Below are 144,179 nucleotides of genomic sequence, written 5' to 3' on the forward strand. Positions count from 1 at the left end.
TTATTTATTTTTATATTATTTCCTCCTGGGTTTTATGATGGTTGTGATATTTGTCAGTTTTCCAAAATTTGTGTTTTGTTGTGATTTCTGATTTCCTTGGCATTGTACCCAATATTGTATCCTTTTTGGAAAATAGAAATGTTCAGATTGTCTAAGCTTCAGAAACCTTAACACCTAGATTGTTCTTGGCCCTAAGTGTTGGAAACCACGGTGATGCTTCTGAAAAAATAAAAGCTGAAGAAATAAAAATGAAGAGAGGCTTGTATAGTAAGACTTCTATTATAAATTATGATGTTTCAACTAAGAAGTTAAAACCTTCATCTTTCTAGTCTCCTGTGTTCCAAGGCACTTGCGAAACAATATATTTGAGCCTGGAGGAAAGCCCATCAATATTGGAAACTGCTATTCTGAGTCTGTACCCAGATTTTCCTGGCTTTTATAAAAATAAAATTTCAGCTTAGAGGACATCCATTTTTTCATGTTAGATCAACACTCAAAAAACTCTAAAAATACAAGCAACATTCAGTAGGAAGGAAGCCATATCACAAGAGCAATTTGGCTGGTTCTTAAGAACAGTTAGTAACAGGGCACAGCCAAAATCGGGTGTGTTTGTCTACTAACAGAGCATAATACCAGGTGGCACAGAAGAGAGGGAAAGGAAATGCACTCATCATGTTGCAAAGGGGATTGCTGTGTTATGCAAAAGGGATGGATCCTGAAGGAAGGCAAGTGCAGTCCCTGATGTTCAGATGGGGCTTGTCTGGTGATTGGGTAGCAATGACTGGGAATAACAGACTGGTAGGGCCTTCTCACAGGGAAGGGACCTTCTGGTGCCACTTACAGAATAGGCCTTAGAGTAAATGCCTTTGGGATATAAGGTTATTCGGATCTGATTATATTGTTGTGGTTCTCAAACTTGAACTCCACTAGCACCCGGAGGCCTTGTTTTAACAGATTGAGGGCCCCACCTCCAGAGTTTCTGACTCAGTAGATCTGGAATGGGACCTGAGAGTTTGCATTTCTAACTAGTTCTCAGGTGAGGTTGATGCTGTTGACCAGGTTCTATACAAGCCACTAGAGGTTGAAACTGATTTGCCTCTGTTCTCCTACATATTCAGAGAGCACAATAGTGAAGGAGTCAGCCACCATCACTTAGAGCAGTGGTTCTCAAAGTGTGGGCCAGGGCACACTGGTGTGCCCTAGAACAGTGGTCCCCAACCATTTTTGGGCCACGGACCGGTTTAATATCAGAAAATATATATTCTCACTGACCAGCTTTTAGGGTGGGACGGATAAATGCACAAAATAAAATTATGCAACCGGTGTAAAAACTGTGGTATTTTAAAATATAATTGTCGAACTTATGAGACAAGTGCCAAGAGTGAGTCTTAGATGGATGTGACAGAGGGAACCTGGTCATTTTTTAAAAATAAAACATCGTTCAGACTTAAATATAAATAAAACGGAAATAATGTAAGTTATTTATTCTTTCTCTGCAGACCGGTACCAAATGGCCCACTAACCAGTACTGGTTCGAGGCCCAAGGGTTGGAGACCACTGCCCTAGAAAATTTCCAGGTGCACCCTATAGTATTCCAGCGAAATATATGCCTGTTGGGGACCAAAAAAACCAACAGGGTTTTGGAGTTTAGATTTTTGGGGGACAGAGGTGTGGGGAATTGGCTGTAAGCTGACAGTCTGCCCAACCCCCCACCTCACTTGCCTGATTAGGTTGCAAAAGGCTGTTAAGCTGTGGTGATGGATTGTTTACACTACCCTCCATGTTCCCTGGAAAGATTGGAGGCAAGTTTCTTCTATCCTTTGTTTGGTGTAAAGTTAAGATGATATGTATAGTGGGGGTTTTCTGCACTTAGTAAAATTCTTGAGTTGCCTTGGTAATGTGATCAGAGACCATTGATTTGCTAATGGTCTCACTTTGCCCTATAAATAATACAAGGTGCGGTTTTGGGGCATGCTTTGTTCTTGCCAGCAGCAATTACAGGGCCCTCCTGACCCCGTATTTTCTAATTTCACACCGTTCCCACTTGGGACCTGGAATTACTAGCTGCGCTGGTTCATGGCATGTGCCAGATATAAAAATAAATATAGTTATTATACCATTTCATTATGAAAATACTGCTCTTTTTGTTAACACATCATTATTATATTTATTATTAACACATCATTATATTATTTTTAGATAAATATACTCAAATAAAATGGATAGGTTTCTCAAAAAGAAGCATGATACTGAAGAATCTGATTCTGGAAGTGAGCAAAAGTTAAGTGTAAATAAAATAGGACTTGAAGGCTGATGGGCAGAATTTAATTTATAGCATTTTCCATCATGTAACACTGAACAATACGATTGGATTAGAAACCCATTCATGGAAGCTTCAAGTGATTTTGGTTTAACATTAACAGAAGAAGAACTGGCAGCTATATCCACTGATCACGGATTAATGATTAAACATAAGGAATTGTCTCTTGAAGCCTTTTGGATTTCTATAAAAGAAGAATTTATGGCAATATCTAAAAAAGCTTTGAACATTTTACTACAATTTTCAACATCTTATTTATGTGAATTAGGATTTTCTACCCCAACACAATTAAGAGTAAAAAGAGAGAAATTCTTCAATGCATTGATGAGGAAATGAGTTTGCTTTTAAATATATGCTCAAACATTGATAAATTGCTAGGACACGTCAGGCTCATGTTTTTCATAAACGCAAGAATGAAAAAACTTAACACATTTGTGCTGGACCTGCTGAATTTACTAAATCTTTCTAAGAATGTATCTATATATAAAAAGATAACTTTTTTGTCATTTTTTCATTTTTTAACCCCTCTTTTTTACAAATTCTAAAAAGCATAATTCAAAAAATATAACATAAAAATGGTTTTTAGGGAAATAATTGGGGTGACATCAGAGAATTGGCACCATGAGGAGCACTCCTGATACCTCTCCCCAAAATTTCAACAAGTTCTTCAACTAGAGACAGAAAAAATGATCCCAGGAGCGTCTGTAAGTCCCACACACTGAACGAAAAGATATGATTGGGCAAAAAGGTGCTAAATATATAATCAACCCTGAAGGAAATAAGACGGAGAATGGAACACTCCGCCTTCCTCACTGACCTGAGCAAGGGCTGCTTTCACTTGGAACTGAGAGAGAGTGGGGGCTGGGGGCATGGAAAGAACTGGGCTGGGGCACAGACATTCAAGCTGAGGAAAGAGTGTACCCATGGCGACTCAGCCCATGCAAGCTAACTCCGGTGCCGGACCCAGGCAAAGGCGGGCGAGCGGCAGCCTCCATTACCCCCGATATCCTGGTTGGTGAGCGTGGACAGTGTGCGAATGGATTCTCCTAGCACCCTGGGTGTGGGTGCTCGTGTTGCTGGACAAAGGGGCAGGGTCAGAGACTTCTGCGTGGGCTGCGACCAGAGTCTCAGTGTAATCCCTGCTCCTCGAACAACAGTGTGTGGGGAGTGCATGAAAGCGAACTTCCCTGTGCCTGGACCTCTACAGGCAGGTGGGGTGCCTCCACCAGCCATTCAGGCTAACAAAGAACATTCCCAGGGAAGAAAAAATATGGAAGTGCTGGGGGCTGGGGGGAAGTGCAGGCAGCTTGCAGACAGTCTCTGGAGCAGATCCACGGATACAATTGCTGAAATTAGCTTAACCCACAGTCTGCTCACTACCCAAAAGGCTTACACAGCTCTGGCTGAAAAGGTCTTCTTTCTCAGGTCAGCGATCTAAGACAAGAGACGTGATATTTTTTTAGTGCCACTTGTTCTGCACGTAGTGGTGGGGTCAACTTTCTGCCAGCCGATATAGGGTGAAAAACACATTCCTATGGAACAGACCTCAGAGAACACTGCAGAAGTTGGGAAGGCTAGGCTGTAGGCTTTTTAACAAGGGATAAGCCTGCAGAGAGCAATCCCATGGAACTCTAAGGCATTTTTAACTAGATATACCTGAGGAACCTTAGAAAGGAGCCTGAACAGAAGTCAACACGCTCCCCTACCTGCTTAAGCTGATGGCTCTGATTGGCAGAGCTTTTATACTCACGGGTGTGCACTAAAAAGAGGGACTTGGCAGCTTTAAGACCTCCTGTTCTTGCAAGCAGCAACTAAGGCATCTTTCTCCCAGCTAAAACAGGTTACAAAGTGCAAAAAGCCTGGGGAGAGTGGTCCCACAGAGTGCTGAGGCATACTGGACATGCCTGGAGGCTCAAAGAAAGACACCTTGAGAACAATTGGCTACCAGCCCTGCCTGATTACGCTGGCGTCTCTGACTGACATAGCCTTACCCAGAGCCCTGAGCTGAGTGAGGATAGAGTGGGGATTTGCCAGCTCTTTGAGCCTCTTACTCTCCAGGCAGAGGCAAGGGCAACCTCATAGCTGGATCATCAGGCTGCTAATTCAGGAAGGAGAGACTAGGAGAGAGGCTCCAGGAAAACGAACTCTCCCATTGTTAGAGCCTGCAAATGCTAACAAGTCCCAAATACCAATGAGACTGAGGCCTAGTATATCACATCACCATAGTGACACATCAACTGCAAATCTCTACCTAAGTGTGGACACAGGGGTAGAACCTAGGGTACAGTGCCACCAACCAGGAAGAGGGAGAAGAAAGAAAAAGGAAGAAGATAACCTCTCAAAATCAAGAATAATCCACAGTCTTTATAACTTTTTCCACTTTTTTTTGTTACTTTCATTTTCTTATCTTTATTATTTTTCTTCTTCCACCTTGGTCCTTTTATCCTCTGCTCATCTTATTCTTTTCTCTTCATCTTGAACTACATTACCCATAAGTGTTACATTTCCCATTTTTTTCTTTCTCTCTATGAGGGTTACACTCCAAAACCCTTAACTCTCTCCTTTTTTTTTCTTTTCTTTTCTTTTTCTTTTTTCTCCCTCTCTCTTAGTGTTTTCTTTTCTCTTTTACTTTTCCTCTCATTCGATCCTCACTCATGAACAAATTATTTTATTTTGGATTCAAATTTTTTCTTTGTGGCATTTTGTGTGCTTTGTACTTCACTTTTTAACTCATTAGCATTCCTCCCTTGTCTCTCCATTCTATGTAGTTTTTGTTCTTTTTCCTGTTTCCTTCCTATCTCTTTCACTATATCTCTCATTTGATTATCATTTACAAGCAAATTATTTTACTCTTGATCCAAATTTTTTCCTTTTTTGCATTTTGTGGGTCCCTACCTAGTTTTTTGCTCCTTTGTCACTTCTCCCCAACTCAGGCCCTCCATTATAGGTAGTTTTTGTTCCATTTAGCACAATGTAATTCTAAGTTTCTCATAGTATTTTCTCAAAGAAAAAATTTTTAATAGATTGGAAACCTCGGAGTTAAATGACAGAGAATTTGAAATAGAAATCCTAAAAATACTCAGAGATATAAAAAAAAAACACAGAAAGGCAATTTAGGGAGCCAAAAAAACAACTAGACTAACACAAAGAATATATTACCAAGGAAGTTGAAACTATGAAAACAAATCCAACAGAGATGAAAATTCAATTCATAAACTGAAAAATGAGGTAACAAGCTTAGCTAATAGAACAGGCCAAATAGAAGAGAGGATTAGTGACATACAAGACAGGCAACTTGAGGCACAACAGAGAGAAAAAGAGAGAGACTCATAAATTAAAAAAAATGAGAAAGCCCTACAGGAATTGTCTGACTCCATCAAAAAGACTAACATAAGAATAATAGGTATATCAGAAGGAGAAGAGAGAGAAAATGGAATGGAGATCATATTCAAACAAATAATAGATGAGAACTTCCCAAGCCTGTGGAAAGAACTAAAGCCTCAAATTCAAGAAGCAAACAGAACACCGAGTTATCTTAACCCCAGCAAACCTACTCTAAGGCACATTATAATGAAATTGGCACAAGGCAATGACAAAGAAAAAATTCTCAAGGCAGCCAGGGAAAAGAAGAATACAACATATAAAGGAAGGCCTATTAGATTATCATCAGATTTCTCAGCAGAAACTCTACAAGAGAGAAGAGAGTGGACCCCAATATTTAAAGTTCTGAAAGAGAGGAACTTCCAGCCAAGAATACTATACCCATCAAAGCTATCCTTCAAATATGAAGGAGAAATAAAAACATTCACAGATACAGAAAAGATGAAGGAATTTATCATTAGAAAACCCACACTTCAGGAATACTAAAGGGGGTTTTGCAACCAGATACAAAGAACAAAAACAAAACAAAACCACAAATAAAAGCTCCACCAAGAACACAATAAAACCAAATTATTTTAAGTTTTTTTTTAATTCATTTTAGAGAGGAGAAGAGACAGAGAGAGAGAGAGAGAGAGAGAGGAGAGACAGAGAGAGAAAGGGGGGAGGAGCTGGAAGCATAACTCCCATATGTGCCTTGACCAGGCAAGCCCAGGGTTTTGAACTGGCAACCTCAGCATTTCCAGGTCAACGCTTTATCCACTGTGCCACCACAGGTCAGGCAATATAAAACCAAATTTAAACCATGACATAAAAACAAAAAAGAGGAGAGGATGAAGATTAACAGTAGCAAAGGACGATGGAATGCAGAAGCACTCATAAGATAGTGTACTACAATGAACATGGTAGGTACCCTTTCCATTACTTAATGGTAACCACTCCTGAAAAAACCACCACAGAAGCACATGACTTGAAAAAGGAAGTAACAGAGGAAAGAAGTATGGATTACAACCAAACAAAAACAAATGATAGAAAAACTAAAGAGAAGAATCAAACAAGATACAAAACTAACAGAAAGCAATATATAAAATGCCAATAGGAAACCCTCAAGTGTCAATAATTACACTAAATGTAAATGGATTGAACTCACCAATAAAAAGACACAGAGTAGCAGAATGTATTAAAAAAAATCCAACTGTATGCTGCCTACAAGAAACACATCTAAGCTACAAGGATAAAAACAAATTCAAAGTTAAAGTCTGGAAAACAATACTCCAAGCAAATAGCATCCAAAAAAAAAAGAAGTGTAGCAACACTCATATCTAACAATGCTGACTACAAGACAGCAAAAGTAATCAGAGACAAAAATGGTCATTTCATAATGATTAAGGGGACACTGAATCAAGAAGACATAGCATTTCTTAATATGTATGCACCAAACAAAAGAGCACCAAAATATATATGACAGCTACTGACTGCCCTAAAAACAAAAACTGACAAAAATACTATCATACTTGGAGACCTCTATAGAGCACTGATGACTCTAGATTGTTCATCCAAACAGAAAATCAATAAAAAAAATATTGGCCTTAAATGAAACACTAGAGCAATTAGATATGATAAACATCTACAGGACATTTCATCCCAAAGTGACAGAGTGCACATTTTTCTCTGGTGTACACTGAACATTCTCAAGAACTGACCATATGTTGGGCCACAAAAATAACAGCAAATTCAGAAAAATTGAAATTGTACCAAGGATATTTTCTGATCATAAAGCCTTGAAACTAGAATTCAACTGCAAAAAAGAGGTAAAAAAACCTCACAAAAATATGGAAACTAAATAACATACTTTTTTAAAAATGAGTGGGTCAAAGAAGAAATAAGTGCAGAGATCAAAAGATACATACAGACAAATGAAAATAACAATACAACATATCAGAATCTCTGGAGTGCAGCCAAAGCAGTAATAAGAGGGAAGTTCATATCACTTCAGGCCTATATGAACAAATAATAGAGAGCCCAAGTAAACCACTTAACTTCACATCTTAAGGAACTAGAAAAATAAGAACAAAGACAACCAAAAACCAGCAGAAGAAAGAAAATAATAAAAATCAGAGCAGAAATAAATGAAATAGAGAAGAGAAAAAATTAATAAAACAAGGAGCTGGTTCTTTGAAAGGATCAACAAAATTGACAAATCCTTGGCAAGACTCACCGAGGAAAAAAGAGAAAGGACTCATATAAACAAAATTCAAAATGAAAGAGGAGAAATCACCACAGATATCATAGATATACAAAGAATTATTGTGAATACTATGAAAAACTATATGTGACCAATTCAACAATCTAGAAGAAATGGATAAATTCCTAGAACAATACAATTCCTAGACTTAGGCATGAAAAAGCAGAAAGCCTAAACAGACCCATAAGCAGGGAGGAAGTAGAAAAAACTATTAAAAGCCTCCCCCAAAATAAAAGGCCAGGCCCAGACGGCTATACTAGTGAATTCTATCAGTCATTCAAAGAAGACTTGGTTCCTGTTCTACTCAAAGTCTTCCAAAAAATTGAAGGAGAAGCAATACCTCCAAACACATTTTATGAGGCCAATATAACCCTCATACCGAAACCTGTCAAGGACGGCACAAAAAATGAAAACTACAGACCAATATCTCTAATGAATACAGATGCTAAAATATTAAACAAAATACTAGCAAATTGAATGCAACAACATATTAAAAAAATAATACATCATGATCAAGTGGGATTCATCCCAGAATCTCAAGGATGGTTCAACATATGTAAAACGGTTAACGTAATACACCAGATCAACAAAACAAAGAACAAAAACCACATGATCTTATCAACAGATGCAGAAAAGGCATTTGATAAAATACAGTTCAATTTTATGTTTAAGACTCTCAACAAAATGGGTATAGAAGGAAAATATCTCAACATGATAAAGGCCATATATGATAAACCATCAGCTAACATCATATTAAATGGCATAAAACTGAGGACTTTTCCACTTAAATCAGGAACAAGACAGGGTTGTCCACTCTCTCCACTCTTATTTATGTGGTGCTAGAAGTTCTAGCCAGAGCAATTGGACAAGATAAAGAAATAAAAGGCATCCATATTGGAAAAGAAGAAGTAAAGATTTCTCTTTTTGCAGATGATATGATCCAATACATCAAAACCCCCAAAGACTCCACAAAAAGATTACTAGAAACAATAAACCAATACAGTAAGGTCATAGGATACAAAATTAATATACAAAAGTCCATAGCCTTTCTATATGCCAACAACGAAACATTAGAACACAAACTCAAAAAAATAATCCCTTTCACGGTTGCAACAACAACAAAAAAATAGCTAGGAATAAACATAACAAAGAATGTAAAGGACCTATATAATGAAAACTACAAAGCATTGTTAAGGGAAATTGAAAAAGATACAATGAAATGAAAAAATATTTTTTGTTCTTGAATAGAAAGAATAAATATAATCAAAATGACCATATTACCCAAAGCAATATACAAATTTAATGCAATTCCCATCAAAATTCCAATGACATTTTTTAAAGAAATGAAACAGAAAATCATCAGATGTATATGGAACTATAAAAAAACCTCGAATAGCCAAAGCAATCCTAAGGATAGAACGAAGCTGGGGGCATTACAATACCTGACTTCAAATTATATTATAAAGCTAAGACAATCAAAACAGCATGGTATTGGCAGAAAAATATACACTGAAAACTATGGAACAGAATAGAAAGTCCCGAAATAAAACCACATATATATGGTCAAATAATTTTTGATAAAGGGGCCAACAACACACAATGGAGAAAAGAAAGCCTCTTCAATAAATGGTGCTGGGAAAACTGGAAGGCCACATGCAAAAGAATGAAACTCGACTACAGTTTGTCCCCTTGTACTAAAATTAATTCAAAATGGATCAATGACCTAAATATAAGACCTGAAACAATAAAGTACATAGAAGAAAACATAGGTACTAATCTCATGGACCTTGGTTGTAAAGAGCATTTTATGAATTTGACTCCAAAGGCAAGGGAAGTGAAGGCAAAGATAGATGAATGGGACCACGTCAGACTAAGAAGTTTTTGCACAGCAAGAGAAACTGACAACAAAATAAACAAGACAGCCAACTAAATGGGAGATGATATTTTCAAACAGCAGCTCAAATAAGGGTCTAATATCCAAAGTATTCAAAGAACTCATAATACTCAAGAGCAAACAAACAATCCAATAAAAGAGTGGGAAGAGGACATGAACAGACACTTCTCCCAGGAAGAAATACAAATGGCCAACAGATATATGAAAAGATGCTCATCTTCATTAGCTATTAGAGAAATGCAAATAAAAACTACAACGAGATACCACCTCACACCTGTTAGATTAGCTATTATCAACACGACAGGTAATAGCAAATGTTGAAGAGGCTGTGGAGAAAAAGAAACTGTCATCCACTGTTGGTGGGAATGCAAAGTAGTACAACCACTACGGAGGAAAGTATGGTGGTTCCTCAAAAACTAAAAATAGAACTACCATATGACCCAGCAATCCCTCTATCGGTTATATATCCCCAAAACTCAAAAACATTGGTACATAAAGACACATGCAGCCCCATGTTCACTGCAGCATTGTCACCGTGGCCAAGACATGGAAACAACAAAAAAGCCCTTCAATAGATGACTGAATAAAGAAGATGTGGTACGTATATACTATGGAATACTACTCAGCCATAAGAAACGATGACATCAGATCGTTTATAACAAATTGATGGATCTTGATAACATTATACGGAGTGAAATAAGTAAATCAGAAAAAACTAAGAACTTCATGATTCCATACTTAGGTGGGACATAAAAACGAGACTAAGAGACATGGACAAGAGTGTGGTAGTTACGGGAGGGTCAGGGGGGAGAGTAAGAGGAAGGAGGGAGAGGGGGGAGGGGAGGGGCACAAAGAAAACCAGATAGAAGGTGACAGAATAATTTGACTTTAGGTGATGGGTATGCAACATAATTGAATGACAAGATAACCTGGAGATGTTTTCTTCAAACATATGTACCCTGATTTATTAATGTCACCCCATTAAAATTAATTAAAAAATGGTTTTTAATGTTAGAATAAATTTAATTTTGTCGTGTTTATTTTGTATAGTTACCATAAAAGCACACTTGGACTTTATACATTTTTCTTTAATATTTGACTTAATTATTATAACATATTTGTCAGAGATTTGTATATAGTGCACCTACAATTATTTGTAGAATTTTAAATGCGCCCTGACTTCAAATGTTTGAGAACGACTGACTTAGAGTTTGGTAAAGATTGAAAGGCAATGTTACAGTAATATAATGTTATAGTAATTAAATATATAGAAACATATGGAAGATATATAGAAATACATTAGGATATAATATTAAAAGCAATTAAAACAAGTGAATAAAGCTATGCTGTCTGGACAGGACTTAATCTAGTGTGTACAGATATGATAGGCAGACTCTGCCTTTTAAGCAGGGCTTATTTAGTGTGCCTGTGAAGTTATATATAGATAAGAAGTGGCTTGATGTGATAACTCTGTAGGTTAACATAAACAAGAAGCTCCTTAGGCACACCTTAAAAGTGGCTTGATGTACATTTCTGTAGATTAACACAAAAAGGGCTCCCTGCTAGGAACTCCCAAAAATGGTTTGATGTGATAATCCTATAGATTGACACTGTTAGAAGGTGTAGGCTAGAAAAGGTACTAAAGCTAAGACACCCCCCCCATCCCACTACTGCGGTAGTCGCCCAGACTCTAATATTGAACATGGACTGTCTCCACACCACTATGACCAAGTTACAACCAAGAGGAGCGCCCCGATAGGGACCGCTTAAGCGGTACCCAGGCACACCAAAAGGATCTGTGAGTAATGAACTGCCTCTGTGATTCTTGCAACTAATGTGTGTTGGTTGTGTCTTTCCTCTGGTGGTAGTTGGTCTCGGTACTGATAAGTATAATCCTCATAGCCACCTCAAAATTAGTTTTGAAGAGGCTGCCACCCCTGCTGTTAAGCAGGAGTGTTCCACTGCACTGGGAAGTCAAGTCGGGGATACCTGATCAAGCTCAGGCTCTACTGGGACAGGCAGGCAGAGAAGTGGGGAAACTTTAGAGTGGAAAAAATGGAAGGTTTCATATAGAGCAGAGTACCATGCACTGGGTACTGATTCCAAAAGAACAGAGTACCTAACAGTCTGGGGAAGACTCTAACCACCTTTGCCCCTTGCATCTAGCTATCAGTGTCATCAAGGAAAACTACACAGTCAAGTACTAGATGGAACAACACTTTACTCATATAGAGAAGAGACAGAGCAGGATCAGCAACAGTAGTAGGTGTTGGTTCCCCATGGTCAATGGGTCTCTTCCTGTCGTCAACATAGGGCAATCTGCCTGTGTGTATCCCTCTTGCACTGCAGTGGAGAGACATTGTCCCTTCCCCAAGGATGACCGATTTAACAGTGGGGTTGGCCACTGCCAACATGCTTTAAACACAGACAAAGGAACATTCACTAAGCTTGACCTTGAGCAAAATACTCCCACACAAGGTGCTAAGACTTACCTGCGGAGGACTCATATTACCTCTTGGAAAACAAGTGTTATAGCCCCAAGGCCCATTCTTAGGTAGTTTAGCGGGGGTCAAAAGATTGCCTTTCCAGCCCTTTGGGGCTGCTCTGATTGGAATTGCCGGCACTGGGAAGCTGTAGATGGGCTGACTAGAAGTGGGCTTCCTATGTGATTGTTTCAGCATGTACATTTGGCTTTCTCTGGCTGGTTTTAAGTTAAAAGTTGACACAAGTTAGAGAAGCTGTCAGTTATTAATTCAGTCCTGGCCATTTGGGGCTGATTGTTACAGTGGTTATTGTTTGGCTGCCCGGGCTGGTTGCTAGAGATTGTGGTCTGGCTTCCTACTAGGCTGACTTACAGATTTATAGACTGACTGGTTTCCTGGGCTGGTAACTGTAGGACGTAGGTAATAGATTGGTGTCCTGGACTGTTTGCTGCAGATTGTAAATCAAAGTTTTATTTTTACATATTGTTTGGCAATTGACTAGTTGTATATTTAGTCTCTTAGATAATCAATAAACATTTATTGCTTCAATGAGCAAAATCTATTGACACTTATAATAGCTGAAAACCAAGTTTCTGTTCATTCGTTCACTCTCAAATAGTAGTTAATCACTTGTTTTATGTGACACAGCATGTCAGCACTGGGGATACAATGGGGGATAATGTAGGCTGAGTCCCTGCCCCTTTGGACATTACAGTCCACATAGAAATAAATTAAATAGAGTCATAATAAAGTATGATGAGTGAATTCACTGAACAATTATGAGACCTGCTGTGAAAGGACAAGAATCATAGAAAAAGGGATTTACAAGGAAATTTACAGAGGAATAGAAGTTAGGCAAAAACTGGTGGGAGGTGAGGGTGGAAAAATGGGGAGAACATTTTATAGGCTGAAGAGGTCATTGGGTTAATCAGTGCTTGCTGCTGCAGTAGGAAATCCAGCTCCCCAAATCTCAGTGATGTAACATAATACAGGGTCATTTTCTAAGTCCTATCAAGTCCAAGGGGGATGAGTCAGGTCTTTGGCATGACTTTCTTTCAAGCAGTGATTTTGGGACCCAGGCTGCTTCCATCTGGGAACTCTTCAGCCCTTTAGCTCCATGTGCACAGATGGGACAGACAGTGACTTAGAGTATGAAAATCTCATACCTGTTCTTAAGTCCTTAAGATGATGTGCACTTTGCTCGCACATCATTGGCAAAAGACTACCACGTGATCCTCCTACATGCATAGTGTCTGGGGACTGAAAAGACATGGCTGCATGGTGAGCACTAAGTTTCTATAACAGAACAACACGTCAAAAGATCATCGGTAGGAGGTAGTGCTGCATTTTAAGAAGTCCTAGCTGGGCAAGAACATAGAATCTGAAGGTCAAGCATCACCTGTTATGACTGGAGAGGAAAACAGGAGGCCAGATAATTTGGGAACTTGGGAGCCACGTTGGGTAATTTGTGCGTCACTCAAAGGACAATGGGAGCCAGTGAAGGATTGAAAAAGAAAAGTATTGAGATCAGATTTGTGGCTTTTAGAAGACTGCTCTGGTTTCATCTTGGAAAATGAGTTGGAGCATGGCAAGACTGAGCAAAGAGAACAATGAAACATGTCAGTATCCTGTAAAACACAATACAGTGCTGTTAAATTCTTCATTTTTAGTTGACAGCAAACACTTAGAGTTCAACATGAATATGGTATTAAGCAATTTCAAAGTTATCTGCTTCATTTAATATTTATTTTGAGTGCTAGTTTAATCTGATTCTAACATGCTTCAAAAAACAAAACTGAATCTAACTTCAGAGGTTAGCTACATAAGCATGATGATTTTTCATAGGGAAACGGAATACATTGAAATTCTAATGTGATAGGGATTTATTTTATTTTGACTAGAAGGGAAATGCAGACCTATAAATCTGTAATTAATTGGTTTGGCATAGAAAGTCTTCACAATGGGAGAAATCAACCTAAAAACTCGGAATTCAAGCGAAAAAAGGAATTTGGAGAAGATTCTAGCTATCTGGCTCTGACACAGTGTCCTGTTTGTTTTTGAGAAAATCACTTGTGTGCTCGAATGCTCTCATGCTGCCCCATAGGAAACATGAGAAGAACCAACCTCAGATTTACTTTATAGGCATAGAAGGAAGGTGAGGCCATGTGTCTTCCAAAGGGAACCACTGGAAGTAAATGACCCTTGACTTTCAGAGTCTATATTCCTGCCCAGCTAGAGCTTCTTAAAAATGCAGCACTACCAGCCCTGGCCGGTTGGCTCAGTGGTATAATGTTGGCCCAGCACATGGATGTCCTAGGTTCAATTCCTGGCCAGGGCACATGGGAGAAGAGCCCATCTGCTTCTCTACCCGTCGCCCTCTCCTTTATCTCTATTTATCTATTCCCCTCCAGCAGCTAAGGCTCCATTGGAGCAAAGTTGGCCAGGGCACTGAGGATGGTTCCATGGTCTCCACCTCAGGTGTTAGACTACCTCCTGTTGCAATGGAGCAACATCCCAGATAGGCAGAGCATCGCCCCCTAGTGGGCTTGCCGGATGGATCCCAGTGTCAGGCGCATGTGGGAGTCTGTCTCTCTGCCTCCCCGCTTCTCACTTCAGAAATATACAAAAAATAAAATAAAAATGTAGGAGTACCTCCTGCTTATGATCTTTACACGTGCTGTTCTGTTGTAGAAATTTAGTGCTCACCATACATCCATGTCTTCTTAGTTCCCAGACCTTTATGCATGTAGGAGGGTCACATGGTTGTTTTTTGCCAATGATGTGCAAACAAAGTGCATGTCATCTCCAGTCCAAGGATTTAAGGACAGGTATGAGATTATCATACTCTAAGTCACCTTCTCTCCCATCTGTGCCTGTGGAGGGGAAGGGCTGTTTGCTACATGACCCAAGACACATAATCAGAACAGTGGGTGGGAGTTTATGGAACAAGTCTTTTTAGCGGCCCCTTCCCCTCCCCCACCTTCCTGAAGCTTTCATCATTCTATACCGGAGAATGACTTATTTTTCAAATTTATCTTATTATATGAAAGAGTTTGTTTTTGGTTTTGGTAATTTTTTAAAACTTGTAAAGCAATACAATATAGTTGGTTTAAGAACTACACTGACTATACTGCATTCTATCTTCTGATGTAATTCTTGTGGTTGCTTATTGCAAAATGGTTGGAGTTACATATGAAGTCAACAAAGTGAATACTGTTTATTTCTTTTGCAGACTCTTGCTACCAACAGTCTCTTTGATGCGTTTCAGGATTTAAAAAAAACCCAACAATACAAAAAATGAGTAAATGTCTACGTTCTGTTTTGTTTTTTAAGTCAGGGAGCCAGAGGAAATACAATCTGTGGAAAAGATCCAGGCCTTAGCTCTGTGGCCTTCTGCTAAGATCAAGGCCACATTGTTGCCAGGTCTAAGTTGGAACCATTAGACTTTTTAAAAATCCATTTTATCACATTCTCTTAAGATTTTTAGAAAGCCTAAATTGATGTATTAGTAGATAATGACTATTATGCATTTTGCAGATTCAGAAGGCACATCTAGTACTTTATAATGTTCTAACTATGTGGCAGGAAAGGAAATCTGAGATAAAAGTCATATATGAGTCAAACCCTTCATTTTTAAAACCTGATTATAAAGTGTCACAGGCTCATTGCTCATTGTCTTAGTCTGTTTGTGCTGCTCTAGCAAAAACCACAGACTGGACGGCTTCCAAACAACAAGCACTTATTTCTCACAGCTCTGGAGGCTGGGAAGTCCAGGATCTTGACACTGGCAGGTTCTGTGTTTGCAGAGGGCTTCCCAGTTCATGGACAGTCCCTTTTTGCTGGGTCCTCACATGGTGCAAGACTACCTCCTGTAGGGAGCTCTCTGGAGTCCCTTTTATAAGAAAACTAATCCTATTTATGAGGACTCTCATGACCTAAGCATCCCTCAAAGCCCCACCTCCTGATACTACCTTATTGGGCATGAGGACTTCAGCATATGAATTTTGATGAAACACAAACATTGAAATCACAGAATTCATTGAAAAGTAAAAATACTAACAGGCCCTGGCTGGTTGGCTCAGCGGTAGAGCCTCAGCCCGGCATGTGGAAGTCTCGGGTTCGATTACCAGCCAGGGCACACAGGAGAAGCGCCCATCTGTTTCTTCACCTCAGGTGCTAGATTAGCTCCAATTGCAAAGCCCCAGAGGGGCTGAGCATTGCCCCCTGGTGGGCATGCCAGGTGGATCCCAGTGGGAGTCTGTCTGTCTGCTCCTCCCTTCATTTTGGGGGGGGGGGAATACTAACAAATAGAGTCAGGTTTTAGGAAGTTTTATCTAAGATAGACTGTACTGCATGTAGGTTTTTTCACTTATTTTTAGCATAACTCCATACCATTAATATTGCTTTGCAAATATAATTTTAGTGACTGACTTATAAAACTTTCATAACTTACTTAATCACTTGTCTATTGGTTGATACTTAGGTTGTTTCCAATTTTGACAGTACATAAAATAGTACAGTGAATCTCTTTGTGTGTACATATTTTTGTCTTTATTTATAATTTTTATAGATTCCATGAATTCTTAGAAGTAGAATTCTAAGTAATACTGGGTAAAAAGCAAACATTTTTAGGACTCTCTTTTTCATTCACAATTAAGATGATTATGTGGTTTAAACCCCTTTTTTTTAACCTCGGAGTGTGTTTGTTTGTTTGTTTGTTTGTTTTCCAGTTATATTGAGATATGACTGACATACATCATTGTATACATTTAAAGCATACAGTATAATGGTTTGACTTACATATAGTGTGAAATAATTACCACCATCAGCATCCATCACCTCAATACAATAAAATGAGAAATCAAATAAAGAAAAGAATTCCATATGATGAGAACTGTTAGGATTTATTCTTTTAACACTTTTTGTGTGTATCATAACGCAGTGTTAACTGTAGTCATCCTCTTGCACATTAGATTCTTAGTACTTGTTTATCTTGTGACTGGGAATTTGTACCTTTGACCAACTTTCTCCAGTTCCCCCGCCCCTCATTCTTGTCTCTGGCAACAACAAATCTCATCTCTTTTTCTTTGAGTTTTTGTTTGCTTTTAGATTCCACATATACGTGAGATTATGCAGTATTTGTCTTTCTCCGATTTATTTCACTGAGCATAATGCCCCCAAGGTTCATTCATGTTGTTGCAAATGGCAAGATTTCTTTGTTTTCTCTTTTATGGTTAAATAATATTATATATATAATGCATATTATATAATATATAGTTGGTTTTTCTTATTTAACTTACTGACACAGTACATTAAACTCACGTAAGAAATAATGTAGAGCAAATTTGAAGGAGAGGCTACCCACTTTAATTACACAGCACAGCACGGTTTATACAGTTAAATTAGGTAGAATATTGGCAACTCCATGTAGAGGAACACATGGCTACTTAGTGAGCATTATCAGCTTTTGCTACAAGCTGACATGTGCAGAGATCCACAGGCAGAAGACGTTGGCGGTGGAGCATAACAATGAAGGGTTTAGAACTCCCATTCTGTGTTTTTCTGTTTGCTAGCAACCTCGGCTGCATAGGGTTCTTTACCCGGTAGATGACAGAAATCCTCAGTTGTGTGGGATCTGACACCTTGATTGTTTTCTCTTTCTTGCATTGCCTGTTTTCCATTGACCAGAAGTATTGGGCCAGGAAGTATTAAGAGGCACCCCAGTCCACCTCCTCGATTCCAGATCTAGTGTTCCTGGCATCTATTGAGTGAAAGCATCCAATGCCTGCCTGTCCACCTTGTTAGTACAGAGACCTTCTCCTTTGCTTGTTAGGTCAATTGTATGAAGAGCCCAGACTGGTCATGGAATAGTCTCAGCTTCTCACGTAACAGAACTGTTGGTCAAATAAATTTGGAAAATATGATTTTCATGTTTGCTCACTTATAGTTTGCATTGGGGGCTGGGCAGCACCAGGTATATGTGGTCTGTGAAATTGCAAATTACCTTCCTGCTTGGGAAGGGCCATTGTTTTGCTAATGTTTGCTGAAGGAGAGGGTTTCACACCAGAAACTTTTGAAAAGAGAAGGAGAAGGAGAAGGAGAAGGGGAGAGAAGCCATGGTTGCAGAGTGAGAGCAGAGAGAATGCAGGGTTCTAAGAAAGAAACCATGTTGGCAAGGAAAGAGAAGGTGTGCAAATGGGGAACCAGAGCTGAGGGGCTTTGAGAGCCCTACTGAGACTGGTGGGACCTTAGATTCTAGGAGGAACCAGAGAAGATTCCCCTGGTTGTGGAACCAGACAATGTGTCAGCGCTTTGTGAGCTCTGAATGAAGAGGGAAATATTTTCCCTGCGTGTGTTGCTCGTCAGCCAGTGCGAAACTTAAATAAAGGAATGGCCCACCATTTTTTGGCTCCACTTTTTCTTTACCGTCTGCTCAAATCCAATGAGAACTTGCATGTGCAAGGCCGTGACAGTGGCGGCCTCTGGCCATACAAGAACCAAACCATATTCCTGGCTAAAATTTATCCTTAGAGTACTGGACTACCAAACTCTCTGATCCCAAGATTTGGGTGGGAAAATAAACTTCCCTGTTTAAATAGTATGATATGAAATTGAAAGTGGCCATTTTGATCTCTTCCCTTTGGTTCCCAAGTATATGTACACTGGCTGTGGGGAAAAGTGAGGAAGGCACACCCTCTTTCCAAACACTTCGTCCACTTCCCTTTCACTCTCCCTGTGTCAAAATTCAGCACTGTGCCAAAATTAACTGTAAAGAAGGCTGGGAAATGTAGTCTGGCTGTGTGCTAAAAGCAGGAAAAGGAAATGAGTTTGTGTGCACATAGCAATCCCATAATATGGCTTTTGTCTTGACCAATTCAGTTTTTTTTCTACATTTAGAGTCCTTCTTCCTTGAATATATTTTGAAATCTATGACATACTTCTAGTTTTATTAAAGATGCACTAAATACATTTTTTCTTTTATGTTTGGCTTGTTTTAAGGAGAAGACAAGTCACCCATCCATTTTAGCCAGACATTTAAACACCATTGATTGTGCTATTTATTTTCATGGCCATATATTAGGCTGCTGTAGATCTTCACGTTTGAAATAATTTAGATTTGTGTTTTTGGCATATAGATCACTTCTTCCGGTAATTAAATATGACTTGGTGTTGCCAGTTATGTTTTGAAAGAACTTCATAAATGATTTTTGTTTCTTTGGGTACATAAGAATCCAGAAAATCATGTTTTTAATATAAATCCTTTGTGTTGATAGCAAGAACCAAATCACAAGCGATGGTTATTTGAATGTCATTTTGGTATTATTTTATGTAGGAACTTTAAGGTAAAGTCCCTTGGTGATAAACATTCCTTGGCTAAATAATAGCTGAGTTACAAAAACTGGTACAGCCACTTCTTTGCCGGGTGGTTCAGCTAAAGAGAGGGAAGTAGGCATCTCAATCAACACCTATTTATCAAATGCTTTGTGGGGGCTCAGCATTGCCAGGGAGCCCAGTCCCGCTGCTTCCTGTAATGACAGCTGGTGTTAAGGATGGGATTAAGCATATTTGAAGGGCCAGTAGCCTTTGCTGAGGTCATTTAAAAAGTTTCACAAAAGCATCATAGAAAGAATTTAGAATCAATAAAGACTTTAGTATTTGTTCATTCAATTTCTTATTTTTGTAGATTTCAAACAACCCTTAAAAGTGTTGTGAAAGAAATCTGTCCGAATACAATAAAGGGGCTTTTGGAGGTTAGAAATATAACAAAGAAGTAAGCACATTTATTTGGCACATTTGAAATAAAAATATTTATGAGCTATAAGTACACATGACATAAATGCATGCATAAATTAGATCAAAAAGGAGACTTTTTAAATTGTGGATTTTTAAAAAGAACTTAAAAAGATTTCTTTTTCATGCTAATTCACAGAAATGCTGAACAATTAAAACTGGGTAACCACAATTTAATCATATGTACTTTTAAAGAGATAAAGTTATTGATACTCAGACAGAATTGTTTGCCTTAAGTATCAAGGATGTGACTGCTTTAATTATTATTGTATGAATTAGTTTTGAAACAATCTGATTGAACCTTGTGTTTGTGAGAGGCTGTGTTTTACAAGTTACCATGTTGTTAACTCAAAGATGTTTAGCCTTGCTTTCTTTGCCTCTAGAGATCATGCAGTAATATCTCACAATAAGACGTACCATATCCAGCGTCTGCATCGTGTCAACTCATTAGGAGACATAAGATCAAAGACACAGGTTACATGTCACGGCGTTGATGAAGAGTATCTCTATTACATGTAGATAGTCCTTTGCTGCCTCCTTTTTTTCTTTCTGCTCCACAATTTCTATCTCCTCTTTGTTCTTCATTTTTCCATTTTTCTCTTTTTTCTCTCCACCATCTATTTGTGAATCCCTGAGCCATCATAACAGGCGCTGATAAGATTTTTATCTTGAGAGAACAAACTCTACTTTTAGATTTGGGAAAACAAGTTGGGCTTTTGTAGGAGACTCCATCTGGGTATGGAGTGAGGTGGAATTCTTCATTGTCTTGAAGCTTTGAGCTACTGGGAGAAGAGCTTAGGGTGGGGGGTAATGGTGGGACCTGCCAAGCCTGCCTCCAGCTCAGGTCCCCCGACCTCACTGTGCTCTCTCCTCTGCCTGTACACATCTGCATGACTTATCCTCATACTTCCTTGCATTAGACTTGACTCACGTGGCGCCTTATCAGAGGCCTCCCTGACCATCCTGTAGAGTACAACTTCTCCCCTATCCCAGCCCTGCTTCTCTAAACTTCTTTATTTTCTTCACAGTACTTATCAGCCAGCACACATGGAAGCTGTCTGTCTCACCCACTAAAATGTAAGCTCCCCATGGCCTGACTTGGGTCTGTTTATCTCTGTATCCCAACATACGGACCAGTGCCTGAACGCAGGAGGTACTCAACAGATATGTGTTGAATGAATAAATGTTGACCGTGTCACTGAAATTTAAAAGATGTTACAGCCTTTAAGATGTTCACATTGGTCTATGCTTGTACAATGAAAAAGATTTAGATATACTAGTTCTCTGTAAATGATGCACTTGGCTGGATTCTACTTAGACTTTTGGGCACAGTCATTCTCTCTAGGGAATGCCAATGTTTGAGTCCTTCTTCTGTTGGGAGTGCTTTTTCTTTTCTTAATTTTTTAAAATTGTTTTTTTAGTGAGAGGAGGGGAGTCAGAGACAGACTCCCACATGCACCCCGACAGAGGTCCACCCGGCAAGCCCACTAGGGAGTGATGCTCTGCCCATCTGGGGCCCTTGCTCCATTGAAACCGAAGCCATTTTTTTTTTTTAGTACCTCAGGCAGAGACCATGGAGCTATCCTCAGCATGTGGGGTCAACTTGCTCCAATCAACCCTGGCTGCAGGAAGGGAAGAGAAGAGAAAGAGAGAGAAGCAAGAGGGGGAGGGGTGGAGAAGCAGATGAGCGCCTCTTCTGTGTGCCCTGACCGAGAATCGAACCCAGTACATCCACAAGCCCAACCAACGCTCTACCACTGAGCCAACTGGCCAGGGCCAGAAGTGCTCTTAGGATATAAACTTAATGATGTTTTGCCAGGGTACCTAGGAAAGACCCACATTTTCAAGGACCACTAGCACCTTCTCCTTTCAGGCTTCCTGAGGGAGCAGCATGCACAATGAAAGCACAGAGAGATATCTTTCATGATCAGCTGGAGATTTGTCCCTGAAAGCCAATCTGAAATAACTGGGCAGGACCACAAGAACATACAAATCTACTTGTGTGAAAATTCCAGTGTTTGCCATTCTGTGACTGTCGGAGGTGTGCAGTCGGTAGCACTGTGTTTTAGTTGCAAGACATGTGGAGGCAACAGATGGAGTTGGGGCAAAGGTAGGTTTACAAGCCCTGGCCGGGTTGCACAGTGCACAGAGTGTCATCTGGCAAGCTAAGGTCACGTGTTCAATCCCTGGTCAGGGCACATATGAGAAGCAACCAAAGAGTACATAACTAAATGGAACAACTAAGTGGAACAACAAGTTGTTACTTCTCTTTCTCCTCTCTCTCTCTCTTCCCTTCCTCCCTTATTCCCCCAACCCTACTTTCAAATCAAAGACAATTTTTTAAAAAGAAAGAAGAAAAGACCCTAGTGTATGAATCTCAAAGACGACATCAGCCAACTGCAACCAGAAATAGTGTTGTGACTGAATGGAAAGATTTGGAAGAAAGTAAACTCAGCTTGTCTCAAGTCTTTCTGTTGTGCACACTGGTCTCGGCTTCCTTGTAGGGAGTGGTCTTGCCCTAAAAAAGCCCACTGGAGGATGTGTTTAGGAAGAGTCATGGAAGAGAAAGAGGAGAAGGTGTCAGAGATGCTTTGACTCATCAAAGAATGTGTGAGAAGGAGGGCTTGATTGTCAGAGCAAAAAGAAGCAGAGAAATTTAATTTTGTATGCTTGTATTTGTAGAGTTTTTCTTTTAAATATTTAGCCGTGGTTTTGATAGAGACCAACAAGGAAAAGTATGACAATGCTAGTTGTAGTGGTTTAAAAACATGTCCGCCTATTCTTTGATACTCTCCCAATTAAGACTCTAATTCCCCTTCACTCCACTGTGGGTTTATTCCTAACTAATAGAGTGTAGTAGCAGTGACTGACACATCATGACCCCAGAAGCTAATCTTAAAAGGCGATAACCTGGCTTTCTCCTGGGATACTTACTCTTGGAGCCCAGCTGCTCTGTGTGCAGGAGCCCGGGATGCCTTGGGGAGCCATATATAGGGGTCTGGCCAGTAGTCCTAGCTGAGCTGCCAGCCGAAACCAGCATCACTTGCCAGACCTGTGAGTGAGGAAGCTTTAGGAAGGCCCCAACCCCAGTCTTGATCCGGCAGCAACCTCATGAGAGACCCTGAGTGAGAACCGCCTAGCTGACCCAACTCAACCCATGGAAACAGGAGAGATTTTCCTCCTCCTCCCCCTTTTCTTTCCTTCCCTCCTAATAAAAATTGTTGCTGTTTTATGCTACTAAGTTTGGGCTGCTTTAGTGCAAAATAACAATAGATAACTCAAACACTATCAATGGTATATTTAAAAAAATTATTAAGGGCCTCATATTAATTTTATCTTACTATTTTTTCATTTATTTTTCCTATTTTTGTAAAGAATGAGTCATTATGATGAAACACGGGCAGCACTGCAGAAGGCGAGTGTGAGCAACTACTGCCCCAGAGGCCCCCGGAGTGTCTGAGTGGGGCAGAGTCCATTGTGATTGCCAGCTAGGCCAGGTCTTGAAGCTGCACACCCAAGATGTCCCTTCAGACTCCCTCCACATGCTCAGGTAATGGGGGAGGGAGCAGTTAATACACACATGGGCATTTGTTTTGTTTCTTCAGCTAATTATGATTCACATGCTTTGAAGCAATGTCTCTCCATGACTTTTCTTAGACTTGGGGTCAGGTGGCAGGATATCACTCGGCAGTGTGCAAACACAATGTTGCCAAGGGAGGTTTGTCTGAGGTAGAGGGAAGCTCTAGATTGCAAGGGCAAGACGGAAAGTGAAAAACCACGTAGGAGGGATTGATAATAATTGTTACCTCCCTTTGTACCTATTGTCACATTATTCTTTTTACATAATAGGTATTTTACCCTGTGAATAAGATTCAAAGACATTCAAAACCACTTTTCTTGCTTTAAATAGTGAATTTTATGTATCATTAAATTTGTAATTGTATGAAAGTCACAGCTATTTTATATCTGGTATGGAACTCTTGGCAATAGCTCACGCAGGCGTCCGCCCCTCCTCTGGAAGAAAAGAACAGTTCTGGTTTCCTTAGAGTATTGAGGATGAAAGGGGGGATTGGGATCAGTCAAGTCTTCTAGGGAAACAGGGGGAGGAGTGAGGCCACCAGCAGGACTATGCTCCCTGATGAGAATTCCGGAAAACTCAGCAAGGGGGCCTGGAGGACAAAAGGACCTGGATGGTTCTTGCTAATTGACACCTTGCCGGCCTGCCTGGAATGGGAAAGACATGGCTTGGTGAGGTACCAGTTGGGGGCCCTTGTCAGTACTAGGAAAGGAGAGAGAACATTCCTTGTCTGCTTTCCTTAGTCATTCTTTATTTTTTCCAAGTTTAGGGAAAGCTTAGACCAATGCAAGGGGAAGACAAGATGATAGATTCAGTTCAGTATCTATTTAGGAAGCACATAGTAGGTGTTAGGCTCTGGAGGGACAAAGATGACCGAGACAGACTCATAAAGAGGGATCGCTGCCTAATGTGCTGAGAGAGTAGGTGGAGGGCTGTCCAATGCTTTGGTTGTTGAAGGTTGTCCTTATTGACTGCTCAGAACACCAGCTGTTAAAAAATATTACTCAGCCCCTTCTTTTTCTTCTTCATTCTTTTGGTATCATACTCCTGTCTGTTCACTTAGCACTTTTTAAGATGATCTGCACTATTTCTTTAGGACTGTCATAGAAGGGATTCATTCATGTAACTAAATAAAAAACTTGTGTTAAGTGGCGTTTTCTGAGGGCTTTCTGGATGAAATATTTCCTCATTTAATCCTTATAAAGACCCTACTGAGAAGGTTCTGTTATTGTCCTTGTTTGATATATGTGTCAGACGAGGCACAGAGACGTTCAGTCGCTTGCTCAAGCTCACAGAGCTGGCACATGGGGGAGCCAGGATTTGATTTGGACCTGGTTCCAAAGCCCACATTCTGTTTACTTCTGCTTGCAAGTGAACACTGGAGTCCCTTCTAATCATGAGATTTTGTTATTTAAGTAATAAACTCTCAGTTGGAGTTATTTATTCTGAATAGGAATACTGTGTGCTTGAAACCCCCACCCAGAGATCAGTGCCTTGACATCTCCTGAGGACCTCCTGAGTCTCAGTGCTCAGGGGAGTCCCCAGAGAAACAAGCTGGTATAGCCTTGTGCATGTGGGACAGAGCCCTCACCTTAGAACTTGGCATAAGAGGTCACAATGCACCACCCTGAAACTCTTACAAATTTGAATCAGTATCCTTTTTTTTTTTTAGCCTATATCAGGATTTACAATTGACCCTTGAACAACAATGAACTGCATGTGTCCACTAATTACATAGGTTTTTTTCCTCTCTCCCTTTCTCTCTTTTTCTCTCTTTGAGTGAGAGGAGGGAAGATAGTGAGACAGACTCCCACATGCATCTTGACCAGGATCCACTCACCAATCCCTGTCTGGGATCGATGCTCAAATCAACTGAGCTATTTTTAGAACCTGAGGCTGAGAGCTGGTACCAACTGAACTATCCTCAGTGCCTGGGGCCAATGTTTGAACCAATTGAGCCATAGTCTACAGGAGGGGAATAGGGAGAAAAGGGGAGGAGAAGCAGATGGTCTCTTCTAGTGTGTGCCCTGACTGGAAATTGAACCTGGGATGTCCATATGCTGAGCTGATGCTCTATTCACTGAGTCACCAGCCAGGACTCAGATTTTTTTTTTCAATAAATACAGTTGGCACTTCCTGTCTTGCGTTTCACAAAAACAGATTTAACTGACAGAGGATCAAAACCAGTATTTTTGCATTCCCAACTGTGGGTTCTCAACAGGGGATTGAAAATAGTGTTTGCCATCTGAAGTTGGTTAAATCTGCAGATGCAAAGGGCCCACTGCAGAGCCAAAAGTTATACGCAGATTTTTGACTATGTGGGGCTGGTGCCCTAACCCCCTATTGTTTAGAGTCAACTTTAATTTGTTCTTAGAGACCTGTTAGGGTCACAGTCAAGCCAAAATACTCTCCTTTCTATGAGAATCCAAGCTAACTTGGTCTTAACTGGCTGCTAGACCTCAAAAAAAGGTAAGACAATCAATATATATATATATATAAGTTGGAAAACAGGATTTTCCAAATACCCTTCCAGGACATGTTCAGTGTTGACATTCTGAGCCACACACGCAAGTTACTAGACATCTGTGGTAAGTAAGGCTTTAACAGTTTTATCTTAATTTTACATTTCACCCTTAAAGTCAAAGTAATTGTCAAGGACTTTTCTATCTACTGGTGTTTGTATATGATTGCATAATATTATGAAATACTTATTAAACAAAGTTTTCTTTGCCCAGTAGTCCCTTTCTTTTCTTTGCATTTCCCTTTCCTTCAGTGCTAAAAAGTTGACTTTGCATTAGAATTACCTGGGATTTTCTTTACAAATTAACCCTGTGTGGGCTTTACCACCGGAGTGCATAAATACTGGCTCAGACCATTCATATTTTTGATAAGCTCTCTAAAGCTTTCAAATGTAAATGTGCAGCCAAATTTGAGGACCACCGGAATGACTGAAATGTCTGTTTTCAGGGAGATTCTCAGACAGGAACTAAACATTTAAAGAGAAGAAAGACCCACATATTCTTGGTGTATGAGTTTTAGCAGACTAGCAGGGGAATGAAAAGGACATAAGACAGAAGATCTGGTGGAAAACAGCATGAGGCACACACACACACACACACACACACACACACAGACAAAAAAAACCCCACAATTCTTTAGGCTGCAAGGAAGGAGAAAGTGAACCAAAAGGAAAGTGATGAAGCTCGTTTATTTGGAGGTCTTGGAGACCCTCCTAGCCACAAGGGATAAATTGCGATGGGGGACCAAGTGGGGCAACAGACATCTAACAGATGTCTTCAAGACAGACATATAGAAAATCAGATGCTGCCTTCCTCCCTTGCCCCCATCCCTTGACACAATAAAGGTTCCCTGGTCGTTAAAGGCCATTCTTAAGAAGGAAGAGGGAATATGGAATTTGTTGAAGTGAGCCTCAGAACAGTTTTAGTTGAAATATAGAAAATAAGGAATGCTATATATCTTATATACCTGTGTCTGATATTGGTACACATTGCATTTGAGTCTGTCTTTAGGCAGAAAGAATAAGGAGGAAAACTCTTCCTTGTTGGTCCTGTTGATTCTGCTCAATATTTAATGGGTTGGCCTTTGCCATGTGGTAATTGAGTATTTTATGTTCTTAATAGGTTCTCTTTCTCTAATAGAGGACAAAGGGAGCAGCAATAGGGTGTTGAAGGTTGATAATAATCACCACTGTAATGTGAAAGTTCTCTACCAAGTTGACCCAATTACTTTTGGTAGCACTACCAGTAGTTCTGAATTTAATATCCCATAAACTCATCCATTATTAGAAATAATTTGATGAACTGAGAAATTAAAAAATTAATTTTATTTGTGTTTTAATAGGTAGCATATTCAAACTGTCATAATCCAAGAGGAAGAAAAAAAGAACATGTAGTAAAAAATCTCTCTTTAGTCCTGTTCCCTGGCTACCCAGCTTGTTTCAGAAGCATCTGGTTTTAGTCGTTTCTGATGTGTTCTTCAGAAATATTCAATTCACAGAGAAGTGTATGCGTAAGCATTCTCTTATTAAATTTCTCTTTGTCCTCAAATAGCAACTAATAGAAATTGATCTAAACCTTTATTTCTGTATCAGGACATGATGGAGTTCTTCATTCTTCTTTATGGTTGCATGGATTGTTATTGAATACATATACCAGGATTGATTTAGCCAGGCTTCATTGACTGGCAGTTTTAGACCATTTCCATTCATGATTAAACATTTAAAAAAATAATTGAAGATCTAGAATCTGTTGAGCAGTTTTATCTTCTCTTCTTTCTCTAGATTTACCAGTTTGATAATCAGGTATATGTATAAATTTCATTGGCTATTATTTCAGCAGCATTTCAGTTCATTTAGAAAGCATTTGAGTTTTACTCATTAAAAGATACTTTATTCCTAATGATTTCATTGAGACTCTTATGAAGTTTTATGAGCCTTTTACCCCTTCTTTGATTAACCCCATAATGTTTTTTATGCTCCCAATTTTTGCCATTTTGGCTAATGCCTTTTTTAGTGCAATTGATAGTCTGCTTCGATATGTTATCACACTCTTCTACTACACCAAAGTATAGCACTTAGAAATATCATTAACAATGAAGTCATGTTCCATTTACAAATCCTTGCTTTGGCTAGAATTACTTGTTTCAACTGCTTTAAAAGCCAGGCTAAAAGCAACACCCGATCTTGCTGGAGGAATGTATCATATGTTTCATTATTGATAATTTTTCATGAATAAATTCAATTTATTGGCCTCTTTAGCTGTTAAGATTTAAACAATTTCTGGGTGAAAATGATGATATCCTCCAAAACATTATTTTTCTTTTCTAAAACTGCTAGTTATGTTTTGAGATTCTATACTGGCATTAAATAGACTTAGCATTACAGATTCTTATCCTTGAAATGGACATGAAGGTCACAAAATCTGCCTGTTAATGACACAGCTCAGGAATCATCTCCCCTGACCAATAGCTGCCTTTGTTTAGCAACTTTTCAGGAAGAGGAAATCCACCATCATTTTAGGAAGATAATTTCTTTCTAAAATTTTTTTTTAGATTTTTCTAAATTTTAGGCTTAAATAGAATTATCTTTTCTTAAAACAAAATAACAACGTATCATACTAACTCTTCTGGTGACAGAAAGGTCAGCTACAAACAAATTATGGATGACATGAATCTAAACCCAACAGAAATCCGAAAGACATGAAGAGAAATTTTTGCAAGACGCTGATTTCCCTCAAACCCAGAGTCAGAAGTATGAGAAAAAGAATGTTGTTAAAATTTTTCTTTTTCTTGTTTGCTCCTTGAAATTAACCCAAATGATTCTCTAAATATTAGGAAGATTCACTAATATTGTCTTAGTCTTAAGATCATGACTCCGCCTTCTGTTACTGTCCTCATCTCTTGCTGTAAGTTACAACAGAGCTAATGGTCAAGAACTAGGTGTTTTTCAGATGGCATTCCAACATGAGATTGCTACAGTTGACTTAACACTAAAAAATCTTACCTTTTTCCATGGGCATAATAATTATAATGATGCTACATTTATACATGGTGCTCCATTGTTTTTTTTTTTGTTGTTTGCTTGTTTTTTTGTATTTTTCTGAAGCTGGAAACAGGGAGAGACAGTCAGACAGACTCCCGCATGCGCCCGACCGGGATCCACCCTGCACGCCCACCATGGGGCCACGCTCTGCCCACCAGGGGGCGATGCTCTGCCCCTCCGGGCATCGCCATGTTGCGACCAGAGCTACTCTAGCGCCTGAGGCAGAGGCCAAGGAGCCATCCCCAGCGCCCGGGCCATTTTTGCTCCAATGGAGCCTTGGCTGTGGGAGGGGAAGAGAGAGACAGAGAGGAAGGCGCGGTGGAGGGGTGGAGAAGCAAATGGGCGCTTCTCCTGTGTGCCCTGGCCGGGAATCGAACCCGGGTCCTCCACACGCTAGGCCGACGCTCTACCGCTGAGCCAATCGGCCAGGGCCTGTGCTCCATTGTTTTTTAGTGTCAAGGACCCATTATCTGTTCCCCTGATATCACCTCTTAATTGTCCTTTGGAAGACAATAATGCTATTAGATATAATGCTAATGACCCTGGTGTCCAAGGTGTTTCCCATTTACCTGCCATGGGATAAGCATGTGATCCCAAGTTCAATCACACTATCCCCATGGAATGTGGGTGTTAGGCAGAAATGGAAAAACAATTAGTATGCATTAATTCATGCAGGGGTACTACCCCAGAGAGACTAACATTTAGCTCTTATACCCTCGTGAGATCTGTTTCTTTAGCCTTGTCTCCCATTCTGTGAGCCACTCAATAAACTCCATTTTTACTTCAATTAATTTGGTCTGGTGTTGGTTGCTTGCGACTCTAGAACTCTAATGTATGCAATGGTGAAGACAGAATGTGTTTACAAATAATTGAGATGTCCTCTGATGATAGCCATACCGGGAACTCTATTTCTTCTGCAAGGGTTTTCAAATCCAACCAAAATGAATCATTGTTGAAAGGTTAATTATTGGATCTTGCACAGCAAATAGAGTTGGAAAAAAATATTAATAAGCACTTTGCAGTTGCTTGGCTTACACAAATATTTTGACAGGTCTATTCTTTCTGGATTAGTTTATACTCTTTGGATGAGTTATCCAATCTGTTGATACTGTCATTGCAGCTCAGAGTTGGAGAGTGGTGTCCAGACTCTGGCAGACTTCACAGCTAAGAGGAGGAGCTGTTTACTTAGCTCTTATGTTGTTTTTCTCTGGTCTGTATCATTTGTGCTCCTAGAACCCATCTCTAGATTTCATTGTAGACTTTGGGACCTCTTTCCAAAGTCTTTCTTTGTTATCTTCATCAAGCTGCACAGATAGACCCAGTTAGTTTGTGGAGGCAGCATGAATATCAATTTGTAATTTTAATTTTTAAAATTAAACATTTTCAGGCCCTGGATGGATAGCTCAGTTGGTTAGAATATTGTCCCGATATGCCAAGGTTGTGGGTTTGATTTCCAGCCCAGCACTTACAAGAATCAATCAATAAATGTATAAATATGTGGAACAACAAATCGACATTTTCTTTCTCTCTCTCCCTTTCTCTTCCTCTAAAATCAATCAATAAAAAATATAGATATCTTTAAAATACTTAAAAAAAGAAATGAAATGCTTCATAAGTGAAAAGACTGACCTTATGCTTCCCCATCTCTGTATCTCAAAAATCCCACCAATTCTTCAAGTACAATGAAAATCCCAAATATTTTTGTAGTGTTCTTCTGGTTGACAACGCCTGGGAAGAACCTCTTGTATCTGACATGTCATCTGGATAGTTGGTCCTTGTCTTGCTGGCACTACTTTATATCTGGCCCTTTATTCACTGTTTCTCCTTTCATTGCCCCTTAGCTTCTGGAGAGCAGGAATTTGCATCTTCTAGGATGGTGGGCATGAATGAATGCCATCATTTTGCAGTCCCTCTCTCTCTTCTGTCCCTAACTACTGAGCTCAACAAGTGCTGATGAACCCTATTACCAGCTGGAGGGCATTCATGGCAATGACATTTAGTGTTAAGGAAATAAACGTTCTGGTAGCGTATCAGAATCAGAGTGTCTCAGGGTGTGGTCCACAGGCCACTGTAGTCCATAGGCATGTCTCAAAATATGTGTTAAAATAATTGGAATTGAAATGCTTTCAGCAAAGCATGTGTTCTTCACTCTGCTGCAGGCCCCACCTATCTCTTCTGCCCTTATCTCCATTTACACATTTATATTATTTGAGAGGCTCTGAGTTTGGGACCCCAATTATGTTTTAATCCTTGTTGCTATATGTATCTCCTAATGCTCTGCATATCTGCACATAGATCTCTATATTTGTCTAGTGTGCGTTTTTAAAACTCCTTGACAAGAATGATGCTTAACTGCAGACCACTACAAAGTTAGGGATTTGCTAAGTATTGCCGAGTGTTGTTTCTAAACTTGAGGTTGCCATGTAAGCAAACCATGCCACAGATCAACGTCTGGCTTTCAAGATTTGAAGTCATGCTTCAGTCTCAGCATGAGCTTTTTTCCTCTATGAACTTTGTAAACACTTGCCCTGTCAACTGTACTCTAGCTTCCCAGGAAAGCAAATAGCTTAACTAAATTGATATTTGTAAAAGTGCTTGTGTAGTGAGCCTGGTGGCCAATAGGAGCAGTGTGACCATCTGGCATCTCTGTGGACAAAGTAGAAAGGTGCTAAATTCTGATTTTGTTCTTTAGCCACTGAAGTAGGTGTGCTAACTAACTTGTCTACTAATTAGACATGCTAGCAAAGACTAGACTAACTAGCAAAGCTTTTAGGAGAGCTTTAAACAGCAGCCAGAGCTGTGCTCACCCAGTAAGTGAGCAAATGTGGGAGACACCCAAAGCTTTTGTGGCCTGAATTGTTTCATTGGGTATAGCTTGTCCTAAGACACCATCTTTCTGTCTCAAATTGACCTCAAGGCTCAGACTAGTTTTGCAACAGGGCAAAAGAGTAGAGGGAAAAGTGAAGAGCCAGCAAGGATGGCGGATGGCTTTGAAAAATAGAAGCAGGCATCTTAGAAGATTATTTAATACCTTGCATTGATTTTTTTAAAAATTGAATTTATTGAGGTGACACTGGTCAATAAGGTTATATAGGTTTCAAGTATATACTTCTATGATACATGCTCTGTGTACTGCATTGTGTGCCCACTGCCAAAGTCAAACCATCTTCTGTCACCATATAATTAGCTCCCTTCCCTCTGATAACCACTATACTGTTGTCTGTGTCTGAGTTTCAGTTTTGTATCTCACGTATGAATGAAATCACATGGTTCTTAGCTTTTATTGACTGACTTATTTTGCTTAGCATAATATTCTCAAGGTCTATCCATGTTGTCACAAATGGCAGTATTTCATCTTTTCTTATGGCTGGGCAGTATTCCATTGTGATTTTTAAAGAAGTAAAAATATATACCGAGAAAAAACAGAGAAGGAAGAGAGAAAGACCCAGAAAAACAAATAAGATGTCATACTATCTTAACACATCATAGCACTCAATATATATGTGTGGGTTAATGATAAAAGAAAGCCCTTTCTAACATTTAGAGTCAAATATCATGCTGTATAAAAAGCAATCTAGGAAACATAGGTAGAAATGTCATTGATCCTTTAACAGAAGGGGAAATGTGCTCAAAATGCCCCCTTGGTCCACGACGGCAGGACAGCTGCTCACACGAAGGCTCCTGAAACCCACTGTGGAGCTTTTGGTTGTTGATATAGTTTCAGTGCATTTTTGAAATGGAGATTGATAACACTGGAGAACAATTTTTTTCCACTTCCTATTGCAAGAGGTTTTAGAACTGTTTCTGTAAAATTTTGCATCGCTGATTCCAAATCTGAAATCTGTTTTTTGGTCCATGCTCTAGTTTTTATGCAATTTTAATTTCTTTTTGTTATAGTTAATGGCATGCATTGGTTTTTAAATTGGAGTTAAAGGACAACGACTCTTGGATTGAACATAACCACAAGGCAATTAATGTTTTACAAACATCACTTTTACATAATTGTAGTTGTTTTAAATGTAAAAAATTATTATCTGATAAAAGCACCCTCTTATTTTGTTTTAAGATTGAATCATGGCTTCTTTGAGTAGGCGTAAATGTAAGAATAGTCCTGACACCTTCTGTTATATATGTGGCTGTTACACACTTCAACGTCAAAGGCGTAATATGTCATTATTTGTGACATGTGCATATATTGCCTATTTTCAAGTTCCCCTTAGTGATCAAGACAAGAATTGGGCTCCACATATTTTGTGTCATAATTGTGAGGAAATGCTTTGTGACTGGACAAAAGGAAAACACAAAGGAATGCCTTTTGGTATTCCCATGGTTTGGCGTGAACCTAAGGACCACAGCAGTGACTGTTGTTTCTGTCTGATCCATACAAAGGGCATCGGCAAGAAAAAATGGCATATGATCGCAGATCCTAATATTCCTTCAGCAATACGACCTATCCCACACTCTCAGACACTCCCGGTTCCAGTTTTCAATGGTTTTATTTCTTCTAAGGACGAAGAAAGTGAACATGGTGATCAAGTGTATTTTGATAAGATGCATGAGGAAATTGTTATAGAATCTGAAGGGTCTTCTTCTGATGCTAAGCAGCAATTAACCCCTCAGCAGTTTAGCCAAGCTGAATTGAATGACTTAGTAAGAATGACATAAAAATTGTCCTCGACTTTCTGAAGTATGAGGAGCATAACTGGATCATTTGTGTGGCTCTTAAAATGGTAAATTTCCCGCTAGGACAACAGAGAGGTTTTATGAAGTATCCTTGTTTTCTGTGTTCTCGGACAGCCGAGCTTGGGAGAAACACTGGACACAGGAGTGGCCGAAACGTGAAGCTCTGGAAGTAGGGATGCAAAATACTGTAAATGAACCTGTAGTTAATTGAGACAGGATAATTTTTCCCCCACTTCACATCAAACTTGGCTTAATGAAGCAGTTTGTTCAGGCTTTGAATAGAGAAAGTGAATGCTTTCAACATATTATTTCAGCTTTTCCTGCATTGTCTTTTCGAGAAGATAAAAGCAGGTGTATTCAGTGGACCTCAAATTCGAACCCTCATATGTGACGAAGAATTTGCCAGGAAGATGAATAAGGAAGAGAAAGAAGCATGGCAGTCTTTTGTGGCAGTTACAAAGAACTTCCTTCACAACAAAATGGCAGAAAACTATGAACTTCTGGTTCAAAGGATGCTGTTGGCTTTCCGCGACATTGGGCATAACATAAGCGTTAAGATTCACCCTGAACAGTCACCTTGATAAGTTTCCCGAAAATCTTGGAGCTGTTAGTGATGAGCAGACTACTTCTGGAGCATCAAACGAGATTGTCCTCAACAAGTACACAAACGCAAAAACTACAAACACAAATTTTTGCATAAATAGAATTTAAATAAGTTTTGTGAAAATTTTTTGATTAAAATAAGTGTTTTAGTAAGTTCTATTTTGAAATTATAGCAAATTTTGATGCAATTATATCTTTTAGTATTTTTATTGCATTATATTAATTATTATATTTTCACAAAAATGATGCCCAAGAAGATATTCTACTTCATTATGTTAAACTAAATGTTGAAAATTTTACAATAAGATGAAAACTTAAAATCTTGAATTGCAAAAATACTGTAGCTTGCAGAGCAAAACTAATGTCAGATTTGAGATCAGCACATTTGACTTAAGTAGGAACAAGTGTTTTTGTGGATGCAATAAAAATTTTGTTCCCCAGTGTAATTAAATGGCAGGTTCATGATGTACATTTGGTTTTATCTCTTTGTATTTCATAGTTTTGGGGATCGAAGGGAGAAGGCAAAAGGCACGGCTTGATCTGCCTGTGAGGAATGCAGGTACGGTGCCTGGTAATGGCCCTTGTTCCCCTCCCTGGTTTCCTCAACAGCACTTGAGGGAGGGTAGTGTTTACATGTATTTATATATGGTGCAACAGCAGGTCACCCAGAGTTGTATTTTATCCCATGTTACTTTTCTCTAAGGGAAACGTTATCTGTTAACCACTTTCATTTTGCCTGCATCCCTGCTAGGTGTTGTGAAAAGAAGAGATGTGGCCCTGACTGATTGGTTCAGTGGTAGAGCGTTGGCCTGGCATGTGGAAGTCCTGAGTTTGATTCTCGGCCAGGGCACACAGGAGAAATCCCCTGGTGGGCATGCCAGGTGGATCCCAGTCAGCACATGCAAAAGTCTGTCTGTCTGCCTCCCTACCTCCAGCCCTGCTTCTCACTTCGGGAAAATACCCCCCCCAAAAAATAATAAATAAATAAATAAAAAAGAAAAGTAGAGATGTAACATTTCTGCCAAATTTAAAGCTATAATAAGGAAAACTCCTTTTGCAGAAATTAGGGCTGAAGGGGGCCATAGGAAAATTTATGGGGTCCCGCCTCCCAATTCTGTTAGTTTATAAACACACATATGTGAACTGTAATTTAATTTACTTATAAAATTCTCACTCTAGGAAAATCTCAGAATGTGAAAAGTCATCAATATCTTTTGCCTGGGCCATCACAGGGCACAAAGAAAACTAGATAGAAGGTGACGGAGGACAATCTGACTTTGGGTGATGGGTATGCAACAGAATTGAATGACAAGATAACCTGGACATGTTTTCTTTGAATATACGTACCCTAATTTATTGATGTCACCCCATTAAAATTAATAAAAATTTATTTATTAAAAAAAAGGAAAAAAATGAAAGAAAAAATAGTGGAAAAAGTTATAAAGACTGTGGGTTATTCTTGATTTTGAGAGGTTATCTTCTTCCTTTTTCCTTCTTCTCTCTCTGTTTGGTCGGTGGATCTGTACCCCAGGCTCTGTTCCTGTGGCATGCTTAGGTAGAGATTTGCAGTTGATATGTTGCTATGGCAATGACATATACTAGGCCTCAGTCTCGTTGGTAGTCGGGGATTGTTAGCATTTGCAGGCTCCAACAATGGGAGAGTCCGTTTTCCCGGAGCCTCTCTCCAATTCTCTCCTTCCTGAACCAGCAGCCTGGTGACCCAGCTGTGAAGTTGCCCATGCCACTGCCTGGAGAGCAAGAGGCCCTAATAGCTGCCAAATTCCCCCTCTATCCTCACTCAGCACAGGGCTCTGGGTAAGGCTTTGCCAGCCAGAGCCACTAGCGTAATCAGGCATGGCCAATTGCTTTCAAGGTGTCTTTCTATGAGCCTCCAGGTGCGTCCAGTATGCCTCAGCACTCTGTGGGACCACTTTCCCCAGGCTTTTTGCACTTTGTAACCTATATTGGCTGGCAGGACAATGCCCTAGTCACTGTCTGCAGAACAGGAGGTCTTAAAGCTGCCAAGTCCCTCTTTTTAGTTCACAGCCCTGATTATGAAAGCTCTGCCGACCAGAGCCACCAGCTTAAGCAGGTAGGGGGTGAGCTGACTTCTGTTCAGGCTCCTTTCTAAGGTTTTCCATGTATGTCTAGTTAAATTTGCCTTAGTGTTCTGTGGGACTGCTCTCTGCAGGCTTCTCCCTTGTTAAGAAGCCTTCAGCCCAGCCTGCCCAACTTCTGCAGTGCTCTCTGAGGTCTGTTCCATAAGAGTGTGTTTTTCACCCTGTATTGGCTGGCAGGAAGTTGCCCCCGCCACTATGTGCAGAGTAAGAAGCCCTAAAAAATATCACATCTCTCCTTTGGGTTCTCTTAGATTGCAGACCTTTGTTTGGTGTATGTCTATTTCAGATGCTCCTGGGACTGTTTTTCTGTCTCTAGTTGTTGAATTTGTTGAAATTTCTGGGAGAGGTATCAGGAGCCCTCCTCACGGCGCCATTTCTCTGATGTCACTCTATAGTTAGTTGTTTATGACTCATCTTTGTGTGTGTGTGTGTGTGTGTGTGTGTGTGCTTGCATGCGTGCATGTGCATGAACATTTGCAAACGCACATGATCAAGACAGAGAGAGTGGCAGAGTAAAGGAAGGAAGCATGGATCTTGGAGAATGAAGGGAAATCCCAGTGAGACATACCTTCAAAACCCATGCTAGATCTTCCCACTGATGTCTGCCTCTTAGCACTGCCATTCCTCACACCACTAAAAGGGGACCAGATCACAGAGGAAACAGTTCCTTCCAGGAAATTTCCTCACTTCACCTGAAAGCAGGGACTGGCTCTGGTTTATCGGTGCCTCTAGCAGGAGCACAGTGCCTGACCCAGAAGCAAGGGCTCAGCAATTCTGGTGAAACGGGTGGCAAGGAGCAGAGCATTCCCCTTTGTGTGTGACTCTTCCACCGCACTACGTCCTGTCCCTGACTCTGCTTCTGAGACTGTCTCTCCCATCTGCCCAGCTTGACAGTGTATCACTCAGTGCCGGTAGCTTGTGCTAAGACGTGGGCCGAGTTGACCCTCACCTGTTACTACATCTGCCCGTATGTAGTCTGGTCAGGAGTGAGGGCCATACAGCTGTGGTCTTGACACATCTGCCAGCTCAGCATCTGTCGCCACCCTGACCCTGCTAGGATAGAGACATGTGTGGACGTCAACCCTTCATCCCACCCACAAGCTCTTTCTCTCCCTGAGCTGTGAGCAGCCTGTTTATGAATTCTTTCCCCCTTCAGGAATGTCCTTGATGTTGTTTTAACCTAATACCTTTTAACCCAAAATAAACCAACAAAAGCAAAACAAACCCAAACTATATCCAGGGCTGCATTCTCCTAGTCATGATTCAGTGTCTTTTAAAGGTAAGTAAATTGATGTGAGGTCCTGAACAAATTTCATCTCTTTGGCTCCACGCCTGATGCCTTGACATTGGAGCCTTAGGCAGTACTGATTAAGATCATAAGCTTGTTCAAATTTCACTCTTAATCGATTTCGTAGATGGGCAACAAAAAGGAAGCTTGTTCTGAGTCAGCGTTAGGTGAGCACCAGTAACAGTTGTGGGGGGTAGAGCAGTGGAACAGCTAGAGGTAGGTACAGTGTCTTTCTTAAGGGCTGCAAACTCAAAAGATAAAGATCAGATTCCCAATCCTCCTGTGAGCTGTCTCTTTGCTTTTTCCTGAAATGGTGGGAGGCATTTTTCTCTCAAAATCGTTAAACTCACAAAATTCTAAACATCAAGATAAGAGAGAATTAACAGTGCGTCTAACTCAGGGACGTGTTGCTACTGATTTCTTTGTGTGTTTGAACTTAAGTCAAATTTAAGTTTTTAATCATTGCATTTGTTAACGACAAAAAAAGGGGTGAAAATAAGACTCACGCTTTTTAAGTTCAACATAATTTACTCCTCAAGAAGAAAACAGTCAAGCTGTCACTCTGAACAAAACATGGCTGCAAAACTGGGAGCAAAGATGAAAGGAAAGAAGTGTTTATTTTAAAAAGCATATTTATGAATTCAGAAAGTATTCTCATATAGTTTAAACATTACCATTATTGATCACATATTATATTTATTTGGAATTTCAAAAATGACCTCTGAGGCTTTGTGTTCTTGAAAAGATTTTTAAGAAAGGCTAAGTGACTTGCTTCGGGTCAAATTGGAGTAACAGCGACTGGATTTATCTCCCAGCCTGAAAAAAACAAAAAGTCAGACCATATATATATATATATGGCACTCAACATATGGAACATCAGGTGATGTAGGACAAGCATTCCAATGAGATGGGAGACAAATGCGAGGAGCCTTGCTGGCCCCAGCTTATTGAGAGGGGATGTTTCTGGTCTGCCGTGCAGGGAGGGGAACTTGGGCGGAATCTAGTGGTCTCACTGAGTTGAGGAAACAAGATTGCAAGCAAAGGCTGCTAGAACTCGCAGGGCAGAGCTCCAGCAGGGGTTTGGGGGGCAGAGCTCCAGCGAGGGGGCGGGGGTAGAGAGAACTCTGGAGATCTGCAGTATTCAGTTAAGTACTAATCAGTGTGTATGTCTGAGGAAACCAAGTGGGACAAGAACCACCAGACAGGATTAGAGGAAACTGTGCCCAGTGTTCACACAGAGACAAAATAGTGCTTGTTTCCAACAACCAGAGTGGAGAGTCATCTAAAAAGCATCATGCTTCAGCATTAGGGAGAAATTAAACCTAGAATCAACGCTGCTCTGGTCCCATCTAAATAATCATAAATGTAAGCCCCAGAAGATTTAGACTGTTATCAAGTAATTTATTGTTACTCCACCATTGATCAAAAGCTTAAGAAATTTATAAAAATACAAGGCTATCCAGTACCCAACAGATGAAATCCACAATGCCTAGCTGGTAAACAAAAAGCACACAGTGATAGAATAAGTAAAAAAGGATTTTAAAGTAGCTGTTATGGGCCCTGGCCGGTTGGCTCAGTGGTAGAGTGTCGGCCTGGCGTGCAGAAGTCCTGGGTTCGGTTCCCGGCCAGGGCACATAGGAGAAGCGCCCATCTGCTTCCCCACCCCTCCCCCTCTCCTTCCTCTCTGTCTCTCTCTTCCCTTCCCTCAGCCGAGGCTCCATTGGAGCAAAGATGGCCCGGGCGCTGGGGATGGCTCCTTGGCCTCTGCTCCAGGCGCTAGAGTGGCTCTGGTCACGACAGAGCGACGCCCGGAGGGGCAGAGCATTGCCCCCTGGTGAGCAGAGCGTCGCCCCTGGTGGGCGCATGCGGGAGTCTGTCTTTCCCTGTTTCCAGCTTCAGAGAAATACAAAAAAAAAAAAAAAAAACCAGAGGAAAGATTGTACAACTGCCCTGGTTGGATAGCTCAGTTTGTTAGATCCTCTGCCCAATATGCCAAGGTTGCAGGTTCAATTCCCGGTCAGGGCACATACAAGTATGAATGTATAAATGGGTGGAACATTTCTCTTTCTCTAACTCTCTCTATTCCCCTCCCCTCAAATTAATAAATAAAAAATATAAAAAGGATTATACATACTATGTAGTAATATGAAAAAGAAAAAAAAAAAGACAAGTTGAACTGCTGAAAACTGCAGTCTGAAGTGAAGAATACACTGGATGGGATTGATGACAGGTTAGACATTGTAAGAGACAGTATCAGTAAACTTAAACATAGCAGCAGAAACGGTCCCAAATAAAAGTAGAGAGAAAACAACAACAACAAAAAATGAAGAGAACATCAGTGAACTCTGAGACAAATTCAAGCAACCAAATATACATGTAGTTGGAGTCCCCAAAAGAAGGAGAACATATAAAATATTTGAAAGGCAAAAATTTCCCCGAATTTGATAAAAACTATAAACCCAGCCCTAAGGTGTTCATTAAACCTCAAGTATAAGAAAGATAAAGATAATGACACCACGCCCCATCAAAAACACATTGCTTATAACCAATAAAAGAGAAAAAAGTTTAAAAGCAATCAGAGAAAAATATATTTATATACAGAAGGGAAAAATAGAAGTAACACAGACCTGCCCTGGCCAGATAGCTCGGTTGGTTAGAGCATTGTCCCAATGTGCAAAGGTTGTGGGTTAAACTCTGGTCAGGGCACACACAGGAACAGATCAATGTTTCTCTCTCTCTCTCTCTCTCAAATCAATAATGATAATAAAGTAACAGCAGGGTTGTTGTTTTTTTGTCAGAACAACGCAAGCTAAAAAAGACAAAAACAGGATACTGAAGGAACTTTATCAACCTAGAGTTTATTACCAGTGAAACCTTCAGTCATGCGAAAGCTGAAAGCATTTTTTTTTTACCACCAAAACTGAACTACAAAAAGCATGATCAAAAAAGAAGAAAAACCTTATAAATTAGACTTCCTTGGAATAAAAATCTTTTGTTGTTAGAAAAGCAGTGTTAGAGAATGAAAAGGCAAGCCATAGATTGAGAGAAAATATGTGCATATCACATATCTGACAAAGAGCTTGTATCCATCACACAAAGAACTCTTAAACCTCAAGACAAAGAAAACTAAAACCCAACGAGAAATGGGCAAATGACTTGAACAAGCACTTCACCAGAGGAGATATAAGGGTGGCAAATAAGCAACATCTTTAGTCATTAGAGATATTAAAGTTAACACATGTACCTCTTATAATGGTTTAAATTTTAAGAATCAACCACACTAAGTGTTGATGAGGATGTGAAACAACTGGAACTCTTATGCACTTCTGAAGGGAATGTCAAGTGGAAAAGCCATTTTGGAAAACAGTTTGGCAGTTTCTTCAAATGTTAAACAGGCACATCCCACATGATCCACCCACTGGACTTTTAGGAATTTATGCAAGATAAATAAAATCATATGTCCATACAAACATTTGCTACACAAATGTTCCTGGTAGCTTTATTTGTAATAGCTTCAAACTGGAAACAACCAAAATATCCATGAACAGGCGAGGGGAGAACCAAACGGTGGTGATCCAAGCAATACTAGTGAATAGTGTAAGTTGTGGAAAGACTCAACAATATGGATGAATCTTGAGATAATTATGTCGTGTGAAAGAAGCTACACAAAAATTGAGTATCAGTTGTATGGTTTAATTTATATACCATTTTAGAAAACTTAACCTAATCTGTAAGTCACAGAAAGCAAATCCATGGTTGCCTGAAAATAGGGGTGAGGGAGGGAAAGTTTGGAAAGGGGCGGAAGGAAGAGTTACAAAGGACACAAGGAGACTTTTCGGATGGATATGCTCGTGATCTTGATGTAGTGATCGTGATCACCACAGATGCACACAGATACCAAATTTACCCAATTTTACCCTGTAAACACGTGCAGTCTAATATGTCAATTATACTCAATTAAACTTATTGAAATAAAAGGTTGTGATATAGGCATTCAGCCTGGGTTTAAGGAAGGAACTGGTGTTTTTATGAAATAGAGAATTTAATCAGTGAAACCATATAAATGTGAGAATATCTTATATCTCAGCCGCTACGGGTAGTGATAAAAAAACAATTATTGGAGTCTGCTGAAAAATAGTTGTCAGAAAAATAAATATACTTTTAAAACATATGGGTGAAGGTACTGTCTGTGTGTGCAAGATTTGTTGCCATCTGCTGAATAATAATTTGTTTCAATAGGAAGAAACAATAATACAAATCTTGACATGATTTAGTAGTGCGACAAATGTCATTAAAATTAGTTGAAACTTTGTTTTTTGAAAATGATCAAGGAACTGAAAAATTTGAAATACCATTGACCAAGCAGTCATGGTAATATGATCACTAATAGAAATAATGGTAAAAATGAAAAATTGTTATTTTCTTAATGAAATACATAAAAAGGTCATAGTAAGTAAAAAAAAAAAAAAAAACCCTTAATTTTGGAAGCATCTGAATTCTAAGCAATGGGTTTTTTATTTAAAAACCATCCCAAAGTCCAATACTGGGGTATTGGATGAGTGCATATAAATATAATTGTTGATTGTCTTGAGCTTTGAGTTAGGATCTTGTTCGCAAATTTCACAGTTTACAGAGAAACTAGAAGATAAATGAGCTCATGTGAATAAAAATTACCCCTGCATTTGCCAGATCATCTTATCTTACCCTGAAAGCTCAAAAGCCCATCGCAATGCCTCGTACTTCAGAGATCTCAATTATCATTTTAAATGAATTACATTACAATTTTAGTGAGTGTCAAAGTGACCTAGGTACTTCAATCACTGTCTCTTATACTTAGATATCTCGACTCTGAGAGACAGACCACTTCACTTTCATCTCTCCTTCCTCCGTAAATCCTTCCCTTCTCCCTCTAGTGAAGGCCTTGCTGCCATGCCTGGGCTGTTCATCATTTTGATATGCCCATCTGGGAAGCTGACAGCCTTCAGGCATTGTTAAACAAAAATCTTGAAACTTGAAACACAATGTGATGGATGTCTCACACACTTAGTACTGGTGGACTCTCCTGTGAAGACTGGGGCATGATTACAATCCTCATCCTCATGGGAGCCTCAAGCAGGAGAAAGGGCACTCATTGCTACAACTTTGTTGGACTTGCTTTTCTGGAACTACTTGGGGAAAAACGGGTGTCTGTCTCTTTTCCTGGTAATACAAACTAGGGAACCCAGTTTGATCCATCGCACTGAAATTATTGCCTGGAAGAAATGACAAAGGTGCACTTGCCTCCCCAAAGGCTTTGCTACTTCGGCAACGATCGATGTGTACTTTAATGGTATTTGGTTAAATAATTTCATTCCAAACATTAAAAAAACAAAAACAAACTCCAAACAAAATTTTCTTTTAGCATATTCTAGTTAGTTAAATCATTAAGCCAATACTGAAAATTTATTGAAATAGACTTTCAATAGTAACAGAGGCCCTGGAGCTCCCTATCAATCTTTCTATTGGATTGGGCTTTCTTATAAAGACAGACAGGGCTTTCTTTTAATTCCACAAAATAAAAAGTACTTTTAAGGCTTAACCAAATTAAAAAAAGATCTATTCTGACACTTTAAATGGCTTCACCTCTTAAACTTGAGCTAATTTGAATTGCACAATCAATGCATGAGTTATAGTGCTTTTGCCTACATGTGCTGCTGGCTTTGAGGCTAGCTATCACGTAGTTGCTCAAGGAAGTACACACCAATTGTTAAATAGACCAATAAGATGGGGAAAAATTGCTTAGCTGGTTTATTCAAGTGCTGATTGTTGGTGAAGATTCCCTGATCTTTTTCTATTCTGTATTAGTCAGCTGGAGCTGCCCTTACAAAATACTGTAAACTGGGTGGCTTAAGCAATAGAAATTTATTTCACATAGTTCCGGATGCTGGGAAGTTCAAGGTCAAGGTGCTGGCTGATGGGTTTCTTTACTGAGGGATTTCTTCTTGACTCACAGACAGCTGCCTTCTCACTGTGTCCGTGTGTGTGTGTGTGTGTGTGTGTGTGTGTGTGTGTGTGTGTGTGTGTGAGAGAGAGAGAGAGAGAGAGAGAGAGAGAGAAAGAAAGATTAGTTTTATTTCTTCTTGTTATAAAGACACTAACCCCACCATGGGATCCCCATTCTCATGACTTCATTTAAACCTAACTACCTCCCAAAGGCCTTACTTCCAAATACCACCACATTGGGGATTGTGGCTTCAACAAATGACTTTTAGAGAGTCACAAATATTCAGTCTACAACATTTTGCCCTGATCTTTCAAAAGTTTATATTCTTCTACTATAAAAAATACATTCTATCCCAACAGGCTCAAAAGTCTTAACTCATTTCAGCATCAATTTTAAAGTCTAAAAGTCCAATTTCTTATCTAAATATCATCTAAATCAGACATGGGTAAAACTCAAGGTATGAATCATCCTGAGACAAAATTCCTTTCCACTTGTGAACCCATGAAACCAGGCAAGTTATACGCCTCCAAAATACAGTGTTGGGCTCAGCATAAGACAGATATTATCATTCCAAAAGGGAGAAATATGAAAGAAGAAATGCGAGATAAGTCCCAAGCAAGTCCAAAATGTAGCAAGGCAAATTCCATTAGATCTTAAAGCTCAAGTATAATCTCCTTTGGGCTGATGCTCTGTATTTGGGGATGGGCCCTTTAGGGAGGTAATTAAGGTAAAATGATGTTATTATGGTGGGCTTTAATAAGTAGCACTGGTGTCCTTAAGAAGAGGGAATTTGGACACAGATAGACACAGAGGGAACATTGTGTAAAGACACAAGAAGACAGCCAACTACAAATCAAGGAAAGAGGTCTCAAAATAACCAATCCTGACAACATCTTGAGGACTTCTACCCTCCAGAACTGTGAGAAAATAAATTTCTGTTGTTTAAGCTACTCAGGTTGTGGTACTTTGTCATGGCAGCTCTAGCAAACTAACATGTTGGCCAACATTAGAAATTCATTCTAAGGAATCAAAGCTATTGAACCTTGGAGTTGGAAGGTCTGGTTCAATATCTTGGAAAATAAAATGTTCAGGCTCCATTCTTTCATGGATGGAGCAATTTTGATCCTCCAAAGACATTAGGCAGGGAGGGATATTTTATTAGCCCCTCAAGCTACCTAGACAATATCCTTCCTGTGAGTATGTGGCTCTCCTATACTTAATATGATATGCAATTCCCCCCTTTTCTACCCTTTCTTCTTGGAGGTGTTCCCATCACTTCAAAAAGCCAGAGCACAAGATCACTTCCCAAGTCGGACCACTTAAAGCTGCTTCTAGCTGGAGAGCAATCTATGTTCCTACCAACTGCGCTCAGCTGTCTCTACTCCCATGTGAACTTTCTAAGTACAGCGCACTGTGGCCAGTTATTCAATTTGACCATCCTGTTTTGAGTGCCGGGCATTGCACAGTGGGTGAAGGATGCAGAGATGAATGGGACACTCCATTTACCCTTATGGAGGTAAACTGCTCCAATATCATGAGGTAATCTGGTGACAGGAAGTGGGAAATGATACAACAGGGATCCTGCAAGTACTCAGCAGAAGACTTGGATGAACCACTTGGTAACGGATATTAAGAAATGGCCTTTCTCTGCCCCCAAATATCTGTATACACTTGCCTGTGCGGGCCCTTGAGCTCCAAGGTATCTGCCTTTTGAAGATGCACCAGGATAGGAGAGGAGCCTGGGGGGATGTAAATGCACACATCTTCCCACCAGGATCCCTGTAGTTCTTCCAGGATTCCTGTGGATTTCAGAATGTAAGTTTTCTGCAATGTCCTGGGCACTTAGCATGACAGAAAGAGAACATGCTTTGTTCCCAAGGCATACTACAATTTAGAGAAAATGGGAATCAGCTCAAACAAAGGCCTGGGAAGAGGCAGGACTGTGCTGGAAGCCCAGAGAAGTGGGAGGCAGGGCGCCAAGGGGTGAGAACAGCCCGGGGACGCGCAGAAGCTGAGAGGCAGCCTGTAATTTTTTTTAAGTTGGGAAAAGGAATCAGGAGCTATTTCTTGGTTTGTGAGCTTTGCTTTCATTGGTATTTGCCCTCCCAGGGCTGATGGTGTGGGTGGATGGCATTATTCGATTGTAAAATGGGGCCGCACTTGTATTATTAACTCCATTTGGCAGAAGACATAGCTTTAGAAAGTCATAAACAACAGAAGTTAAACTAAGGGCAGAGTTGGGATATGAATTTAGCTTAGATTGTGCACTTTCCACCAAAAAGGATTTTTATTTGATTTATTATTATTATTATTTAAATGTTACAGAGAAGAGATTCAGTGGTGTCCAGCTGATGGGAGAGGAAAGGGAACTTGAGGCTCCATAGCAGGTCCGTGACTGAGCCTCCTTTCCCTAGGTCAGCGCCCCCTGGAGCCATTCCTTTCTGATTTTTCAGCGAGGTCAGCAGGGTGTCCCTTGTGTACTCATTCCTGGAGGTCCCTAGGTCAGCGCCCCCTGGGGCCAATCCTTTCTGATTTTTCAGTGAGGTCAACAGGGTGTCCCTTGTGTACTCTTCCCTAGAAGAGAAGATCCCATGCTGGACAACCTTCAGGAGTTGGAAAGTCACAAAGGGTCTCTGCTCCTTTTCAGAGGCTCTCCTCTGGTTAGGGAAGGCCAAGTGGAAAGGCCTTTAAATGGCCTAGAATGACTATTATTTAAGGACTATACAGACAGGGTATAAACATTACTGTTTCTGAGACATTGTCCAAGCTGTGGGACCCTCTTTTAAAATGATAGCTGACTGTGCCCCTGAGAGTCCTGTTACTGCATGCCCTTCCCAACTGCTGTCGAATGGAAGCAGCAGCCAGGGGACCTTGACTCATCACCAGAGAAAGGCGAGGTAGCATGTGGGCAAACCCATGTGTTTCAAGTGTAAAACAAGTAAGTTAGGTTTGCTGGCTAGCTCGTATTTTGCCTAATTGGTGTATTGGCGCAAGGCAGCGACGTGTGTGTGTGTGTGTGTGTGTGTGTGTGTGTGTGTGTGTGTGTGGTCTGTGGAAGGCTGCAGGTGCTTGCCCTTAGGGTGGCAGATGGCAAATTGAGGATTGCCCACCTCCCTGCGGAGAGGTGAATGTCTGCTATTGTTTGCTGGAGAAGGGGTATTCCTGCCCGGCCTGTCGGCTGGGGAGTGCTGAGGCTGGTGGGGGCCTGTGATTCTGGTGAGTCCAGAGATGCGTCTAGTGAGTCCGGTGAGTCCGGAGTGCTGAGGGGCTTGGGAGCCCTGAGAGAAGGGGAAGCAGTCTTCCCTGCCTGTTTGCTTGTCTGCTGTTATAAGTCTTTAATAAACGGAATGGCCCACCATTGTCTAGCTCCACAGTTTCTTTACTGTCTGCCCGAATCCAATGAGAACCTGCATGGCCACGGCAGTGGCCACTGGCCTTACACAGCAGCACGAGGGAAACTAGGAAATTCCTTTCCTTTGGCTTTTGTTTCAAAAGGGTATGCTTTTGGAATGAAACAAAATATTAAATTGAAAGCACTCTTTTCTTCTTAGACAACAAAATGGGTTTGGAACAATTCACATAATATGAGAATAAAACTTTCCTATGCTTCTCGCCTGACCAGGCGGTAGCACAGTGGATAGAGCATTGGACTGGGATGCGGAGGACCCAGGTTCGAAACCCCGAGGTCGCCAGCTTGAGCGCGGGCTCATCTGGTTTGAGCAAAGGCTCACTAGCTTGGACTCAAGGTCGCTGGCTTGAGCAAGGGGTTACTCGGTCTGCTGTAGCCCCACGGTCAAGGCATGTATGAGAAAGCAATCAATGAACAACTAGGTGCCACAACGAAAAACTGATGATTGATGCTTCTCATCTCTCTGTATTCCTGTCTATCTGTCCCTATCTGTCTCTGTTTAAAAAAAATGCACAAAACTTTCCTATGCTTCTTGCCATTAGAAAAAACTTCCTGGACCAATCGAATCTGGGGAAAGACAGGAAGGGTAAAGGGAGAGAGGTTTGTAAGTTTCTAGATGAGAGCATGAGGCCCTAGTGGACCCCAAGTGGAGGAGTGTCATCTGTACTCAAAGATCACTAGCCTCCCTTGGAGCCAGTACCATCAATTACCAGCATCCAGGGCTTATGTGGGAACTAAGAAGTCCCTGACTAAGCTTGTGCAGTGGAACGTGATCATCCTTTACTTTGACAGCACTTACTACTCATTTCGACATCAGTCCAACAGGACTGCTATATGGGTTCTAAATCTTTTCTCAGTCTTTATTTGACTTAAGGCACTTGTAAAATCTTTGCTTCCATTTCCTCCAGGTAGAGAGTGGGACCAAGAAACCTAGAGAGGGCCATGGTGGAGGAAGTAAGAGCTGCTTTCCGGGGTTTGGATGAGCTGAGACCAACTTCAAAGGTCAGCCAGCCTCACTGCCAGGCCCCGTGGCATCTGCCTCAGCATGAAGGAGTTTCTAGCCCTGCTCGTTAAGGAGTCTTGTTTCTCCAGGTACAAGAACAGACAGACTGGGAATGAGTGCGCCTTGCTGAGACTTCGGTGCATTCATTCCCAGTGCCCTCGCAGGACTAGCCGGAGTCTGCTGCGAAAGCTGGCTTTTTGGCACAAGTGCCTCAGTGTTTTATGCACTTAAAATTCCATCTGTGCAAGTTCAGACATGACCTGCATGCTTGTCAATTCAGGTTCAGCTCAGCCCTCCCAGGGCTCAGATTTGGAAGAATGAAACTTTTCTCCCTCTCCCTCATATGTTAACCCTGCTGAGCGAGCAGGTTGGCCTGCCCCGACCATGCAGTCTGGAACTCACTGGTGACAGCCTCGGGTGATTTCATTAATCTCACACAGTACTTACTGAGACGAGGCAGGAGATCTGGAAAAGACTGGAAGCTCTCTGGGAAAGGTAAGCTGTGCTTGTCAGAGTAGGATGAAGCTATGGGTGACACAACCCAGGAGTGGAGTCAAACCTGGTGACTTTCTGGAAACCCAGGACAAAATATCAACTTCCTTTGTTATGGGCTGACCTCCTAAAATTCAAAGCAACTGGATAATAAATGGAGGGATATAGGGACTCTGGAAATGTGTCACCCACATCCCCATTCGAGGGAGGACTCGTGCCTGTGCTTCTGGAAGCACTGTAAACAGATAGTAGCCATCAGCTGTTGGCCCCACCTGGGCCTGTCTCAGCGGCAGAGAGCTGCCTTGCCTGAGAGCACTCCCTCCTCAGAACGGACTGTGTTCAGAGGTAATGGCAGTAGGGACATAAAGGCCCCTCCAGCCTGCACAAACTCTGACACTTACTATCCAGAGTTGGGCCACATTTTGCAGGTTAAGTGCACAGTCTCCCAAAAGGCCTCTCTCAGTTTGGACACCAGCCACACGTTTGGAGGTAGGTCCCCAGCCCATCCTCCCTTCTGACCAGCTGGCTACCAATTTGGGGTTTCCCTTAACCCCTCAGGTTTGATACTTTGCTAGAATAACTCACAGAACTCAGGGAAGCTCTATAGTTATGATTGCAGTTTTATTATATTATAGGAAAAGGATACAAATCAGAGCCAGCCACAAGGAGAGACACACAGGTCTGGGAGGGCCCTATAGGTGGAGCTTCCTTGTCCCGAGGACGTGTTGTCCTGTAGCACATCAGTGTGTGGCAATACACGGAGCAGATGCAGGAAGCTCACTCCAGGTTTGGTGTCCAAAATTTTTATTGGGGCTCCATTAGGTAGATGTCATTGACTGAATCATCGACTTAATCTCCATTCTCCCTTTGCCCTCCCAAAGTCAGGTTGATATCACGTGGCTCAAAGCCCCAACCCTGTAATCACATAGTTGGTCTTTCTGATGTGAACCGCCCCCCCCCCCCTCCTTTAGTCATCTCATTAGTATAAATAAACCATCAGGCGTGGTGCACTCACTTCATGCTTGCTTATTAGAATGGTTTCCTGGTTCTCTGTTTAGGGTGATTGGTCCAGGATGGTTAGGTTTTCCCCCAAATCCCAAGTTCCTTGGAATTTTCAGTTGAGCAAAGAATAAAACTTTCTAGGAGTTCCTTGAAGGAAGATCATTCTATACCAACTTTGGCGTTGGAAGATGAATTGAGACAAAACAAAGAGGGACTTAGGAATGTGGACCAAATGTTGAGGCATAAACAACCACTTGAACTGTGTTTGCCACCTTGGCTGTGAAAGCAAAACAGTCTTATATCCAGAAAAATTACTGATGCCCTTCAGGAGGGCCGTTTGACCTGGTGGTTGAGAGTGGGGGCTTTCTGTATATAGATCGCTTGCGTTTGGGTGGCAGGCTGCTTCTTTCTAGGAGTGAGTCTTGGGTGAGTTACTTCACTCCGCTGAGCCTCAGTGTTCTTGTCAGTAAAAGGGGAACATATTCATTTGCATATTCTCCTTAAATGTGATGACTATTTTTTTTTTTTTGATGACTATTGAATGCAAAGATCACTGTGGGGGAAAGGAAGCTCTAACCCATATTGGCATAAAATCCTTATTTACCCTTAAACTTCACTTTTTATTTTTGAGATTTTTCAATACGTTGTAGATTCCAACAACAAATTTAGGATGTTTATCCTAACACATGTACTCTGCACATTATTATGGAAATTCCACGACAAAGGAATATGTTTACTGCATACAAGCAGGTGACCTGATGGTTGGTGGGGGGATGTGACACTCTCTCTCCAAGGCCTGAAGTGCCTATGTGAGGGGACTCTGTTCCTCAGATTGTCCTCTTCTCCTTTTGATACAGGTGCAGGTGCGGGGCCTAGACCTGCTGCTACTGTGCTCTTGAGAAAATAGGGGAAGTAATGGGGGGGGGGCGGGGAGGTGCATGCTGTAAGGATCCAGTCATTGCTGCTGTGCCAGTTTGCTTTTCTTTCTTCTCTGAGACCCCAGGTGATGGGAACAGCAAGGAACAGTGAAATTAAGAAAATTAAGGTGCATGTGTGCTGGATCTGTAAAGTTCATCGCTTGACAGCAGGTCTCCCAGTCCTTGTAAGGCACCGTGGGGTTTTTCTTTCACTCTTTATTCTTATGTAAAGGTAACGTGGGCAGCGGAGGAAGCGGGGTATCATATAGGGGCCATGAAGAAAGAGAGGTGGAGTTCGGGTATGGCCACGGGGAGGATCTTGGAGTAGATTTTTGCTATAAAATAAAGAAAATACTGGCTGAATTATTTTCCTTCCAAGGCCTAGAATAGAACAGGCCATGCAGAGGTTCCTCCAATGGGCCCATAAAATAATGTGAGGCAACTTTTCAGATCACTAGCTCAACAATTTTTCTTTTATTTAATAATTCTTTTTGATGTTCTTGTTAATCAAAGGTGTTCTAAGACTATTTGTTAATTAACTTTCCAGTTCTTCCATTCACCTTTAATATTTGAAAATTAAAGTTAGCCTAGGATAGTTCTGCATTTAGAAATATCAGAACTTACAAGCTTAATTCAACTACACCTAATTCCAAATAGCTGCAGTTATGTTTACTCCTTTCAATTATGATTTTCTCTCCATTCTGACTATTGCAAGGTATGCAAAGCAAGCTGGGGGGGGGGGGGGAAGAGATTTAATTTAATCAACTGTGAGGTTGCTTATACCAATTTGAATATTAGCTATCGTCTGTATGTAAACGACTGGGGAGAAGGAAACTTGTTGCTATGCACTGTGACCAATTCCTCCAGCATCCTTACTGGCTAACCTTGTGTCAGATCTCAAGGTCAGGATCAGTCAGCTTTGTTGTGGGAGGTCGTTTGTAGACCCTGGAAGAAGACACTCCACCTCCCAGGTCTGTGCTTGGAGTGATTCTAAAAACCAGCTGTTTTTTCAAAAAAAAAATTCTTTTAAAAATAATGTCAGGAAGATCTCCATCTTGTCTGTTATTTATGATTTATGAGAGAAAGATGGAAGGAGAGACAGAGAGAGGGATTGTTCTTTTACCAAGCCTTCTCAATTCACTCAAATGGAGGGGCATTCTTTGCATTCCAAGTCCAGGAAGGTAGCTAAGGTATCCATCCCCTGAGGAAAAATAGAAGACTAGGATATTTGGAGCTGTTAGTAATCCAGGAGGAGAAAGCAACTCCGAATCACCCAAGGGTCAAGAACAGAAAAATCACCAGCACAGGGTGAGTTCTTAGCCAACAGGGGAGCAGGGGTCAACTAAGAAAGAAGATTCCCCAGAAACTACTTCTCTAGCTGACCACAAACAAAATCCTCAACCCTTTGAAGTGCTAACATTCCTTTATTAAGGGCGGGGGTGGGGGGGGGGGGAGAGCAGGAGTACAGAGTACAGAGTTATGGAAGTACTACAGTATCTCTTTCCAGGCGCAGATGTTTTGCTTTAGAAAGCTAGAGATGCGTTTCTCATAGGAAAGCTGAAATCCTAGGATTGATTCTTCTTTTTCTTCTTCCCCCACTCCCTACTAAACTGGGTTGGGGAGTTTCTTATTTTTTGTTATTGTTGTTACCCTGCCAGCTCAGAAGTAAGATGATTGGCTGAGACTTAGAGCTTAACGATTAGCGTTAAATACAGGCAGCTGGCTGTGTTTTGATTAAAAACCACAATCAAGAAATCTGGCAATCTGGTATTACATGATGGCTGAAGCCTGCCTTTTTTTTTTTTTTTTTAAACTCTATTTAACAATTGCCAGTGTTTCAGGGCCTTTTCCTTTACTGTCATTACAGGTTTTTTTGCTTAAAAATTGGCAGAAATCCTTTGAAATCACGCAAGGTCTCTTGGTATCTGAAACAGCCAAGATGTGTTGGGTTGCTGGCCATGTGACTTGTTCCCATTCACTGAAGACAGGAATTGGTTTGTTAGCACATTTTGGTTATTCTTTTCTTTCTCTACTTCATGTATTGCTAATAAACAGGAATGGGAAAACAAAAACCCATCACCTCCTTTGAGAGGCAGGGCTGTTCTGGAGGCTGTATTTTGTTGCTTTTATGCCACCTTGTGGACAACAGCTGTATTGAGAATTTGGAAGTCAAGGATGAATGCATCTGGAAAGAGTAATGCTATAATATATTGTCAATGTAACTTTGGACTTCCTGGTAATAAAATCTAATGACCACTACTTAATTTCCATTAGATAAATGTTTCAGAAAATACCCTAATTATAGGAAAAACCAACTGTGGTGAGTGTGAAAATTTAAGCACCATGATATTATAAAATGCATGAAGAAAATCCAAATGTAGGTTATATATATCACCCGCATGTCCTTACATGTCCCCAAGTGTCAGGGTCTGGGAAGACAAGGGGGCACCTAAGTTTACAGACTGTCTCAGTATTTCAGATTTCTTCTCCCTGCTGCCCCCTCAGTGGCATCTGGCTATATGAGATAACTGTTGTGCTGTTGGGGTGGTGAGGAGGCGAAACTTGTGTCCTCCGTGCGATGTCCCTACATCTACTAGTTTCAGACTGGTCTATTCTCTGGACTTCTGCATGGAATTTGTCATGGACAGCTGGTCCCTTCTGGGTGTCATGTTGGAGATGGGTCATGACTCACCATACCCCACAGATCCCATGGTTCCTATATTACGACCTTAAGCCAGCACAGGTCCTCTCTAACTTCTGGGTCTCGCAACTGAGGAAGGGACAAAATTCAGACCACAGATGGTCTCTGGGACACTAGTCACATGTTCGCAGGGTATCTACGTAGACATACACCCAACGTTGTTAGTCCTGCTGTATTGGATGTGGCACCACACCAACGACCGACTACTTACTCCTCAGAGGCATGCCTGGGGACGGTCAGGTTTCTCGTATGTATCTATCTGTCCAGGGTAGGGTGAAGACTAGATACTGAGAACACTGGTGATCAACCCCTTCACTCTGTTTTTAATCTCTTCCTTTCCATGTTCCATCAAGATTAGAAGAAGAAAGTTCTTCCCCTTTCTGTATATTAAGACCACTGAACCGGATATCACTCTTGTGGAGGAGACAGACCTCACTTTTCTAGAACCTCTCAATCATTTTTTCCGTATGATTCATCCCACACTAAAGGCATGCTAATACCTGCCTTTCTAACAATTGATATTTTACTCTCTATCTCCTGAGAATCTGACGCCAAAAAAAAAAAAAAAAAAAAGGCACTTGATGTTTCCTTCTGATGAGCAGGAACTCTTGGTAGAAACTGGGAAAAATAGGAATCGCAGCATGCAGCATCTTAATTTAGCCTCAATGTGCAATATAAGGAGTCACACAGCACTTCTTTTAATTTTTTATTTTTATGTAAATTGCTATGAATTCTTTGGCTGATCATGATCTGAGTATGGAACATCAGTAAGAAGTAAGTCTCTCTAAAAAAAGAAAAGGAAGAAATTTCCACCACAAGTTTTATTTTGGTGTATGTCTGTTTCTTTTCTTTTTTTTTTAAACACAGCTTAACATATTATAAAAATTCAAAGAGCTCAGAATGACATAAGATAGAAAAGCCTCTCTACCCGTGCCCCGCCTCCTTCAACAGCCCGAGATAATGCACAGTTTCTGGGCCCACATCTTCTGCTGGTTGCCAGTGGAAATTAATCTAACACATTTTTGCCTCTCATTTTTATTGGTCATTTAAACAGTATTTATTGTGTCCCCATTAGAAAGTAGTTGTTCCCAAATTTTAGCATTTAACAGAATGTCTTGAGGGTTCTAAAAAATATCCCCAGAGTTTCTGATTGGGGGGGGCAGAGAATTTGCATTTCTAGCAAGTTCCCAGATGATGTTGATGCTTTCATCAGGCTTCCTCATCTGAGAACCACTGTTGTAAAGAGTAAGAAGTTATTTTTTGACTTACACTGCTTCCCCTTCTCCTTCCTCATTTATCTAATGACTTTTCTTAATGACTTATATTTTAATTCTTGTGCCATTCTTTGTGTCATATGAAAATACTCTTCTGTATTGATATCTTGATGGCTCACTGTAGGGCCAGCAGTCGTGGCCATCGTGGCCATTCACATGCAGGTTCTCATTGGATTTGGGCAGATGGTAAAGAAACTGTGGAGCCAAAACATGGTGGGTCATTCCTTTATTCAAGACTCACACCAGCCAATGAGCAAACACACAGGGAAAAACACTTCCCTCTTCATTCAGAGCTCACAAAGCCACTGACACATTCTCCGGTTCCACAACCAGGAGAATCTTCTCCGGTTTTTCCTAGAATCAAAGGCCCCACCAGTCTTAGTGGAGCTTGCAAAGCCCCTCACCTCTGTTCCCTATCTTCGTCTTCAAACTTTCCGCATAAACCGGCTTCTTCTTCAGCACCTGCATTCTCTCTCCTCTCTTTTCAATACTTTCTGGCAGGAAATCCTCTCCTCCAGCGTACATTAGCAAGACAATGGTCTTGCCCAAGCAAGAAGGTAATATGCAATTTCACAGATCACATACCTGGCGGTACCCAGGGCCATTTTTTAACACTAAAAGTGAGCAAATAAAAAAATACAAATTTTAGGCCCTGGCCGGGTGGCTCAGTGGTAGAGCACTGGCCTGGCGTGCAGGAGTCCGGGTTCAATTCCCGGCCAGGGCACACAAGAGAAGTGCCCATCTGCTTCTCCACCCCTCCCCCTCTCCTTCCTCTCTGTCTCTCTCTTCCCCTCCTGTAGCCAAGGCTCCATTGAAGCAAAGTTGGCCCAGGTGCTGAGGATGGCTCTGTGGCCTTTGCCTCAGGTGCTAGAATGGCTCTGGTTGCAACAGAGTGACGCCCCAGATGAACAGAGTATCGCCCCCTGGTGGGCATGCTGGGTGGATTCCGGTAGGGTGTATGTGGGAGTCTGTCTGACTGCCTCCCCGTTTCCAACTTCAGAAAAAAAAAACAAATTTTACAAACTCATTTGCCCAACACTCATCTTTGGGAAGTATTCATGGACAGCCACAACTATAAAAGATGAGGAAATGTAAGAATTATTTCAGTTTTACAATTTGGTTACTTTATAAGTGGTGTCTTTTAGGAAAATTGCACTTTTAATTGCTGCTGTTATGGAGAAATGCAAGCTATGTTTACATTTTGTTCTTATATCCAGTCACCTTGCTAATCCTTCACTAATTCTAATTAACTTGCAATGTTTTACAGGTTGATATCGGCAGTTCTAATTTATTCATTGTTATTGTTATATGATGTTTTATTTTCTAATTATATCACACAAGAATCCATTCTTATGTTGATGCACATTTGGTAGTTTAGTCTCCTCTTCCTCCTTCTCTGCTATGTTACATAATAATGCAACTATACAAATTTTAGTACATGTGCCTTTGTGAACATGTGTGATTTTCCTTTTCCAAGATATGCCAGTGGGTGGAACTACTGGATTGTAGAGATTCAGATACCACTTATGCACAATTCATTGCCTGTTGGCCTGACCTGTTTTTCCCGTTATTGCTATGGCAACCAACCTCTGAGGGAGCTCCCAGTGACTTTGCATAGGCATTCCCTCTTGTCTGCGCTGCCTGCCTCTTGCCACCAACCCAAGATGAGGCAAGGGACACTGCAGACCCTTGCTCAATGTCCATGAGTGTACAACCGTGAAGTATGGGAAGTTAATGGCCCATGGACCAAACCTTTGGCGCTGCAATGTAGGAGTCAGCAGATAAGCAGTCCTCTTCCTCCCCCTGGGCTATCTGCCCTCTGGTACAGCTGCTTTCTCCTCATGGAGCAGCCAGTAGCATCCCTTGCTGGTCTCTCTTTCCCTGCCTCACTCTGGTCCCTTCTGAGAGGCTACTTGTCCCTTAGGGGTGGAGTAGGATGGGGGAGTGAAGTAGAGCCTGCGTGGTTCTCCGCCCTGCCTCCTGGGTATTTCTAGCGTAGTGGGCTGGGAGGAGCGTGGAAGGGCTCTGGGGAGACTACTCACAATCAGTTGAGGTTTGGGGGCTTAGATGACTCACTCTGTGAATGCTGTGCACAGGACTGTATTGACATCTGGGCTTCAGCTTCGAGTTCTGACTAGACAAAGTTGGTGCTCACAGAGATCCTACTTTAGGGGTTGGTTTGGAGCATTGACAGTTAACCAGGGTATAGGATTGTCTGACCACTGTGCTAAACGACTGAAACTAACACCGAGCAACAGTGAATGTAAGCCGCAATTGGAAAAAATAAATGATGGCAGTTACTTGTTAAAAAAAATAAAACTTATGAATTGTTCAAGAAAAATCAACCTGGGATTTAGTTGTATGTTCAGCATCAGGAGGTAAAGGTGGATGTGACCTGGCTGCCCATTAGCAGCTTGAATTAATAAATAGTGTTGGGGCAGCTGGCTTACCAAGCCCTGATTCTGCCTGCTTTAAAGTTGATATTATTTGCTGATGGAGTGGGTTGTGTTATAGTCTATGGTATAATCATTTATGGTATATATATATTTATTAAAAACTTATTCTTGCAAGATACTGTTCTAAGTGCTTTAAAAAATTGAGTAATTTCATTCTTATATCAAGTCTCTCATTAAGAAATATTGCTATCCCATTTTATGGATGAGGAAATTAAGGCACAGAGAGGTTGAATATGTACCTCCAACCCCACCGTGGTTTGAGCCCCATTTTAACCCCGTAAGTCTACACTTAGGCCTGTCGTGCTCTTGGCCGCTTTGCTGTGTTGGTTCTCTGGTCAGTGAGTTGCTCTTTCTCTCTTTCCCTCCCTCCTTCCCTTCTTTCTTTCCTTCCTTCTGTCTTTCCTTCTTTCTTTTCTTTTTTTTTTCTGGTTACATTTGTTGAGGTATGATTAACACATGGTTATATTCCATTATTACATAATGAACAAATGGTTAATTATCTCATAATCAAGGCACATACATTTTCGTTACTACAAAAGTTCCGTGTCTTTTCCTCCACCCCCCAGCCTCTGGCAACCATTGATCTTTTCTCTGTCACTGTGGTTTTGCTTTTTGGAGAATGACACATGAACAGAATCAAAAGTATGTCACCTTTTGAGTTGCTTTCTCTCACTGAGCACAAAGCACAGGAATTTCATCCATGTTGTTGCATGTATTAGTAGTTTGTTTCTGTTTACGACTGAGAGGTGCTCCATTGTATGAATGTTTAACAGCTTGTTTATTTACCACTTGATGGATTTTCTTTTTTAGTTTTTGTTGATTATGTATAAAGCTGCTATAAGTATTTGCCCACAGATATTTCTCTGAACATACATTTCCGTTTTCTTGGTTCAATATGTAGGAGTGGGATAAGCAAATATTAAACTTTATAAGAAAGAGCCAAACTGCTTTTTCAAAAAGCTGTACCATTTTGTGTTTTCACCAGCAATGTATGTTCTTGTCAGCTGCTTTACATCTTTTTCAGCACTTGGTATAGTCAGGTTAAAAACAATATAGCCAGTCTAATAGATGTGTAGTGGTGTCCCGTCATGGTTTCAACAGGCATGGCCCTCATGACTAATGATGCTGACCACGTTTCCACGGGCTTGTTTGCTATCTGTGTGTTTTCTTTGGAATGCTTCTCTGAAGATAAAATTTCATTTTCATCTTCTATGTGTACTAAAAAAGACCATTAATTCCAACACTACAAATGAATATTCACATAAAATTTAAAATGTGTATTTCTGGTCATTATGAAAGATGCAGACTAGTGTGTAGTAGGTAGGGACAGGAGCAGGGTTCCAACTGCAGCTTGGGAACTTACTAGCCAGTCCCCCTCTATCACAGTAGAGGACAAGCACATCTGGAGAGTGTGTTTTGACTGCATAGTTAGCAGGGCAGCAATTGGAAGAGCTTGACAATACTCTATGAAACGCCAACTCAAAGATGAAAATTCTCAATAATTTCCAGACCTGCTTTGGCATCTAGAAAAGAATAATAGCTGTTTCTTCACTGACCCATCCTGCCAGAACTCAGATACTTCTTGAAGGGCCTAGTATGATGTTTAAAACATGCACGGTATTAAACAAATGTGCAAACGACTTTGCAACTTGAAAACAACTTTCAGTGAATAGACACCATTTTAATTAGGTGGAAATATGTCTGTCTTTTGTTGGTACAGCTCAACACTGACTCTCTTTTCTGATAGGACATTGTGATGTTATAAAATTGTAATTGGTTGGTTGAGTGAATCTTTGGGCAAATAAATTTAAACCCAATTTAATTTAATGCTATGAAACAGCTTTAGCTATTGGTGCTGGTGATCACCAAAGCAAGACTCCTTCCTGTTCTTAAGTTGAGGGGAGGATACATATGTAATAACTCAGCAAGGCCACCGAGGGGAGCCATTTCCACAGCAAAGACAGAGATGGGAATGGGAGTTTGTTCAGGATCCAACTTCAACTTCAGGGTATAGAAATAAAATTACTTATGCACAGGTCTTCAGATTCCTAAAAGCACTATAATTTTATACTCATCAGACAAAACCATGTTAAAAAAGGCAATACAAACATTTAGCTGCACTAATTTGAAATGAAAGTCCCAGAGTAGGTAAAGAACTTTCTTTCCACCTCTTAGTACTACTCCCTTCAGAAAAATCCAGCGCCAAATAAAAGTCTGTTTTAGGTGACAATAGCATTAAGTGTTTATTAAGGGCTTGCTATGTGCTAAGTTGGTTATTAGTAATGACTTATTTATCCTCATAGTGTTCCGATAAAGTTGGAAATAAGTATCACCATCCTCATTTCATAGTTGGGAAACAGAGGCACGGAGCAAAGTGAACTGCCCAAGGTCACTGAGCTAATGAGAGGCAGGCAATCTGGCTCTAGGAGCCACAGCCTTTCACTTCACTGTGCTGCTTTTCAATAGGAGAGTCCATAGCCTTAGCCGAGTGAGTGACGAATGAATGAAGGAAAGAGTGAGCAATACAGTGAAATACGGTAGTCTGGGTGATGCTTCCAGTAGTCAGAATTACAATAGAAGTATTTTCACTTGAGACCTAGTGAGAAAAGTCAAAGTAGAAAAGTTGCACGAATATAGTACTAATGTCAAAATAAAGACAAACTTGTTTCGAATATACTTTAATATTGAATACTTGGTCAAAAGTCCTTAAGGATAATGATTTTTAGGATGTAGAAGGAGGTTTTGACCCAGCTGAAGTGAACACAGGCATCAGAAATGCAATTCAATGAAAAACATGCTGTGCTGTATTAAGTCGAACTTTATTATGGTTTCATCGCTCTCTGTTTTATTAACATTTCCAAACTTGCCTCATCTTCCTGGCCTGTCTTTAAAAGTTTTTTCTCCCCTCTTTTATTTCCGTTTTTGCAGCTGTTTTCAAATACTTGGACTTTGCCATATTTTCTTGGCTTTAATGATATGTGAACCCCAATTTGCCTGGTGTTAGAAGAGCTCTTACAGAAAAATCCAAAAACTTAAACAGTTAGGGAAGTTTCCCCTGACCTAAAATGATTTCTACCCTGCTATATTCAACACATAAAATACCAAAGATGAAAAAAATAAGTGAATCATTTATAATCCAAGAGAGAGGGGAACAAATCTTAAAAATATCTGACATAGAGACCGAGAGATGTACTTCAAGGTCCTTGGAGGAGCTCATGACCCTTAGCACCTCCACATTATTTTCTTGGGGAAAACACACACACACACACACACACACACACACACACACACACACACACACACACACACATACACACACACAGAGTAATTTAGTAGAAAAATTGACTTACAGAGACTATCTGCTTTGCCAGGGAAGCGAGAGAACCCTATTTTATCATCCTTGTGACTCATCTCTTTTCCTTAGATCTGTAAAGATTGTTATGAAACTTATCAAATATTCCTTAGGAATAAAAACCAATGTTTGTAATTAATTTATAAGGCAGAAGTTAATTAACACAAACAATTAAATATAATTTTAACTTCAAGGTGCTATAAAAAAGACATTTGCCATAAAAGATCTGCCTGTTTGCAGGTGACAGTGGTTTATCTAGAAGCCTTCCTGGGCCCTCTCCTGTTCTTCGTTTTAGTTTGGAATAAGAAAGACAGTTTTGGAGTTATGGTCAACTGCTTGGCCATCTGGCTGAATGGTGCAAGGAAAGTGACCTTTCTTTGATCCCAGATTGATTTAACTACATGAAGGGCTTGAAAGACCAGAAGGGGATCCCAGGCCAAAGGGAGTCTAGGAAAGCAGGGAAACCAGAGCTCAGTCAGGTCCCAGAGATGGTGGGGGTTCAGCCACAGAGTGCTGGGATTCCTAACTAGAGAACCCACATCTGTCATTAAGTTCCAGAGGAACTGGGGGTCTGGGCGGGTGAAAGAAGCCACCCAGAGCAGGGTCTGTGCAGCCACAAGCACAAAACGAGGGCTGGAGAGCACAGGCAAGAGCAAAGAGTGACTAAGAAACTGCTTCTGAGGGCCCTCGGGCCACTGCTTGGAGAATTGCATACTTGCCACATGTCCCACAGAGAGGTCAGATCCATTCAAGTACATGGTTGGCTTGAAACCACAAAGGCAAGGGGGAATAAAACCCACATCCAACTATGTTTTAAAAAAGTCTTCCTGGTAAATGGCATTTAAGGAAAAAATTAAAACACTCACTCTTAACAGTTTAACCCTTAATATATGGATGGAGGGAAAGGGGTGAGGCAAGGAGTAGTTTGGGTGGTAAAGTCTCACCCATATTTGCTGTCTCACCAGGAACTCTCTCTCATGGCCCCAACAGTTGTTTCATCTCTCTTCTTTCCTTACTTTCCCCCCTCCAACCATTTGCTGGGGGCTGGTGATGACTCAGAACCAGGGTTTTCCAAAGCCCACGACTGGGTAGGTAGTTCGGAGGAAGGGCTGGGGAAACCCTTACCTGGAAGTAAAAGTACGCTTCTTCGTTGTATTTTTCAGCTACAGTTCACACGCAGTGCTATTCCGTGTTGGTCTTAAAGGACCGTGCTGCTTTTGTCCCCTTGCACATTGCGTGGGTGAATGATGGCCCCCACAGGGTTCTGTGTCAGCTTGGCTGGGCCACAGTGCTCATATTTGCTCAAACAGTATTCTAGATGTTTCTGTACAGGTGTGTTCTTTGGATGAGATTAACATTAAAATCAGTGGTTCTTAGGTAAATATGTTCCCAAAGAAACATATTTTGGTAGACAGTATCCCAACAATGTTTCTTTGGGAGCCCAATATGTGGATGTTCACCTGACACTGACCCACACCCCTTCCTTCCTTAGGAGAAGGATCATATATATATATATATATATTGCATTTTGATGGAACTTACTTTTTCAAGAAAAAGGATGAAGAGGTACATCAGTACAGTACTTGGACTGCCTGCTCATCACACTGGGATCCTGAGGAAGGTGTGGCATGTGCCAGGATGCCGCTGTGTCCAGGAGCATCGGAACACTCATTGTGCTTTCTTTTAAGTCCTTTGTCTGGACCACTCTAATGCCTATTTCTGAAAATGGAAATGCAATTTATTTTCCCCCTTACTGTATTTTTGCTTTAAGAGAATGAAATGCAGTATCTTCCTGCCCCAAACCTCCTGGAAAACTTGGATAGTAAATCTTCTAGACTCTCTAGGAAAGGGAAACTGGTTTTGCTTGGGGGAAGTTTCTGGGTCTAATGGGTCAGGAACTCTAGCGTGAAAGAAGTAGATGATAGGTGGGCTTGAGATACATGACTTTGGATGTCGGACATGCTCTCTAAGTCAAAGTGAGGGCAGAGGATGGCAGAGAAGAAGGAGGGGAATTAGGCAGCAGATCTGAGAGAAGCTGCCCAAGGACTAAGGATTCTCAGCCTGGGGGACTTACATAGGTATATAACTTAACCAAAGAATATCATCAATGATGGAGTATGTTGCCACTTTTATAACTCTCAATGAACCATGCCTTCCAGTATTCACACACGTGTGTTGTCTCTTCCTCTTGATCTGATCTGGGCTTGTCAGTTGCTTTAACCAGTAGAATGGTGCCCAGGTGCCATAGTGCCAATTGTGGACTTTAGTTTTAAGAAGGTCTGGGCCCTTCTCGGGGCATAATGGGTAGCAAGATGGCATCTGCTAGGAAGGTGTTTCAGCTATCAAGCCACATGCTCTATTAATAATATGCCCTGACAGAAGAGACAATCCTAAACTCATGTATCAGAAGTTTTGAGATCAGCACGACTACCATCTCACTTTTCTTCAGTTTCACAGCATTCTAAGGGAAGTCAGTACTCAGACTGGCTGAGGCTCCGGGGTCCACCAGATACTGCAGAAATAATACAAACATTACCTCAGATATATGGAAGGAAACCTGTGTCTCAAAAAGAAAGAAAATTTATTCCAAGTGGAGGTCCAGAAGAAGCTCTGACAATGTGGTTGCTGTTTGTAATCAGACAAAAGAATAGTGTTTTTAATAAAGGACATCCAAACTAACAAATCAGAAGCTATACAGTAAACAACTTTAATAAATATGCTTTTTAAAAAAGAAATATAGAAAATTTGGATGGAAACTTCTATTTCCTAATTTATACATCTTGGTCAGCTTCTCTACAAGCTTGCCTAATTGTTTATATATTTTATACTTAGTAAAGTACACATAAAAAAAAGTTCTGGTAGTTACCATTGTGTGTTCTTGGGTTCCTTAAGCCACTGTATAATAAATCTGAACACCCTTCTGGAGAGACCACGTGGAGAGGTTGTGTGGCGAGGCTGTGTGGGGAGGGAGAAGCCCTGAGGTTACACGGAGAAGACCAAAGAACCCAGCTGACAGTGCGAACTGAGGCCACAACCTATGACCCCAGTCAAGTGGCTCATCCATCTTCCAACCGTTCGAGCCATTCTCATGGAAGCACCAGAATTATGAGAGAAGAAACCCCAACAGACATCACATGGAACTGAGAGAAGCCACCCCCTTGTGCCCTGTCTGAATTCCTAACCACAGACTCATGAGAAATAATACAAAGTTTGTTGGTATAGGCCAGCCTCTAAATTTTGAGTAGTCTGTTCCACAGCAGTTGACAACCCAAACAAGTTGTACTGTTTGCATGCCCAGAGAAACCGAGGCTTCCTTTGCGGCTGGCCTACCCCCTTTTACTTGATCCCAGCTCCATAGATCCAGGTAAAAACTTTACTTCACCTGCATCCAGCACCTCACCTAGCAGTAGTGATGCTGTGGGCGTTACATAATACCTTCCTGGTTACCCAATCTGAAAAATCACACCTTCCGCTACTCCTCCTTGGGATCCTCATGAGCCCAGACAAGTGAGGGTAGAAGAAACTTGGATATCTAGTGGGAGAGTGTAATGGTTAATTTTATACCAGCTTGGCTGGGCCATGATGACCAGATATTTGGTCAAACACTATTCTGGATGTTTCTGTACTGGTGTTCTTTGGATGACATTAACATTAAAATTATTGGTCTTTGGTTAGAGCAGATTGCCCTCCATAATGTGGGTGGGCCTCATCCAATCAGTTGAAGACCTTAATAGAATAAAAACTGACCTCTCTAGAACAAGGAGAAATTTTGTCTGTAGAAAGCTTTCAGACTTGAACTGCAACCCTTCCTTTAGTCTCCAGCCTGGTGGGGGATTTTGGACTCGCTAAACTCTTCCACAATCGTGTGAGCCAATTCCTTAAAATCTCTGTCTCTCTCTCTGTAAGTGCATGTGCATGTGTGTGTGTGTGTTTGTGTGAGCCTATTTCTGTTTTTTTGTGGAGAACCCAGACCATCACAGATGATAAGGTTTGCTATAGATATTCTTCATGTTGCATAGACTAAGCTCAGGACTTTTTGAGCTGGAACAGTAGTGAATGACCCCTTGTTATATGAATTAAAGCAATTATTGGATTGAAAATCTGGAGCTGTATGTTAAGATTTTGGCTTTGCCCCTCTGTGACCTTGGGAAAACCAGTCAACCTTCCTGGGCCTCAGTTTCATTATAGCTATAGCTCTCAAAAATTTCTGTAATTTAAATATGGTTATTAGGACTAAAAAAGAAACAATGAAGCCATTGTTGTGGAGCAATGAGTGCTTAATCCTGGACCAGGTGGTGACCATATAATAAGCTTTTTTTTCTTTTTTTTTAAAAAAAAGTTCTAAAAAGTGGGCATGTTTTGCACTTCCTACTTTCTGCAGTTTAAGTTGTGTGAGCTGAATAGGGGTGGCTTCTTGGGGGTTGCCGTACTTAATCCGTTACCCAGAGACATTAACTGGCACACCTGTTCACATTTACCTTTTTATTACTTAGCCTCAGAGCCAATAAAATTATAGTTTGCCCAATTCATTTTCATAATGCATTGATTGCTTTTAATCATACCTTTTCTCCCAAGTGTCTAAGTGGGTTGGGGAAAATGGCCATATAAATGTCAGGATCCATCACTTCAAGTGGAACCCAAACAGATTCTCTTTGACTGAGGAGGCCTGATTTGGGAGGTGTGTCCGCTGGACCTGGGCCGTCTGCTGTCTGGTTTTAGTGTGTGTTTGCTAGAATGGTTACAGGACTATGTAAGCATGGTAGCCCCAGACCCTGGTGGTCTGGTCAGGAGGACTTGGATGGTTCTGTACATTCCCAGAGCAGCGTCTTACATTATTAAGTGCCCACTGACTGGGGTTGGCTCAAGAAACTTTTATGATATAACAGCTGTGACCCAGGGCCTGAAAAAAAAACCCCAATTCTCTGACTTTCTGTGGACACAGACCACAGAGGTGAAATGACTGTGCAGTTAACACCTCTTAAATGCTTTCTGACTCCTGGGAAGACCCTCTATGTCTTGCTGGCTGGGAGCTGGTCTCTGGACAGGTATGATCTCTGGTGGATTGGTTGCTACTACTGTTCCATGTGGAATTCTAGGATCACAGAGATTTGAGACTGGCAGGGTGTGACCTTAGAGATGATGGGTTTAGTGGTTTGCAAACTTAATTTAGTTATGGAGCCTTTTGTTTAAAAGAAATGTGTTACAAAGTGCAATGTCGAAAGCTGACAGAAGGAAGCATTTCAGGTTACAGCGGTCAAGACGGGGTGTGACACCTAATGTCTCCCAGGCCATGCCCTCAGCCCTCACAAGGACCTCAAGGGCAAGCCTCTGAGAACCAGCAATGTAGCCTAGTTTTTTCCTTTTACATGTGAGGAAGCTGAGGCCCAGGAACATAAAGGGCCTTCCCAAGAGCATCTGCCAGTGAGCAAAGCAGAGATTGTTTCTTTCAGAATCCTCTCCCTGAAGTCATTCCGCACACCACCACACTGCTTCTACTCGTGACTTGCAATGAGGAAGTATTTTTTCCCCATTATAAATCATGGTAAGTTGCTTTCTATGATCTCCTGGAAAAAGATCTGCTATCACTTACATCCTAGGAGCTGGAGGCCCTGTTTTCTAGTACTGAACCCCTACTGTCTAGCTTCCTAATCATAAGAAAGTTGTTTTCTTTCACTGAGCCACAGTCTCCTCATCTGGAAAATGAAAATCATAAGAACCAGGGACTAGTTATATTAGTTCCCTGTGGCTGCTGCAACAAGTCACCACAAACTTGGTAGCTTTAAACAGTAGACATTTATTCTCTCATAGTTGTGAATGCCAGAAGTCCAAAGTTTGTGTCACTGGGCTGAAATCAAGGTGTTGGTAGGGCTGTGTTCCCTCTGGAGGTTCTATAGGAGTATCAGTTCCATGCCTCTTCCGGCTTCTGGAGGCTGCCAGCATTCCTTTGCTTATGGCCCCACCACTGCAGTCTCTGCCTCCCCCTCTTCTATGTGCATCAAATCTCCTTCTGCCTTCTTCCCATAAGGATAATAGTGATTACATTTAGGGCTCACCTAACCAGGATAAACTCCTACTCAAGATCCGTAACAGCTGTAGTTTTTGCCATATGAGGTACTATTTACAGGTTCTAGAGGTTAGGTCTTTATTTTTCTGGGCCGTTATTCAGCCTACTACTTTAGTCAACCTCAGGGGCTCATTGTGGGACTCAAGGGAGATAATATATGCAAAAATGCTTTCTTCATGGTGAGAAAATATATATTAAGTATCACTTTCTTTAGTGATAGCAAATGTATTAAAGTATTTTTATTGTAGTAATAATAATAATAATATCTGACTAAATAGCAGAAGGTACATTAAAGTAACATAAGAGAGTAAGATGTAAACAACAATAGAGATCTTATGTGAGATAAATTGGGGACAGCATTCACTATAAAAACATTGATTTAGCACCTACTGTGTACCAGGACTCTACTCAGCACTTGAGATCCATGAATAAATAAAGTAGATAAATATCCCTGGCTTCATAAAATTTATATTCCAGCAGTAGGGCCTGGAGGGGCAGAAACGCAACAATAGATGTAATAATAATAAATTTATGGAGTAAATTAGGAAGTTGAAAAATGATTGTTATGGAGAAAGTAGGAGTTGGCGGTTGGTGATAGGCCCCATGAAGAAAGATATTTGGGCAGCCTTGCAAGAGGTGAGAGTGTGCCCCCTGCAGGTGTGTGGAGGAACAGTGGTCCAGGATGACTATGGTTGTGAAAGACTGAGGTGGATACTTGGGTAAATTGTTCATAGAAATGAAGCAGTCAGTGCTCTCTCTCTCTCTCTCTCTCTCTCTCTCTCTTTTTTCTTTTTCAACACAGTTCCGCTGTTAGTCTGTTTCAGGGAATGTGAACAAAAATGTGAATAGAGGCCGGAAACATCAGTGAGACAGACCTGGGGGAGACCAGAGCGACAGCAGAGAGGGTCTGCCTGGAAGTCAGAGCGACAGCAGAGAGGGTCTGCCTGGAAGTCAGAGCGACGGCAGAGAGGGTCTGCCTGGAAGTCAGAGCGACGGCAGAGAGGGTCTTAGACACCAGAACAACCCCCAGGTCTCTAGCAGGATGATACCAGCAAGCATGGAGTGGTCAGCTTTTTAGAAGAAAAACTGAAAATACAGAATTTTCATGTGAAATTTTAAATTTAAAAATGAAATGGCTGTTAAATTTTATTTGTATTTTGTTCTATAGATATAATGCTTGCCATGTTTTTGTTTTTACATTCTTCTCTTCCTTTCTCTTTTCTTTTCTGAGAAAGAAGGAGGAAGAGAGAGGGAAGGACAGACAGGGACAGACAGACAGGAAGGGAGAGAGATGAGAAGCATCAACTCATAGTCGCAGCACCTTAGTTATTCATTGATTGCTTTAGCAGATGTGCCTTGACCCAGGGGCTCCAGCCAAGCCAACGATCCCTTCCTCAAGCCAGCAACATTAGGCTCATGCCAGTGACGTTTGGGGTCATGTCTATTATCTCACACTCAAACCAGCGACCTTGGGGTTTCAAATCTGGGCCTTCAGCATCCCAGGCCGACACTCTATCCCCTGTACCACTGCCTGATCAAGTTACATTCATCTTTTGATTGACTCTATTTTATGTTCAAATAGCCTTTCTTCCTTCTTTTCTTCTTCCCTCTTTTTCTTCCTTTTTTCTTTCCTTTTATCTCATATATGAGACATTTTCTGAAGGTTGGAGTATTTAAGAATGTCTGGTATTTACTTAAACAGAAATCAAGCCTTGGTTATATGTTGATTTTAGGTCACAATATTTTTCCCCCCCTAATCATTTAAAGATTTTAAATTTTCTTTCGCTATTCAGTTCTATTAATTTTCTTGCTAGAGCTATAAAACATATTTTCTTTATTTAATTGTTTATTTAAGTGAAATTACACTTGTATATAATTTTAATTTTTTTAATTTAAAAAGTTATTGAATTTATTAGGGCAACATTGGTTAAAAATTATATAGGTTTCAGGTGTACAGGTTTATAATACATCACCTATAAATTGTATTGTGTGTTTACCAGGCAAAGTCAAGTCTTTACACCACCATTTATCCCTTTTTATCCTCCTCTAACTCCCCCTGCTTTCCCTCCTGTAGTCACTGTGCTGTTGTCTGTGTCCATGAGTTGTTGTTGTTGGGTTTTTTTTGAGCTGCATAGTGACATAGTAAATGCAGAATTTGGGGGAAATTAGCCTAGCCCTCTGCAGGGCTGTGTGTGGTTGAAGAAGAGGTAGGAGGTGGTAAAGGATTAAGGAGCCAAAGAGAAGCAGGAACCACACACATCACACATGACTACCAATTTTGGAAACTAGTCAGGTTGGAGAAATGGTGTGCCCTTTCTTATAAATAAGCAACTTAGTTAAAGGATATGTCCTAGAGTGAAGAAAGAAATTCGGTTTTGCATCTACTGGTTTTATTTTATTTCATTTATTTATTTATTTTTAAATTTTATTTTATTTTATTTAATCATTTTAGAGAGAGAGAGAGAGAGAGAGAGAGAGAGAGAGAGAGAGAGAGACGGGGGAGGAGCTGGAAGCATCAACTCCCATATGTGCCTTGACCAGGCAAGCCCAGGGTTTCGAACCAGCGACCTCAGCATTTCCAGATCAACACTTTATCCACTGCACCACCACAGGTCAGGCTCTACTGGTTTTATTTTAGAATAAAGAAGTAGAAATGTTCAAGTAGACATCAAGAAAGAGGGTGTTTACAGTGTGGGAGAGTGACTCAGCTCAGGACTCCTGGCAGCTGTCCCTTCAGCTCTTTCCCCAGAGCCCCAAACCCCTGTCTCTCCTCACAGTCTAGTCTCTCTGCCCTCCCTCTGCTAGAGCCCAGGGTGAGTGGCTGTGAGTAAGATTTTGTGCATTGGCCCTTTAAGAGAGCACGTATCTCTCTAATAGACTTCTGTTTCTCTTCAGTGGACAGAATCCCCATGGGTTTTCACAGCCAGCTGTTATATGGGCACTTCTTCCCAGCCCTGGTGCTCTGGGCTGATGAGCCTGGCTTGGGGTGGAGACCTCAAGCTTCTCGGGGGAACCCCCACATCTGAGATATACCTTTGGAACCTCAGTCACTGCCTGTGGGAGCAGTGCTAGTCCTTCTCACGTCCCGAGGTGGCTTCTTCTATAAATATAAGATTTCTCTTCAGCTAGTCTTCAGTTGGTTATTCAGGTTGCTTGCTGTATATTTCAGCTGTAATCCCAGTTCGGTCCTGGGAGGAGGTGAGTGTGACTTCCACCTACTCTGCTGCCATCTTGGATCTTTCCTTTCTAAAAGTTTCTCTGTAATTAAAAAAAACACAACATATAGTTGTGTTATGCTTACAATGAAGGCATAGTTCTTTCTAATACAATTTTTAAAAATTAAGAGGTATGGGAAGGGAGTGGAAATGTATGAGTGGTAACTGTCTTTCAAAGCCCCTTTAAAATTGGAATATGTTTCAAGAAATAAAACACAATAATTCTAAAAAATAATTTTGATGAAAACTCATTTACTAAAATGGTGTGCCAAGCTAAATACATTCATGGGCCAAGTTCAGCTCAGCAACTATCCCTTTCAACTTCCAGTTTATTGTATCCATTTATCAAACTTCAGAATGTCTGCCCAGCTAAGGGTGGGTCAGTTTCCCCAGGGTCAGCATGAGCAAGGCAGAATGGAGAAGAGTGACATCCACAGTCCATCCTTGGGATGACCAGGGGTCACTCTGCACTGTGGTTTCAAGTTTCCCTCCCATGAAGCTCTTCATGATGTTGAGCCCACAATGCCCATTCTCTCCTCCAACCCTTTTACACTTAGATTCAGCACTTGATCTAACTGTTGGTGTTTATTTCATAGCATGTTGTGAGAATCTGAAGGAAAGGAATACTTGAAAACTTTTCTGGAGGTTTCTCATATTGCTTGATAGAGCTCATATAGTATATGAAAATTGTGTGTAAATTGTAAAGCACTCTATAAATGTTGATGATGGTTTTCATTGTGGTCGCCAGTACAAGTCTTGCTATTATTGCCTGAATACATGGCGGGTTAAGCCTAGAGGCGCAAACACCTACTGTAATCTTTTATTTATTTATTTATTTATTTATTTATTTATTTATTTATTTATTTATTTATTGTGCTTTCTTTTATTTGTGAAAGACCAAGGTTGTAGCACTAGCAAGTTACCACCTCCTTTTTAGCATCACTGCTCTGCCTAGTTATTATTGGTGAACAAGAGGCCGATGTTGCTACTTTTCATCAAGCTCTGATTTACTTCTGCTTCCAGACACCTACGAAAATTGTACATCCTGTTCCCTTAAAGTTAGACATACCATGTGACTTGCTTCAAGTGAAATAGGAATGGAAGTGCCATATGTCATTTTCCAGAGGAGACCCTTAATGAATGGTGCTCAGGTCTTCCCTCTGTTTCAGCAAACATGGCAATATTCATTGAAACAGAGAGGTGATGCTGAGCCATCACATGGAGGATGGGTGCCCTGATCTAAGATATATGTCATCCCTAAACACCAAGGTTTAGGGATTTGTTTTGCTAGGTTAATCTTAGCATATTTTGACTGATATGATATATACATACATATCTATGATATATGTTATATATCAGTGGTCCCCAATCCCCGGGCCGTGGACTAGTACCGGTCCGTGGGCCATTTGGTACCGGTCTGCAGAGAAAGAATAAATAACTTACATTATTTCCTTTATATTTATATTTAAGTCTGAACGATGTTTTATTTTTAAAAAATGACCATATTCCCTCTGTTACATCCGTCTAAGACTCACTCTTGACTCTTGTCTCGGTCACATGATACATTTATCTGTCCCACCCTAAAGGCCGGTCCATGAAAATATTTTCTGACATTAAACCAGTCTGTGGCCCAAAAAAGGTTGGGGACCACTGGTATATATGATACATGTTACATATGATATTATATATGTACATATGTTATATACACACATATATATTAGACAATTCTATCTATTTATTTAACAGGCCATTATATATTTAATAAGCCATTATATAAATATATATAACATCTTATATATATACATATGTACTCCATATGAATCAGGCCATTACTTAACAAAAAGTCCACCAAGCAGGAAGAGCACAAACTCTAAATTTAGACCCAGATTTTGGACCTGACTTCTTTGCTTGTTTGTTGAGTGACCTCCAAGACTCAGTTTCTGCATTTTTGCGATGGAGAACAGTGACGAGGATCAACTTCTTTTGACTGAAAGAAAACGAGAGACTGTGCAAATTAAGTATATATTACCTTGAAATTTTGAGCGTGTATATGAAGGGTGAGGCAAGCAGTGTGCCTAAGGTGCAAAATGTAAGGAGGGACCTACTATCAGGTCACGTGAAGTGGACCCATTTCTGTTTAAGTTTTCTGTCACTCCCTGGGCAGGAGGTCATAAGCTTCATAAGCTTCTTGATGGTCAGAGCTGTGTGGGCTTCATCTTCCTCCAGGGCCTTGTGCTTTGAGTGATACACTACATGATTTTCATTTACAGAGAGACAGACCAGCATTTTTTTTCCTCCAGTCAGAACTGGAATTGGTACTTCAACAAAAATTCCACTGCTAGACCTGGACCACCAACTTCTTTAGAAAGTTGGTGTAACATTTGCTTTACAGTTTGTGTTAGCTGTGATCCTTTGAAACAAAGGGGCCTTGGGATCAGGGGTCAGGCTGCGTTATCAGGGGTGCTTGCTGATGTCCTTTGAGTTCAAGATTCACTGTTGTTGGCAAACTTTCAATTCACTTTGGACTGTTGTCGATGAAAGAGCAGGAGGCAATATTTGCCCCAACTAGGCACAATTCCAAATTATTGGATAAACTAGACTAAACTAGGAGTCATGGAAAAAAAAAACTTGCAAGCGCCTTTTAATAGCTGAGTCAGTTTACAGGTTTGAATGCAAAACTCTTAGTGTTCTAGACATTACACTTAGAAACATTCTAAATTTATCAGAATAACTTGCAATGTAGATCACTGGCTTTGCTCCTTCTCTGTAGAACTTCCTTCCCCAGAGTACTTCCTTCCCCGGCACTTTACCAATCCTCTTGGCAATAAAGGGGAGCGAGAATGTTCTATTTGTTTTGCCGCCTTTCACCTGACCAAATACATGTGCACTGTGAAGTAAACGTGGGGAAAGGCACTAATCTGGTTTACTGCAAAGGCTCAGGGTGTCAAGCTAAACAATTCAAGCAATGTTGTGCATTCTTTATACCAAGATTATCACTATCGTTGATAAGTAGGCAAATATAATTTCATTTCACAGACACGTTTCTGCTGTAATGTGATATTTGCATTCCAAAGAATGTTGTAACTCAGCAGAATTGAGCAATTAAACAGGGCTTATTTTCACCTTTGCACGTTTGTAACTAGACAACAACACACAAACAATCATCATAAAAGTGCTAACATATTTTAAAAGACATCAAGTTTCTAAAATAAGTAACTACTAAAATATAAAAATACTACTAAAATATAAGACTTTACCTTTAAAATAAGGTCGCTTGATTGAAGGAGACCTAATGCAAAGAGGGCCTGCTGAGCTCTGGAGACAAGGGACAATGCACAACGTTTGGGGGGAATGGAGCAATGTGCCTTTGCTGTACATAGCACACAGCTGAGCTGAGCTGAGCAATGAGGCAGAATGTGGGTGAGCGGGCATCTTGCACAGTGTTACATGGTGGGCGGCTTTCAGTCTTGTTAGCATACTTGGCACTCAGTGGTGTTCAACTTAAACACACTGGAACAATCATGGATAAATCCGTGTAACTCTTACTTAAATTATTCCATTATTTATTAATTATGAAATAATTTATGTTTTAGAAATATGCAGTATGGCAGAACTGACTAGATTGTGTTTATATTCAGGCCTGAACTGTTATGATTGAAATCAAGGGGATTTTCAATTTGCACGAGCAAATGAAATATTGACCAAAGAGACTCATATTGTCTCTATTCAACTTTTTGCACATAAATTTTCTCTTATTCAGAAGGGAAACTTACGCCATCTTTTTGTGTTAACATCTATATTATTATTTCGTAAAAGAAACTTCTCTCTCTCTCTCTCTTTTTTGAAAGCATTAAATTTATAAACAAATGAGTTAAAGTAGTTTAAATAAGGTTAATGAACATTTTCAGAGTAAATGAATTCATATTTGGATAAGGAAAGGTGGTTTGGCTTCCCAATTTCTCTTATTTTAGTCCATTGGTAGAAAAAATTGCTACCCGAGGGGCATATAAATATTTTTGGAAAAACAAGATCTGAAATAGTTTTTTTTAAAAAAGTTATTTTGATTCCTGGCAAAATCCTATATATGTTTGCTGTTTTGGGTTTAGTTTTTGCTGAACATTTTGTCCATTAACTTCAAAACTGAAGTTTAGTCCCAGGGAGATTTAATTGGCATAATATGTTTCTGATTATTTGTATATAACTCAGCAGAATGGTGTTTAGTCAGTTATTTATTTTTTTCATTTGTAATTTTCATTGAACCTCATGATTTTTTCCCCATTTCCTTTCTTTAGCTTTCATTTAATGAATGTCCTTTTCATGAACAAAAATATTTGCAATTTAGAGGCTCAAAAATTTTTGTTTTACAGAGACAGAGAGAGTCAGGGAGAGGGATAGATAGGGACAGACAGACAGGAAAAGAGAGAGATGAGAAGCATCAATCATTAGTTTTTCATTGTGATACCTTAGTTGTTCATTGACTGCTTTCTCATATGTGCCTTGACCATGGGGCTATAGCACACTGAATAACCCCTTGCTCAAGCCAGCGACCTTGGGTCCCAAGCTGGTGAGCTTTGCTCAAACCAGATAAGCCCACGCTCAAGCTGGTGACCTCGGGGTCTCAAACCTGGGTCCTCCGCATCCTAGTCCGACGCTCTATCCACTGCGCCACCACCTGGTCAGACATTAAGAGGCTCATATTTTGTTGGGATGTCAATATTTACAAAGTAGGGCACAATGAATTTCTCATAAAAAATGTTGGGGTTGTTTATAAGATGGAGGCGAGGTTTAGAAATCTTTTGCTACTTCTCTTATTTCTTGACTTTTCCATTTTTTGGTGGTTTTTAAAGATAATATGGTTAGTTTGGTATAATGAATAATGGCTTTAGACACAAGAACAGCAATGAAAGCAATGCTCTCATTTCTATTAACTCCTTCTCCTCCACAGAAATACTGAAACTCAATCTCTAGTTATTACTTAAAAAAAAAAAAGAATAACTCCAAGGTAACACATTTAAAAAATCTGAAGTATTTTTCATAGATTAAAAAGTGAAAAGAGTGTTTATGATCTGTCAACTTGAGCTAGCATTTAATTCTGCTGGACAGTTTAACTTATTTTCCCTCCTTAATTCTTCCAAATGTCTTCTTTTATCAAATTCTCATGTCATTCCGACTTCCTCAGTGAACTTACTCAGCTTTTCCAGACTTTGCAACTTTGACAAGTGCCAGGAGCGCTTTGCTGCCCGGCTGCTGGACTGGAGAGCTGGTCCTGAGCAGGAACTGGGGGAGGACAGCTGGTCCCGGAGAGACCCAGGCGGGGCCATGGCTCTTCAGGATGGCTCAGGCCCCTGCTAACAGCCTTCCTCTGCAGAAGACAGGACTCGGCTTGCTCTTGGCCATCAGCTGTTTCCAAAGACTTCTCCAGAGGGTTATAGAATGTTGGCAATTCAGGTGGGACTGGGATCTAGGGGAAAAAAACACTAAAAAGGAAAACAATAGGTATGCAGCATTTATTCTTTGTTCAAAGATTCAACCCTGCCCACAGAGAGCAGACCCATTTTCCCCCACCCATGAAACACATTTTCTCTGGATAACACCCACTCACAGGCTGAAATCCTGAATCATTACTGGCTTATTTACAAGAACGTCCTAGCTTTAATTTATGATATGGTTTGCTGTATTTCCTTCAGCCTTCAGCAAGGCAGATTTCTTCAACTAAGTCAAATTAATAACTTGTTTGGTTTCCAGATTCACTGCCTGGTGTGGGTTGGAAGGTCGAGAAAAATAAGAAGGAATGCAAATTAAAACTCAATTGAAGAGTAAGATTTAATATTTTTCAAACAACAGCTCTAGTGAGATCTATTTCACATACCATAACAATTCAGTAATTGTCAGTATATTTACAAAGTTGTGCAACCATCATCACTATCTAATTTCAGAACATTTCATCACCCCAAAATGAAACCTGGTACACTTTAGCAGTCACTCCACATTTACCTCTCCCCCTACACCTGTCGACCACTAATCTATTTTGGTTCTTGGATTTGCCTATTGAGAACACATTATATAAGTGAAGTTACACAGTTTGTGTTTTTTTTCAGACTGGCTTCTTTCACTTAACATGTTGTCAAACTTCATCCTTGTTGTAGCAGGAATCAGTACTTCACTCTTTTTGTGTTGCTGAATTATATTTCATTGTGTGTAGATAAGCACACACATACACATGTACACACTCATTTTATTTACTCATTTATCAGTTAGTGGATATTTTGGGACACTTTTGGTTATTATGAACAATGCTGCAGTAAAGATTCATGTGCAAGTTCTTGTGTGAACAAATGTATTGTGTGGACTCTCAGTTCCACTCCAGGTCTATGTGTTTATAATCATGCCCGTACCACACTGTCAGGATTATTGTAGTTTTGTTGTAAGTTTGAGATTGGGAAGTCCTTCAACTTCTTTTTCAAGATAGTTGTGGTTATTGTGAATTTGTTGTATTCCATACAAATTTATGATGAATTTGTTAATTTTTCTTTTTTTAAATAAATTTTTATTAATTTTAATGGGGTGACATCAATAAATTAGGGTATATATGTTCAAAGAAAACATCTGCAGGTTATCTTATCATCTTATTATGGTGAATACCCATCACCCAAAGTCAGATCGTCCTTCGTCACTTTTTATCTGGTTTTCTTTGTGCCCCTCCCCCTCCTCCTTTTACTCTCCCTCCCTCTCTTCCCTCCACCCCTGTAACCACCACACTCTTGTCCATGTCTCTTAGTCTCGTTTTTATGTCCCACCTATGTATGGAATCATGCAGTTCTTAGTTTTTACTGATTTACTTATTTCACTCAGTATAATGTTATCAAGATCCCACCATTTTGTTGTAAATGATCCGATGTCATCATTTCTTATGGCTGAGTAGTATTCCATAGTGTATATGTGCCACATCTTCTTTATCCAGTCATATATTGAAGGGCTTTTTGGTTGTTTCCATGTCTTGGCCACTGTGAACAATGCTGCAGTGAACATGGGGCTGCATGTGTCTTTACGTACCAATGTCTCTGAGTTTTGGGGGTATATACCCAGTAGAGGGATTTGTTGAGTCATAAGGTAGTTCTATTTTCAGTTTTTTGAGGAACCACCATACTTTCTTCCATAATGGTTGTACTATTTTACATTCCACCAACAGTGAATGAGGATTCCTTTTTCTCCATAGCCTCTCCAACACTTGCTATTACCTGTCTTGTTGATAATAGCTAATCTAACAGGTGTGAGGTGGTATCTCATTGTAGTTTTGATTTGTATTTCTCTAATAACTAATGAAGATGAGCATCTTTTCATATTTCTGTTGGCCATTTGTATTTCTTCCTGGGAAAAGTGTCTGTTCATGTCCTCTTCCCATTTTTTAATTGGATTGTTTGTTTGTTGTTGAGTTTTATGAGTTCTTTGTATATTTTGGATACTAGCCCTTATCTGAGCTGTTGTTTGAAAATATCATTTCCCATTTAGTTGGCTGTTTATTTTGTTGTCAGTTTCTCTTGCTGTGCAAAAACTTCTTAGTCTGATGTAATCCCATTCATTTATCTTTGCCTTTACTTCTCTTGCCTTTGGAGTCAAATTCATAAAATGTTCTTTAAAACCAAGGTCCATGAATTTAGTACCTAAGCTTTCTTCTATGTACTTTATTTTTTCAGATCTTATATTTAGGATTTTGATCCATTTTGAATTAATTTTAGTACAAGAGGACAAACTGTAGTCGAGTTTTATTCTTTTGCATGTGGCTTTCCAGTTTTCCCAGCACCATTTGTTGAAGAGGCTTTCTTTTCTCCCTTGTGTGTTGTTGGCCCCTTTATCGAAAATTATCTGACCATATATGTGTAGTTTATTTCTGGACTTTCTATTCTGTTCCATTGGTCTGAGTGTCTATTTTTCTGCCAATACCATGCTGTTTTGATTGTCATGGCTCTATAATATAATTTGAAGTCAGGTATTGTAATGCCCCCAGCTTCATTCTTTTTCCTTCGGACTGCTTTGGCTATTGGGTTTTTTAATAGTTCCATATAAATCTGATGATTTTTTGTTCTATTTCTTTAAAAAATACCATTGGAATTTTGATGAGAATTGCATTAAATTTATATAGTGCTTTGGGTAATATGGTCATTTTGATTATAATTATTCTTCCTATCCAAGAACAAGGAATATTTTTCCATTTTATTGTATCTTTTTTGATTTCCCTTAAAAATGCTTTGTAGTTTTTGTTATATAAGTCCTTTATATTCTTTGTTATGTTTATTCCTAGGTATTTTTTTTTTTGTTGCAATTGTGAAGGGGATTATTTTTTTGAGTTTGTTTTCTAATGTTTCGCTGTTGGCATATAGAAAGGCTATGGACTTTTGTATATTAATTTTGTATCCAGTGACTTTACTGTATTGGTTTATTGTTTCTAGTAATCTTTTTGTGGAGTCTTTGGGGTTTTTGATGTATAGGATCATATATCATCTGCAAAAAGTGAAACGTTTACTTCTTCTTTTTCGATATGGATGCCTTTTATTTCTTTCTCTTGTCTGATTGCTCTGGCTAGAACCTCTAGTACCACATTAAATAAGAGTGGAGAGAGTGGACAACCCTGTCTTGTTCCTGATTGAAGGTGGAAAGCCCTCAGTTTTATGCTATTTAATATGATGTTAGCTGATGGTTTATCATATATGGCCTTTATCATGTTGAGATATTTTCCTTCTATACCCATTTTGTTGAGTGTCTTAAACATAAAGTTGTGTTGTATTTTATCGAATGCCTTTTCTGCATCTATTGATAAGATCATGTGGTTTTGTTCTTTGTTTTGTTGATATGGTGCATTACGTTAACCATTTTTACGTATGTTGAACCATCCTTAAGATTCTGGGATGAATCCCACTTGATCATAATGTATTATTTTTTTAATATGTTGTTGCATTTGATTTGCTAGTATTTTTTTTTAGTATTTTAGCATCTGTATTCATTAGAGAATTTGGTCTGTAGTTTTATTTTTTTGTGCCGTCCTTGCCAGGTTTCGGTATGAGGGTTATGTTGGCCTCATAAAATGTGTTTAGCTGTATTGCTTCTTCTTCAATTTTTTGGAGAATAGGAACCAAGTCTTCTTTGAATGTTTGATAGAATTCACTAGTATAACTGTCTGGGCCTGGACTTTTATTTTTGGGGAGGTTTTTAATAGTTTTTCTATTTCCTCCCTGCTAATTTGTCTGTTTAGGCTTTCTGCTTCTTCATGATTCAGTCTATCCATTTCTTCTAGATTGTTGAATTTGGTGACATATAGTTTTTCATAGTATTTTACAATAATTCTCTGTATATCTATGATATCTGTGGTGATATCTCCTCTTTCATTTTGGATTTTGTTTATGAATTCTTTCTCTTTTTTCCTTGGTGAGTCTTGCCAAGGGTTTGTCAATTTTCTTGATCATTTTAAAGAACCAGCTCCTTGTTTTATTAATTTTTTCTATAGTTTTTCTGACCTCTATTTCATTTATTTCTGCTCTGATTTTTATTATTTCCTTTCTTTTGCTGGTTTTGGGTTGTCTTTGTTCTTCTTATTCTAGTTCCTTAAGGTGTAAAGTTAAGTGGTTTACCTGGGCTCTCTCTTGTTTGTTCATATAAGCCTGAAGTGATATGTACTTCCCTCTTATTACTGCTGTTGCTGCATCCCATAGATTCTGATATGTCGTATTGTCATTTTCATTTGTCTGTATATATCTTTTGATCTCTGCTCTTATTTCTTCTTTGACCCACTCATTTTTTAAAAGTATGTTGTTTAGTTTCCACATGATTGTGGGGTTTCCCCCCTCATTTTTGTAGTTGAATTCTAGTTTCAAGGCTCTATGATCAGAAAATATGCTTGGTACATTTCAATTTTTCCAAATTTGCCGATGTTATTTTTGTGGCCCAACATATGGTCTATTCTTGAGAATGTTCTGTGTACACTAGAGAATAATGTATACTCTGTCACTTTGGGATGAAATGTCCTGTAGATGTCTATCATATTCAATTGCTCTAGTGTTTTGTTTAAGGCCAATATATCTTTATTGATTTTCTGTTTGGATGAACGATCTAGAGCCATCAGCGATGTATTGAGGTCTCCAAGTATGATTGTATTTTTGTCAGTTTTTGTTTTTAGGTCAACAAGTAGCTCTCTTATATATTTATATTTTGGTGCTCCTTGGTTTGGTGCATATATATAAGAATTGTTATGTCTTCTTGATTCAGTATCCCTTATATCATTATGAAATTACCATTTTTGTCTCTGATTACTTTTGCTGTCTTGTAGTCAGCATTATTAGATATGAGTATTGCTACACCTGCTTTTTTTGGATGTTATTTGCTTGGAGTATTGTTTTCCAGCCTTTAACTTTGAATATGTTTTTATCCTTGTTGCGTAGATGTGTTTCTTATAGGCAGCATACAGTTGGATTTTCTTTAATACATTCTGCTACTCTGTGTTTTTTTATTGGTGAGTTTAATCCATTTACATTTAGTGTAATTATTGACACTTGTGGGTTTCCTATTGCCACTTTATATATTGCTTTCTGTTAGTTTTGTATCTTGTTTGATTCTTCTCTTTAGTTTTTCTATCATTTGTTTTTGGTTGTAATCCATACTTCTTTCCTCTGTTGCTACCTTTTTTAAGTCATGTGCTTCTGTGGTGTTTTTTTCAGGGGTGGTTACTATTAAGTAATGAAAAGGGTACCTACCATGTTCATTGTAGTACACTATCTTATGAGTGCTTCTGCACTCCATCGTCCTTTGCTACTGTTAATCTCTGTCCTCTCCCCCCCCCCTTTTTTTATCATCACAGTTTAAATTTGGTTTTATTGTGATCTTGGTGGAGCTTTTACTTGTGGTTTTGTTTTGTTTTGGTCTTTGCATCTGGTTGGAAAACCCCCTTTAGTGTTTCCTGGAGTGGGGTTTTTCTGATGATAAATTCCCTCATCTTTTCTGTATCTGTGAATGTTTTTATTTCTCCTTTGTATTTGAAGGATAGCTTTGATGGGTATAATATTCTTGGCTAGAAGTTCCTCTCTTTCAGAATTTAAAATATTTGGGTCCACTCTCTTCTAGCTTGTAGAGTTTCTGCTGAGAAATCCGATGATAATCTAATAGGCCTTCCTTTATATGTTGTATTCTTCTTTTCCGTGGCTGCCTTGAGAATTTTTTTTTTGTCATTGGTTTGTACCAATTTCATTATGTTGTGTCTTGGAGTAGGTTTGTTGGGGTTAAGAAGATTCGATGTTCTGTTTGCTTCTTAAATTTGAGGCTTTAGTTCTTTCCACACACTTGGGAAGTTCTCGTCTATTATTTGTTTGAATATGTTCTCCATTGCAGTTTCTCTCTCTTCTCCTTCTGATATACTTATTATTCTTATGTTCATCTTTTTTGATGGAGTCAGACAATTCCTGTAGGGCTCTCTCATTTTTAAAAATTTTTTATTTCTTCTCTCTGTTGTGCCTCAAATTACTTGTCTTCTATGTCACTAATCTTACCTTCTTTCTGGCCTGTTCTATTGGCTAAGCTTGTTTCCTCATTTTTCAGTTCATGAATTGAGTTTTTCATCTCTGTTTAATTTGTTTTTATAGTTTCAATTTCCTTGGTAATATATTCTTTGTGTTCATTGAGTTGTTTTTTGAGCTCCCTAAGTTGCCTTTCTGTGCTTTTTTGTATATCTCTGAGTATTTTTAGAATTTCTATTTTAAATTTTCTGTCATTTAGCTCCAATGTTTCCAATATATTACATTTTTTCCTCTATATATTTTTCTTCATCTATCTGTGATGCATCTCTGACTTTGTATCCATGATATTGCATTTCCTTTTCCTTAATGGCATCTGAGGGTGGTTTGTTAACAGCACTAATGAAAATTAATAAAGAATAAAAAGTAAAAAAATGGAAAAAAGAAAAAAACCAAAAAATAAGAAAAATTTGTTATTTCTTTTTTTCTCTCTCTTTCCTTCCTCCTTGAGGAAATACCCTTATAAAGTGGGAATTATATTGTACTAAATGGAACAAAAACTACCTATAACGAAGGGCCTGAGTTGGGGAGAAGTGATAAAGGGGCAAAAAGGAGGTAGGGACCTACAAAATACAAAAAATAAAAATATTTGGATCAAGAATAAAATGATTTGTTTGTAAGTGATGGTCAACTGAGAGATATAATGAGAAGGATAAGAGGAAAACAGAAAAAAGAAAAAAAATTACTACTGTGTTAAGTGGAATAAAAACTCGATAGAATGGAAAGCCAGGGTTGGGTAAATGCTAATGAGTTAAAAAGTGAAGTAAAAAGCACCCAAAATGCCACAAAGAAAAAATTTGAGTCCCAAATAAAATAATTTGTTTGTGAGTGAAGATTGAATAAGAGGAAAAGTAAAGGAGAAAAGAAGAAACTAATAGAGAGGGAGAAAAAAGAAAAAGGGAAGAAAGAAAAGAAGAAAAAAGAAAAAAGAGAGAGAGGGAGTTAAGGGTTTTGGAGTGTAACCCTCATAGAGAGAAAGGAAGAAGAAAAGAAAGAAAATGGGAAATGTAGCACTTATGGGTAATGTAGTTCAAGAAGAGAAAAGAAGAAGATGGGCAGAGAATAAAAGGACAAAGGTGGAAGAAAAAAAAATAAACACAAGAAGATGAAAGAAACAAAAAAATGTGGAAAAAGTAATAAAGTCTGTGGATTTTTTTTGATTTTGAGAGGTTCTCTTCTTCCTTTTTCTTTCCTCTCCCTCTTCCTGGCTGGTGGCTCTGTACCCCAGGCTCTGCCCCTGTGGCACGCTTAGGTAGAGATTTGCAGTTGATGAGATTCTACAGTGATGTCATATATTAAGCTTCAGTCTTGTTGGTAGTCGGGGCTTGTTAGCATTTGCAGGCTCCAACAATGGGAGAGTCCATTTTCCCAGAGCCTCTCTCCTAGTCTCTCTTTCCTGAATTAGCAGCCTGGTGATCCAGCTATGAGGTTGCCGCTGCCTCTGCCTGGAGAGTAAGAGGTTCAAAGAGCTGGCAAATCCCCACTCTATCCCTACTGGTAAGGCGCAGGGCTCTGGGTAAGGCTTTCTCAGTCAGAGCTGCCAGCGTAATCAGGTGGGGCTGGGAGCCAATTGCTCTCAAGGTGCCTTTCTATGAGCCTCCATGCGTGTCCAGTATGCCTCAGCACTCTGTGGGACCACTCTCCCCAGGCTTTTTACACTTTGTAACCTGTTTTGGCTGGGAAGAAGATGCCCTAGTCACTGCCTGCAGAACAGGAGGTTTTAAAAGCTGCCAAGTTCCTCTTTTTAACGTATAGCACTGAGTATGAAAGCTCTGCCAATCAGAACCACCAGCTTAAGCAAGTAGGGGGTGTGTTGACTTCTGTTCAGTTCTCCAGGTATATCTAGTTGAATTTGCCTTAGCGTTCTGTGGTATTGCTTTCTGCAGGCTTCTTCCTTGTTAAAAAGCCTACAGCTGCCTGACCTGTGGTGGCGCAGTGGATAAAGCATCGACCTGGAAATGCTGAGGTCGCCGGTTCGAAACCCTGGGCTTGCCTGGTCAAGGCACATATGGGAGTTGATGCTTCCAGCTCCTCCCCCCAGTCTCTCTCTCTCCTCTCTCTCTTCTCTCTAAAAATGAATAAACTAAAAAAAAAAAAAAAAAAAAAAAAAAAAAAAAAAGCCTACAGCCTAGCCTGTCTAATTTCTGCAGTGTTCTCTGAGGTTTGTTCCGTGGGAATGTGCTTTTCACCTTGTATCAGCTGACAGGAAGTTGCCCCCACCCCTATGTGCACAGCAAGAGGCACGAAAAAATATAATGCCTCTTGGCTTAGATCGCTGAACTGAGAGAGATCTTGTCAGTTAGAGCCGCGTAAGTCAGTTGGAAGTTGAGCAGACTGTGGGTTAAGCTAATTTCAGCAATTGGGTCCGCAGATCTGCTCCAGAGACAGACTGCAAGCTGCTTGCGTGCCCCTCCCCCTAGCGCTTCTGTATTTTTTCTTCCCGGGGATGTTAGCTTGAATGGCTGGGTGAGGCACCCCACCCTCCTGGAGTAGTTCTGGCGTAGGGAAGTTTGCTTTTGCACACTCCCCTCGCGCTGCTGTTTAGGGTGCAGGGACCACAGCGAGACTCTGGTCGCAGCCCACACAGAGGCCTCTGACCCTGCTCCTCTGTTCGGGAACATGAGCACCCACTTCCAGGGCGCTAGGAGGAACCTCTCACACACTATCCGCGCTCACTGACCAGGATATCGGGGCTAATGGGAGCCGCTGCTTGCCCGCCTTTGCCAGGGTCCGGTGCCAGCATTAGCTCACGTGGGCTGAGTCGCCGCAGACATACTCTTTCCTTGGCTTGAATATCTGTGCCGCAGCCTGGCTCCCTCCACGCCCCCATCCCCCACTCTCTCTCAGTTCCAAGTGAAAGCAGCCCTTGCTCAGGTTAGTGAGGAAGGTGGAGTGTTCCTTTCTCCATCTCTGATATCACTCCTTGTTAATTTTTCAAAAATGGCAGCTGAGATTTTGATATTGAATTAGAATTTGTTTTAAAAAAAGAGGTCCCGATTCAATCACTATGGTTACATTTATCTTAAAATATAGGAAAACAAAATGATTGTGAAGTGTGTGTGTGACCTAGAGAAGCAGAATAAATTGTAGTACATGTTTAGGATCAGGGAGGTCTGGGCTCCTCCTAGGTGCACCAATTACTAATATGATTTTGCATAAATTATTTAACTTTTCTATTTCTTCATAAAAATTATAAAGTTAGAGTAAAAATGGGTAGATTGCAGGGTGCTTATAAGCATTAAACTAAGTAACTTGTTTTTATGCTGCCAGCACAGTGCCTGGCACATTGATGCCCACTGTATAACAGCAATTCTTATTGTTATTGGACATTTATCACTTCTGTTAAGAACAGAATTAAAAGGCATGGGACAAATTATAGACTTAATTACATAGATAATAATATAAGGAGAATTCTTGACACCAAATTACTTATAACTAGCTTATTAAAATTGACTTCTTTACCTGATGGAATCTACATGATAAGGACAGCCACAGTGTGGAGTGTTTAAAAGTCCACTATTGCTTGAAGAAAGAAGAACATAATACACCAGAAGGCCGGTGGTCTGTGCACGTCAGAGCTATAATACTAAGTTGTGGTTTGCTGTTTTCTTTCTTTCTTTTTGTGTGTGACAGAGACAGGGAGAGAGACAGAGAGAGGGACAGATAGGGACAGACAGGCAGGAAGGAAGAGAGATGAGAAGCATCAATTCTTTGTGTAGCACCTAAATTGTGCATTGATTGCTTTCTCATATGTCCCTTGACCAGGGGCTACAGCAGAGTGAGTGGCCCCTTGCTCAAACCAGCGATGCTGGGCTCATGCCAGCTACCTTGGGCTCAAGCCAGTGACCATGGGGTCATATCTACAATCCCACCCTCAAGCCAGAGTCCCTGTGCTCCAGCTGGTGAGCCCCCGCTCAAGCTGGGTGAGCCCGTGCTCAAGCTGGAGACCTCGGGTTTCAAACCTGGATCCTCCGCATCCCAGACCGAAGCTCTATATACTGCGCCACCACCTGGTCAGGCTGCCATTTTCATTGTCAATCTCTAGAGTGTATGGTGGAGTTTCCCAGAAGCCAGATGACGTGATGATATCATTGCTCTGACAGTTAATGGAATGTAGGCTTCTGTATTTTTGTGTTTTAGATATATTTTTGGGTTTAATAACAAAGATGGTAAATACCAAAAGACATAATCTTTATGAACAAAAGTTCTTTGAGGTCCTCCAGAATTTTTTAAAGTGCAAAGGGGTTCTGAGACCAAAAAATCTGAGAAGAGCTGTAAATAAACAAACTCTTGGATAGCAATAACATATTTTTTTGATCACCTTCTATGTGCCCAATACTGTGTGAAGGGCTTTCCTCGCATCATTTTACTGAAGCCTGAAGACAGGCCATTGTTTTACTGTATCTCATTTTAGTGAAGAAGAAACTGGTCAACGGCAAAAGCAGCCTCTGAACCCACTGCTCCTTTTTTCCTGGGCTCTGTTTTAGGATTCTGTAAACTTGTAGAGTCAAAGGATATTTAACTTTACATGAACCCGTGCTCTGGGATCTGAAGTATGTACTGAGCACAATTTTAGACGCCAGGGTTGGATTATGAATCTCTAGCTAGTGGATTGGAACAAAAAGCCGAGGCCCAGATAGTGTCCATAATATTCCCAGAGATCTTGCCTTGACACTCCCAACTCTTTCAAAGAGGGGTTTGTTGGCTGCCCTCTGTCTTTACCTCGTTAGATTTATGAGCTCTTGACTGCAGCCTCGGAAGCCTGGCCAGCGCTGCGAGCCATGCTGTGGGGGCTGATTAATCATAAGTTTCCAAGTGCAACTTGGGGCGGAGAGTAGGACAGCCAGGAAGGTTACGGGCAGGGCTGCGTCAGGGCATTCGGCTCCTTTTGGTGCCAACGTCTCCACTTTTGGCATTTAGGAAACAAGGGGAGTAAGGATGGCAAAGCTGGGTGGAGGATTGTTACAGCTGCTGTTAGAAAGAAAGAAGAAAGAGGGAAAGAAAGAGGAAAGAGAAAGAAAGAGAGGGAACAATGATCAGATTTGTATGTTGTAAAAAATTCTTGATCTAGACTTATACAATGTTATGGATGTCTGAAATTTACCTAATTAATTTCCATAATTTAAAAAGTTTTCTTAAAAAATCACCACTTACTATGTGTGTGATACACAGAAGACCCCAAAGCTTGCCTTTGCCCATGCCAGGATGCCATGCACTAGCACACCTAGTACATTGGAGAGTGCATTGGCCCCTCTCTCCCCCCGTTTACTGATGAAGAAACTAAAGACCAAAGAATCTGAGTGGTTTGCTTGAGATCACACAGCTGTTTTACCGCACAAACATTATGCTATTTTTCTTTATTCAGATAGATGTTCCACATTTCTGGATTTTAAGGACAAGCAATTTCTTTTTTAAATGGGAACAGGGATGGAGGAGTGGGAAAGAATATAGCATAGGATTACCAACATTTTCTTCAACAAATAAAGACATTAAGAAGCCATAACCACTATCTAATGTCAGCACTGCTCATAAAAGCAAGGACATTATGTGTATTTTAACATCCTTTGAATAGTCTAAATTTAGCTCTATGCACTACTCTGTATTTTCCTACCATCTCTATTTGAAGGCAGGCTTGGGTGAACTTTATCCTCAGGCTGATGTTTGATCATATTGAGCTATAATTTTAATTCAAGAAGAGGGTGGTGCATAACCCTACCATGTTTTCTTTGGGGAGGGAGTGGCCCTGCTTCCTGATCATTTGAATTAGGTGTGAATTCTAATGCTCTTAAACTGAACCCCCAGGGCTGGGCTGGAGCCATTCTTCTGAGAACCTGAAAGATGCCTGGTTTTCCAAGAGGACAGTGTCTGTGTGGCCTGGGTTTCTGGCTATCTGTTGAGATCATTAAAGTGATTTATGAGAATCTGTGGGATGGCTTTCTATTTCATTATCACTTGGATCCCAAACCTATACGATGGAGCAAAAGGTTGATGCAGACGTAAATGTCTAATTATCTAGTCTTCCATGATTAAGGTTCTGAAAGAAATAAGGGCTCTAGTTTTCATGCAAGGCAAACTCAGCTAATCAAACAAGTAAAGGACAAATAAGTGGCCTTACTTGGATTCCTCCATGATCTCCAGAGCAATGACCTTTGTCTATAATAATGAAATTATAAACATATTAGCTCGGAATGGGTGAGTGTGATGGTACCAAGTATCTGCTATTATAGGTCATAATGTGAAGAAATGCCTCTCCCAAGCAGTTCCATTTACTCCTAAGTCTAAGCAAAAAGGAGACCCTCAAGGTTAAGGTGTCTAGCATATTAGTAGTATTATCAGGCGGCTTGGTCATTTCAGGTGTGTGGATGACCAGTGGGGTGATGAAAAATTTCACTCTTAAATCCTAAGATAATTTTAGAAACTCTTAGGTCTTCTGGAAGGTTCTGAGAAATCTAAATTAAAATGAGTTATGGGGGATTTCCTAAAACAATGACCGACATCTAGAATGGCACTAACCCTTATCCATGGCCCAGGACACTAGTTACTAGATACTATTTCAGACCTGGACAGTGGTCCTCTTGCTGTTCTGCCCTATTCCCGACCACTCGGCCTTAATTTCTCATGTCTGGACTAGTTTTGGAAGCTCTAGGATCAATTTGGGTTTGGGGGGACTGCAGAGTCTATTGTGCTTTGGAATGATAATGAGAATTTAGTCAGGGTTGAGGATAAAGTTAAATTAAACCAAGTTAATAAGTTTTTCCTGAGCAGTTACTATGTGCAAAGGCTATATGCAAATCCCAACTTTTGTCACCTTGTTGTAGGTAATGGCACAGGACAAAGTGATGAAAATTTGGAGTGTCTGGAAATTTGAGTCTTTGGAAAGGGTCAGATTGTCAACACAAGAGTATTGATACACTTAGCTCATGATTCATTTAGTACATATTTAAAAAAATTAGTATATATTCTCCATTGTGATCCCATTAAAGAACCCTACTATCTCCATTTTACCAAAACTCAGAGATGTAAGATGTGGTAAACTGAGACCACATGGCTAATTAGTGGCAGGACTGAGGTGCGTGCAGCTCTAACTCCAAAGCTGATCATGCTGTGTTAGAGTGATCACCAACCCTCTTTTCTAGATTCTGTCCCGGAAATAAGTTGCAAGGCCACACATAGAACCACTAACTCATCTCAAACTGAATGATGTTTTAAATTTAACCAGTCTTTTGTAGCATTTCAATAGTCATGCAGGTCATGTCATCCTCACTCCAAATGCCCAAAGGACCGTAGTGCTGGAGAAGAATATGCTGGTAGGCCTTTCTGTGTGGAGATTCAGTTGACCAAAGCCCAATACCATGAACCAAAAGGTTGTAAGAACCATCTCTCCAACTCTGCCCAGTCTACTCAGAAGACTGACCCCCCTTTGGCTGAGAGATGACTAATCATTTTTCCTCCTTGTTGCTAAAAATGTCCACTGGGCATAGGGCCTGACTTCCTGAACCATGAATTACAAATGCAGGTTCAAAAAGGTCTTCAGTAGAATTGGAGGTTCTCAGTCCAGGTAGATCTTTCTAGCTGGCTGTGTAACACTGCCACCACTAAATTTGAAAGCTAGGTGTTGCTACTTCTAAGCCTGAGTCGCAGAAATGCCTGGAGCATTAATGACCTTCTGTGTCCATTCAGGGATCTGATAGACATGAAGTTTTATAAGGTAAGGACCAAAAATGGATCAGGTGTTCAATGCCAAAAATCCATTAGACTGCAATAAAGGATGCAGTCAATCTATTTAGCAGATATATTTTGAGCTACTGAAACCAAGTAAAATAATAAGACCTTGTAAATGTAATTTTTTTTTTTAGAGACTGGTCATTTAAAGAGAAATGTTTTTAATGTGTGTGACTGAGCAATATGTTTTTCTGCTCTATTTCCCTGCAGAGGCCTACTTTCTTTTTTCTGAGGGGGCACTGTTGCCTTTTCCCTATTCAGCATGTTGGCTCAGGGGAATAGATGCTGGGTCTTGCTGGTTCTTTCTCTAGACTGATTTCTTTTCGATTCCATTACCAAATGGCCACAGGGGGATGAAGCAACCCCCCTGGCCAGCCCTCGTTACCTGGTTCAGCCCTGCTTCTTAGTAGTGGTCCCATCTTCCTTAACTAAAATGAAAAAGCATTTAGTTTGTTGTGAGTGTTTTTCTAACAATCCCATGACTTGATAGAAGATTAGTTAAGAGAGTAAGTTGAATGTATCTGGCTACCACCGTTTTAGGTCTTGAAACAAGAAGAAAAATTATTAAAAAGATAAAAAGCCTTTGAAACAAGAAAAAATAAGATTATCTTGGAGCCAGAATATTTTGTTTCTGGAATATGAGAGCACATGGTTATGTTTCCAGAGAAACCAGAGGGTGAAATATGGAGGGCAGAGCAGTCTTAGGAGGAAGTCACCGTAGAGGGAAAGGCCACAGCAGCGATGCTTCGCATTCATCTGAGTTTTGCTGCAGTTTTGGAAGCAGGTGAAGGGTGAGCAGAACTAGGTTCAGTTATGAGTGGACTTGCTAAGTGCCTATGACCGTGGGAGACAGGAAAGGAGAGTGAGGCTGTAGGCACACAGAGGGTTGGGTATCTGCACAGAATGGCGAGAGTGACAGACTGTGTAGTTCCCTATGTTTGGGAAGAGAGAGAAGTGACAAAGGGGTGTGTTCAATCATCGGAGGTCTAAGTGGGAGTAAGCAACTGCTGAAGATAGATCCTGGGAGTGGCAGTGGTGGTCAGAGATGGTAAGATGCATAAAGGTGAGATACTGGAGGTGCTAGAGGTCACAATAAGGTCCAGCTTGGGGTCACAGGAGATGCTGTTTGTATGGACAAGGTGGAGGAAGAGGTCACTGTTAAGTGTGGAAGGCCAGGAGCTCTGTCCTCCCAAACAAAACTGAAAGCCCCGGAGAAGCCAGACCAAATCCAAGCGGCAACAAACACCCATCAGCGCCAACACTAAAATACAGCCGTGCGCTGTTTAATAGAAATATGCCTAAAACAAAACAACCCAAGAATATGGCAAAGGAAAATAACAGGCAAGTTCTGGCCGAGGGAAAGCCAAGCACAGAGGAGTATAAATGGCTGACAGAGAGAATGTCTCAGGGAAAAGCATAAAATGAGAAAAAGAGTTATTTCTATTTAGCAAGATTTACAGTCCACAAAGAAGACATAATAGTGATGAATCTTTATGTTTTAACAAGATAAATTTGAATATATGAAAAATAAAATTATTAAAAGAAACAGATAATATAGACAAACAGTAAGTCAGATACTGTAATATACACAAATCATAAACAGTAGTAATACATTTTCTTATTTATATGAAAACATTATGCACATGTAATTTATTCTTATTTTGGAATTTATGAACATTTTATAAAAGTAGCTGAACATAAAGAAAAGCATGTATGTTGTACAAATGGCTAACAATAAGGTCCCATTAGCTATTAGAAGAAAATTCAAAGTTTATTAACAGGTAGCTGATTGTTTCTATCACACCAAAGCTTACATCTTAAAGCCTAAAAGTGAAAAAACAAAAACTGCTCTGGAAATTTAATAGGACTCTGCCTCCAACTTTGATTCAATTGCTGTTCATGGACAAGACATAAAGCTTCAGAGTCACTGAATTCCCATTTGAACTGCTTGCCGGCTGTAAGTGAATACGCAGGCTTGCTTAGCTTCTCCCCCTCCATGCTTATGCACATGCTTTGAATGGGCTGTGTTTCCTTGCCTTTGATTGCCATTCCATCCCAGGATTCTCATTTCCTCCTCTCTTCAGTTTTGGCCGGAATAATTTTGGAACTGAAAATAAAAAATACATCTTCTGTCTTTTTCTCATAGCCTTCATTTGCATTTTAGTCTCTTTTGGATTTTTTTCTGCAATGTCTTCAATGTGCTTGATTTCCTGTTTTCATTAGCTTTATATAACTCAAGAAGAATGTGATCCAAGATATGTCTGGGTTAGAGGTTATAGTGTGTGTGTGTGTGTGTGTGTGTGTGTGTGTGTGTATTTATATATATATATATATATATATATATATATATATATATATATATATATATATATATATATATATATTTTTTTTTTACTGTGATATGGGATATATTGATCTGCATAGTGCACACTGGGCCTGACTATTTACGAAGTTGTCTTTAGAAGACATTGACTCTAAAGAGGTAATTTTCCAGGGCTCTGCACCCTGGTGACCTGGGAAGACAGCTGGTGGGATGCACACGCAGACAATTAGGCAAAAAGGATGAAATGGTTTCTGTTCTCCTTCCTTTAGCCCATTTCCTTATTTTTCACATTAATAGTAATTTATTATATTCAGCAAAGTGTGTAAATCTTGTGTCCAGCATAAAGAATTTTGACAAATGTATATACCCTGATTGAAATATAAAATAATCCCATCATCCTAGAAAGTTATCTCATACTTTGTTTTCTAGTCAATTCTTATTCTACTACCCTTACCTCTAGGTAACCACTGACCTGCTTTCTGTCACTATCAATTAGTTTTCTATGTTTAAGAACTATGTGAAGAACATAGTTACTATGTTCACTTAACTGGAATTATACATAAGTGTTCTTTTGTTTATGTATTATTTCACTTAGAATAGTTTTTTGAGACTCATCTATGTTATGTATATTAATAATTTGTTCTTTTTTATTTTTTGCTCAGTATTATTTCAATGTATGGACATACCACAATTTGTTTATGCAGTTTTCTGTTGATGAACACCTGGACTGTTTTCAATTATTGGTTTTTATACATAAAGCTGCTATTTACGGACAGGTATTTTTATGAACATATACATTTATTCTACTTGGTAACTAACAAAGAAGTGTTATTGCTAAGTCATGGGTAGGTAAATATATAAATTTATCAGACAGTGACAATTTGTTTCCAAAGTGATTGTGCAATTTTAAACTCCCACCAGCAATGAATGAGCGTTCTAGTGGCTCCACATCCTTGTCAACACTTAGTAGAGTCAGTATTAATTTCACTTTGCATTTCCCTGGTGACTAGTGATGTTGAGTACCTTTCCATATATAATACATACTTACATGATTGTCTTAGTACCTTCCAGATGCTATAACAAGAATACAATAAACTGGGTGGCTTAACCACAAACATTTATTTTTCACATTCTGAAGATTGGGAAGGTAGTGTCTAGTTAGAGCTGGTTCCTTGCTTGTAGACATTTATTTTCTTGTTATAGTCTCATATGCCAGAGGGAGGGATAGAAGGAAGGAATGAGGGAGGGAGAAAAAGAGCAAGAAAGAGAGAGAGAGAGAGTGAGAGAGAGAAGGGGCTCTCCTCTTATATTTAAGTTATAAAGGGTACTAAACCCATTCATTAGGGATCAGCCCTTATGACCTAATCACCTCTCAAAGTTCTCACCTTCAAATACTACCACACTGAAGGATTTTGACATTCATATTTCTTTTGGGGGGGGGGGAGTGACCCAAAGATTCAGCCCATAACACTGAACATTTGAATATCTTCTTTTTGTGAAGTATCTGCTTACATCTTAAACTTCTATTGGGTTGGTTGTATTTTAATACTTAATTTTCCTTTGAAGAGTTTAAATGATTAATATTTTTAATCAAGAGACAACTAGATGCCTGAATTGCCAAAGGCTTTCTGATTCAATATCTTAATCAGTACAACAAACCTTTGAGGTCAATGTATTATTCCCATTTTGCAGAATGAAAAACTGAAGTTCAGATAGACTGAGAGTGAAAACCTCCCCTAAAGCTGAAGTTTCTGACTTGAAATATAAGTCCTCTCATATAAATGTCACCTGAGAAAAAGGTAAGAGGGAAGACACTGCAGGGGGAAAAATCACTATCGTTGGAATTGGTCCTGGTTTTTAATTTTTTAGTAGTTAAAAAATATTTTACTTTAGAATAGTTATATTTTTATAGAAAAGTTGCAAAGGTAATGCAAAAAATTCCCATATATAAATATTTACTTTGTCCTGTTTTTTTTTTTTAAAAAAACCATTTTATTGAAATATAATTCAAATACTATACAATTCACCTTTTACAATTAAATGATTTTTAGTATGTTCATATATATGTGATAGTCATCACTATAGTTATTTTTAAAACTTTTTTTTTGACAGAGAGAGGGACAGGTAGGGACAGACAGGAAGGGAGAGAGCAATTCTTTGTTGTGGTACCTTAGTTGTTCATTGATTGCTTTCTCATATATGTCTTGACTGGGGGGCTACAGCAGACCGAGTGATCCCTTTCTCAAGCCAGTGACCTTGGGCTCAAGCTGGTGAGCTTTGCTCAAACCAGATGAACCCTCGCTCAAGCTGGCAACCTTAGGGTTTTGAACTTGGGTCCTCGGCATCCCAGTCCATAGCTCTATCCACTGCGCTACTGCCTGGTCAGGCTAAACCATTTTTACCATTCAAAAGAAACTCTGTACACTTTAGTTATCATCCCTCTACTCCAGTCTAATCCTGCCCATCCCTAAGCAACCACTAACCTGCTTTTGTCTTTGTAGCTCAACCTTCCCTGGGTATTTCATATGAATTGAATCATGTAATATGTGGTCTTTTGTTATTGGCTCCTTTTGGTCCTGGCTGTTTTAAGGTTGCTGTGGTCACCATCACACCTGTCCTGTTCTCCCTGGGCACTCTACAAACTCTCTTGCAATCAGGCGTGGCACGTGCCTGAGTTCTGGCGGAAGGCGTACAAGCAGAGGCAATGTGTCATTTCTAGGCCTGGTTCTTTGAAAGCAAAACCAACTGAACATTCTAGTCCCCCGCCCCCAAGTTTTTCCACACTTGGGCTGAGTGAGGAAAATTACCAAGACCTGGAAGAAGGTGAAAGCAGGAGGTAGGAGAAGCCCGGGACCCTGAATGAGGAGTAAACCCCTCTGAGTCCTACTGGACAGTGTGTACCCTGTGCTCTCAACAAGTGTTAATGGTGTAAAATTAGCCGCTGCGATTTAGGAGTTGCCTGCTACAGCAGTGTCTTATCTCCCTTTCCTACTAAAATACTCACTGAAAGTGCATAATTGCGTATGCTTCTACTGCAGCTCAGATAGGACACTCACCCAAGGTGCTGCGGTTCCTTTAAGACGGTACCCTTGCCGGCACACATTTTTGTTACTCCCGAGCAATTTTAAAAACAGATCGTTCCCTAAACGTGTATGTCTTATTCAGTTGGAAAGATTCAGAAAAGGCAGTCATATGGAATAAATCACATTTATCCAAAAGCATTTATCAACATCCTTATAACAAATTCTTCAAGCTTAGCATTTATGTGACTGTCTTTGCGCCATAATCTCCCAGCACACAGGAAGGAGGCGGCCTAGGAAACACGACGGACAGAGCCTTGTGCATTGCAGGGCCTTTCATGAATTATAAAAATCTGTTCAGCTCTAAAGATCAAAACTTCCACCCATCTGGCCTATATAAATCCTATGCATAGAATTTATGAGAAGGGTTATCTTGAATTATGTGTTGGGTGTTGGGTTTGGCACATAATAAATATAAATGATCCTCACAGGACACTGCATTAACATCTAGGGAGAAAAAAAATCAGGCATCTGTGAGATTTCCTTTTTTAAAATGTTTTTATTTATTGATTTTAGCGAAAGGAGAAGGGAGAGAAAGAGACAGGAGCATCAATCTGTTCTGTATGGGCCCTGACCAAGGATTGGACTGGCAACTTCTGCACTTTCAGGCATTACTCTAACCAACTGAGCTATCTGGTCAGGGCTTCCGTGGGGTTTCAATGGACAGATGACCAATTCTTCTCAGAGAGAAAGGGGCTTCCCTCCTGGGAGACAGAACCATGATCCTTGTTCTTCAGCGCCTTTCTAACTCCTCTGCAGGGGAGAAGGAGAGATTTACCTGCGCAGTGATACTTGGAGGAGGAGCTGCACGAGTTGGCCCCCGGCTGCCCCGGTTGTGGGAGGGCTTGGGTAGCTGCAGTTGGGCAACGATGGGTCTGTCCAGTTCGAGTGGAGGCTGACCGTCTAATCCACAACCTCCAACACAGCTTTGGCTGTAACAGTGCTCACATTTTCCTCTTCATCGTTCTGAACTTGGAGTGTGGAAGGCATGGATGATGGAAATATTTATTGATTTCTTGGATTCTAACAGAGGCACAGCTAATATTTGCATGAGATATACAAATCAGGAAATGCTGATAGCATCCCTGCTATGTGCAAAACTGCACTGAGACTGTTTAACTTTAAAAGAACAAAGGATGTTTGTCTTCTTCAATAGATTGAAACTCCTTGAAAGAAGGGACAAACTTGTACAGAAGGCAAAGCCAGCCAAAGATGGCACATGAATAAGGGTTATGTGCTGTGGGGAAGACTGCAGTTCTAGCAGGAGTTCAGAGACGGGGGATGCTGCTGTAGAGTATTCCTGGAGACGGAGTCGGGCCCTGTGGATGCTGTAACACTCGGAATTGTGTAACTTTATACACAAAGAGGCAAAAAAATATGTAGTTTTAAATTTACCTCAGCTTATGTGGTTTCAGTGTTCCAAAAGTTACGTTCAGTCCCTCCTGCCTTTTTTTCCCTTCTAGTTGTGGTTTCTCTGTGGCGTATAAGAAATGATATAGTTGAATATACAAAGCAAATCTAAGGGCTTCAAGTTGATGCATATTTGTGTTTAAAAATAATGATCTGTATCTTTTGAAATGTTTACAGTGTGTCAATGTCAAGGGCATGAGAAGAGGAACAATGTGTGAGTTGGCATGATCTTCAATCTCTCCTGTCTTTGCACCTTTCATTACATGGTGTTCTTTCTATACGTTTTCTCCACTTATTCCTGTTCTGGGTCACTTTGTAGAAGAATGGATAAGTCAATGCTTTCTAGGGCATTGTCGCAAATCAGAAAAGAGTAAACACAGCTTAAAAAAGCAAGTGCTAAGAATGGATGTGAACACTAGGATGGAATTGTGAAAGATCTTGTTCCTGAGATGGCTGTTGCCTTTTCGCTCACCAACATCTGAGTGGCTCTACGCGTGGGCCACACACTCCTGGTTCTTATTTCCATTGATCAGCTAACTGCTGGCCAACATCTGCTCAGTCAACCCATGGCCTTAATACAGCCTAAAGAAGCACATTGAACTAACCTAACATTACAAGTGGCGATGTGTCTCTGAGAACAGTTCCTCAGCAGTGCCCCTGGGAATGGGACACCTTCCTCAGGGTGGGAAGTGAGCCTCCTGGGGGAAGTTCTGGGAGTGAGATGCTGTCCCCTGCTGATTAGCCTGCATCCACCACCCACATAGCCACTCTCTCACTTTCTCATTATGTTCTCCTTCACTTCCCAGAGATGGAGTTGAGTTGGGAAATACTGACCTTGAGCACTTTTAAGACTCATTCTGCCCTGGCCTGGTAGCTCAGTTGGTTGGACCATTGTCCCAATATGCCAAGGTTGTGGGTTCAATCCCCAGTCAGGGCACATGCAAGAAGCAACCAATTAATGCATACATAAGTGAAAAAGCAAATCAGTGTTTCTCTTTCTCTCAAATCAATAAAAAAATACAGGAATAAAATATATTAAAAAAAGACTAATTCTGAGGTAGAGAGCCCAGGATTCTTGCCAATGATGTGGGTGCTCAGTTCTGAGCCTGTTTACTTTTGGCAGAAGGTCATTCCCAACAGCTCCCTGAGACAGGCCCAAGGGGAGGAGAAGGGAGAGTCTTTGGTTTTCCTAAGTATGGTAGTGTCTCCCTCTGGTTTGGGGTGCCTTACCTTTCCTTAGCCATAAGATCAGGCACATGTGCTTTTCAGTTTATTAGGGAATATGAAATAAAAATGCAAACCTCATAGATCTATACTTCAGAGACTTGAAAGTCAAGGATTCTTAATAGCTCACTGATATTTTTGATAAAAGCATGCTTTCTTTTCTGTTTAAATTGCTTTTTAATAAGTTAGGTAACTTTTAACCTCTGTTAGCCAATATTTGAAGCCACAGGCTATAACGTGGCTTTGTTATACTCCAAAGACTCCAAAGAAGCAAGGATTCTGTCTTCAACATACCACTCAATCTCTCCAAGTATCTAGTTTCATGGAACTGAAAGACTCTCATTAAATGCCAGATGTTTAAATGATGTGTCAGGCATTTGTGTTGGACCTGGCAGTTGCTTATCTAATATTGCCTCTGTTTTCTTACTGAGGGAGTGACATTTTGTTGGGTTGGCATCACACCTATCTTGCATTTGTATGTTTTCTAATCCCTCTTGCATTTTATATAGTTCTAATTAAAGAGACATTCACAAACATCACTGGATGGGGCTTCTGGGAAAGGAAATGTAAAGGGGGAAGTTTAAAGTTTCAAATGATATACATCCTTTTGCTCTTGGCTTTCCATCTGTCTTTTGACTGGAATAGCTTAGTAATTGTTGGTACTACAGCATCAACTTTTGGATCATGAAGTCTCTTGTAAGACTGAAAACTATGTGCTAAGGGTAGAAGAAGACTGCATCTTAATAACATGTAGAAATTTCATGCCAGCCATCAATTTCTCATCTCTATACTTTTAAGGCACTGCTAGTTGTATTTTCTGTCACATTATAGCATAACTCAATCCCTAACTGATAAAATACTCCATTTCCAGATTGTATTACGTACAGATAAAACAGAAATAAATGTTTAGTATGAAAACTTTTTTTTTTTTTACCCAAAAGAGTGTTGGTGAAATTCTAACTTTAAACACTGAGGATGGAGCATGTCCATCTCTCTATAAATTCTACATAGCATTGAGGAGGCCTAGCTTAAAATAGAAAAAAAACACAACATCCTTTCAAGTTTAATGTAGGTGGAAGAAAACTCCTAAGCTTTGATTTAGTTGTCACTGAATGTGTATAAACCTATGTTAGAAGTTTCATAGAAGGGAGTAGGTAGCGTAGCAGAAATCATAGGGGCTTTGGCATCTGGCAGAGTTGAGTTTGAATCTTGACACCATTATGAACAGGCCGTGCAATTTTAAACCCACCATTGTGTCTTTCTCAGCCTCAGTTTTTTGATCTATAAAATGAAGCCTCATGTTAGAAAAAGAATCTGCAAAATATTATATTGGAGAGACCCAGTGAAAAACTTAGTGCCATATGTGATTGTTTCCTTTCATTTGTGTCTTGTTTCTCATTCTTTCCACTCAACAGATGCTTACTGAACATCTACCATGTGACAGCACTGTGTTGGCCATTCAGTTCTTTGACTCTGAGCTTGCACCAGATGGAATTGTGGCTTCAGGGCTGCACCTCTGAAGGATTAATGTGGGAGCCATTCAGTCACCAGCATTAACTGGGGGGAGTGGGTTTCAGAGTTTCATCACAAGGTTTCAGTTAAGAAACCAAATTGAAATTTTAGTGACATGATGAGGTTTGGTGATTACCACCCCAAACCAGATGTAAGGGCTAGAGATGGTCTGGGGGACACATTCAGTATTTGGAAACTAGAACAAAACTTTGAAATTCCATCTGGAAAAAATGTACCTCTCCAGGAAACAGAATGGATTTGGGCGTACAGAGCCCTAAAATCTGAAGTGAAATGGGGCTCATTTTCTTGTGATTCCTGCCCCCGTCACTAGTTTCATGTGTCCTACAGATGTGAGACCAAGGACTTGAAAATATTTCAAGTCAATAAATTATTTACAACAGGAAAACACGTGTTTCACCCAAGCCAGACCCTGAGCCTTTTCAGTACATCTTTCCTCGGTTACCTCTCAATGACCTTGGTCAACTGTGTGACTCCTCAAATGGTCAGCAACTTTGAGGTTGTTTCATATACATTATTTGTGGATTGTGACATAAAATAAATATTTAGAAGGGAGACTTTGAGCAGAGACGTAAAAAAGTGCAGAAAAGTCACCATGTGAAAAATTAAGTTATTATTCATTTTTCTCCTTTTATTCTGTAAGACCCTGGGCTCAAGGGACTTGCAATGATAAAGAATAACGAGAGGCCCTGATCTGGTAGCTCATTTGGTTTAAAGCGTTATCCTGATACACCAAGATTGCAGGTTTGATCTACTGTCAGGACACATACAAAAATCAACCGATGAATGCATAAATAAGTGGAACAACAAATCAATGTTTCTCTCTCTAAAAATCAATAATAATAATAATAATAAAGAGTAACTATAATAATGGCTCTTATTTGCTAAACATTTTCCAAGTGCTAGGAATTCATGTGGTTTGTTATTACCTTTAGTTCTGACCATTAATAGCTACCTTTCTTGAATACAAAACTTGATGTTCTCTCCGTGGATAGCAGTGGGCCATAGTGAAAAGAATAGGGTTGCCATCATTAGTAAGACTTTAGCTTGAATCCTGAATTTGTATCTCTTAGCACATTAGTGAACATCTCTCAACCACAGTTAATTATTCTCCATTGTGTTCTCCATTTTCCAGATGAGTACACTGGACCTGAATGGAGTTAGGCCACCTGCCCAAAGGTCATACAACAAGTCGATAGAAAAGCAATAGATATATATGGATAGTTAATTCTGTCAGCGAAAGCTGTGCTTTCTCACATGCTCTTACACTGTCCAGATGTTAGGGACCCACGGATCACAGAGGGACAGGAAACACCCACCCTTCTTTTACACATGAGAAAGCTGGGGTCCACAGGGGGTGCACTGCATATCCAGTTATGGCAAGCATCCGAACTCCAGCCCAGGTGTGCGCCTCCACAGAGGGCACAGGAGGGCATACAAAGAGGAAGATAAACAGTTCATCAATATTTCACCTTCTTTTTTTCATTTTCTGGCTCTGGAATGGAACATAAGTCAGGGTAAGATCTGGATTAGATCCATTCTCTTGGTTTCCAATATATCACATTTCTACACGATTCATGGTCTATTCTCCTGGGCTGGAGAAATGCTGGTGGATTATTCGGGCGTGTTTACAGTTTTCCCTTATCTCAGCAGCATCGTGTTAGGTCTCCAGCTCCCTGGTCTGCTCTCCTGGATAAGCTGCGGCCATTTAACTTTCTCATCCTCCACAACTTTCCCCTCACCTTCTCTGTCCCTCTGTCTTTTCCTTGTTATCTACCAGCTACCTGTTTTCTGCCGGGAGGGCTGTTTGTGTAACTCTTCGCCTTTTGTTTTCTGGGTAGTGCAGAGGTTATCTCCTAAATAGTTGTCCACATGGGGGCTCAGCGTGTGTGATCCTTATCGCTCCCTGAAGGAAAATGCCTTCTTAGGCTCTCAATCCACGTCTCAGTTGGTCTTTCTCTCATAGAAGCAGATATTTTCCTAGAGTTCTGAGTTTTCAGCAGTTTTGAGGAATAGTTCTGGTAAATCCTCTACTATGCGGAAAACATTTTTGCTTCAAGCCCCAGACTGTATTTTGTGGTACTTTCTTTTTAAAAACGGAACAAAGAGCAGTTGCAACGGCCTGCTCCTTGGCTTTAGTTGTTTCCTCTAGGCCCTAAATGGTAACCATACACTGAGTCAAATTCCGTGGCCCCCATGGCCACCCTCCCCCTTTCCCTTTTCCTCTGGAGGTTCATTATTTTCTCCAAATTAAAACGTTCTGGCTGTAATGAGTGAGCAGGAGACAGGGCAGCAGGGAGCTCCCCCTGTATGGAGGGATTAGGTCTTGGGGAGGCCCTCCTTGCTGGTCTCCGATATGATTAATTGGCCAAAAGGAGCATGGCTTTGGTTGGAGGAGATCGGTTTCAAAAGGAAGTCTGCTCTTGTTACCCGTGACAGTTGGGTTTTAGAAAGAATTTCTTAGAATATTTGAGACAATATACAGGTTTTGGCTTTATCCAAATACGAAGCTGTTCATCATTCGTTTGCTCACTCATTCATGCATTTTGCACGTGTCGATTGCGTAGCTCCTAAGTGTCAGGCCCTGGGCTCGGCGGCTCCGAGGAGACCTGAGTGTGCCCTGCTCTCTCAGAGCTCGCACAAAGTGATGGTGACAGGTATTACGTAAATAATCACATGCATAAGTGAACATCTGTAAACTGAAACGGGTGTGTTGAAGGAAAGGAAGGTCTGTCCAGGACAGATAACAGAAGGGACTCCAGGTGTGATGGCCTGAGTGTGTCAGGGCAGACTCTCCCCCGAGGAAGGGGCTCACGAGCTCAGATGTGAAAGGTGAAAGGTGAAACCTTCACTGGGTTAAGGTTGGGAGCCAGGTTGGGATATGCTTTCAGTTGGGCCTGTTCCTGTTCCTGACAGAGGGAGCAAGCAGTGCGCAGGCCAGATGGAGGACTTGGCACAGTGCAGAAGAGGAAGTGAACGTGGGCCAGAGAGGCTGGGTTCCTCAGTGTGAGAGGGAGAGTGGAGCGACAGGGACCCTGAAGGGTCCCCAGAGCCCAGTTATAGGCATGGATGAGAAATTTTGTTTCTAGCTTGAGAAGGGTTCCATACTGGGAAATGACACTATTAAATTTGTGTTTTGAGAAGGTTATTCCATTTCAGTGTGGGGAACAGATTTTCAGAATGCCAGAGAGGATCCATGCAATCATTCATTCATGAAATGTCTCCTGTACTTCAGCCAGGCCTGGGACCTGGGCTACCATGGTGAGAGAAAGAGATGGTTTGTTTTGTCAGAAATTATAGCTTAGTGGTGAAGAAAGATAAGTGGACATGTGGATTAAGAGAAATGATAAGTGCAATGAAAAAAATCAACCAAGGGGAATCCGGTCAGCAGCACAGGGGTGCCGGTGGCAGGGGTGCTGCTGTCACCAGTCACCGGACTTGTTCAGGGAAGCCTCTTTGAGGGAGTGAGATTTTTTCACTCCAGGTACAGCATTCCTCTCCTTTCTGGAGCCACGATTTGCCTGGAGCAGAGTCGATCACTCAACCAGGACCTTAAGAGCTTGTCCTTACGTATTGACTTCGTCAATGGACTCTTGGATTCCGCCCTCACTCCCAAGTTTCCCTTAGCCTTCCTGCAATCATGGAGTATATGAAATTGTAGAAACTCTCAAGATCATCTGATTCAACTCTCATTTTACAGGCGTATGGCAGAAGCTCAGAGACGTGCTGTTGGGGGTTGGCAGGTACCTCACGCTAGCACCCAGGCCATCTCAACCCGGCATCTGCACCCTCTGCCCCACCATCTTGTCTTCTTGGGGAGAGAGGGGCGCAGCTGTGCTCTCTGAGGCCGGGCAGCCTGTTTCCAAAGCATTTTCCATCCCTGGGTAAGTAGGAGACTCCAAATACCTGCAGAAAGTGATTAATGGCCCTTTTTGTCCCTTGGCATCACCTCATGCAAGAGTTTTCTTGGACAGAAACCAATTTAATTTAGACTCCAGAAAGTGCTACATTTTTTTTTCAACCTAGCTTATATTAATGATATTTTTTAAATGCCCCAAAGCTCTGAAGCATATTTAAGACCATGAAATAGCATTATAATAAAGCATTTGCTATTTGCAGAGTTGCATGGAATGCAGAGTTTGAAAAGAAAATAAAAATCCTCTTTTTTCCTTTGGTTTCCTTAAGATTTCAAACTCAATAAAGCGCTTCTTTTTTAAGATTTGTAAAAATAAATATATATACTTTTCATATTGAGACTTATTGGTAAAGGTTTACTCTAGAACATAGTTTTCATGGCTGAATTGAAAATTCCTTTGGGAATCATGGAAAACTTAATTTGAAATAATGCTTCCTGAACTGGTTATAATTAAAGTTCTTTTATATTAGGTCTCTTACTTAAGAAATTTCTCTTTTCTTTTGAGGCATTGTTCTGGGAGAAAAATCCCTGTGTTTCTCCCCCCCCCCCCCTATGTTTCTTAATCCATCAAATTCAGTCAAACCCAGGGTATTGAAGAAAGAAGTAGGTGACAATATTTATCCTACTGGAAACATTTTATTGATGAATTTCAGAGATAGCCTACTGTTAGGGAAGTTTCATTTCTTTTTGAACGAGATAGGTATTTTATGATCTCTCATTTTTCAGATGGGAAATTGAAATCTGGAAATATTAACCAAATTCAAACAACTAAACCAAAAATCATTCTGACCATCAAGTGGCATGAAGCCATTTTGTGTGGCATGTCAGTTTAGATGAGAGAGGGGTATTCAGTGGAGGGGGCACTTCTTTGGGAGACAATTTGAGCTTGAAAATTCATGTTTAAATATCCTTTGGGGGATTTTGTTCTCCCAAGTTTGTTCTCAAGGGATCAGAATGACACAGGAGATGCCAAGTTTCCTGAGTCAGTTGAGGGAGGAAAGTCAGATCTTCCTCGGAAAAGTCCTAGAGATTAGTGTGCTGAGATGCAAATGACTCGCATAAAGCTGCAGGGGTTGAAGGTCTGACCTAAGTAACTGAGTGTCTTAGTTTCCTGTGGTTGCAGTAACAACAGAAATTGCTTAAAACACCAGAAATTTATTCTGTCACAGTTTTAGAAGTCTGCAATTAGTTTCATTGAACTGAAATCAAGATGTTAGCAAGACCCTGCTCCCTCCAAAGACTCTAGGGTAGAATTTATTCCATGCCTTTTCCATCTTTTCAGTGGCAATCAAAATTCCTTGGCTTGTAGCTGCATCACACTCTAGTTTCTGCATCTGTGGCCACATGGCCATCTCCTTTTCTGTGTGTCAAATTTCCCTCACAAGGAAGGATACATGTGATTGTATTTAGGGCCCACCCAGAAAATTCAGGATTATGCCCTTTTGCCATGACCCTTAATTTAATCACATCTGCAAAGACCCTTTTCCCTTAAAAGGTGACATTTACATGTTTGAGGGATCAGGACCTGAAATCTTTAGGGCCATTACTGAGACTACTATAGCAAGCCTGGATCTGTCATGCTGACGTCATATATTTATGGCCCACAGTAGAAAAGCTACAGGCACGAGAGCAACAGAAGAGAGCCTCCCTGCTCTCCAGACTTTGGGTGAAATGTCATATTCAATGTCTGGTGCAACAAAAGACCAAGGGAAAAAGCTTAAGCAATACAAAGCTCCAGAGTGACCACACTAGTATGATTACTGCTGAGTTTGTTTATGAGAGGAAAGAAAGTAGCCATGTTGGAAGCCTCGGGTGATTTTCACATCCTGGAAGTTATGTTGAAATAGTTGGAGAGGAATGCATTATTCAGGAGTGCAATGATTTCTTGTTCAAACAGACCACAAGGCTTGCATGGTTAGGAAAATCCTCCCAGAGAGTAGAAATGTAAAATGTATTTCAAAGATTATTAATGTAGACCTCTGAGGACAAAGGAACACATCGCCCTGAGTCTCTTGTTGCTTTTACCCCATGGAGACTGGTTGTTGAGGAGGAGCAATGAAATTGAAGCATCCGGCTGCGGTAACCGAACATTGTGGTGAGGAGAATTTCTCCTTCCTGGCTTTATTCATAAGTTAGAAATGGAGGGGGATGGAGATGCCCCTGTTAGTGGAAATTACACATTCTTGTTCATTTACTTGCTTTAGATGGAAAAATATACCACAGTATCTAAAACATAGCGACATTAGCCAAACTGGATCTTCTCTCATAAATTGCTGAAGTGTCTCTAGGCATGGGCAACAGAGAAGCTTCCAGGCGATTAACTTCATTGCTTTTTCAAAAGCTGAGATATGGAATGAGATTTTTCATTGAAACTTTCCAAATGCCAGTCATGAGCATTTCTGAGTTTCTCTTGGACCTTAGTGGTTATTTTTAGGATAGAAAATACTTCCCTCCCCCCCATAATAACTATCTATTATCTCAAAGTTCTGGAACTCCCTAAAGGAGTTTTGTTTAATACCTCTTTTTTTTGCTTTCCATGTATCTTGGTATTAAATTATAAGATCATATATCAAATTATATGATCACCCTAGTTAAACAAAGGTTGAGAAGCATGTATCTGATAAGACCTCCAAAAACAACTCTCCAAGTTGTTATCATATTCAACCTGCAAATCTGGGAGGACAGTTTGACTAGTAGAAAGACATCCCAGCAAAGTAAATTCTACCTTTGATCATGCACTGTTTATGAAAGAGATCAAACAGGGTTGGCAGGTTGGTGCTTATGAGTATATTGCTTCCTGTAGTTCTAATAGATACAAAGAAAAAAGGTTGACAAAAATCAAATATAGTTTTTGCAACTGAAACATTGAGATATCATTACGAAGGGGAGTGTTGGAAGCCTTGTAGTAAAGAGGAGGTAAGAGGAAGGAAGCTTAGAAACCTATTATTAGGAGCTCTTTCTTTGGACACTCTGGATATCTACTCATTGATGACACTGTTTCTTAATTATCTTTGTCTCTATGCCATATGAGTTAGACAACTTGGTCCTAGCATCCTTCTCCTACCAGGAGAGAGGGACATAGCTGAAGACAACATTTTGTTTGGATTCTACATTCAGTTGGGTCATATAACTGTTCTTTGATTGGTCATGAGGAGGAAGGACTTGGCCTTGTGTATTCTAGAGAAAAATTGGCCAAGTGGCTTTGCCTCATGTGTATGAACCTGAGTAACAATATGTTGTAACTTGTGTTGCAATTAATCATTAGTTTTTCAATCCATGCATGAAAAACTATGATTTAAACAACTAAAAGTAACAACAGCACCACAACAAGATCAATGCTTACAGACAATTTGTTTGAATGACTATTGCCAGGATATTCTTCTCTTGCTAAAATCTCACCCTTGCGTTTGGACATGTTAATTCCCTCCCTTGCCCATTTCGTTTGCAAACACAGAAATAAGTTGACCACCCTACACAGCAACTGTCCAGGAACCACAATAGCTGGTGTCAGTCTTGATAAACGTCAATCACCTGATTGTGACTCTTCCTGATACATTCAGAAAAACCTGTACTTTTTTTTGTTTGTTTGTTTCAATTAGTTTTATAGATGTTTCAAACTGGGTCTTGCATTTTTCTGTGGTAAGCTCACCCTTCTTTATTCCCCTGGAGGCTCAGTAACTTCGGCCACATTCACGTTTTATGGGAGCTGAGCTGCATAAGCTTGATACTGCCATTTGCTTTTCCTTGTGTTGAAGTACTTTGCTTTTCCCTTCTAGTGGCCCTGGGTTTCAACAGCTTGAAACTGATCTACAAACTGAGAGAAGAGAAAATTTGCTCTGGTTACCCCATCAGGGAAAGATATTTTATCTAAAAACGGGAGAGTTTAAGGTTATTTTGTTTGGGTCAACACAAGCCAGGTTGCCTGTCTTCCATCAACATGGTTCACAGGAATCCTTGGCGAATGGTTTCCCGGGAATTTGGGTCTTGTTGGCAGTGTTTGAAATTAAGTGCTATTTGTTTTAAAAGTGAGTTTTTAAAATCATGGCCAACTTTGTTTCTATTTTATGTCATTTTCAACATCTGTCTTCATTATTCCTCTGATCTATGTAGGTATTCTGCACATATTTAACCAATTCTGTGGTCTAACTCAGAGAAGAGGAAGTATGGGCAAATATTGAAAGAAAAAATTCTTTGGAAGTTCTCTTCTGCTTGCTCCCTGTGTTTTTGGCATCTGAACGCCTGAAAAGAGAACTAGAGTTATCTATACAGCTTGGTTCAGGGTAACAGAACAGTTGCCCTGAATTAAGCACTTTCTGTCCTATTGGCCTACTGGGGTGCTTAAAAATCCCAATCTTTAGACCACACACTCTTAATTGTGGCATGTGGGTTTCTAGGAGTTGACATTTTAAAAACCCACAGAAGGTTACTTAACCGTGCCAACTATTAAGTGTATCCTTCTCTCCTCCAAACTCAGGCCTTTTGGCCAAGAATGATGAAAATTGGGTTAAAGCATTAAAGGCCTTTGTCTAAATACTAATCTTGGTTGGGTGCAGAGGGAGGGAACCAACAGTACACGTGCTATCAGCAACCATGATGGCCTTACTGGGAACTGGCTCATCGATTAACCATGATCACTTAAGAAGGACACAGGGAGCAGGATAATAAAAGGAAGAAAGAAAGGATTAAGGAGAAGGACTCTGATTGGTTTATCACATGATTTCCCTTATGTTGTCCTAAAGGAATGTGGTTAAGGATCATGAAAACAGGCACTGGAAAAGGTCTACTTTTAATTTTTTAACAGCCTTATTGAGATAGAGTTCACATGACATACCATTTATCCATATAAAGTATGCAATTTAATGGTCTTTAGTGTATTCACAGAGCTGCGTGCCATCATTTAGGACTTTGCTTGTCATTCCATCCTGCCTTTCCCTCCCTCTGCGATGTTCTCACCCCAGATATCGGCTTACTCCCTTCTTGTCATTGGAGTCTTCACTTGCCTGTCACCTTTGAGGAGATAAGAAGTTTCCCCTGACCTGAAATACTGCCCTGTCCTGAAATACTGTTCTCCCTCCTCCTGGCTGTAGTGTCCCTATCACCCAAGCTCTCCCTCACATCTTCTGACTGGTTTATGGTGTGCAGTCCTTGGCTCTCCTAGGGCAGGACCTTCATCTGGTCCCTGCTGCTTCCTCGGTTCCCGGCCCAGGCCACATTAGAATGAGGGGCTGGTAGGAGAAACAAGGAGGATGGCTGCCCTCTCCGCAGCCTGCCACCCTGCCATCGGTGGAGGGAAAGTGACCGGAGCAGCATCTAATAAGAAGGGCTGGCTCACCGCAGCGTATCACTGGGCCGAGCATCTCCCTGATGACTGTCCCCAGATCATATGCTGCCACAGCCTGCACGTGCCTGCCTGCCATAGAGGAGAGCAAGAAGGCTGGCCTTGGGCTTCTGGGAACTTGGGTTCTAACTTTCTGTATGACCCCCAGGCATTATCTGGCCTCTCTGAGCCTCTGTAGAATGAAGGCGCTGGACTTTGTTTCCTTTGAGTGCTGAACCTCTGGAATTGTGACAAAATCCGCTGATCAAGCGTTATTTGAACAAACACAGGTGAGGTGTACCTGGGAGGACTCTATCTTTAATAAATTCGGTCTCTACAGCTACACTGGCTGTATTAAGCGGCATCTCTCTCTTCCTTCCCCCTTCCATTGCCAACATACACCCTTTTGTAAGGACGGAATTTTCTAATGCTTGGGGTTTTAGACCCATATGGCAGAAGAAAGGCAGAAATAAAAATTGTGCTTTGGATGTGCTATTTGAGCTGGAGCTAAATTTGAGTAAAAGCTTTGTCTGTGAGTTTACAAACATACAATTAGGGCTCTTACAGTTATCTAAATCCACTTTCTTGCCTTATAATTTTATGGTTAGGAGCATTACAGTTGTTTTTAGATTTTCATTCTAACTGCAGTAGCCACAGACGGAACCAAATAGTGTTTGTTTATTTGTGTAACAAATTATGCCCCTCAGCTCACTTTACTGTGTAATTTGCATTGGGTGTGCATTTTGCAAAGAAACTATACATTGGTCTAAGGGTCTTCTTCTCCTTCTCTTCTATCTTCTTCCCAAAGCAGATCTGATAATAGAAAATTGGAAAATAAAATGCAAGTACAGGAATTTTATTCCTGAGTGTACCACGCATCACTTTCGGTGTGTACTACACATGCGCCTATAGATAGATGGACTAGTAAAAAGAGAATCACACAAAGAGATCTGAGTTCAGATTTCACTCTCCAGCATCCTATCTGGGTAAACCTGGGGAAATCAACTTATTCCACTGAGCTTTTTATTCACATTTAGCTCTGGCCACAAAACACAGCCAAAGCACATATGATAAAGTACAGATATTTCATATATAACCAGAATAATAGTTTTTTTTTAAACTGCTATTGAGTTAAAGCAAGATTATTTCTGAAACTCATTGCAAATTGTGAAGTGCTTGCTAAACACATTTGAGAGGTGACTAGGATGATAGCAAATGAGTGCTATCCTTCACATCAGGGTAAAATTTGTTTCAAGGTAACTTTATTTTTGATATGCATGTGTGGAATTTGGGTCTCAGAAGTCATAAGGATAAACCTTTTTGCATTTGTCTACTCTATATGAGCAAGGACAGCTGTTGACCTGGCTGACTCCTGAAATCTACTCCTGATGGAGGTATAACCCTTTCTATAGTTTTCTCTGGTTCTCAGTAATCAACGTATTTCCATTGAGACTTCATCGCCTGTGTGTGTGTGGTGGCTTTGCCCATAGACATTTTATTCTTAGATGTTAGTTCTCTTTGGTCTCCTGGAACAACTTGTGAAAAATGGCAGAAAGTTCTGAGGCACTGGTAAAGCGGAGTTTATTAAAAAGGAATGAAAAATATGTAATATATTTGAACAATTTGAATTGATTACCAACTTGGCTAGGGGTAATGTGTTAGTTCAAAACTGTCATAGGAGTTCTAGATAAATGATCAGTTTCTTATACAGGGTGAAGCAAAAGCAAGTATACAGTTATTTGTATGGAAAATAATGAATAATAATGCAATAATAAACTGTTTTGCATACTCACAACAGTAAACCTACTTTTGCTCCACCTTCAATTAAACTGTTCCATCTTGGATTCTTTTTTTTTGCAAGAGAGAGATATATATATATAGAGAGAGACAGATGGGGCAGACAGACAGGAAGGGAGAGAGATGAGAAGCATCAATTCTCCATTGCGGCACCTTGGTTGTCCATTGATTGCTTTCTCATATGTGCCTTGGCCAGGGAGCTCCAGCTGAGCCAATGACCCCTTGTTCAAACCAGCTATCTTAGGCTCAAGTCAGTGACCTTGGGCTTTAAGCCAGTGACCTTTGAGCTCAAGCCAGTGACCTTTAGCATGATCCCATGCTAAAGCCAGCGACCCTGTGCTCAAGCTGGTGAGCCTGTGCTTAATCCAGATGAGCTCAAGCTCCGGTGACCTCGGGGTTTTGAACCTGGGTTCTCTGCATCCCAAGCCGATGCTCTATGCATTGCACCACCATCTGGTTAGGCCATTTTGGATTCTTACTGAGATAAAATAATTACAAACTTATAAATAAAGAATAATGTAAATACCTTCCATCAAAATATTGCTTTATAGTTTATATATGTGAATGAAAAATGGGATCTGTAATAAATCTAACTGAAAGCAACCTCACAGGGCAATCTGATTATAAATTTCTAACTGAGCTGATCATGGTGGGTAGTCATAGTTCAGGCCTATAACTTCCCTAGTAAAAGGTTACCTTTGCTCAAACAAGCCCTGTCCATTGTTTTTGTGCATATAGGTTTATACACCTTTGAAATGCTTCTTTTTCAGACCCCTTGGCATCATAATCACCCCTCAAGAGAGCACACAATCTTGTTAACTGCTCTGAAACCCAATCCCCTTTTTGTTTTCTCCTGTTCATGCAATCTTTCTATGTTCTCTACTTAATTCCAGATGTATAAAAGACACTGCAAACTGTCATTCTGGGAAGCATTTTTCTATCTGTTGAGATTTGCTTCCAGACATGTCCTTTGTTTGACTCAAATAAATTCTAATAAACTCCTATAAAATTTTTCTATAGGTTTAGACATTCTAACACTGATATATAACATGTTCAGATAAATCATGCCCTAAGGGATCTTGTCCATGTTGTAGACCTGATGATGTCCTTGGCCATGAGCTCTCAATTCTGGGTTCTTTAATCCTTCCCTTCTCCTCCTTCTCCCTCCCCCCCCCCCCAGGGTGAGAGGAGAGGCCTGGGGTCATCCTTCCAGAAAAGCTGTTTCTAACTTAGAAAATCTACCACCCTGGCAACTTCCACTTTTATTCTCTTTGCTTTGTAGATTAGAAATGCGAGGAATCATGAGTCTTTTGTGATTGGGTAGAATGACTTGTTAGCAATTTTTAAGAGAAAAATATTAATTATTTTCTTCATTCCACAAATGTTCCTTGGGCTTCTGCTATATGTCAGATACTTTTCTAATGCTGATGATCCAGGAGTAAACAAGGTCACTGCCCTGACCTTCTAGGTGGGAGTAGGGTGCCCCTCTGTCCTGGGCTTCCTGATGAAACCAGAAAGGTCCTGGTTAAACTGGGACTGGTTGGTCACACCATGTGGGAGAGGCAGAGCATAAATGAATTAAAAAAATAATAAGTTAATGAGGTAATTTCAGATAATGACAAGTATCAACTAACAAGTTCTCAGGTTAATGCTAAGGAAATAATTTGGGTTTTTAATGTTTGGGACTTCAGGATGGCTGGTCTCAAGGTGGTCTCTGAGGAATCACATTTACACTTGGGTGGACACGGATGAGGAGTATGCCGACATGTGGGGAGCAGGGGCAGTTGTGTTCCAGGTAGTGGGAACAGCAAGTGCAAGGGTCTTGAGAGAGAAAGGATCTTGGTTTGTTTGAGAAATAGAATGGTGACCAGGACAGAATGTTTGGGAGGGACAGGCAAGGTGTAAGAGGTTTGTGGGCCGTGGTAAAGGAAATCAGACAATAATAATAACAAGTGATGTTATATTCTGGACACTCACTCTGCACAGCCACCCATTTTGCAGGGAAGGCTAACTGAGGTAGAGATTTTAATATGCAAAGTGTCTCAAGTCATGCAGCTTGCTAATGGTGGAGCCAAGATTCACATCCCAATGGATGATGCATAACTCACTCTTGTCATCACTACACTTAACTAAGGGGGACCTTTTGGTCAATGAGAAGGTGTGTTCATCCTTCCAAACTCTCCATGCACACTGTTATCCACAATCCTCCAGGAATAAGGACAATCTGTCAGTTTCACTCCCCGCCCCCAGCCAGTTGCAGTTTTTGCTTGGCCAGTGACAGACTCCGGAGGAGATCTCTGCTGCTTTTGTGGGTCTGCTCCAGCAATGAATGAGGGTAGTTATGAGATGGCTTAGAGAGAGTCACTCTGTGTGTAATCAGGTCACTTCACTGAGAAAACATTTTTGTTTCAGCTTCCTTCCTTCCCTGGGTCTTATCCAGGGAACAGTGTCGCTGACCTTCTAAGCCACAAAGGCCAGAGATAATGGGGCACAGCAGGTCGATGTAGTCAGAAGAGAGGAGAGTCTGTGGTTAGGGAACTCACACACACACACACACACACACACACACACACACACACACGAGAAAAAGTATGACTCCCCAGCCAGGGTATTACATTATAAATATGCTTAGAAAAATATGGCTAAAAGATGGATGAAAACTTTCTGAGTCTATAATTCTTTTTTTTTTTGTTTGTTTGAGGTCTCCGCTCTGCTCAGAGCAGAGAGGGAAGAACATGCGGTGCCCTGAGCAAGTGCAAATCTCCCACCTCTCCTCAGGCCAGCAGCCCGTGAATTCAGCGCAGCAGCGCAGCCTCAGGCCAGCAGCCCGTGAATTCAGCGCAGCAGCGCAGCCTCAGGCCAGCAGCCCGTGAATTCAGCGCAGCAGCGCAGCCTCAGGCCAGCAGCCCGTGAATTCAGCACAGCAGCGCAGCCTCAGGCCAGCAGCCCGTGAATTCAGCGCAGCAGCGCAGCCTCAGGCCAGCAGCCCGTGAATTCAGCGCAGCAGCGCAGCCTCAGGCCAGCAGCCCGTGAATTCAGCGCAGCAGCGCAGCCTCAGGCCAGCAGCCCGTGAATTCAGCACAGCAGCGCAGCCTCAGGCCAGCAGCCCGTGAATTCAGCACAGCAGCGCAGCCTCAGGCCAGCAGCCCGTGAATTCAGCGCAGCAGCGCAGCCTCAGGCCAGCAGCCCGTGAATTCAGCGCAGCAGCGCAGCCTCAGGCCAGCAGCCCGTGAATTCAGCGCAGCAGCGCAGCCTCCTCGGTTTGAATTCTCTCTGATGGCCGCACCAGATGTGTAGACAGCAGCACCAGGAGAAGGAGTTCCACACTTGCCTTCAGGACTGCTTAAGGACTAGAGTGAGCTTTTGCTATAAGGGAAAAATAATGCCTCATGATTAATTAGAGCCAGGCATGAAAAATAAAAGCTACAAGGAAAATTCAAAAGATGGGTCTTTAATTTAAAATTTTAAATTAATATGTTAGGGATTTAATAATTCATTAGGCCCTAAATAGCAAACCCAAAAAGATATTTTTTCAGAATCCCCCTTTTTTTTTGGTCATAATACATATAATGGTGGCTTAAGATGTGGGAACCAGGAGAAAAATGCAGAAAGAATACCATATATATATATATATATATATATATATATATATATATATAAATGTTTGCTACCATTGTTTGGTTTTAACATTCAAATCTTTCTTTTCTTTGTAAATTCCTGACTTTCCCCTGGCCTAATTATGATACTCTGACTTTTACCAACTTATTGAAAAGAAATCCTTTTTAATTAAAGCACGACTCACGCATACTAAAGAGTTATATCAATAAGTAAAATGACGTTGTTTGGGAACCAAAACAAGAGAGGTGAGGAAAGGTTTGAGGTTCGGGGGGAGGGAAGCTTTACTTCTTTCCTCATCTTTCTCCTCACTTCCATACCTGCCAGTTTGCCCGTCTAACCGTGACAAGGGACACCTCGTTGTCCAAGCACATGATGTGAGGGAAGTATATGCTCTCTTTCTTCTGGTAACATCTTTGTGTCCCACCATATCCCCACTGGACTCTCATGTTAGCATCTCAGCCCCAGGGTGTTGTTGTGGCACTGTGAAGAGCACTAACTTGAAGCTGATCTGTATTCCAGTTCCCTCTCTTATTAGCTGTGTGATCTTTGGCATGCTATTAATACTTAACCTCTCTGGGCTTCAGTGTCCTTATAAAAAAAGGATATAACAATGACCTCATAGGGTTGTGAGGGTTAGCTCAGATATGGTATATAAAAGGCAGGCATCCAATGCTTTTGATTATTATTACCATTTAAAATCTTGAGTGTTGGGTCAAAGTCAGAACTAAAGAATGTTGAGGACTGGGGCAAAATGTTTGGAATTTATTGAGGTGTGGTGTGGCGCTGGGTACGGCAGGAAGCTGGGGATAAATGTGGGCCTGGCTCCACCCTCCACGCCCTTCTTTGCCCTGCTGGCATGTGTCGGCTATGCACCCAATCCGGATCCGTTAGGCTTTTTGTTCCTCTCTCAAAGGGCACATCTGGTGCTGATGTATGTTAAGCTGGGGCAAATTTTGAAGAAAGTCTAAATTTCCTGGGAAAAGAGCACTAAATTCCAAATTAGAAGAAATGGATTTTAGTTCCATTCATTGGGTCACCTTGGGTGAGCCATTGGAGAACACGGGTACCTCTGTTGTAAAAATTTACCTCCTCTGTAAGGCCTCCTGTGGTTTCAGAGGGAGAAATTAAATAAGGTAATGTGTGTGAAGCACTTTGTCTACTTTAATAATAATAATGATAGAGTTTCTTTTTTTTCTCCCGAGGGCCCAGAGTTTTCTTGCCATCTTTTCCAGAATCCTCTCTTAAAATGCTTCGCTTAAACCCATTAAATATTCAAAAAAATTTTCTTTCAGCATTCTCTATCCTAGACCCCATTTCTGATCTACGCACACAAACTGCCACACAGCCACATTCAACTTGGCCAGTAATCTGGAGGACTTTGCTTCCTCTTTGTTATCTTGAAAAATATCCTGATGCTATTTTCAGAGCTGTTGATGGGTTAATGTAGCATAAAACTGCTTTTGATAGAAAGTACCAGATCAGGGGTCTGCATCTTTTTCTGCAAAGGGCCAGTCAGTAAACATTTTCAGTTTGATGGGCCTTACAAGCTCTGTTGCAACAACTGAACTCTGCCATTGTAACAAGAAAGCAACTGTAGGCAGCACAGAAACGAATGGGCATGGCTGCTTTCCAATAAAGCTTTATTTGTAAGGCCAGATAATGGGCTTGATTTGGTCTGTGAGCTGTAACTGGCTGACCTCTGCCACAGGTAAAAGAATGACAGCGATGGTGGCAATTGCAGACACGGCAGCAGGTTACGGGGAAAGAGCTTTGGAGCAACTGAGGGCACTGAGGCCCCTCCCGCCCACCCTTTCCTGCCTGACCGTACAGACCTGAGATGGAGGAGCTTGTTCAGCCGCTGACTGGCCTGGGATGGTTTGGAGGATGGAAATTTACAAGTGGGCCGAGAGCCATCTCTGCGAAGACCTGATTCAGAGTTCAGGGATTAAGCCTCTGGCATGGGGATTAAACTGGAATTTCACATGCACAAACCCCACTGGCACCAGACGCTGGGCTGGGTCTGGTGCAGCACGTGCTCTTGGCTCCGAGAAGGTCCTCAACCCCATTGTGGGCATGAAACGAAAGAAAGGAATGAGGGGGTCTGGCTTTCTGCTTTCAGCCTCGATTTTTTAATATTTCTCCTGAATCTGAGATGAGAACATACTTTGGAAACAACCAGGGAGCATGAAGGAATTTATTCCTAAGGCCAAGAGTGACTAAACTGCTGAGTGTTAAGTTCTCAGTAGGGATGCAGAGAAGCGTGGGCACAGAACTCACATTTCATCCCAGCGGCTTTGCTTTGCTCTGCTGGCTCCATCCTGCTGCTTCCTGTGGGTCTGGAAAATGACCCCAACTTTCCAGGAGCTCGACGAGCATGTGCCAGCAGACAGGATCTATTTCAAAAAGAGCTTTTTGTTACCCTTGGTCATTTTTGCACCTCCTGTTGTTGTCAGTCACTCGGTAAACAGAGCTGTCGGGGAGAGCCCTGGAAGGGTAGAGGTTGAAGAAGATGCTTTGGGCTAGTGCGCCCTTTTGTTTTTCACACGGGAACCGGAGACCCAGAGAGGGAGGTGGTTCACAGGGGGAACCAGAGACCCAGAGGGGGAGGTGGATGGTTCAGAGTCATCGGCTAATTTCAGGTAAACTGAGGACTAGAATCCTGTTCTCTGGGCTCCTAGTCCAGTGGTCCACTCGAGCCAGAACTGCACCACTGCTCTGTGATGATAAGAGTGTGGGGGTTACAGTCACCGATAGTTCATTTGAAGCCATATCTTAGGACTAAAGACTCTTTGCTTTGAGACATAGTTTTTGTTTCTGTTCACAGATCCAACCTTATCAAATTATATAAAATGAACTTTTGTTTGCTCACATGGAGGTGATCTCTGTATACTTATGTATCAGTCAGGATAAACTGAATTATGTTCTGGTGACAAATAATCCCCCAAAGCTAAGAGGCTTATATAAACAATGTTTTATTTCTCACTCCTGCTACATGCCTGTTGTAAGTTGTTATGTTTCTGCTCCTCACTTCCTTACTCTAGGACTGAAGTTGATAAAGTTGCCTCTGTCTCAAAAGTGGAAAACTGTGGGTCATGGGTTAAATCCAGCCTACCATCTTCCTTTGTAAATAAAGTTTTACTGAAACATAGACATGGTCATTTATTTACATATTATTTGTGGCTGTGTTTGCTCTACAATAGAATCGCGTAGTTGGAGTAGAGACAGATAGCTCACAATGCAAAATCTTTACCCTCTGGTCCTTTATAAAACAAGTTTGATAACCCCTGGTCTGTCTAAAACGTTAACAATCTGCCCTTTGGCAGAAGGAAAAGAGACAGAGCAAACTATGGACTGGTTCTTAAAACTTGTTCCCAGCAGTGACACGCGGTCATTTCTGCTCACATTTCTTCCACCCACTCTTGAGTTCAACAAAGGGGGATAGAAATCAGTCTCTCCCAACATGAGTTGTATTTTATTTGTGCAGAAGTGGACTTTCTTGAACTGAAACAGAAGAAAGATTTATGGGAAGGTTATTGGGTAATCACACAATTGATAGGAAGGCTGAAGAGCCAGGCTCCAGAGGGAGAGGGGCAGCGCAACCACAGTCCCACCGCAAGCGGGGCCTCTGAGAACCGTGCCCTCCGGGATCGCCAGCACGCCATTCCTTGTGCCAGTGCCCACTTCCCTGAAGCCACTGTGAGTAACTTTAATTGGACCTTAGCCTGCAAGGTCACTCCCTCAAGATTTAAAGTGCTTGGGTGTGTGCCACTTACTGACCACATTTAAGTTATGTGGCCATGTCCTAGCTGCTGAGAGGGCTGGGAAAATGAATACAAAGTTTTTGTCATCTTTAGAAAGGAGAAGGGGCCCTTACTTACAGAGACTTACACAGGGAAGAATTTCATCAGCATAGGAAACTGCTAGGAAGCCTGAAAAGCCTGAGCATGAGCCCCTCTAGTTGGAGGCTGGCTGGAGAGTCTGGCTAAGTTTGGCACTGCTTTGGGTTCAACTTCTTACTGACATGTCTGTAGACTCGTCTTTCCGGATGCGTTCAACAGGCCGCCTAAAGGGATCGGAAAAAGGTGGGAGAGCTTTCTCCCTCCTGGGTGTCCTGAAGCCAGAAGGACCTGAACTTTTCATATTCTCTTCCTCATCACCCATATTCTATCCCCACAAAAGAGCTCCATTATTTTACCAAAAATAAGTCAGAAATCTAGCCATTGCTAGAATAAGAGAGGGCAGAGGATGAATATGGAAGTCAAATTGAATATATTTTGTATTATCACTCCCTCTAAGTACATCTACCAGTGTTAAAATCATTGGCTTGGGAATGTGTCTTGGCACCTTAAACTAAGCAGATCCCTCTCCTGTCTGGATCCCACAGAATTTGGGAAGGTGTTCGCTGGGGGTTGGAGGCAGGATAACATCACCGGGATCAGCAAGGATGCAGTAGTCTCCCCATGGCTCTGCAGCATATAATGAGTAGAGAGCTCAGGTCCCCAGCTCAGAGCAGGAGACTGAACAGGTAGTAGATTAGGTGAAAGGAGAGTGGAGTAGGAGCACCTTGGGGGAGGGAAGAAGGGCAGGGTGGACTTTTCTTTCCTCTTTGAGTTCTGATACCACCATCGGTTCTGGAGCCCACCCTATAGGGAAAGCCCTGATTCAGCAGGCTCTGTGCCATCTGTCACTGCGGAGTAGAATGGGTTCAAAGTTGGCCATCCAGTTCCTTGCTGCGACCAGCACCCTGAAACCATGACTACAGTCCTTGAATCCTGAACTCCATCCCCATGCCTCTAGCCCCCAGTAGTATCCTGGGTCTGACAGTTGTTTTTCTTGAACCTTACTGCTGCCAACCATTCTGACTCCTTTCATTTTTGTGTCATCTTTTCTAGCCTCACCTAAAAAAGCAGCCCTCCTCCGGGGCTCAAATTAAATTCAGAGATGAGTTCTAGTAACTGGGTGTCCATACTGAGCTGCCCTTTCGTTCCTCTTCCTTTTCTCTTCAGAGGGGCTCGCCCCGGGCAGAAGGCTGAGGGCTGTTTCTCTCACCAAGGTCAGGCCCAGGGTTCCCGAGTGTGGTGGTTCTAAGATGACTCTCTCGAAATTATCAGGAGATGGTGTGGGCGGGGTGTGGAGGAGTTTGGCCATGCTTCTGATGACTTGTTCTCCATTTTCATGTCTGCTGCTGCTCGCTTTTGGGAAGGGTTTCAAACTCTAGGGTCAGGGAAGAAGTTGACTTTACTAGCAAGCCCAAGTTTGACTTTTATAGAAATACCTTTATGCTCAATTCTTTAAAAGAGAAAACAAAAACCCCATCTTAATCCATTTGAGCTTTCCTGCTTCAGTCCCACTCTAAAAGTGATTATTTTTATTGATGGCAAATGTGAAATTTTGGTTTCTCATTATCTACTTCACAAAAGTGACAACACTATTAGTCAAGTTAAATCTACAATTTTACTTTTATACAACCCATTTTCAACATAATAGAATCATAATATTTCAACATAATATTCAAATCACAGTATTTCAGTAACTTACGGACCATTTGACCTAACCCTTACCTTTACAAATGAGGAAACTGAGGCATAGAAGGGAGAAGCAACTTTTCCAACATCTTCTGAAAGCGTTCCTTCACGAATGCTCTTCCCTCTTCTTGGTCCATTGCTTTTTCTACAAACTACTTTTAACTTAGTGATCTTGTCAATTTATTCCCCAGGACTGCTTTTAATTAAATAATTATTAAGTAATAATATTGTTAAGGGGCTAAGTAAGCGTGTTCCTGTTGCACAGGTTGAAGTGTGAGCTGGAGCGTGGCATCATGATGTGGGCCTCAGAAGGTCTGAGGGCTCCTCCTGCCTCACAAGTCTCTTCTGCTTTTCGTGCTTCTGCTGCTTGAAGTCAGAAAATCCAGGGCAGGGCTCAGGGCCCATTGGGAGACCCAAGAAGCATGGTGGGATGGGAGACAGCTTGGTTGTGAAGGGTAGGAGGGCAACGAAGCCACGTGGAGCCTGAGCAGGCATCAGACTGGTGGACTGCCCAAGTTACATTTGAAATAAATAGTGCTTTTCCCATTCGTGTTTACCAATTCATAGTTGTGGCTCTTTGGGGGAGACTCGAGAAAATGTTTTCACAGCCTTTGGGAATTGTGTAATGAGAATCATGTGTACACTGTATGTTGAGGGAGCCACACCTGGGACATATTTGACCCATGGCAAAGATTCACGTGGGAAAAGAGCCAATGGTTTTTTGGACCCGGCTCATTTTATGAAAAGATGCCTATCAAAACAAACATAAATACACAAACAAAGCAACAACACCAAATACCAGAGTCTGTGATCTCGGCAGAGCGGCTTTCTGAACAAAAGACTCAGCGACTCTGACACTCCGATGGCGAGCCAGGGAAGGAAAACGCCGCCTGAAGGAAAAGGCTGTTTCTCCGCGGCCTCACAGGCGTCCCCGCAGGGACTATCGGGTTACCTTTCTAATGAAAAGCAGGCACTTTAAAAATGACTTCATACCAAATGAAAAATGATTCTAAGCTGAGTATGGCTCGTGGAAGGGTGAGCATGGAACTTGCAGGAGGATATTTGTGGCTCCTCTCATCTCCCCCGGAAGCAGAGATAAGGGAAAGGATACAGCTGATTTAACAAAAACGTCCCACCAGGGAGTGTGTGTTGGGGCTCCATGTTCATCATATCTACTGCTCACAAAAATTAGAGTATATTTCTAAATGAATATGAAGCGATAAAAAAAAGAAGCATTTGATTAAAAAAAATTAAACAAGAATATCAGAAAAGCAAACAACAAATCAAAGAAAGTTGATTATGCAAATGAGATGCAAAACCAACCTTTATTCCATTGGTGAAAACGCACTATACAGAAGGCTGAAAGTCCTGGAGTATCTGCACATTCCCTGACCCCCTAATTTTTGTGAGCAGTACACTTTGTTCTCTTTTCTACTAGGATGTGATAAAGTGAAACTATGTCTTGCTGGTCGTGATCCAAGGAACCAGAGTTTTAGATTTTATTCTGTAGCAAATGGGGAGCCATTGATGGCTGCCCCAGTCAAACGCCAAATGCCACCCTGGACTTGGAAGAAAGAGCCCTTTCTGATGAGGTGCTTGCTTCTTCTTGCACTATTTTCTACTCTTGCAAGGGAGCTCAATTTACCAAACCCAGTTCCCCAAATGTCCCAACATTTCTCCTACCATTGTGTCTTTGCTAATGCTATTCTCTCTTGCAATGCCACCCTGTCCCTGTTTGCATGGATTATGGCTGCTCAAAAACCACTTGGTCCTAAGTGCCTTTCTCTATCTCTTAGCCTAGGGCAGGTTCATTGTCACTGCCACAGGCTCGTCTCTGTAAAGGCATCAGGCATACCCTATTACAGTTGCTATTTTAGTTGCGGGGGAAACTGTCTGCCTTACTTACGGACTTTAAACCTTGGGTGAACAAAATTTGCTCATTTATCTTTGACTCTCCAGTGCCTAGTAACTAGTACAGCATTTGGTATTCCTTAGGTGCTTAGTAAATAGCATTGATGCAGTGAATGAAAGACTCTTGGGCTCATGGGCTCAGAAAGCCCCACCCATTTGCCAGCTTTGAACAAAGACATTGAAACACTGGCTCCCTGACAATCCAGCTGAGGTAACCATATTCAAGAAAGGGATTTGGGCGTTTTCCTTCTATTAGAAAGTTCCTGGAAAATATGGTCCATGATGTCTCTGGAAGTTACTGGAAACAAAAGACTTGACAGAAGGAATTTTTTTTTATTTTACCTCTGCCTCTACATCCCTATCCATTTATATATAGCTCATTGTAAGCCCCGCACATCCAAGAAGTTTTAACCACCTTTTCGTGTCTGAGTTATTGCTCTTCACAGAACTTCACAGGAAATTACATAAAAGGAGTGTCTTAGACTATGAAACTTCATGGTGCACTTTTCTTCTTTTCATCAATGTGGTTCTGAGGTATATCTTTGGGGTGCTTACAGCCTAATTGTGACTATTACCAAGTAAATGAAAATGATAGTTATCAAACTACAGAGACCTCTTGGGCTGATTGCTTATAACACATTTGCAATTTTACAGCTTTATTACTGTATTAATGCAAAGGAATAAATGATGTGCAACTTTAGGCACTGTGACAGATCTGTGGGTAACATTGGGCTGTTTTTATAATTAATTAATTAATTAATTAATATTTTTTTAGAGAAGAGAGTCAGAGGGAGAGAGAGAGAGAGAGAGAGAGAGAGAGAGAGAGAGAAGGGGGGAGGAGCAGGAAGCATCAACTCCCATATGTGCCCTGACCAGGCAAGCCCAGGGTTTTGAACCGGCGACCACAGCGTTCCAGGTAGATGCTTCATCCGCTGCGACACCACAGGTCAGGCAGGGCTGTTTTTGTTGTAAGTAAAAATTGAAGCTTGACAGACTTATGCAGGGACAAGGGGATTCATTTACTCACAGAGTTAACCATCCAGAGGAGACCTGGCTTCCAGCATGGGTTGATTTGGGGCTCAAGTGAAACCATCAAAGACATTCTTTCCTGGATCAGACCTATCTTTCCTGTGTGTGGTTCATTTGCAGGTGCCATCTTGAGGCCCCCATAGGTCCAGGGTCAGTCTCCCTCAATGCATATTAAATTTAAAGACGAAAATGTTTCCTCCTGGAAACACCTGCTCTAGTCCTGGGATTCATTCTGATTAGATCAAATTAGGTCAGGCACCCTCCCTTGCCCATCCCTGTGACTCTGTGCTGTAGGTACCCTGCTGGTCCAGGCTCTGACACTTGTTCCATTTCGGAGACTGGGGATGGGGTTGAGCCCCACCCAAGTCACTTACAGAAAAGGGTATATGACTCAAATCACCAAAATAAGGAAAGATTGGAATTAGTGGCCAAAACTCAATCAATGCCTACTCCATGGAGATAAAGATGGAAGTACAGTTAGATTATTCCCAGAGCCTATCAAAGCACAGATGCTGTGAGCTGACCATGGTCCAGGCTAGCTTTGTATAAAGAATTCCTTTCTCACTCAGTACTTAAAGTTTAGGAGATAGCCCTCTTACATAGGGCAAAATAGGAATAAGTCCTTGATTGGAGTAAAGGGTGAAGATACTTTCCATATGCATGTGAGATGTATTCTTTTTGAGCATCCTTTATAACCCCTGACTGTAGTAATACAAAGAGGATGTGTTCTAATGACTGCTTCTTTGTCAGAACTTTTTGGTTGGAAGCCAAGCAAGGAAACAGGAGAAGGGCTGAAGCCAGGGGCTCTGCAGCTTTGGGCAGGAGTGGGGAGCACCCAGATCTGGAAGGAACTGAAATGAAAAGACAGACAAGTGTCTCTACTCCAGTGGCCTTTGCAATTGCATCTAAGAGGAGCATCTCTGAGAAGGTCATTCATTCATTCACTCACCCACCAATCAAAATTTCCTGAGGACTGCACATGTACTGGGAATATACTATAGTACCCAGCATACTGTGTGTTCTCAGTAAATGTTTGCGGAATGAATGTAACCAGAGGAGACAGCCTTTCATTTCACAATTAGAGATATAAGGTCGAATGTGAAAAATACATCACCTGTTCATACACACTAGTGTCAATGAGCTTTTTCCTTGGCACAAGCACTGGTTAAGAGAGCCTTTTCATTGAATGGTGAGACAAGGGAGATCAATAAAAAGAATAACATTACTAATGGTTAAAATTGAAGTTCCCTAGACGCTTCCTATGCAGATTTCCTTTGCACCTATTAACCCATTTAATCCTTTATGATAACTCTATGTGACTTGCCACAATGTATTATCCTCATTTTTACAGAAGAGTGAATAAAGGCAATGAGAGGTTCACCAGCTTGCCCACGACCATACAGCTAATAGTTGAGCCAGGTTCTTCCTAGAGGCCAGTCTGCTATCAGAGTTTGAAACTCAGCGCTAGAGGGGAGAGCTGAGAACACAAAGTCACAGGTTTATCAAAGTTGTCTACTAGAAAAACTGTTTACCTTCAACATAATCAGGCAGTTTCCAGTGAGGGCGTTTGTGGTCTTTCTCTCTCGCTCTTCTTTTGTTATGCAGCAGAGTGGAACACATGAGGGTGTCACTGTACTTTAAACTCTTACTGTTGACTTCCAAGTGGATCAATGCTGGGTGGATACCAGGCAGAAGGGATTGGAGATGAGAAGAATGGGAGGAGAATAGAAATAGAAAATGGGTTTTCCCCTAACCCTAGAGTCTTTCTACTTCTTTGTGGATCTGAAATTTCCGTTGCCCTCAAATGGAGATTGTGGAAATCCCAGCACAGATATTTATTTTTAAATTTTGCTTTCACTGAAGCAAGATGGCGAAGGGGACCATGTCTGTTCTGTCATGTGTTTCACTTATGTGGGCAAAGGACTAAAGAATCAAGCTGAGGCTTTGGAGAACACCTCTTATCAGAAGGTTTTTACTTTTGCCAATATACAAACAGAAAGCTTTGTAATGACAGTTTCTCCTTCCTGCTGTTTCTATTGACACCTGCCAGAACATTGTTAAGAGAGAATTCACACTGAGCACAGCGGGGATAACTATGACTCTTTCTCTGTTTACTAAAAACAAAATATGTAAGAGCATGCTGGTCTGGAAGCAAGTTGTGTTTGTAGTTCTCATAGCTAGAGAGTTGCTAATAATATAAGACCAGATGCTCATCAAGACTTGACTTGGTTTAATTGTCTTGAAGATCGCGAACTGCCGCTGCTGCTCGCACTTGGTCATCATTTGGCAGTAGACCGAGGAGTTGTCACGTGCTGTTAGAATTGCTTTTCCTAAAACTGTTAGGTTTCCACGTAAGTTCTAGAACAAGCCGTAGCATTTCACTGCTGGGTAAGAGCCTGGAGTTCTTGGTATGGACAAGTGTGACACTAAACGGCCTCAGCGCATGGCTGATGATAGAGCCGAACCTAGAATTGGCACTTCCTCTCAACACGTGCTTGGCCTTGCCCCCTGAGGCCCCACTCCTTCAAGAGGAAGGGCATTTCTGTGGAAGGAACCCCTGCCTAGATAGCTTCACTCAAAGGACCCCCTGCATGCTGTGCTGAGCATTTGATGGCTGTTGTTATGCCCGGACTCCTCCCCACTCAGAAGCACTCTCCTGGACTTATTTTTAGTTCTTGTAGGCTGCAGAGGACATACAACAAGATTGAACACACACCTAGCTGGTCCGGGGCAAAAAAACTCATGAAGAAAAGTGGTTATGTGTTGTCACCTTAGTCTTCTGTTGCTCTTTATATTCTTATTTACTATTTAAAATTTTAATGGACTCTCATTAGGAGAAGCATTCTGTGCTGTGTAAAGGGAAGTCTCTTTGGAGTGTAATTGCCTGGTTCTGAATCCAAGGTCAGCTACTTACCTGCTGTGTAACTTTAGGCAAGTTACTGAATCTCTCTGTGCCTCACATTTCCTCATCTATAAATCAGGATCATAACAGGAACTTCCTTAAAGAAATGCCCTGTGTGTAAAATGAGATAGACATATGTAAGTACTTAGAGCAGTGCCTGGCATATAGTAAGCATTCAACCTATATTAATGATTATTATGGAAATTATATAGAATATATATAGAAAACAGATGTTTGAACCCCTTTCCTGACATGAATTTGGCTATTTATTTGGCTGTAGAGTAAATGTCCACACATGTTATTAATGAATAAATGCCAAGCATCTGTGACCATGTCTTGTAATTGGAATTCATTTATTCATTCATTCACACAATACATACTCTGTGGCGGGCACTATTCTAAGCTTTGAGAGTCTAGAATAGTTTCTCCAGATTTACAGTCCAAAGGGGCAGATACTCACTAAGTATGTGGAAAATTCCTATAAATGGGGACAATAAAGAGTCATGAGAGTGGTAAGGTCTTCAGATCTGCTTTAGCCTCAGGGTTTGGCAAAGCTCTGGAGGCTAGCTTGTCTCTGGGTCCTTTCATAGGTGGTGCAGGAGATGTTTATAGCATTTATTCACTGACCAGCCAGCAGTGGCTAAGTCTGGGGATGCTTAGCTTTGAAAGAATTTGAAAGAGAGCTTAAACTAGAGGAGCTACAAGTCATTTTTTTTTAAATTTTTTTTAATTTTTTAATTTTTTATTTATTCATTTTAGACAGGAGAGGGAGAGACAGAGACAGAGAGAGAGGAGAGACAGAGAGAGAGAAGGGGGGAGGAGCTGGAAGCATCAACTCCCATATGTGCCTTGACCAGGCAAGCCCAGGGTTTCGAACCGGCAACCTCAGCATTTCCAGGTCGACGCTTTATCCACTGCGCCACCACAGGTCAGGCCAAGTCATTTTTTTTTTTACAAGGATGGGATTGCATAAACCTATCTTTTATGTGTATTTACTGATCATTTACTAAGGCAAAATACCATGCTAGGGTGTGGGACAGGCAGAGCAGGACTTGGGGGGTAGACAAAAGATGAAGTAAAGAGAACATCTGCTGTCAAGGAATTTTAATTTTTGTTGAAAAGACAAAGTACATATATATGACAAGACAGTGGCTCAACTAAATAGCACAGGAACATACATTCCCTCTGAGGGGTCCAGACCTGTGAGCTCCCCTTGCTTATGATGTGGACTGCCCTTCGTGGAGAACGGGCATTCTCCTCAATGTTTCGGGCTGTGCCTACTCAGGTAGTTTTGATGATCCCTTTCAACCTCCGAAGTCTTCTTCTTCTTCTTTTTTTTTCACGTTTCTGCCCCGGCAGGATGAATGTCTGCGTGCCCATGCTCGTGGGCTAGACCTAGCCTCTCTATCCTAGCACTTTCCACACGGACTGAGAGTGGTTTATGGGACTCTGTAGTGTTCACTCTGGAATGGACTATGTCTTCTGATCCAGTTATTTATCGCTGCATTGCAATCCACCCCAGAACTTAATGCCTTAGGACTGCAACCATTTCCCTGCCCACGATTTTGGGGTGAGGAGTTTAGGTGAGGTGGCTCTGCTGGGGCTGAGCATCTGCCATAGCCTTCCTCACACATCTGAGGCCTTGGTCTTGGCTGATGGTTAGGTCATTGCAGCTCCATGTAGCTTCTTTCTCTCCAGAGGGCTGTCATCATTCAATGGTCAAGTTGGAGCCTTCCTACATGGCAGCTGGCTTCCAAGAGGGAGAAATGAAAGATGCAATGTCTCTTAACTTCTAGTCCAGAAAATATACAGCAACACGTCAGCCAAAGCAAGACACAGGGACGCCCAGACTGATGGGGAGGAGGCATAGACTCCATCCTTTGATGTCAGGGCTGGTAAAGTCATGCTGCAGAAGAGAATGAGGGATGAGGGGATTGATGTGGCCATTGTTTGGTAACAACTTTCTTATTCTCAACACTTAGCATGTGCCTGGAGCATTGTAGTTACTCCACAGTAATACAATCTGGCATTGGATGAGTTTCACTTCGTGAACATTTACATGTATCATCTTGTTTAGATTTCACGACTCTTTGAGTTATTATTATCCCCATTTTGCTTAGCAAATTGAAGCTTGGAGGTGTTAGGGAAATTGCCCGGGATTATTAAACTAGTAAAACATGGAACTGGAGCTCCAACTCAGCAGCCTGGCTCCAGAGGTTGAACACAGAACACTCTCCTGAAAGATCAGGTTTTTAGGGGTTCATTTTTCTGCAAAATCACTTGTCATCATTATAGCCCTGTGGCTGCTTTTTTGTTATCTCATTCAAATTTGAAGGAGGTAGGTGACACTGGCTAGGTAGATTCCCTTTGAAACCAGAAAGGACATAACATGCCACTAGGGCTGGGCTAGCACTGAATCTACTCCACTCCCCTCTTGCTCCCAGAGGGAAACACCTCTGGCAGCTGAAGGCCCCCAGCCACCGGTTTCCAAAAGCTTCTTCATGAGGTGATGCCAGTTGGTGGAATTTGCACATTTTGGTGAGATTTTTTCATAAATTTTATATTTATTTATTCACTTCTAAAATTATAGAACTTTGTTTTTTCTACTTTTTTTGGAATTAATATTTTATTTTATGAAATAGATGTTTCCAAGTGAAGATACTTGGCAACAAAAATGCTGGTAGGCTTATGTTCATTACCAAAATGTGTCAGTTTTAACATCCCTCTGTAATCCCAAGTCTGGGAATCTTAACTCCAGTGGAAGAAACAAAGGCCTGAGAGTTGTTCTGACTCCCACTCCTGACTTCAGAATGCTGAGATTTTCACATTGTCTTTCTTCTGACTGTTCCTTAGCTTTGCTATTGCATCAGGTGGATTGGGGATTATCGTGATACTTTGATGGCATTATTTGCAGAAAATACTTTCTCGGAAGACAGTCTGGCACATAGTAACACTCAAAAATGGGAGAGAGAACTATTATTATCATCCTTATGACATTCTCATACATAATGATGATTGGCATTCTTGTAACCCTTTCCCCCTCATTGAGCCTGGCCAAGTAATTAACATTCTCAAACCAGTTCCATGAGGACAGAGATGTGAAGATGCAGAAACATTAGTAACTAGCTGAGAGCCTGATAAAGTCTTTGAAACAGAATCAACTATCTGAATAAAAGGTCTTTTGTTCCCAAATCCTTAAGACAACTGAAGAATTATCTCTTGGTTCCCAAGAGTCCTGGCTGAAAGATTTGAGTTGCAGCCAAATGACACTCACTCTTTAAAAGAGATAAGGGAAAAATGATATTTTGTCAGAAAGAATTTTGAAGATTCTTAAAATTGCATCTAGTGAAGGAAAGTCTGGGGCTTGGCAGTGAGTGAAGATTTCTGACTTCCTCCTGGTGCAACTCTTGTTGATCAACTCCCAGCTGTCCCGGATGCACAGCTGTTGGGCTTGCAGTGGGGCAGGACAGGAAGGCTGTGGCACTCAGGCTCTGCCAGGGGCCAGAGGAGGCTGAACAGGTGCATGACTTTGCACCCCCCAATGAAGGTGATCAAACAGCATGCCTCCCAGAGATCTGTGACAGCCAGAGCACGTGCATGCAACCTTAAGAGAGTCTCAGGGCTGCCCAGGTTTTGTAACTGTGGGAGAAGATGCTTAAGGTGCTGACTTTTGCTTTTCCCTGAGGCTAGCTGAAGGCAGAGCTCTCTGCTGAGTGTTACCAGGTGAAGAGATGTTCTCTTCTGGTGTCTCACACAAGTCGGCCAATTTACCAGCAGGAACCCGTGCCTCTGACTGCTCGTAAGGTCACTACTGCTCAAGGTTCCCCATTAAACTGACTGAAGCCCACAGGATGAACAGAAAAAGGAGCAGGCAAAGCAAATCTCCAGGGTAACCCCAGAGTGGGGGAACAAGCTAAACAGGTGGGTGAAGGAGATGCACCACAACTAACACAATAAAAATAATACAAAACCAGGTATTTTGGAATAAGAAAGCTAATTTTATAAACATTAATTCAGTAGCTGAGTGAAATAAGGACATTGCTGTTAAAGAGTATTGGTTTTGAAGATCAAAATGAAAGGAATAGCAAAGAACGGAAAGTAATTGTAAAAAATTTTTAATTTACTTTTCAATTATAGTTGGCATTCAACATTAAATTAGTTTCAGGTGTACAACATAGTGGTTAATAGTACATAAAACTTACAAAATAATTCTCCCTCTATCTCCAGTACCCACTTGGCAACACACACAGCTATTACTATATTCCCTATGCTGTACTTTCCATCCCTGTGACTCTTCTGTAACCAATTTGTATTTCTTAATCCCTTCACCATTTTACTCAAGACCCCTCCACCCCCATCTGCCAACCATCAGTTTGTTCTCTGTATCTATGAGTCTGTTTCTGTTTTGTTTGTTCATTTATTTTGTTATTTTTTAAGATGATACATATAAGTGAGGTCATGTGGTATTTGTCTTTCTCTTTTTGATTTATTTCACTTAATATGATACCCTCTAGGTTCATCCATGTTGCCCCAAATGGTAAGATTTCATTCTTTTTTTTATAGCCCAGGGACAGAAAATAATCTGAATAAAAGAGAAGTGATTGATCAATTAGCAGTGAAAAAGTGATTGCTCATGAATGTAGAAAAAGCGACGCTTTAGTAGGCTTGAGCTGATGGGACTGGGTAAGTGGTAGGACGCTAAGCAGAGTTCCTGCAAACTCTGAAGATATTGTAGTCCTGGATGTAGCTCAGTTGTCCCAGAGCAAGAATGTGTCAATCACTCTGCACTGGAAAAGGCAGGAGGCAGGAATGCAAGATATTAGTCCTTCCTCAGGTTTGAGCTTGCTGTTCTTTTTATTGGCATGGCAGACTGTACCCACTGACAGACATGAGCAAATGCTTTGGCTTGATGCCAAAAAAGAGGGAAACATTGGCTAGGTATTAAAGAGCCTTTTGAACAATCAGGATTGTTGAAAACTAGATGTATCATCTCAGATGCTGGTTGAGATATTGTCTCTTTAAGTGTTGAAAAGAATTGAATATGGTGTTAAGTGTAGTCATTGGCTTCAGGATGCCAGCTGACAGAGTCATGGGTTCTCTTGATTGGAAAATTAACTCCTGTAATTTGACTGTGGCAGTTTTCTCAACATTTAATTGGACTTGCTGCAAAGTTTATCAGCCCATCATTAGCCACTTGATTTGATGATGAATTCTAAAAAAATGCAATCTTTGAAATGGTTTCTATAATAGATGGATCTCTGGAAGGAACTGTGATCCATGTGTGAGAAGAAAATTACATGTGACTATCACAGAGGGGACTATTAGCTGTCCACCAAAATTATTGACAATAGCTCCCAGCATCCCCTGCAGTTAAGTGTGAATGAAAGTTCTCTATGCAATGGGAACAGAACAAATGTGTGCCATCTCTAAGCCATAACATTTCTGTATTCATGCCCCTTCAAGCCCTTACCCTTGAAAATGACTTTGGAGTCTTAAGGGAAGGTAGAACTTTAGGACAGAAGGAGCCTGTGTATCTGAACCTCCAGGTGAGAGAGCGTTGGCTCTTCACCAGGACCACCTACATCACCCACTATGTCTACAAGAATAAAGTTTTATTACATCAAGTCATTGAAATATTAGTGTTTACTTGTTACAACAGCTGGCAATACCCTAATGAAGATAAGGTCCATGGAACCAGCTACTGTTTATGCTCCATGGAAATTTTGCTTTGAAATATTTGAAAGTATTTTCCAAAGACACATATCAATTATGTATTGTCTAAAAGCAATCTGTGTCCCCCCTCCCAGTGTACTCCCACACTCCTGTACCCTCCTAAGACTTGATAGAAAAAAATAATTAGTTGAAAGGAACCTGGACATACTCATTTAACCAGTGGTGTTCGGATACCTGCCACATGCTGGGATCTGTGCTAAGCTGTCGGATACAGATGCAGTCTCTCTTGTCTGCTTGCTGGTCATTGGACTCTAACTCAGTTAAGTGTCAATATTGAACAAAGTCAATAATAGAGACTCTGTTCAGTAGCCACTCATTTGATTGTAAAATTAACTAATAATTAGAACTATCTCCCCAATATTGAATATTAATTTAACTGTGATATCTGCTAATTAGCTCTAGCTCTAACAACCATCTAAAAGTTAAAGACATTTCCTTTTCATGAGAATTTTTCTTCTTCAGGCCAAACATACTAAGATCTACCTCTCATTCCTGGTTGTCTTGGCTTTGAGGGCCTTCCCCGTCTCCTGCCAGAGTGTTTCAGCATGTCCCTGCCTGTAATTGTAGTTTGATCAATCTCTTTAATACACAGGTGCCCTGGAATGCCAGGGAACAGTCCCTTCTGTGTTGATTCCTCTGTCCTAGCTCAGGCCCTCAACCCCAAATTCTGGATCACTACTGTAACCATCTAACCCATTTCATTTTTTAAAACTTTATCCCCAAACCCCGTAATTTTGTCTTCTCGAATCAGTCACTTCTTTTTTCCCAACAAACTAAATTTTTATATGCTCTGATTTTATGGTCTAACTCCTATGAATTACTAACCTACTGATTAAGCATGTAATTTTCATACATAAAATCTTTAGTGGTTTTTTAGTCTTAAAACTGTAAGTTCAGATTTTACTCTCTGGTTTTCCAGTGGCCTTAGACCACCATGAGGAAAGGTTTGGTTCAGAAGGCTGAGTCAAACCTGCAAAGGCACATGGACATTGTCCCACTGGCCTGTGCTTCCTATAGACAGAGTCCTGGGAGTAGAAGCAAGATGAGTTCCAGGGGGAGAGAATCCATAGATGTGCACAACTTTTCAGAGCATCAGTTTTCCTTGGAAATGTAGAAAAAAAACTTTCCTTTAAAATTACAATCTATAGATAGCTTAATACAACACTTTATAATGCTCACACAAATATTAAATGTGACACAGGAGACTTCAGATAAAACATACTCCTGAGGAGCGTTGATTCAAGCTTTATCTCCAGTTATATCTTCAATCTTATGGTTTTGAACATTTGAAAGGTGTGGTCCAGTGTTTTTTAACTGCAGGTCATGCCCTATTTGTGGATTATAAAATCAATTAGTAGGTTTCAATAAGAGGTTTTTATAGAAAAGAAAAAATAGTAGAATAGAATGGAATACATGGAATGGAATAAAATTAAATGAACAGAACAGAATGGAGTAGAACAGAGCAGAACAGGACAGAACAGCTCAGATAACCAGAAGTCAAGAGGTATTTGGAGATGAGAATTGTTTGACTCAGTGTCTCAGCAGTGCCACCAGGGACTCAGGTTCCGTCTGCCCTCTGCAGTTTTGGCATTATCTGCAGGCTGGTGTCCTCTACTTTTCTTAACATGTTATATACTTCTACATACTTAGGTCCACCAAGAGAGAAACTTTGGCTTCTTGATTTTATTTTAAGAGTAAGGAGAATCTTCTTGGGTTTTATTTTCTAGAATTGGGTCTCAGTCAGTGTTACCTTTGAGCTAAGATAAATTTCCTCAATAGAGGATGAAAGTAATGGATAGTGAGGAGTCACACCCAATGTCTGCTACCCCCAGTGTGACTGTGATGTGTAGTACAGATGGTGGAGGGCAAGGCTGGAGAGAAGGAAATCATTTTTAAAAAGCATGAGTGTCTCCCTACCAGCATGTTCTTGCTCCTCAGCATGTGTCTACATCTCTCCCATCCTAGAAAACCTGGTATTTGATTCACTTTCTCAGTAAAATCTTGTCAAACTACTGCAGCTTGCATTGCTTCTACTTTTTCTGAATTCTTGCTGTTTATTATCTGAGCCATGCCATTTGAGCATATTTAAGTCTTAACTATTTAAGGTTTACATTTCATTCATTATAATATGTGATGGCAGCAACCATGCTATAAACCTTTGTGTCTCCTATAGGGCTGGATCAGGATTTCTCATTTGGGCTGATTTATCCTGGTGAATTATCTTTTTTGATAATTCAGAATGTCAGTAACTTGACATATTGAAATACTCTATTTGAGGTCTGGTGGATAGGGGAGCAACCAATAAAAAATGAACTCCTCTAGGCAACTCACTACAGAGTGGACATCATTGTGAATAAGTTGGTCCTTCAGTTTTAGTATTATGAAGTCTCTCTTGTCTTACTTTTTATTTTTTTTCTCACAGTAGTTACCAAGTGAAACCTCTCCTTTTATTCTGGAAGATGAATATTTCGTCTACCCTTTGGACAGAAATAAGGATTGAAGAATATTGGGATGAAAAATTATAAATACTTACCAACTAAGAAATTTGAAGTATAGGATCCATAAACATATTGAATCTGATTTTCTATGTGATGAGAAAATAGGTCCGTGCAATATTGTATAGTTGGACCTGAAATCTCAATATAAACACTCTACTTAAAGTAAGACCTATATTGACTCAACCAGAAAAAATTTCTACTAAGACACATTTTGGATTTGGTGGTCACCCAAGTTAGTTAGAATGGGTATGCCCCTGCACATGTTAGCAATATGTCACTGGGTCATCTACTTCAATAGGCTGGAAATCCAAGTTCAAACTGGAAACTTGGTATTCGAGAATTAATGACTTCCCTCCTGAAGAGCTATAACCAGGAGATACTGTTTGTACCCATGTGTTAACTAAAGTCCAGCTTCCTCCTCTCTAATCCTTTATAGCCTTTGCTTTGATCAAAATAAGCTTAGATGTGTTCCAAACATGAGTCTATAGGAAGGAAAAATGCCTAATTGCTTATCATTTACAAGGGACTACCTATTAATCCTTAGGGTTCCTTAGCTTGCAGCTGTCTACCTCCATTCTCTGCATCCATATTCACATTTTTCTCCCTATATCTTCACATCCTCTTCTTATTTGGACACTAGTCATATTGGATTAAGGGCCCGCCTTTCTCCAGTATGATTCCATTTTAACTAATTATGTCTGCGACGACCCTATTTCCAAATACGTCATGTTCTGAGGTACTGGTGGTCAGGACTTCAATGTAGTTTTTTGGATGAACACAATTAAACCCATAATAAGAATCATACCATATAATGAATAAATATATCATGCTATGTTTATAAACACCTATCACAAATATATGAATTGTTGTTCAATTTTTACAATGAAATTCCAATAAAAATTCCAACACAGTGGATTTTAGAATTTATATGAAAGAGAAAATAACCAGGAATAACCAAGATAATTCTTATGGAGAACTTGGTGGAAGGACTCACTTTACTGTATGTCAAGACTTATTATGATATTATAGAAATTAAGACAATAGGATATTGAAAAATAATTAGATGAATGAAATAGAGAACCCAGAACCATACCCACACAAATATGGAAATCTTATTTTTGACAGGGGTGGCATTGCAAATCAATGGAGAAAAATTAAAATGTTCAAAATATGGTCCTAGGAAAATATATGCATATAGAAGAAAACTGAAAATGAATTCCTAGCTCATATGATATCAAAAATCAATTCCACATAAACTAAGTAAGCATTTAAGAGTGAAATACAAATTCTTAAGCTTATTAGATAAATTCTTAAACTAGAGAAAAATTTCTTTATTACCCTAGGAGTAGCAAAGGAAACTTTTTTTTAAGTGAGAAGAGGGGAGATAGAATGACAGACTTTCACATACACCCCAAAACAGGATCCACCTGGCAACCTCTATCTGGGGCCAATGCTCAAATCAACTGAGCTATCTTCAGTGCCTGGGCCAATGCTTGAACCAATCAAGCTACTGGCTGCAAGAGAGGAAGAGAGAGAAGGGGGACAGAGCAGGGGAGAGAAGCAGATGGTCAGTTCTCATATGTTCCCCAACCAGGGATAGAACCTGGGACTTCTGCATGCAAGGTTAATGCTCTATCCATTGAGCAAAACAGTCAGGGCCTAGAAGGGAAATTCTTAAGTGAATTATAAAAAACATAAAACATAGAAAGATTTACACATTTTACACATAAAAATTCTTAATATTAACCATCAAGTGTATCATTTCTTTCCATTTTCTTCTTTCAACTACCTAATGAATTCTAGGCCCATGGTAGGCACTGGTAATAGAACAGTGAAGAACACAGACAGTGTGGAGAATAAGATATATTTGGCAAATATTAATTTGTGGTGTTATAAAGGAGGACTGCAGGGGGTCTTAACTTGCCTGGAGCACCAGGAAAGGCTTGTGGGATGAAGAAGGTTGAGTAAGAGGGAGCTGAATGCGTTGAGATGGGAGGAATAGAGGCTCCTCGGCAAGGGGAGAGCAGACTCAAAGGTTCTGAGAACCTATAGTATGACTAATGAGTTGTAGTGAGGAGAGCAAAGGGGAGGATGGCCGGAGATGAAATAGGAGAATGGCAAGACCAGATCTTGCAGGGTCTTGGGGCCATGTTTAACATGTTGAACTTCACCTAAGAGCCATGGGGGCCTTTAAAAAACTAGAACATGATGATCAGATTGGCATGTTCAAATAGCAAATGGAGAAAGCATGAGTGGATATGGGAGGAATACACATTCTTTTCCATTTTCCTTTCCCTTAGATGCTGTTTCCTAACTGTGTTTTATAAACTAGGGAAGGAAAGAAGCTTTAAAAAGAACAACATATTATATAAATAACATAAGGATTGTGTTATTATTAATAATTATAATTAATAATAACAATGATAGTTAATATTTTCAGAACACTTAACATGGGCCAGGAATAGTTCTCCAAAGGCTTTACATATATTAATTCTTTTATATATTTTATGAAGTGTGTACTATTCTGAGTTTGTTTACAGAAGGAGGATTATCAGGTTGCCCAAGGTTACCCAAGAACTGAACCTGGGCAGTTTGCCTCTAGAGTCCATGCTCTAAACCAGTACGTGATGTTGGCCAGAAATTAGGAGAAACAATAGAGAACTGTTTGCATGTTCTTGACTGAAAGCCATTCTCAAACTCAGCTAAGACCTAATGGACATAAAATGCTGTTTCCCGTATAACCACATAAATCAGTTATGGACATGCCCCAGGCCAAGTGCTCGCCTAGTCAGCGTGGCTGTCCTAGCACTGAGATGCTGCCAAAATCAGTAGACAGTCTTGAAAATATACTCAAGTAAAATCTGAGTTGGATTTGGGCGATTCTCTTTGTGAGTCTAGTTGCAACTAAGAAAATCAGAGTTGTCTTCTGAGCTTGACTGTACCAAAGGCTGATCTTGCCTAGAATGTTGTCCATCCTCTTCCTTCAGCAACTGAGGCAATGCTGAGATTGTGTGGACAATTTCCACAACAGCCATGGTTTAGACATGAACCAAATCACACACATGTTTATTCACAGACATGATCATGCTTCTGTGAACAGGACTTCCCTATGGCTTTGGAAGACCCTGCTCTTCCAGAATGTTGTCCGAGGCACTTTCCAGGAATAGCTAAGGCCTGTGTTTGCAGCCCCTGTTGCTGCCTACACACCGCTGGTTGTCTGCACAGGGTCTGTGAGGGTCCACAGGCTAGGTGGGTTCATGGTGAGAAACGTTAGACAGGGGTGGCTGCAGGAAAGGAAGGCACGCTGTAAACACTGAAGTGAGGGCACTTGTGCTGGCTGTTGTTTTAACATGCTCCTTGTTAGCACAGCTCCTTTTCATTCACTGTTATTTTTTCCTTCTCTCTATCCATTGTCAGCAGGGTTGCAGCCAGGAGTCCTTTCTATGAACTGCCTCTGATTAGCATTGGCTCGGATGCGCTTTGTCTGTGGTGATTCCAACTACACGTGATTGTTGATGGGAGGTCAATGGCTTAGACATGGATAGCCAGGAAAAACAATTGCAAAGCACAGTTAGCCATTTTGGTTCCTTTCCTTGTGTGGGTCAGTGAGCACACAGGCGTCTTTGCCTTTCTCTGAATGTCCTAGGGTAAGTATCATAGAAATGTGATCATTGCTTCTATTTTGCTGGAACTTTCCACTTAGCCATTTCACTCATCAGTCAGTTCAGCTATGGCCAATCCAAGCCTCTACATTGCCTTCCAAAGAAGTCACTCTGTATACTAAGAGAGCTACAGAGGACAAGGTCATTGACAGTTCAAATGCAAGAAGAAACCAGAATTGACTTTTTGTTTTGTTTTTCATAGTAACTCCTATTTGTATGTGCACATTACAATTTTCAAAGCATTTTAACAGAGATTATTTCATTTGTTTTTCTCAAAAACTCTTTGAAGAATAATTAAGAATTTGTTAATGATTTTCTCCAGGGAAGCAGGGAAATTAGTTATTTAAATAATTATATTTATATAAATAATTTGTCCAATGCACATGCAATATGTTTGTATCTGAAAAAGAAAAAAGAAAAAAAAATATATATAGAAAGAAAGGATGATGATAAAAACAGTAAGAATGTAAGCAATCCATGAAACTGGGTAATGGCATTTGTAATTCTTTGTACTAATCATGTGACTTTTCTGTAAGTATAAAATTATAACAGAATATAAAGTTACAATAATGGCATGAACAGATTAAGGGCATGTAAGTAATTCTTGGGTGATGTTTAAAAGGGTAATTCCATTAAATTTGCTTGGAATTTCCCTAGGACTCCCAACGATGCCCAGATTACAGGCTTTGCTTAAAATTACAGATTAAAAATAATATAGAGAAAACAGGCGGAGGGAGAAGTTATTGTACAGTAATTCCATGACAAGACTGCATAGTCGATTCATAGCTTTTATTGAAATACAAAACAAACTGAGCAAATGCTTTGCATTTTCTTCGGGTGCAGGTGTGCCATTACAGGTGACTGCTTTTTTCTGAACATAGTATAGTTCATATGTTAGAAAAGGTGATAATTACCTTGTTAGAGATTCATTCTGTTTTTTACATTTTGTAAAACGTAACTGCTTTAAGTGTGTAATTCAGCTACTTTCACTAAATTTATAGAGTTGTTCAACCATCACCACAATTCGGTTTTAAAACGTTTCCATCACCCCAAAGGGATCCCTTGGGCTCATTTACAGTAAATCCCTGTTCCGACCACCAGACCCAGGCAAATACATGCTCTGTGTTTATAGATTTGCCTGTTCTGGACATTTTATATAAATGGGATCATACAATACATGGTCTTTTCTCCCTGGCTTCTGTCACTTAACAGAATGTTTTTGACATTCATCATCCCTGTCTTTTCTGGTAATTGTCCTTGATGTAAGAAGTTACTCAAAGAATAAGCAAATACCTTACATTAACTTCTGGAATGAAGACAGCAAGCCACTAATACACACTAACAGGTCCCTCACAGCTAAATCTCATTGACAAGAACTTAGCCTGAGACATTTTTCTTGCCCAGAAGTCTCTTCTGGAAAAAAAGAAAAAAAGTTGGATGACTGTCATGACTGTCTACAGTATCTGCTGGAATTTGAGAGGTTGTCTTTGTCCTTATTTCTCAGTGACACAGAAGAGACCTAGAGAGATACAATGACAGGGGCTCAGGTTCCATGTAGAGGATGCAAAACTGTCAGTGCAGTTCTTGTTTCCTGGAAAGTGGATTTCTCAGACTTAACCCTTTGAGTAGTACGAACATTCATGTACGTCCCCATGCTTCCAGACCATCCAGAGTACGATCGTACAAAAATTTTATTTTAAAAATGTGTAAGGCAACATGAAGAAAAAGCAAAAGTATGTTCCATAACTTAATTATCAAACAAACATGACTTTAAGTTAATAAAACTGTAATTGGAACTAATTTCATTAAAAAAAAGTACCTCACTACTCAAAGGATTAAAAATAACTCTAAACTCTTGTTTGAATGTGAGAATTTGTGGGCATAAACACATTAGACTTTTATTCTCACAAGCAGTAGAAAGTAATAAATGTCTTTGCAGAAATAAATAAATAAATAAATAAATAAATAAATAAATAAAATGCAATACCCAGGTATTTAAAAGTCTCTAAATACTTTCATTCCAGGATAAGGACAGTGTCTCGAAAGAGATTTATTTTGCAATAATATGGCACCAAATGTGAGTTGTAAGAAAATATTAGGGGCTTCTGGTCAAGATGAAGGCATAGCTAAATGTGGTACCTGCATCCCCCCACAACCACATCAAAATTACAACAAAACCACAGAACAACCATCATATAGAACTGCCTGAAATATAGCTGAACAGAAGTCCCACAACTAATGATATAAAGAAGCCATAATAAGCATGACCAGGCAGTAGTACAGTGGATAGAGTGTTGGCCTGGAATGCTGAGGACACAGGTTTGAAACCCCAAGGTCGCTGGCTTGAGCGTGGGGTTATTGGCTTGAGTGTGGGGTCATAGACATGACCCCAGGGTCACTGGCTTAAGCTCAAGGTTGCTGGCTTGAGCAAGGGTTCACTGGCTTGGCTGGAGTCCTTGGTCAAGGCACATATGAGAAAGCAATCAATGAACAACTAAGGACCTGCAACAAAGAATTGATGCTTCTCATCTCTCTCCCTTCCTGTCTGTATATCTCTGTCCATTCCTCTCTCTCTCTTAACAAATAAACAAAACAAGAAGCCACATCAAGACTGGTAAGAGAGGCAGAGATAAGGAGTGGTCTGGTCCTACACCCACATGTGGTGAATTGGAAAGGATATCTTGGCTGTGGAAGACCCTCTGAGGAGCAAAGGGTCCCAGCTCCAAACCAGGCCCCCCAGTCCAGTGTTCCGGTATTAAGAAGAGAAGACTCCAAAAATTCTGGCTGTGAAAACCAGTGGGGACTATGGCTGGGGGAGATGGAAGCTGTGGGAGTCCCAGGCAGTTCCTCTAAAAGGTCCTGCACATTGACTTACTTGGACTTACTTGTTCTAAGCTCCAGTGCTGGGGCAGCAGCTTGAAAGGCACCAGGGACATATGATGCCTCACTTTGATGCCATCTAAATTGTCTGGCATCAAAGTGAGAGCTAGAGGGGCAGTTTTCTCCCAGGCAGAGGTGCTGGCTGAAGCCATTGTTCTTTCTGAACCTTCCCCTGACAGAGCTGTGAGCACCATATCTGAATCTCCATCAACCTGGCTAACTCTGTTCTCCATGCCCAGGTGATTTCCTGAGACCTACCTCAACCAACTTGCAGGCCCATCCCAGCTGTTTCCATTACCTTTTCTATACTAATGGCCTGTTTTGGCTCATGCTTCAGACTTTCCTAAAAATCTCAAACAAGCAGCATCTGACAACAATTCAGTAGATCAATGATTTTCAACTTTTTTCATCTCATGGCACACATAAACACTAAAATTTTGTGACTCAGCAAAACACATATCTCTTGCTGATCTGACAAAAAATAGGTATAATTTTGATTGATTTACAAAATATAATAATAATAGTAATTACTTTAGCTTTTTGTTCCAAAGTGACTTTTAAAAATATCCACCATGTTTATTGTAGCATTGTTTATAATAGGCAAGATCTGGAAACAGCCCACGTGTCCATCAGTGGACAAGTGGATAAGAAAGTGGTATATATACACAATGGAATACTACACGGCTGTGAAAAAGAAGGAAATCTTACCTTTTGTGATAACATGGCTTGACCTGGAGATTATTATGCTAAATGAAATAAGCCAGGCAAAGAAAGACAAATATCATATGATCTCACTTATATGTGGAATTTAATGAACATGATGAATGGAACAGAGACAGAGGCGGAGTCACAGGGAGCAGAGGGACAGCTGTCAGAGGGAAGGGGGATGAGGGGATGGGATCAGAGAAGGCAAAGGGATTAGTGGAACTATATATACATAACACATAGACACAGATAACAGGAGAGCAAATCCCAAAGGGAAGAGGGAGAGAGAGATAGGGAAAGGGGATCAAAAAGGGTGTAATGGGGGGCACATTGTTGGAGGGGGTGAGGGTATTATATTAAGGAGGCCACTTGAATCCATGTTAACATAATAAATTAAAAAATTTATTAAGCCTGACCAGGCAGTGATGCAGTGGATAAAGTATCAGACTGGGATGCAGAAGGCCTAAGTTATCTGCATAGCACTAGCATAAGCACAGGTTTATCTGGCTTGAGCCCAAAGGTCTCTGGCTTGAAGCCCAAGGTTGCTGGCTTGAGCTCAAGGTTACTACTGGCTTGAGCAAGGGGTCACTCGCTCTGCTGTAGCCCCGCCCCCCCAACCCTGGTCAAGGCACTTATGAGAAAGCAATCAGTGAACAATTAAGGAGCCACAACAAAGAATTGATGCTTCTCATCTCTCTCCCTTCCTGTCTGTCTGTCCCTATCTGTCCCTCTCTCTGTCTTTGTTACACACACACACACACACAAAATTAATGAGAAAATAATAAACAAATAATAATATCCAGTACCTATTCTTGTATATAAGGATTTCTGGTATAAAGAACTAACCAATTAGACACAACCTTATTATTTGATATGACCAATAAGATGCAAGTCTATTATATGACCTATATATTTATAGTTCAAGACCGTGCATTTACACGAAGTGACTATTGTGTTGGCTGTTGTCATTTTTTCAATATGTCAATCTAAAAAAAGAGATTAGTGTCCCTGACTAAATAATCAGATATTGCGTATTTTAAAAATTCTTGTGGCACTACAACAGTATGCTTCTTGCAGCACAAAGACTGAAAATTGGTGCAGTAGCCCTGTCTGGGTAACTCAGTTGGTTAGTGTCGTCCCGATATGCTAAGGTTGCTGGTTCAATTCCTGGTTAGGGCACACACAAGAATAAATCAATGAATGTATAAAGAAGTGGAACAACAAATCAATGTTTCTCTTTCTCTCACTAAAACAAACAAACAAATGAAACAAACAAAAATCCAAAAACACTCAGTGGGTAAATTTTTCTTATCAGTTTAGATAGTTTGAAAATAAATTTGCAATCTATACACACTCTTTTCCTTTGAAATGGCAAAAAAGACTTCTTTCAATTATCTATCAATCATCTATCTATAGACATATATATAGATAGATGTAGATATGACAGATAGACATATGTATATAGATATATAGTTTTTATATTTTGGGGAATCCTTCCTTGTTAGCTGCTGGAAGAGGTAGGGCAAAAGTTTCCGTATTCGCTATAACAGCACCTGCCGTACAGAAGTGAATGTGATGGTTCTCTTAAAAGGACTCTGCAGTGTCATTTATTTGCCTTTGCTTTATCTTACTTTTTTGGACTTCTCTTTCTGCTTCAAGAGTCTCTAAGTAATAAGTATTTGTCTTCTGTGAAAATTATGAGACCTTCACATCAGCATCACAACCTCATTCCTGCAGGCGTCCCCAAACTACGGGCCCACGGGCCGCATGTGGCCCCCTGAGGCCATTTATCCGGCCCCCCGCCACACTCCCGGAAGGGGCACCTCTTTCATTGGTGGTTAGTGAGAGGAGCACTGTATGTGGTGGCCCTCCAATGGTCTGAGGGACAGTGAACTGGCCCCCTGTGTAAAAAGTTTGGGAACCTCTGCTTAGAGTCTGCTTGATTATTGTTTGCTTTATTGACATCTCTCTTTTTGACTGAGTTGCCTTACACTTTCATGACATCACTTGCTGGTCAATTTGCAGCCAGGTGTCTGATACAGACCCCATGGGTCACATCATAAATTAGTCATGTTGGTGTGATTTTTAAAATTAGTTATTTCAAAATAAAGGTCCTGTACAGACAATTTTCTATCCTTGATGGTCCAGGTTTTTAGATATCTGAATGAAAGCTGTTTACCAAATCTTATTTTTGTTTGTTTTCCTGGGGCACCCTAATTTAGGATAGAAAAAGATTCATATAAAAATTTCTGCAGGATTTTCCTTCATGATCAAGAAATTTTATAAACCTCAGGGATGGAAATATACTAGTGAGCATCTCATAAGATTAGATTTCTGAACTGAAGATTAGAAGTTACAATAAATAAATATCTCAAGTTACAAATCAATGAGAACAACAGAGGCACGTTCAGCCCAATATCAAGCCTGACCTCTGGGACATAATTGTCTTCATTGGTTCCACTCGTGATATAATCTACCCAGTTAGAGGCAAGTAGCATACGTGACACCAATGGTGGTCTTCTGCTCCTCCCCGGGAATGGGTGCCCCAAGAGGGTATAAAGACACCATAATGGTCTTTCTGTCATCGTTATGTAAACCGGACTCTCTTTCTCAAACATGAACAAAGCTGGAATTAATTGCTGTAGGGGAATGAGTGATCTACAGGATCTTGGAGGGAGGCAAACAATTCCAGTCCCTAAGGCAGCACAGGGAAGGAGAAATAATGTTATAAAAGGTCTAAAGTTGAGACTAGAAGTTTGAGATGTTAGAACTTCTGGCACTGAATCTAGACTCTCTCATACACATAGAGTTTGAGTTTCCATTCCATGCTGAAACTCACCATCCAACTTGGAATAAGCAGAGAGTAGCTCCTGGTCCCGGTCTTTCAACAGGACTTAGAATATTCCCTCCAGCTGAAGTTATATAATTTTTCATGTGAGTGTCCCTGCCTTATTCTAACCTTCCCATTTATATTTAATTGCCAGCTATTACTCTACTTGAACTTTATAGAGGATTGTGCAGAAGTGATGTACCATCATCATCATCATCAGCAGCAGCAGCAGCGGCAGTGGCATTATAGTCATCATTATCATTGTCATTGTTATTACAGAGTGACAAGAAGCAGCATGTGAACAGCAGTCACTGCATAAGTACTTAAGTTTTTGGAGGAGTAAACTTGCATGCATCCTGAGTCAACTAATGACATCTAAGAACAGATGTTTTGGCATGTGCTCCCATGTGCACATTTCTGCCTCACCTGTTCTCTTGGGGAAACACTCAGACAGTCACACTATGCACACAAACACAGCACTTCAAACAGGACCCAGCTTTCCATGGGAATGCAGCTGTTGGGGTGAGCTGAAATAGCATCAGCCATTCTGGAGATTCAGCAATGACATAATTTCCTCAAATTTCTCTGGGGTTGATAAAAATGCAACTCATTCTGAATGGGAGGATTGATAGCATTTATTACAAATCAGCATGTGCATGAAGAGAGAGGAATTATGACATTTCACTTTGGGACACAACATAGTTTTTTTTTCAGCAACAGAAAATCTCTGGTTTAAAAGGAATATATGTTTTCTGCTTTCTTTATTAAATGAAAAGTGAAGAAATGTTAATAACACTTTAGAAGCAGTTTAACAGTTAATCTTATCTTCAACAATCTTCTGTTTTACATGATGAGTATTATGCTAGGGAATAATAATAATAATAATAATAGCTACATTTTATTGGGTATTTACTATAATCCAGGCCTTGCTTTCATGTGTCAACTTGAATGATTTGACAGTGCCTGAAGTATGGTGTTGAGATGGATTCTGAAACCAGGTCTGGGTTTAGTAAGAAAGAACATCCAGACTGATTAATGATATCTTCTTTGGACACGGGAAGAAAGAAAGATGGTATACATGATGTCCCCTGGTTTGGTATCAATAAAGATAGAATGTGACAAAGCACATTGTGGGAGGCACAGAGTGGTGTGATGTTCAGAGCAGAGACTCAAGAAATGCATTAATGTGGATGTATTGATAG

General features: G+C 40.7%; 1 pseudogene; it reads left to right on the forward strand.

Annotated features, from left to right (window-relative positions):
* The first annotated feature begins 62,831 nt into the window (after window positions 1-62,831).
* LOC136391294 (alpha-ketoglutarate dehydrogenase component 4 pseudogene) lies at window positions 62,832-63,210 on the forward strand (annotated as a pseudogene).
* Window positions 63,211-144,179: the final 80,969 nt, after the last annotated feature.

Source organism: Saccopteryx leptura, chromosome 2, assembly GCF_036850995.1.
Source record: "Saccopteryx leptura isolate mSacLep1 chromosome 2, mSacLep1_pri_phased_curated, whole genome shotgun sequence".
Classification (NCBI taxonomy): Eukaryota; Metazoa; Chordata; class Mammalia; order Chiroptera; family Emballonuridae; genus Saccopteryx; species Saccopteryx leptura.